Raw genomic sequence first — 121,896 nt, forward strand, 5'->3', positions numbered from 1 at the left:
TCTGAATTAGCTGTTAGATCAGCTATCTACCACTGTCTGGTTGAAAGGGGGTCCGCCGTTTTTGAAAGCAGCAAATTTACCTTTTACCTTGCTAACAGCAATAGAGGAGAGAATCTGTGCAAATACTTGTAGATTTGTGCCATACAGATTTTATTATACTTGCATGTAAACAATTCTTTTCATACATCAAGTTAAGACGTGGCTGAGGCAGATCCTTTTTGTGTGGCTTTTTTTTAAATTCTGGCTTTGTCTAGCTCACCTCAGTAAAAAAAATTTGTTTTTATTTTTAAAAAGGGAAAATGAGGCCTTATGGAAGGAGGTCCTACAGTTAAGACCAGCACAGCCGCAGTTTGAAACTGTGAGTATTAAATAGACAAAACTTTTTCAGCTACAGCTGAAACCTAAAAGGAGGGAGGGAGGGGTGGGGGGGGTGGGTGTATGGTGCAGCAGACAGCCATACCAATACAACTTAGAAAACATTTAGGGTAATTTGGATTGTATCCTGCAAATGCATATACAGTACTGTAGAAGAAAATAATCTGCGTGAAAACAGGTATGCTGTGTGCTGCACATCTGCAATAAAATAACTATATCCTTTTGAGTATTTTGGAAAATTAAAATTGACCTACATGACACTGCAGGAAAGCTTGTAAAAACTATAGTGCACTCCCAATGGTTATATACGCTAAGTTCTGCCAACAGGTTTCCTTTAAGGTGTTTGTTTTTTTTTTTTGTTTTTTTTTTAAAGAAAAAACAACTTGAGACATGTCAAAAGTTTTAATCAATATCTTAGAATTGGACTTTAGAGCAGCTTGACAGATTGCAGTGAGCAGAGGAGTTAAGGGGGTACTCCAGTGCGAATTTTTTTTTTTTTTTTTAGGTATTTATAAGTCAACTGGTGCCAGAATAGTTAAACAGATTTGTAAATGACTTCTATAAAATTTCTTTTGTGTTGTCCACTGTGCTCTCTACTGACACCTCTGTCCGTGTCAGGAACTGTCCAGAGCAGCATAGGTTTGCTATGGGGATTTTCTCCTGCTCTGGACAACTCCTGATACGTACATCAGATGTCAACAGAGAGCACTGTGGACAAGACAAAAATGAAATTCAAAAAGAACAGAATTTCCTCTGTAGCATACAGCTGCTAAAAAGTACAGGCAGGGTAAAGATTTTGTAATAGAAGTCATTTACAAATCTGTTTCACTTTCTGCCACCAGTTCATAAAAATAAAAATTTCCACCGGAGTATCCCTTTAAGTGTATAACCATGTGCTTCTCTGGTTTGTTCTAATCTGTGGGAGCTTCAGCAATCCCAGCCGATCAAAACTTTTGACATGTCAAGTTTATGCTATTTTATATGACTGGGACACTTCAAAATGAAAAATCACTAGTAAGTACACACTAGTAGTCATTCTCTGCCTTCCTTTGGATCAACTTTGTAGGATAATAGGCTGAAATATTTAGATTCTTGCTAACTGCATTATTGTTTTTCCTTACTATATATAGTTATCCCTAGTTATAAAGTGGCTGATCACTGCATTGGTCATTCAGTGTCCCAGAAAGTTGCGTTACAATTCTTGCAATCTAGAAATGCGAAGGCCTTGCTTACATGCAGACTTGTACCTTTCAAGCTAATCTCAAATTTTAAGCTGGAATTTTTTTTTTAATTTTAGGGAAAATTGGTATATTTCTGGTGATCACAGACCCTACTTCTGTCCCTTTCTGCCAAATGTTAGGGAATGTACACACTACTTACTATGTGGTTTTGATGTGGAAACAGTGCTGCTTTATGCTTTTAGTTGTTGTACCTGACACACAACTTTTAACACTTTTCTAGTACTGTACATATCAAGCCAGGATCTCCATTAGGAGACCTTAACTCTTTCCAAGAAATAGCAGGGAGAAGTGTGAAACAGAGGCCTCTTTCTTCCACTGTAGCTGCAGGAGCCAGTCCCATAAACTTTTATAAAAGTCCCTTGCTAAGCTTGAGCTCTAATGGAGTCTGAGCACTGAGACCCAAAACAATTACGTTTTGTCTACTCTAAAGGACATGATGAAATTTTTTTTCTATATATTGGTTACAGTGCTTATTTAACCCTTTAAGGACCAGACCAATTTTATTTTTGCATTTTCGTTTTTTCCTCCTCGCCTTCTAAAAATCTGCTCTCTTACATTTCCATCCACAGTCCCATATGAGAGCTTGTTTTTTGCGTCACCAATTGTACTTTGTAATTACATCACTTATTTTACCATAAAATGTACGGCGCAACCAAGCAAATATTTATGTGGGGAAATTGAAAAGAAAACCGCAATTTAGCAAATTTTGGAAGGTTTTGTTTTCACGCTGTACACTTTATGGTCAAAATGACATGTTTTTTTTATTCTGTGGGTCAATACGATTAAAATGATACCCATGTTATATGCTTTTCTATAATTTTACCGCTTAAAAAACAAATCTCAAACAATTTTAACAAAATTGGTATGCTTGAAATTTCCCTATTTTGACCACCTATAACTTACCGTATGTTTCCATATATGGGGGTTATGAGGGCTAATTTTTTGCACCATGATCTGTAGTTTTTATCAGTACCACTTTTGCTTAGGTTTTACTTTTTATAAATTTTTTATATTTTTTTGGAATAAAATGTGACAAAAAAGCAGCAATTTTGGACTTTTTATTATATATTTTTTTACGTTTATGCCGTTCACCGTACGGGACAGTTAACAATATATTTTAATAGTTCAGACTTTTACGCATGCGGTGATACCAAATATACTTTTTTATTGGTGGAGGGGATTTTTCACTTTTTTACTTTTTTTAATTTTTTATTTTTTTACACTTTAATATTCCCCATAGGGGACGATTCATAGCAATCGTTTGATTGCTAATACTGTGCAGTGCTATGCATAGGGCATAGCACTGATCAGTGTTATCAGTGATCTTCTGCTCTGGTCTGCTCGATCTCAGACCAGAGCAGAAGACCCTGGAGACATCCGGAGCCAGGTGAGGGGACCTCTGGCTGCCATGCTTGATGATCGGATCCCCACGGCAGCGCTGCGGGCGATCCGATCATCCATTCAAAGTACCGCACTTCCGCAGATGCTGTGATCTGTACTGATCACGGCATCTGAGGGGTTAATGGCTGACATCCGCAGGATTGTGGATGTCCGCCATTACTGGCGGGTCCCTGGCTGCTGATAGCATCCGGGACCTGCCGCGCATGACGCGAGCACCGCTCCGGTGCTCGCGATCATGGCGGCACGTAAATATGTCATGGTGCGTTAAGTACCACGCCACCATGACATACATTTACGTCCATTGTCGTTAAAGGGTTAAATAATAAATAAATGAACCTCTCCCATTACTTTCAATGGAAGATTGTGAACTGAATTGAAAGTCACTACTTTCTTTTCAGTTCTACTTTGTAGTTTCCATTGAATTTAGTTGTCTTCAATACAGGACCCCTGTGTAGACTGTGGCTCTGAGAAAGGTGGTGTTGTCTCTGTGCACATTTCCAGTAAGTGATTAGACAGTAAAAAGCTGGCACGGTGTATAGCAGACACTGAAGACAGTGAGGGAGGGGGTGAGGATACAGTCCCTCAGTCTTTGTGAGACTAATGCTCTGAGAAGGGCGCAGATGACAACTGATTGGTCAGAAGACACAGCACAGTATCCAGCGTTGCACCAGGAGGAATTCTTCCACTGTTAGAAGGTAAAGGGGAGGAAGATCCAAAATATACAGGTTTCCCACATTTGTCTGCACTTTTTTTTTTTTTTTTTTTTTTTAATAGAGATGTGGTTTTCAAGGAGACATTGTGCAAAGTTGTATGCTGCATTATGTATATTGATGAAGCAATAAATTTGTGGCTTTTGCTTTACTTGTAGGTTACAGCTTCCCAGTCTTTTGAACAGATGGCCACTTTGCAAACAACCCAGTAAGTAGATCATAAGCAAATTTACTTTGTGCTAACATGGTAAGGCACATTTTTACACAGGAAAGCCATAACTTATCTGCCACTACTTGCCTATTAAAGGGATACTCTGGTGGAAAACTTTTATTTTTTTTATTTTTTTTTGGTGCCAGAAAGTTAAACAGATTTGTAAATTACTTCTATTAAAAAATCTTAATCCTTCCAGTACTTAATAGCTGCTAAATACTACAGAGGAGATTATTTTCTTTTTTTTTAACACAGAGCTCTCTGCTGACATCTCTGTCCATTTTAGGAACTGTCCAGAGCAGCATATGTTTGCTTTGGGGATTTTCTCCTACTGTGGACAGTTCTTAAAATGGACAGAGATGTCGGAACAGAGCACTGTGCTCGTGATGTCAGCAGAGAGCTCTGTGTTCCAAAAAGAAAATAATTTCCTTTGTAGTATTCAGCAGCTAATAAGTACTGGAAGGATTAAGATTTTTTAATAGAAATAATTTTACAAATCTGTTTAACTTTCTGGCACCAGTTGATTAAAAAAAGTTTTCCACCGGAGTACCCCTTTTAAAGGTAGCCTCACACATGTGATGGCTTTGTATCTCTATACACATGAATGTGTGGCTCAGCTGAACATTTCTGTTTGTAATGGAAGGGAAAGGTAAACCACTGACACTCCTTTTTGATAGCAAAATTATCGGACAGTTAAAATTCAACTTGCCTGGTAGGTTAAAGCCAGTAAAGCAGCATTAAATGGAATATTTAGTAGCCTTGTCATACTTAAATTGCATGGAACCTATGTCTTTTACTAGTGAACAGATTTCTTACAAGAATGTGTCTGAGAAATGTCTTTACTTTTTAATGAGTTATTATGTATTTAAATGGGCACAGTCACCAACTTAATTTTTTGATATGTTGTAGTACTTATGTACTACAACATATCTGTAATATATTTTCATTATTTATTTTTTCTTTATTACGGTGATTTTTACGTTTGAAATCCGGCCACTAGGGTCTCCCTCCTAGTGGCCGGCTGCAGCACGACGTGACGTCACGCCTGAATTTGGACTGATTGCGGCCAGGCAATCAGTCCTAATTCATTTACACTGTGCTCGCTCCCTGCCTGTCAATCAGGCGGGAGTTAGCACATTGGCTCCCCGGCCACTGGCTGGAAGGCCACTCCTCCCGCCCATGTCGCCGCCCCTGCACGCCCGCTGCCGGACTCTGCAGTATCAGTAAGGAGAGTGGGGTTCTGAGTTTCTGAAGGGGGGGGGGTGGATTAGCAGTGTGATGGAGGGAACGGGGTAGCGCCACATGGCACTAACTTATAGTTAATCTACACAGGATGCCTCCAGCTGTTTCACTACTACAACTCCTAGCATGCCCTGACAGCCAATAGATGTCAGGGCAAGCTGGGAGTTGTAGTGGTGAAACAGCTGGAGTCACCCTGTGTAGATGAACTAAGGGCGGAAGTGTTGTCCCCAGCAGGCATCAGTGACATTCTGCCTGCTAGGGAAGTCTGCCTGGTAGTGAGCACACTACCAGGCAGACAAAAAGTTTATTTTTAATATAGTAAAAAAATTAAAAGCAGGGAGGGGGTTAGGGATAGATGTGCAATAGGCAGGGACAGAAAAAAAATATAGGATGGTGAGAGCTACCCTTTAACAGAGATACAATTTGGTTAGTATTGGAATGTTGTAACAATCTTGACTTGGCAAAAGTTCATGAGAATTCTTTAAATATCAGTTTATGATGGCATCTTCTCACTGAGAATGGAGGACTCTTCTGGTCTTCCAAGTAAATTATTATTTTTTGTGTGAATAAGAGAATTGTTTTTTGTGTGAATAAAAGCTCATAATGTCTCTTACCAATCTGTAACACAAGAGTAATGTATTTACCGTTTGTTTAGGCCACTTATGATTGATAGCACCGGAAACTACAACCAACTGGCAATGTCTAAAACGCCTCAAAATGCTGATCAGGTAAAACCCATGATTTATATAAGACACCAATAAGACCTGTGCCTGTATGTATGGACAAGTTTTATGGAATTGGGCACAGAACAGGATCTGGCGTTCAGTATGAATGTTTATGGGCATTGAATTTTTTTTTTTTTTGTAGGCAATAATTTTCATTGTCAGGACATTTAAGGTGTTCATATATCATACTCTGTATCATTTCTGCTGTGTGTTACACTCTTGCTGCAGACTTTGCTGTTGTTTTGGACCCATATTAGCTGTATTAAATAGGACTAATATGCGTCCTAGATACCTGATACTGTGTGTTCTATGCAGAATAAGTATTGGGTTATTTATCTACATGGATTTGAAATTTATGGTAGAAAAAATCCATGCTGCAGTTCAATTTGGGTATATTTTATTAAAATAAAAACAATGTAAAAACGTATAAACACATGTAAAAAAATTGTAAGGATATGTCATGAAGTAGCAGATCATTTTCTAAAGGATTAAGTCAAATCTACAGTTAAAATTTACAACTTTTCACGCAAGAATGAATATGCTACAAAAAACTATTTAACAGAAATAGACTTGTGTAAAATATATATACAATATAATCATTTTATTGAAGGAATTATCCAGGAACAGCACAACAACTGTACTCAAGTTCTGTGGGGTATTAAAACGTGGTTCAATCTGCTTGGAACTGGGGGGCAATAGGACAGTTGTGGAGTTTTTTAAAGAAAAGTAATGTTTAGTTTTTGATAAACCTGTCCCATAATGCCACTGTTAAGTACACTGTGTTATTTAGGCGTATGACAACCGATCAGCATGGACTATTGACAGGAAATCGAGCAGGGGCACCAAGCGATCTTTGAGAGAAGACCCTGACAGCTCCACAGAGGAGCCCAGTAATGAAATGTTGAAAATTTCTATGTAAGTAATTCCCTTTCTTGCATAATTTATTTAAAAATAATAATTCAGTCAATTATTTTAATTTATCTTCAGATTCTTGTACTACAGCATTGGGGATTTAAAGTATAACTATGTCAAATCTACGCATAAATACCTCAATATATCGTGTGTAGAGACTCCCACCATTGGCTAAAACAAAGCAATGCTGAGCTGGATCTTGATATCTAGTTAAACCTGTAGACACAGGTATATAGGGAAAAATGTATCAAAACCCGAGCAGAGGAAAACTTGCCCATAGCAACCAATCAGATCACTAGTTTCATTTTTAACAAGACCTCTGCAAAATGAAAGAAGCGACTGGATGCCATGGGCAACTTTTCCTCTGCACAGGTTTTAATCTCCCCCATACTGTGTTTTTTTTTTATTTTTTTTGTTATTTTGGGAGCTTCATAATGTTTAGTATCACTAAATCAGGTTATTAAAGGGAACTTGTCACACAAAAAATGCAGTCCAATAAAAGGTAAAATGTTAGAGCAGGGTTTGCTGAACAGATTGATGCATAGGTTTTTTTGGGGGGGGAAAAAATCCAGAATAACTTGTATCTACCGTAATTCATGCACATTTCTGCTCTTTTGGGGCTAAGTAGTCATTCTTTAAGATTGACAGCTCTGTATGCACACTTATATAGAGAGCTGTCAATAACTGAGTAGGACAACCCTCTTGACTACTTGACCTGGAATGAGTAGATGTTTACATTAGAGTACTAAAGTTTACAAATACTTATCCCCTATCCGCAGATTAGGGGAAAAGTATAGGATGATTGGTGGGTCCAACCGCTGGGACCCCCGCAATCTCCTGCCAGTCGCTCCAGCTCTCCCCATGAATGTTGCAGTGTTGATCCTGGCAAGAAGTGGTTGCAGTCATGTCCCCTCCATGCATCTCTATGGAGAAGCCAGAGAAACACGAATGCTATGTCTGGCTCTCCCGTAAAAATGCATGAATGGGGTGTGCTGGCCACCGCTTTGTGCCGTAGTAGACACGGCTTCATTCATAAGAAGAGCCAGGACTCCAGGCAGGAGATCGTGGGGGGTCCCAGTGGTAGGACCCCCTGTGATTTGACACTTTATCCTTTAATAAATTACCTTTAAGAAGTTATCCTTGACATTTTCTCACGAAACTCTGTCTGCTCAACTCTTCCTCCTCTATATTATGATGCCTGTAGATTGGACTAAATTTATAATGTGACAGGTTCCTTTTAAAAGAAACTTGGCACTTTTTTTCATCTTTATATATTTTCTTATTGGTAAACGTTGCAATTTATTTTTATTTTAAATCGCAGACCCCATGACTATGAAAGTTATCAGACAGATGAATCTGATGATCTCTCTGACTTATCATCCTGTGAAAGTGAAGAAATGGTCAATGAGGAATCTGCCTCCAACCACAGCCACTCATTCTCAAAGGCAGCTGATAAGTAAGTGATGACTTAAGGCCTTATGTTTGCAATAGCAGTAAAACCATTTTAAAATTAAGTCTATACAAAATTATTGCTACTAGCGCAATTTAAGGAAAGACAAAGCATTTTTGTTTCCACGTGACACTACTATGCATTCATTCATGGCTAAAGGCATAAAACCCTAGTGCAACAGTCCCCTTTCCCTATGCAACTTTCCTTCATGGCCACAGCCCGAACGTAACTTTCACCTGCTTTGCGATCAATGTTCCTTTTTAAACTTTAAAGGGGTATTCCAGGCAAAAACTTTTTTTTTATATATCAACTGGCTCCGGAAAGTTAAACAGATTTGTATATGATTTCTATTAAAAAATCGTAATCCTTCCAATAGTTATTAGCTTCTGAAGTTGAGTTGCTGTTTTCTGTCTAACTGCTCTCTGATGACTTGCGTCCCGGGAGCTGTGCAGTTCCTATGTGGATATTCTCCCATCATGCACAGCTCCCGGGACGTGACATCATCACTGAGCAGTTAGACAGAAAACTTCAGAAGCTAATAACTATTGGAAGGGTTAATATTTTTTTATAGAAGTAATTTACAAATCTGTTAAACTTTCCGGAGCCAGTTGATATAGAAAAAAAAGTTTTTGCCTGGAATACCCCTTTAACTAGCTAGTGGGCCAATTAGACACCCTAGCACTCTTCATTCGAAGCTGGGCAATATAGAACAGTATCATGGTGGTATAGCACAGTGAGGGGTTTATGTAAAGATTCTTGGTGGGTGTAGGGCGATGTACTTGTTACTAGAGATGAGCGACCCAAACCTGGCGGTGGTCTGAACTTTGCCTAGTCTGGTTCATTATGAACTGGAACCTCCAGTTGATCCTGCTAAAATAGCACAAATGTTAGAAATAGGTAGTCTGCACTGCCAGCCTCTTTCTTCCCCACAGCTCTCTGATCTGTGTTCCTATACAGTCATTAGTTTAGTGTTCTGTCTTGAGCGTAAAATCAGCAATTCATTCAGAACAAACTAAAAAGACAACAGTTGCACTCACCCATGTTCATCTTCATGCTTTATTCAAATTCCCTGAAAGTATGAATGTGTATTCTTTCGACAGTCTGAAAATTCTGCAGTGTGCAAACAATGGGAGTCTGCTGCACAGAAATTTAAGCAGAAATTCTCTGCTTGGAAATTCCATAGTGTGAGTGGGCTCTAAGCGCTCATGCGCACCTGTGAAATGGACATGTCCATTCCTAGAACAGAAAATAATCCTCACAGGACTATCCATTAACATCAATGGGGCTTTGATTGCAGGTAGATTTTTAGGCAGAATCCACATAAAAATTTAAGGAAAGTTCTAACAGAATTTCTAAGGATCCATTCAAATATGGAATCTCTGGAGATATTCCGGGTATGGATTCAGTCTGTGGCAGGAGCCGCTAAAATCTATTGGTGATGGGACAGTGCAGATGTGCGCTGTGACCAATGACTGCAGTGCAGTCTTTGCAGCATTCCACCTAAAGAATGAACATTTTTCAATGCAGAAATTCAGAAGTGTGCATGGTCAGTAGAATCCCATTGAAAACAATAGAAGGCTGCTGCATCAGAATTTCTGGGCGGAATTTCTCAGCTCAGAAATCCCGTAGTGTGAATGGGCCCAAGTGTACACTGATTTCTGCATGGTGAAGTGGAGGATTTTAACGCCAAAATTACCTGTCTGAATAGATTGTCGATTCACAGTAAATTTTGTGAGGAATCTCATTGTTGAATTAAGTGTGCATGAGTAACTTTAAAGGGGTAATCAAGGGAAATGAAGAAACATAAAAATACCCCAAAGCTACCACAATACCTGTTCTGTGTCCTCTGTAGTTATAAATGTGGTTTTGGCAGCTTCTTTGGCCCCTGATGTCTCCTAAATACTCTTTCCTTGTTTGGAGCACAGACTACAACTCCCAGAAGTCAGTGCAGCTCTGTGTAATGTCTGCCAGCCATCTGCTTTCACTATCTGTGTGCATGTTCACACTGCAACTCACACACTGTACATGTCTTTTCTTTCAGACTATCCTTCACCCTGCAATAAATCTTGCTATGCTCTGAATGGCAGAAGTCAGTGATTAGATTTTCAGCAGAAAAACAGCAGCTATGTGCTCAGTTGTGACTAAGAATCTTCACTGCTTTTCTCTCACAGCTCACAAGCTCTCACACAGGGAGGGGAAACACTGAAACACTCTCACACTGAAAGAGGGAAACTGCTGTATATAGCTAATAAATGATATTTAGACCAATACATAGGTTGGTGAGAGGGAAAGGATGGGCTATGGGTTTAGTTCCCCGGAGTACCCCTTTAATGGACAGTAAGCCACTACTTCATTTTCAAGATGCAAAACATGTTGGATCATTTTTGGATCACTGGGTAAAGGCCATTAATTCCTATGATAATAATGTGTATAAACCCCAACATGCATCTGCCACAATGAAGGACAATTTTTGGATCTTTTATTAAAATAATAAATAGCTAGTGCAATGTGCTTTTGTTAAAGGAGTATTCCGGCGCGCACTTTTCATTTTATCCCGTCAGGGCTGCAAAATAAAAGAAGAAACACTTTCTCTTACCTGCCAACGAGCCCCCGGAGCTCCGGTACACTCCGGTACAGGTGTTCGGTCCCCGGGCTGTATTCTTCTTACTTCCTGTTAGCCAACACGTCACATGGAGCTTCAGCCTATCACTGGCCGAGGCGGGACATCGCTGTGGCTGGTGATAGGCTGAAGCTCCGTGTGACGTGCCGGGCTAACAGGAAGTAAGAAGAATACAGCCCGGGGACCGAACACCTGTACCGGAGTGTACCGGAGCTCCGGGGGCTCGTTGGCAGGTAAGAGAAAGTGTGTTTTCTTTTATTTTGCAGCCCGGACGGGGTAAAATGAGAAAAGTGCGCGCCGGAGTACTCCTTTAAACAAGCAGTAAGTTACCACCACCGTTGACATAACTGTGACATTAACTTTGTCTTAAACAGCCCGAAAGTACACTTCAAGGTGACATAAACGCAATTTGTGCATGGCTTTTCGGGCTCTTAGACAATGTTTATACATTCGTTTTAGGGCAATTGGTAAAGTTTGTGTCCGGTCTGTACTAAAGTTTGGCGAACTAGATAAACTAAACACTTGAAAATTTTCTCTGCTCGTTATATTTGGGTCTAAGCTAGTCAGAGGGTTAATGTAAGTATACCTGCTGGTCTAAGTCAATGTAGTGGTTAATATCTCTCTGGTTGCCTATGTTACATGGTAGTCTAGGCCAATCAAAAGGGTTAATGCTGCATATTGAGTGTCCATTGGCTACTCACTCCTCCAGGCTACAGCATAATCTAGCTGTAAATCCCGGTTCCCTCTATACTCAGCTCTTAGGCATGAGTGCAGGAGAGGATAGAGAAAACTGCTGCTGTACCTGTATGGCAGTGCCGTTCTCTCTATGATCCAGCAGAGGGAGAATTTCAGGATTAAAGGCCCAGTGTGGGGTGTATTACACAGCTTGTATGTTACGTAGCTTTCTTTTACAGAAGGTTGATGAATGGATATTCTCAGAATGCTGGTAAAATGTTGTAAATAGAATATCTGATGTACTAAAACATTTATTTTTATTTAACATCACAGACAGCAAGTAACGCGCAAGAGAATGAAAAATGGCACAGACAAACATATTGTGGTAAGTAGTAACTGAGAAGCTGTTGGACTTGTGGTTTTCCTCATATCTCCCTTCTTTGCTAAAAAGTTTTCAAAATAATTTAACCAGAGACAATTATTTCTGAGGCCTTCATAATTATAGGGAGTAGGTAAGACAAATAAGCCAGTTGGCCCTTAAATGAGAACTCCAGCAAAAATGTAATTATCCCCTATCCACAGGATATATCTGATCGCATAGGGACCAACTGCTGGGACCCCTGCAGACCCGACTCTCTAAGGTGCACGTGTCGTTAATTTGAGTTACTTTTTGCTGGAGTTCTCCTTTGACTTGAACACTTTGGTGAACAGAGAATGTGTCTCACAGTAACCAATTAACTGTTTTCAATATTATTTCAGTAGTTTGGACAATGCCACAAGTGGCAATACCAAATGTTTGTTTTTATTTTTTACCTGTAGAAAATGTGAGAAGGGGGATGATTAAAAGGGGTATAATAGTTTGTTTTTTTTAAGTCCCTAGAGTACAGTACTTATTGCTCATACGGATCAATGCAGTACATATATCTGCACTCATGAATCAATGCCGGCTCTCGGTAGCACAGTCGCAGCAGCTACGTAGGTCGAGAGGCGCAGCAGCTACGTAGGTCGAGAGGCGCAGCAGCTACGTAGGTCGAGAGGCGCAGCAGCTACGTAGGTCGAGAGGCGCAGCAGCTACGTAGGTCGAGAGGCGCAGCAGCTACGTAGGTCGAGAGGCGCAGCAGCTACGTAGGTCGAGAGGCGCAGCAGCTACGTAGGTCGAGAGGCGCAGCAGCTACGTAGGTCGAGAGGCGCAGCAGCTACGTAGGTCGAGAGGCGCAGCAGCTACGTAGGTCGAGAGGCGCAGCAGCTACGTAGGTCGAGAGGCGCAGCAGCTACGTAGGTCGAGAGGCGCAGCAGCTACGTAGGTCGAGAGGCGCAGCAGCTACGTAGGTCGAGAGGCGCAGCAGCTACGTAGGTCGAGAGGCGCAGCAGCTACGTAGGTCGAGAGGCGCAGCAGCTACGTAGGTCGAGAGGCGCAGCAGCTACGTAGGTCGAGAGGCGCAGCAGCTACGTAGGTCGAGAGGCGCAGCAGCTACGTAGGTCGAGAGGCGCAGCAGCTACGTAGGTCGAGAGGCGCAGCAGCTACGTAGGTCGAGAGGCGCAGCAGCTACGTAGGTCGAGAGGCGCAGCAGCTACGTAGGTCGAGAGGCGCAGCAGCTACGTAGGTCGAGAGGCGCAGCAGCTACGTAGGTCGAGAGGCGCAGCAGCTACGTAGGTCGAGAGGCGCAGCAGCTACGTAGGTCGAGAGGCGCAGCAGCTACGTAGGTCGAGAGGCGCAGCAGCTACGTAGGTCGAGAGGCGCAGCAGCTACGTAGGTCGAGAGGCGCAGCAGCTACGTAGGTCGAGAGGCGCAGCAGCTACGTAGGTCGAGAGGCGCAGCAGCTACGTAGGTCGAGAGGCGCAGCAGCTACGTAGGTCGAGAGGCGCAGCAGCTACGTAGGTCGAGAGGCGCAGCAGCTACGTAGGTCGAGAGGCGCAGCAGCTACGTAGGTCGAGAGGCGCAGCAGCTACGTAGGTCGAGAGGCGCAGCAGCTACGTAGGTCGAGAGGCGCAGCAGCTACGTAGGTCGAGAGGCGCAGCAGCTACGTAGGTCGAGAGGCGCAGCAGCTACGTAGGTCGAGAGGCGCAGCAGCTACGTAGGTCGAGAGGCGCAGCAGCTACGTAGGTCGAGAGGCGCAGCAGCTACGTAGGTCGAGAGGCGCAGCAGCTACGTAGGTCGAGAGGCGCAGCAGCTACGTAGGTCGAGAGGCGCAGCAGCTACGTAGGTCGAGAGGCGCAGCAGCTACGTAGGTCGAGAGGCGCAGCAGCTACATTTGAACATCTGCACCACCAATGACAGGAAAAAAGCCAGTTTAGATGGCGCAGTCAGTTCTGAATGGAATGGCTGCATGGAATGCTGGAAAAGGTCAGACAACAGTAAATTAAAGACTTTAGCACTTCAAGGTGTGTCCTGTGCATGAAAATGGGACAAAGCAGCGCACTGAGGTAATAAAAGCAAATTACACAGTATTATAACTTGGCATTATGGGCTTAAAGGCTGGAAAAAAAAATGTCTTTATGTGCAATGCTTTGTCCCAACCACTCATCCCAATAACTCCGCCCCCTTCACGGACATGCTGAGGAAGATAGGATTATCGTCCAGAGAGGGCAGGAGAAAGCATTGGTCATACAGCAGCAGCTCCAGGGCATTTTAGAAAATACCACATTAGCAACAAGATTGAATATGTCCTGCACTGCTCACAAACCGGGTCACCCTGTACATTCAGGTTAGTGTGGTTGACCCTGCAGTCAGTTTCCCTTTTTAATGTTATCCCAAGAATAAAAGCTATCAGGATAGGCAATAAATATACAATTGTGTTTTTTTTTTTTTTTTTTGTTTTTTCTTTTGTGCAGTCAACTCTTCAGGTGACTTGTGTTCCTCCCTCCAAATTTTGTGCAACATATTCAACCACATACTTATCCCAAAACCACCATTCTTGGCCTTCTAATTCTTTACATAGTAAATTATTAAATAATCTTCTGAATTCCAGTGAACCCTACCTTCTCATTTATCTAAGGGACCTTTTCCCTTACTGAATTCCAACAACTTCCACATATTTTACACAATAATTATTTTCCACCATGTGGGCAAAAGTCAATGAATTCTCACTTCATAGTAAATCTTAATTGTGCTGCTATAAAATGTAACTTAAAATCGGGGACTGCTTTCTCCCCACCCTTTACATAAATGCACTAATTTAATCCTCGGCTTCTTCCCTTTCCACACTAATTCTCTTAGGCTTCTTTCACATTGACGTTTGTGCCAGTCAGTGTACCGGCCATTTGGAAGATAGCGGGAGAAAAATTTGTGCATGTAAAGTCTTTCTCCCGCTACCAAAAACATGAATGGGATCCTCTTTGTCCGTTAGAACTTCCGTTTCGCTCCATTGCAATAACAGACGTTAATGGCAGCCAAAGTAGGAAAGAAAAAAAGCCATTAACGTCCGTTTGTAACGGAGCAACAGTATAGTGTTAAAGGAGCCTTACTGTAGGGCTTCTATTTCCTTCAATATCCTTTCTCCTGACCACACTGGACTATTTGCTAGTATGCATACAATTTGGGGTAACATGATAATTTTTAGCAGGCTTATACTGTCTGTCATACCCTGCATAAGCCTGTTAAAAATGATCAGCCCCAGCCAGACCTTAATCTTTGCTTTGATCTTCATTGTAGGCCAAACATTTAGTTCTGGATATTTTTTATATGCTTTCCTATAACCACCCCCAACTACTTAAATGTTTTACCGTTTTTAAGTATTTAAAGTTTTCCATGAGTTAATGGTCGGTCAATTGGCATAAGCACTGTTTTGTTACAGTTTATACTTTCTTAACCCGGACAGGTTACCAAATTCTTCTATTGGTATTTGCACTAAAGAATATGTAGTCTGCAAATATAATTTTGTCCTCTCTCCCTCTATATGCAGCAAACTCTGCCACTTCATAAATCCTTCTCCAAAACCATACCCCCTAAAACTTTCCAGAGGAAGGACCACTCCACCCTGTCAAAGGTCTTAACCACGTTCAGCCACAGAATGGAACCATCCCCCTCCCCTTCTATTTGAAGATTGCCAAAAAGTCTTCTCACATTATCAGCTGCTGTTCTTCCACTCATAAATCCACCCTGATCCTGTAATATTAAGAGGGCACTGCCTTTGTCAATCTTACTGCCAATATTTTTGCTAAGATCTTCATGTCTGTATTTAGCTGCGAGATTGGTCTATATGAATCAGGGCCACACTCATCCTTCCCAGGTTTTTAAATTAGAATTATTGTTGCCTCACTCATTGAGGAAGGAAGGTTACCAGCAGTAAACTTTTCTTTAAATCCATCCTGACCTGGCCTTTATCTTAGGATGCCTCCCTTACCACCTTCCATGCCTCACTCTATTGGACTTATGACAATAGCAGCACAGTGCTTGTGGTTGGACCCCCACCGATCAGCTAGTTATCACCTGGCTCTTGGATAGGTTGTAACCTTTAATCTTGTGATTAACCCCTTTTCATGAAACCATTTGATGTTGTGAAATACATTTGTGCCACCACACTGCAAATCCTGAGTTGTAGTTCCCAAAGTCAAAACAGGAATTAAAATGTTCTTTTTTGTTTATGTCCACAATCTCAGGTGACGAAGCACAGAGTGGAATACAGTGACTCCGAGGAAGAAGAGGAACACAAGAATTACTATGAGGAATCTGGTAAATATAAACTGTTGTCCAAGAAACCAACTTTTATCACAATAAACCTGGTCACATTTTTAGATTGATGGAATTGTACATTAATGGTCTATTCACATGTACAGTGTTCTGCTCAGATTTGACGTGCAGGATTTTATGCTGCAGATTTCAATGTAAACTGAACACAGCTTGAAATCCTTTGCATTAAATCTGTGCAGAATACTGTACGTGTGAATAGACCCTAAAGGGGAACTTTTGTGAAGTTCTCCAGACAGAAGATAAAAGGACTCGGCACTTGCTCCACTCCGTTCTCTCTATCTTGGGAACGGGCTGCTCACAGGTGTAACTGCACTTAACATCAAGGTGCTTCTCTAAGTACAACAGGCAATGTCAAGAGCACTCCCTGTTCTGAAGTCTGGTCTCTTTATTGTGCAATTCTTCGCTGTAGGGGTATAGCAGCAATGAGCGACGGTCCGTATCGCACGGCGTGTGCTTTGTCAGAGAGGGAGATACGGACCGTCGCCCATTGCTACTTTACCCCCGAAGCCTTTCATATCTCGCACAGTGAAGAATTATTTCACAATAGAGACAAGACTTAAGAACAGTGATTGCTCACGATTCTTTTCTTATCCAGGTGTTCTTGACTTCTGTGAAATTGTTTTCTTATATGCCCAGACTTTCAAAATATGAATAATAAACTTTCACTTACGTTCTGGTGCTCCCCTGATGCTGATGGAATCTGTCTCCTGTGCCTCTGGCCCCGGACTTCTTCCAGATTTTGGTGCCCAACATGCCTCACTACGCTTAGCTAATCATCTGCTGCAGTGATGATCCACCTCTGCTGCTTAGCCTATCCCTGGCAGTGTGATATAACTGGCCCAGCCACCTTCCTGGTGCCCGGGCCCGTCACATTACACTGCTGCTCAGCCTGTCACCTGCTTAGGTGGGACATTGCTGTGCCAGTTATTAGCAGAGCGCAGCGTGATGTGTTGGGCACCAAAAGCTGTAAGCACACAGGGATGAAGGATGGAAGACCTTTTTTTAGTGGCATTGGGGGAGCAGCAGAAGGTAAGTAAAAGTTTTTTACTTTGGCAACTCAAGAATAATATAGGCATACATATTTATTTCTCCTATATGTTGCCGGAATAAAAATAACATTTTACTTGTTGTTTTCATTCTGACAACTCAGGCATATAGGAGAAGTAATTTTTGCCAGATTTTTTTTTCTTTTTGTAGAAGTAAATTGGTAAAAATGTAACTGTCGCTCTCCCCTATGTCTGATGGAGATGATATTGCAGAGCATTGTTTAAAAAGGAGAGCAACCATTGTTTTTGCATATAAAATACATGTTACATTTTCAGGTGCACAATACATTGCTGGAATTTAAATAAATAAAATGACTTTCCCACAAGTAGTCTATGATGGTTGTACATTACCTTGACATGGGATGGCTTATTAGAATAGAAAGTTTCTTAGCTTTATATTGACCCTCACTAATGCAGTAGAGATCTCTGGAGGTGTTCCAGGGAAGCACAAGTGCTCTGCAAGACTTCTAACACCCCTAAGGTTCAGCTTCTTATAGGGTGGCAAAAAGAGGGTTGCGGAGGCAACCTGAATAAGTGAAGGACCAAGTGTGACGGAAAGAAGCCAACGATGCAAAGAAATAGCAAGGTACACACCACATACTCTAAAGAAGGGTGTAGGGCTGGCCATACACATAAGGTTAACATTTGCCAACCTGACTATTTTAGTGGTAACAGCCTAATGAGCAATGGAGCCTCTGACTTTACCTTGATGGCAGATGTTGGAGGAAGAAAAGGGTTGAGTTTTAACATAATCCTGCTTGATCCTTTTGTTCCCAAGGAAGATAAGCCAGTACCAGAGGTGTCTGGCAGCAACTTACCCCTGTCTCACCATTGAAAAAACATTTACATGCAGCCAAACATGGTGTGCTATTATATGGGGTGGTTGGGAGAGATAGCAGTTGGGCGAATGAGTGTTCGGCCGACTGTTATCTAATGTTGTATGGCCAGCTTAACACATGTATGGATGTGATCATGGAAAGTTATAATGACCGCACTGTCTTCATACCCAAAAGTAGATTCAGTACCAGATATTTTAATATGTACCAATAAAAATGGAAGTTAAGCAAGCATCTATCAAAATATGGTTGGCATCTCCATCTAGTAGCTCAAGCATTTTATAAGAAGCCTAGTGATAGTTATAAATATCCTATCACATGTAATACTGCATTATATGGTAATGCTCTAGTTAGTAGGGGGAGGGGGGGGGGGGAGACCCTCCTCAGTTACATTTATATGCTTCTCCAGGAGAAATGTGTACCCACCTCCACCTTCCCATGGCATAACTACTTAAAGGCTGACATATTGTTGACCTTACTAAATATTATATGGTTGTAGAAAAGTGTAGGCAACCTCCAAGAAGACCGTACTGCAGATTTAGAAACCGCCAGGAAGCGCCCCAGTAATTGAAGCCATTTTTCTGGCTGGTGTTATAACTATCATTCCACTGAATTGCTGCAGCGTTTGAGTGAATCATATATCACTGTACAGAGGGAATCTGTGTTTAATGCTGCGGGTTGTTAGGGCAGCATGAAACTTGTGACCTGTTCCTTCAAAATGGGGTCCAGAGGTTTAGGAGAAATTGCTGCTGGTGAATTTGTAATTCAGATAGACATTGGATATAGGACAGACCTTTCAAAAAGAATCTTTTCAACAAGTGTATATATTTTACAGGTCTGTTCTGTATGGGGATATGTCTGATATCAGAAAATGTAAACTGCTCCCTGATTTTACCACCACAGTATGAGGAGTCCTGTGAAACACTGCTTGTGGGGGTCTAGCTGGTTGCTGGTGGATATTGGGCTGCACATGCCCTCTCGCTTTCTTAAAAAGAGTAATTTACATAAAACTGTCAATGTTGAGTCAAATAACTATTGAATTGATCTCATCTACTGGCATGAAACGGTACCTTTTATTTATACTATATGTATGCTTTATTTTAAAGGCTCTATGAAGAAGACAGATAAAACATGCAGACTATCTTGTGCCAAAATTGGACGAATGCTTAAACGAATTCATCGGGAAAATACTTTGCTGAATGAGAAGGTTCTACATGTGGAGCAGCAGTCTTATCAGAAACTTTCTGAAATCTCAACAGTATTGACCAGTTTAGCTAACTACATGATGATACAAAATTCTCAAAAACCTGGACGTCCAGCTACTTTGGATACCCCACGAAACCAGCCAAATGAAAAGTATAATTCCCAGAGACATAATCACGGATTGTGGTCTGACGCAACTAAGAAAGAGTATGACTCGTAGCTTCCATTTTAGACATATGTGACTATACATGAATTGGACATAATCAATATGTGTCACGGTAGGCACCGTGTAAGTCTTTTAGCTGTATCTAGTAGTAGTGATTTTAAACTTGCCAGAGAGCCAGCTTTCGGTGGATTGAAAGGCAAAAGTTACTTTTAGTCAAGAGAATTGAGACGTTACATAAAATGTCACAAGAAAAAGGTTTATCCTTCAGTGTTAGTCATCACTGTGGAGGGATGTCATTGGACAAGTGCAGAAGACGGTATGGCTGAAAAGTTCTTCCACAATGAAATCTTGTAAGTCCTGCGTATATGAAAAATTGGGAAGTGCGCAATAGTCCAGTGTTAAAAGTAGAATACCAGTCAGCAAAAAACTGAAGACCTGGTAGAACACAAATTAAGCAGGATGAAGCCAAAACTCTACTTAGAAGTGGACGACCCTGGCCTTCTGAAGTTCTTCCCATGAGATCTGCCCTTGTTGTTTTTAATGTTCTGATAATCTGGACCATGTCTGGTCCCATTCATGCATGATTATCAGGGTTTTACTGTATTCACATGCGTCAAATCAGACTGTCCTATAGTGGATGTTTTACAATGCTTTCCTACACAGTAGTAAAGTTTTTATTTTGTCATTTCTTAGTTCTTTCATGACTTTTTAGGTTTGCAGCAGAGCTTAGACTTAAAAGATCGCATTAGTTACATAATAGATAAAAGTATGCACTGGACAATATGTCTGTGTGATACTATTGTTTATCACTGCTTATTTGATGCATATTATGTAGCTCTATTGGTTCTGTGGTTGCTTTCTAAAAACTATGCCCATAAAAGTGTTTTTATTATCCGATTACTGTCTTTTCTGTCATATTTAAAGCATACCTGTCAACTCCTACAAAAAAGTTACTCGGCACCTAATACTGACCATGTGCATCTAATTTTTATGCCTCTATCACCTATATTATAAAAAAATACCTCTTTTCATTAGCACTGAGGGGGGCTTGTCCCTTCCTTGTGGTGATGGGAGGTGACTGTGTCTGCTCATTCAGCCTTGTCCATGAGTCATTACTTGTCCATGACTCATGGACAAAGCTGATGTTACTGCAGGACATCAAACAACTATACTACAAAATGTCTTTAATTTTCATCAGAAAAAAATATAAAATGTTTCTATATCTTACAGTGCCCATTTAAGTGCTTACATATGTTCATTATTGGATGTAGATTTAAAGGTGTATTCCGCTGCTCAGCATTTGGAACAAACTGTATCGGGCACCGGGAGAGCCCCGCCCCCTCAATGCAATTCTATGGGAGGGGGCGTGACGGCTGTTTATATCTGCAGTTGGTTTTATGAAGTGTCTGCATATTATACTGTATCCCACATGGAATACTGACTAATCGCATGGAGCGTTACTGCTAAATGTTAAATCCATTTTAACTGTCTCTCAATCTGATCTTCAGTTGCCTGCTATTAAAGGAATTTTCCTGGACTGCTAGCCTATTCATAGCACATTGCCTGTTCATAGCAATCGCTGATAGGCAGGGTGCAGACACCAGGCAGTCCCTGGCAGTCAGCTGCCACCCCACACTATACATGAGCGGTGATGGAAGAATTGCACTGTTCATTTCAATAGTTTGTGTTGGGTGACTGGATAAGCATGAATCGGTCATTGAAAACCCTTTTAGGGTACGTTCACACGTACGCAGATTTGATGCGCAGGATTTTCTGCTGCAGATTTCAATGTAAACTAAATGACTGAGCACGGCTTCTAATCGGCAGTTACAAATCCTGCGCATCAAATCAGCGCAGGATCCTGCATGTGTGAATGTACCCTTAAAAAGAATGCAAAAAATTACAATTATCAGTCCTGGCTAATCACTGCTTCTTCTTGGTTCCTGTTAATGCGTTCTCAGTAGAGGCACCCCTCACAGCCAATCACTGATTAAGGGGGAACACCTATGCAATATGTTACCAGAGATTCTCAGTAGGAACTGCCTGCTCAGCCAATGTGTTGACGGGAAATGGGAAGTAGGTGTCATGAGCAGAGGCTAGATGTCAGATGGGGAGATGTGGGGGGATTGATATGGGGGTATAGCTTTTTATAGTGCCCCCCCCCCCCCCCCCAAAAAAAAAAAGTGGGGTATGTATGTGTATTATGGCTGCACGATATGGGGAAAATGTGAGATTGCGATTATGGGCCTAAATATTGCAATTTCGATATCCACATTTAATTTCTATCTCCCCTGGTCACATTCTCCCCTCATGGTCACATCTTCTCACATCACAATTTCCCCCTTGTCAAATTCTTCCCCCTACCCCCCCCCCCCCCACATATCCTCTTGTCACATTTCCCCCCCAGTAGGTAGCTTTTTGTACTGCAGCAATACACTGGGTTTCCCGGTTTGTTTTCAAATCTGCCAGCGGATCCGGGAAACCCAGTGTGTTTGCAGCCGAAAAAGACCTTTCCCCATCAGCCAATCACTGGCTTGACACATGACACCGTTGCTGCCAGTGACTGGCTGAAAAGGGAAAGGTCCTACTACTTGTATAATAAAGAGGAGACACTGGACCGCACGGAGGGGAACGGCATCTGTAGGGACCGGGAGTAGGTGAGCAGAAGGTTTTATTTTTCTCCCTGTGCCCTTTTACTTAGCTCAGTGTTTTTCTACCAGGGTGCCTCCAGATGTTGTAAAACTACTACTAACGGCATGCCTGGACAGCCTTTGCCGGTGCAGGCATTCTGGGAGGTGTAGTTTTGCAACAACTGGAGGCACCCTGGCTGGGAAAAAGACTTTTAGTATTTAGATTTGTTTTTAGCCGCTCTGGCCGGCCCCTGCCTGCAGCAGCACACGGGAGCCGGGCCAAGCAGATAATTGCAAGTTTTCCTGGGGGGGGGGGGGGGGCGTATTGCTAGATCACAAAAATCGTGATTTGAGCGATAATGTGTAGCTCTAATGTATATATAAATGTTACATAAAACATGGTTGTCCTGTACAGGAAGGGTAGATCTGTGACCTGGAACTTCCTGCCAGAGGTAGGAAAAAAGATCAGAAGCCCTGTCCTTGGTGTTGAGAAACTGTAAGGCATTATCCTGGGTTCAGACCATGAATTCATAGTAAGATAGTCCCTGTGCAGCACTTCCAGGACTTAGAAGTATAGACTGTCTAAAGCACCCCAGATTCTGGTAGTGTTCCCCAGGGGAATGAAAGTAGTTTTCTTGTAAGGGGACAAGCCTAGGAAAGCTTTCATTACTAGTGTGCAATTTATAAAACCAAATTCTTACCTGCATTAAATCTCTGCCAGGATTGTATTGCTGATACTGTGAGAGTCACTCTGTTTAAAAGTATTAAGCAGAGTTCACACAGTAGCCCAGATTTTTATCTCTGATTGATTGAAAAATATCTGGTTTGCCCAAAGCAACCAATCACAGAGCAATCTATGAAATAAAAGCTGAGCTTGCTCGGGAAAAATGAACAGAGCTGTGATTGGTTGCTTTGGCCAATCAGACACCTTTTTGTATCAAATACTTTAATAAATCTGGGCCAATAAATGTCAGTATTTGAAACACAGTTCAGTCCCTACCAAAATTAGGAGTGGTCCCAGTACATAGAAAACGGTGCAGATCTATTCATTAGTTATGGAAAGGTTACATAGTTCAGTTGAAAAAAGACCCATGTATTGCTCCTGGCTTTAGTACAAAAAAACAATACTGTCTGTCTAAAATGTGTGAAGCCAGCTTTTAAAGTTTAGTATTAAGATAATACCTTTTTAAAATTCAAGATTTTATCCTTGGGCTATATCTTGCCCAATGCAAGTGAGGAGGAGTGGCACCCTATTTAGCAGTGCACCCCTCCCTGTTTAGTTTTTTTAATATTTACATTGGATCCTGCATGTCACCCAGTCAGAGGCTATATGCCCAGCAGGGGTGAGTGGAATGAGCGTGTTGGGGTCCCAACTGAGGTTAGGCTACCTCCGTGTGGTGGTAGGGGGAACGTTTTTTGACCGAGTGCTACTGCAACCTTTTATTTTTTATACTTTTCTCAGAAGATGCTTGCTTCCTTATTGAAATTGGAGACTTTAGCACTAATTCAACCTTATACAAAGATGGTACTGAAGGCTATCAGTCCCTATAAATGTTAATTAGACCTGTACAGGATATTATATCATGTTTCGAGGTCTAGAACACGAGTGGAAAACACCTTTCTGTTTATACACCTTTTACATTCCCTTTTTATTATCAAATGTTTAGCCCTTAAAATGTCAAGTGTAACTACCCCTTTGAAGATCAGGATCTTGTAACCTAAGAGTGATACTCCTAATACTACAGTCTTGAAGAGATCACTTGTCACTAAAAGATTCTCTTTGACATTTCAAAGACCACATGGGAAAAAGACAAGTAGCTTTCTCAAAAGGGTTTGGAAGGTAGCTGCAGTCGCTAGGTGCCTCCTCATTTGGTGAGACCAGGTAGAATCACAGCTTAGGGAAAGTGGCCAGAATCTGTGTACAGGACGTTTTAATCCTATTCAGTAGTCGATGCTTCTGATGTCATGTTTGGGGATCTAAACTCCAAGGATACAATTACATGAGCAGATGTTTAGGAAGCTTCCCACTGGGTTTGAGCGGTGGCATGATTTTTATTGCAGACTCCATTGAAGTTTATGTAAACTCCTGGGGGGGAAAAAAATGTTGCTGCGGAAAACCCACCAAGCATTGGTCTGGAACATATTTTTAACCCCGTAAAGAAGTACTTTGCAGCTCTGTGTTTTGGAACAAACTGTTCCGAACGCTAGAGCCGGCACCGGGAGCTCGTGACATCATAGCCCCGCCCCCTCACTTCTATACATGCATTGAGGGGGTGGGGTGAGACGTCATGAGGAGGCGAGGCTATGATGTAACAAGCTCTCAGCTCCAGCTTTCCAAACAGTTTGTTCCAAACCCAGAGCAGTGGAGTACCCCTTTAACCCCTTAAGGACTCATGGTTTTTCCGTTTTTGCACTTTCGTTTTTTCCTCCTTACCTTTAAAAAATCATAACCCTTTCAATTTTCCACCTAAAAATCCATATTATGGCTTATTTTTTGCGTCGCCAATTCTACTTTGCAGTGACATTAGTCATTTTACCCAAAAATGCACGGCGAAAGGGAAAAAAAAATCATTGTGCGACAAAATCGAAGAAAAACGCCATTTTGTAACTTTTGGGGGCTTCCGTTTCTACGCAGTGCATATTTCGGTAAAAATGACACCTTATCATTATTCTGTAGGTGCATACGGTTAAAATGATACCCTACTTATATAGGTTTGATTTTGTCGCACTTCTGGAAAAAAATCATAACTACATGCAGGAAAATTTATACGTTTAAAAATGTCATCTTCTGACCCCTATAACTTTTTTATTTTTCCACGTACAGGGTGGTATGAGGACTCATTTGATCGGACTTTTTGATCACTTTTTATTCATTTTTTTTATGGTATAAAAAGTGACCAAAATACGCTTTTTTGGACTTTGGAATTTTTTTGCGCATAAGCCATTGACCGTGCGGTTGAATTAATGATATATTTTTATAGTTCGGACATTTACCCACGCGGCGATACCACATATGTTTATTTTTTTTTACTTATTTTTTTTTATGGGAAAAGGGGGGTGATTCAAACTTATTAGGGAAGGGGTTAAATGACCTTTATTAACACTTTTTTTTTTTTTTTTTTTTTTTTTTTTTTTGCAGTGTTATAGGTCCCATAGGGACCTATAACACTGCACACACTGATCTCCTATGCTGATCACTGGCGTGTATGAACACGCCTGTGATCAGCATTATCGGAGCTTGACTGCTCCTGCCTGGATCTCGGGCACGGAGCAGTCATTCGTCGATCGGACACCGAGGAGGCAGGTAAGGGCCCTCCCAGTGTCCGATCAGCTGTTCGGGACGCCACGATTTCACCGCGGCGGTCCCGAACACCCCGACTGAGCAGCCGGGTCACTTTCAGTTTCACTTTAGAAGCGGTGGTCAGCTTTGACCGCCGCTTCTAAAGGGTTAATACCGCACATCGCCGCGATCGGCGATGTGTGGTATTAGCCGCGGGTCCCGGCCGTTGATGAGCACCGGGACCGACGCGATATGATGCAGGATCGCGGCGCGATCCCGCTTCATATCGCGGGAGTCGGCGCAGGACGTAAATATACGTCCTGCGTCGTTAAGGGGTTAAGGACACAGCCCATTTTGACCTTAAATGGTCACTATCATTAAAACTTTTTGCTATTGCACTTCTTATGGTAAATAAAAATTATTTCTAATATAAAACTTAATTTTTTTTAAACAAAGTATGTGTTTTATTTGTGCTTAAAAAGCTCAAGAGCACATTTTCCCCCTAACTCATACACATACTTTGGACCAAAGTCCAAACACAGGACATGCAGCCTGGAGTGCTGAGGGGGGTGTGTCCAGCCTCATCCAATCATAGCTCCTCTCACTTAACTGCCATATGCTGTTGCTTGGACACACACCCCTCAGCACTCCAGGCTGCACTTCCTGTGTTTGGGCTTCGGTCTGTGTATCAGATGGGGGAAAATGTGCTTTTGAGCTTTTTTTAAGCACAAATAAAACATTGGCCCTCATTTACTATTCTAAACCCGACCTCTTTTGTCGGGTTTTTTTGGCGCATCTTTGTCTGCGCCATGTCGCAGACATCGTGCGCCAGTCTGCGACACTATGCGAAATTTTTTCCCGACGGACCCGATGTGGATTCTCCCAAACCCGGAAAAGGGGCGTAACACGACATTTCTGAGCTTTCCCACGTATTTATTAAAGTTTCCAACCTGAATTTGTTGAATTGTTGTGGATTTTTTCCCGACAGCTCAGAGGAGTTGGAAACCAAAACCTACAAAACCCACGTGCGACAAACAGGATGCGACATAATAATAAATACCAGGGGAAAAAAGCAGTCGGGTAAGAAAGCAAGATAGACTTACAACCTGATTTTCTTAGTAAATGAGGGCCATTGTTTAAAAAAATGAAGTTTTCTATGTTTTATTGGCAGTTAGGTGAGAGGAGCTATGATTGGATGAGATTGGACACACCCTCCTCAGCACTCCAGGCTGCATGTCCTGTGTTTGGACTTCGGTCCAAAGTCTGTGTATGAGTTGGGGGGGAAATGTGCTCTTGAGCTTTTAAGCACAAATAAAACATAGAAAACTTCATTTTTTTTAAACAAAGTATATTAGAAATATTTCTTATTTACCATAAGGAGTGCAATAGCAAAAATTTGTTTTAATGAGTGCCCATTTAAGGACGCAGCAGTTTTTTTGCACATCTGACCACTGTCACTTTAAGCATTAACTCTGAAATTTTCATCGATACTTGCATCATTTCTTGGTGAAAAATTCTAAAAGTTTATGAAAAATGTGAAAATTCTGCATTTTTCTAAATTTGAAACTCTGCTTGTAAGGAAAATGGACAAGCCAAATAAATTTATACATTGATTCACAAATACAATAGGTCTACTTTGTTTGCATCATAAAGTTGACTTTTTTTAACTTTTTTAAGACATTAGAGGACTTCAAAGTATAGCAGCAATTTTTCACGAAAATTTCTAAATCTGAATTTTTCAGGGACCAGTTCAGTTTTGAAGTGAATTTGAGGTTTTTGTTAGAAATATCCCATAATGGACCCCCTTATGAAAACAGCACCCCTCAAAGTATTCAAAATGACATTCTGAAAGTTTATCACTTTAGGTGTTTCACAGGAATAGCAGCAAAGTGGAGGAGAACATTCTAAGCCTTCAACATGTTCTTGTAGATCCATTTTTCATTTTTTACAAGGGGTTAAAGGAGAAAAAAACCTAAATTTGTAACCTTATTTCTCTCAAGTAAGGAAATGCCCAATATGTGGCTGTAAAGTGCTCTACAGGGCTCAGAAGGAAAGGAGCAACAATGGGATTTTGGAGAGCAACTCTTGCTGAAATGGTTTTTGGGGGACATGTCACATTTAGGAAGCCTCCATGGTGCCAGAACAGCAGAAAAAACAACAACATGGCACACTATTTGGGAAACTACCCCCTCAAGGAATGTAATAAGGGGTCCATTGAGCCTTAACACCCCACAGGTGTTTGATGAATTTTCGCTAAAGCTGGACGTGAAAATGAATTTTTTCCCCCACTAAAATGCTGGTGTTACCCCTAATGTTTCATTTTTACATGGGGTTATAGGAGAAAAGCCCCCAAAACTTGTATCCCCATTTCTTCTGAGTATGGAAACACCCCATATGTGGACGTAAAGTGCTCTGCGGATGTACTACAATGCTCAGAAGAGGAACGCCATTGGGCTTTTCAAAAGAATTTGGTTGGAATAGAAGTTGGGGGGCCATGTGAGTTTACAAAGCCCCTGTGCTTCTAGAACAGTGGACCCCACCACATGTGACCCCATTATGGAAACAACACCCCTCATGGAATGTAAGGGGTGCAGTGAGTATTTACACCCCACTGGCATTTGACAGATCTTTGGAACAGTGGGCTGTGCAAATGAAAAATAAAATTTTTCATTTTCACGGACCACTGTTCAAAAAATGTCAGACACCTGTGTGGTGCAAATGTTCACTGCCCCACTTGTTACATTCCGTGAAGGGTGTAGTTTCCAAAAATGGGGTCAAATGTGGGGGGGGGGGGGTCCACTGTTCTGGCAGCGTGGGAGTTTTGTAAACGCACATGGCCTTCAATTCCAGCTAAATTCTGTCTCCAAAAGCCCAATGGTGCTCCTTCTCTTTTGAGTCCTGTAGTGTGCCTGCAGAGCATTTTACAGCCACATATGGGCTATTTCCATACTCTGAAGAAATGGTGTTACCAATTTTGGGGGCCTTTTCTCCTATTATTCCTTGTGAAAATGAAAACTTTAGGGTAACACCATCAAATATTTCATTTTCAACTTTAACAAAAAAAATTCAAACACCTGTGGGGTGTTAAAGAGTAGCTATCATAAACTAATCTGTCCCTAAAACCCTCCAGCATGTGTCCCTGACTAACCTTGACACTAATCCTGGCTTTTATTTTGTTCAAACCCCCCCCCCCCCCTTCGTACCTCTTTTTCCAGGCTTATCAGCCTGCACATTCATCGGTGGTTCAGTGAGGGAGGAAGTGGGTGTGGCCTGGCAGGCTAGACGTCATCTGAGGCTTCACAGGGCTGGCTTCCGCCCTTCTTCCGGTATGCTGCTCTCACTCTCGGGAGCGCGCATACAGGCTAAGTACAAGGCAGGGACGGCAGCTTCTGTGTCTCCTCCATACATAGTGGAGGAATGTTGGAGTACAGAGCTGCCGTGCCTTGCATGAAGAAAGTAAAAACATAATACTGTATACATTTATAGTTTGGATGGAATAAATTCTCTATTTTCATCATTATCTATACTGTATTGCTGCAGTTTTACCTAGTAAGCTTATGTAGAAGGTAAAACTGCAGCCTTACAGTATAGATGGTGATGATAAAGTGAATTTGTTTCATCCAAAAATATGCATAATAATTATAACCTGTTAATGAGCGTGCATACCATGCTGGCTCATTACATGTATTGAGCCAGCATGCTATTCACGCTCAATATCATGTAAGTTGAGCAAGCATGGTATGCGCATTTATTTTCATGTATTGAGCGTGCATAGCATGCTGACTCATTACATGTATTGAGCCAGCATGCTATGCATGCTCAATATCTGGTATTGAGCCAGCATGGTATGCACGCTCAATTTCATGTAATTAGCCAGCATGGTATGCACGCTTAGTATCAGGTATTGAGCCAGCATGGTATGCGCGCTCATTTTCATGGATTGAACCAGCATGCTATGCACGCTCATTTTCATGTATTGAGCCAACATGGTTGCTTAATTACTGTTAATGAGAGGGCATACCATGCTGGCTCAATACATGAAAATGAGCGTGCATTGCATGCTGGCTCAATACCTGATAATGAGTGTGCATGCCAAGCTGTCTCATTACATGTATTGAGCCAGCATGCTATGCACGCTTATCATATATTGAGCCAGCATGCTATGCAAGCTCAATATATGAAATTGAGCGTGCATACCATGCTGTTTCAATACCTGATATTGAGCGTGCATAGTATGCTGGCTCATTACATGAAAATGAGCGTACATACCATGCTGGCTCAATATATGTAGATGGATAGAGTAGATGGATAGATATGACATAGATAGATATGAGAGAGAGAGAGAGAGAGAGAGAGAGAGATAGATAGATATGAGAGAGAGAGAGAGATACAATCAAAGAATAAGTTGGCCAGCACTATTGATTCCAAACTTATATATAGACCTGGCCTACAGGTGCAGGCTGCTGGGCTAAATATACAGCAACAGGAGAATACAGCAGCACACTGCTAGCACAAAAATATAGATAAAACATGAGTATACATGAGTATATAGATAGAACATGAAAAGCTATACAGCTGTAATGCAATAAATGAAATTATGAGGTACTTAGCTTGCAAATTTGGCGGCCAAATAGCTTGGACCGTCCCACCACGGTAAGGTGACCTCATTCTGGTACGGACCCTACTCTATGAATATACCTCTGTGTGAACAGTTCAGCAGGCATTGCAAGATCTGAAACATCCAAGGCACCTTATACATAGATAGTTTGGAATCAATAGTGCTGGCCAACTTATTCTTTGGTTGTATTACACATACGGGTGAGTGGCTACCTACATGTTGGCTCCTGCACCCCACCCACCTCTATCAGGTGTATATAAGGTGCCTTGGATGTTTCAGATCTTGCAATGCCTGCTGAACTGTTCACACATAGGCATATTCATAGTGTAGGGTCCATCCCAAAATGAGGTCACCTTACCGTGGTGGGACGGTCCAAGCTAAGTACCTCATAATTTCATATTTTCATTTATTGCGTTACAGCTGTATAGCTTTTCATGTTCTATCTATATACTCATGTATACTCATGTTTTATCTATATCTTTGTGCTAGCAGTGTGCTGCTGTATTCTCCTGTTGCTAGATAGATATGAGAGAGAGATATAGACTCTCTCTCTACCTCTCTACCTCTACCAACCCTCACAAATGGGGGTAGTTAAGGGTTAAATTAACTATCTTATTTTTTAAGTCGACATATAAGTAACATGTCACCAAGTATTATCAAAATATCTCCAGCCGTTTGGAAGTTATGCAGTAACATATATTTCCCATTGACTTGCATGGGACTTTAAACATAGGCCCCGCCCCTGGCAAATGGGGGTGAGTAAGGGTTAAAGCACCTATCCTATGTTTGTTGTTGACATATAAGTAACATGTGTGCTAAGTTTCATGTTAATATCTTTAGCCATTTGAAAGTTTTTGTGGAACATACATACATACATACATGCATACACACACACACACACATACACGTTGAGTTTTATATATATATCTCTCTCGCTCTAGCAGTGGTCCGAATGTGCCCTGCGTGAGGGGGGGGGGGGGGGGGAATGCTTCCTGGACCATGTAGTGTGAGACCTAGTGGCCAGGATTACAAATGTAAAAAAAAGTATGAAAGGTAAATGTTTTTTTTAAATAAAATATATTACAAAGATTGTTATTTATGCATAATCTATATTATATTAAAAGTAATGTTTAATGAGAGTACCCATTTAAGGCTCTCCATACCCTTAGTTACATTCCTTGAGGGATGTAGTTTCCAAAATGTTTTTTTTTTAGTTTGTCAGAACCGCTTTAAAGGACAACTGCAGTGGTAGACATTTATATATGCCCGGGCCTCAAAAATAAACCTATACATACCTTCCTATGAACCCCCATTGGTCCGGCAGTGCTGACGTAATTCCACTTCCTGGGGATGCCGCGATGTCCCGCCCTGGTCGGTGATAGGCTGAGCCCCCTGTCATCAGCCACCCCTGTGCAAATCACCAATTTGGGCCTCAAATGTACATGGTGCGTTATCATTCCTGGGCCCTGTTATGCGCCCGCAGAGCACTTTACGTCCACATATGGGGTATTTCCGTACTCAGGAGAAATTGCATCACAAATTTGGGGGGGGGGGGGGGGGTCTTTTTTTCACGTTTACCTATTGTGAAAATAAAAAGTATGGGACAAAACCAGCATGTTTGTGTAAAAAAAATTACATTAACATGCTGGGTTAGACCCCAACTTTACCTTTTCATAAAAGGTAAAAGGAGAAAAAGCCCCCAACATGTTAATTCAATTTCTCCTGAGTAAGGAAATATCTCATGTGTGGCCCTAAACTGTTGCCTTGAAAGATACTGCTCAAAAAAAACTTAAAGGGCACACTTAAACAACACAATGTAACTCCAAGTCAATCACACTTCTGTGAAATCACACTGTCCACTCAGGAAGCAACACTGATTGACAATCAATTTCACATGCTGTTGTGCAAATGGAACAGGCAACGGGTGGCAATTAGCAAGACCCCCCCCCCCCCCCCCAAATAAAGGAGTGGTTCTGCAGATGGTGACCACAGACCATGTCTCAGTTCCTATGCTTCCTGGCTGATGTTTTGGTCACTTTTGAATGCTGGCGGTGCTTTCACTCTAGTGGTAGCATGAGATGGAGTCTACAACCCACACAAGTGGCTCCGGTAATACAGCTCATCCAGGATGGCACATCAATGCGAGCTGTGGCAAGAAGGTTTGCTGTGTCTGTCAGCGTAGTGTCCAGAGCATGGAAGCTCTACCAGGAGACAGGCCAGTACATCAGGAGACATGGAGGGGCTGTGGGAGGGCACCCTTTGTGCAAGGAGGAGCATTACCAGAGACCAGCAAAATTACCTCCAGAAGGCCACAAATGTGCATGTGTCCACTCAAACAGTCAGAAACAGACTCCATGAGGGTGGTATGAGGGCCCAACATCCACAGGTGGGGGTTGTGCTTACAGCCCAACACTGTGCAGGACATTTGGCATTTGTTAAAGTATACCAAGATTAGCTAATTTGGCCACTGGCACCCTGTGCTCTTCACAGATGAAAGCAGGTTCACACTGAGCACGTGATGGAGTCTGGAGATGTGGAGAATGCTCTGCTACCTGCAACATCCTCCAGCATGACCAGTTTGGCGGTGGGTCAGTAATGGTGTGGGGTGACATTTCTTTGGGGGGGCCGCACAGCCCTCCATGTGCTTGCCAGAGGTAGCCTGACTGCCATTAGGTACCGAGATGAGTTCCTCAGACCCCTTGTGTAACCATAACCCTGGGTTCCTCCTAATGCAAGACAATGCTAGACCTCATGTGGCTGGAGTGTGTCAGCAGTTCCTGCAAGAGGAAGGCATTGATGCTATGGACTGGCCCGCCCGTTTTCCAGACCTAAATCCGATTGAGCACATCTGGGACATCATGTCTCGCTCCATCCACCAACGCCACATTGCACCACAGACTGTCCAGGAGTTGGCGGATGCTTTAGTCCAGGTCTGGGAGGACATCCCTCAGGAGACCATCTGCCACCTCGTCAGGAGCATGCCCAGGCGTTGTGGGGAGGTCATATGGGCACGTGGAGGCCACACACACACTACTGAGCCTCATTTTGACTTGTTTTAAGGACATTACATCAAAGCTGGATCCAGACCTCCCTGGGGTTGATAAATTAGATTTCCATTGATAATTTTTTGTGTGATTTTGTTGTCAGCACATTCAACTATGTAAAGAGGAAAGTATTTCATGCGATCAGTTCGTTCATTCAGATCTAGAAATTTTTTAGAGTAGTGCACGGCAGCGCTCCGAAGTAAGAGAGTGCCATGCACATTTGAGGCCTAAATTAGGGATTTGCATAGGGACGGACATGGCAGTGTTCCCCAAACAGGGTGCCTTCAGCTGTTGCAAAATTCCCAGCATGCCTGGACAGTCAATGGCTGTCCGGCAATACTGAGAGTTGTTGTTTTGCAACAGCTGGAGGCTTTGTTTTGGAAACTGTGTCATATGAGGCATTTTTCTTCTTTTTTTTTTTTTTGGGGGGGGGGGGGGGAATACAGTGTAAGGGTGTGAATATGTAGAGTCTTACTTTTAATTTTGTGTAGTGTAGTGTTTTTACGGTACAGTCACATGGGCTGAGGTTCAGTCACCTCCAGCTGATGCAAAACTAAGATTCTCAACATGCACTGACAGACCTTAGATTCAGGGAGTTGTAGTTATGCAACAGCTGGTAGCACACTGGTTGGGAAACACTGAGTTAGGTAACAGACTACCGCAGTCAGTGTTTCCGCACCACTGTACCTCCAGCTGTTACAAAACTACAACTCCCAGCATGCACGGTCTGTCAGTGCATGCTGGGAGTTGTTGTTTTGCAACAGCTGGAGGAACACTTGCGAAACACTGAGTTAGGTAACAAACCCTAACCCAATGTTTCGCAACCAGTGTGCCTTCAGCTGTTGCAAAACTAAAACTCTCAGCATGCACTGACAGCCGAAGGGCATGCTGGAAGTTACAGTTATGCAACAGCTGGAGGCACAACTACAACTCTCAGCATGACCTTTGACAGTCTGTGCATTCTGGGAGTTATAGTTATCCAACAGCTGGAGGCACACTTTCTCATTGAAAAAAAGGAGATTTTTTAACACTTACCGTAAAATCTCTTTCTCGAAGGATCCATTGGGGGACACAGACAGTGGGTGTATCTTGCTGTCTCTAGGAGGTGTGACAATATGGTAATAAAAAAGTCAGCTCCTCCCAGCAGGATATACCCACCTTCAGGCTCTGAGCTAGTCAGTTTAAGTTCCAGAGCAATAGGAGGAGACCAATAGGTCAAAGAAAGACCCAAAAACTGTCCGAGAGCCAGAAGAAAAAACAAGTGAATATACCCTCGGACAGAGAACCAGAGGGAAAAAAAACCAAAAAAGGGCGTGAGCTGTGTTCCCCAATGGATCCTTCGAGAAAGAGATTTTACGGTAAGTGTTAAAAAATCTCCTTTTCTCTATCGGCTCCATTGGGGGACACAGACCGTGGGACGTACCAAAGCCGTCCCTTGGGTGGGCAGATAAGTAATCAGGCAGACGGCCGGTCCACTGCCGCCTGCAACACTTTACGGCCCAGACTAGCATCAGCCGATGCGAAAGTATGAACTCGGTAAAAAACCTCGAGAAGTATGCAAAGGCAACTAAGTAGCCGCTCTGCGAGGCCGAGGCTCTATTCTGGAGAGCCCAGGATGCCCCAACAGAAAGTGTGGAATCAGTCACAACCCTGAAAGGAGGAACCTTCCCCTTACAGCGAACGCTTCCGAAACGGCAGACCGGATCCACCGAGAATGGTAGCCTTGGAAGCAGGTGGTCCCTTGCGACGACCTTCCGCAAGGACGAAACGAAAAAGTGATGGAGAGATAAGACCGAACAGCTCAAACTACGTTCAGCTTGCGCAGTAAGCGCTCCCTAGAATGAGAAGAAACCGGACAAAAGGACGGGAGGACAATGTCCACACTGAGATGAAAGGCCGAGCCCATCTTAGGTAAAAAGGAAGGATCTGGCCGGAAAACGACCTTGTCCAGTTGGATCACCAGAAACGGAGAACGGCAGGAAAAAACTGCCAATTCAGACACCTTCCGGATGGAGGTGATAGCCACAAGAAACGCCAATGTCCAAGAAAGGAGGCGGAGGGACACCTCTCTAAGGGGCTCAAAGGGTGCACCAACCAAAGTCAAGTCCCAAGAGGGAGAAGGTGACCGATAAGGAGAACAGCGCGCGCCACTCCTTGCAGGAAGGACCGGATATGAGGATTAGAAGCCAAGGGCCGCTGGAAAAGAAAGTAAGGGCCTAAACCCGACCTTTAAGAGAACTGAGAGACAACCCCAGTTCCAGCCCCGACTGCAAAAAAGGAGAGAAGACGGGACCGAGAAGGTCACCGGGGAGAAGTCCTGAGCTTCACACCAACGAAAATAAGACCGCCAAGTACGGTGGTAAGTTCCTGCAGAGGAGGGCTTACGAGCCTTGAGGATGGTGTGAAAGACTGGGGAAGGGAACCCGTGGACCTCAAAACCGCAGTCTCAACCGTCACGCTGTCAAATACAGCGACTGTAAATTGGGGTGGCAAAGAGGACCCTGAGATAGTAGGTCCGGGTGGGGCGAAAGGCGCAGAGGAGCGTCGACAGGAGCTTGACTACGTCGGCGTACCACGACCTTCGGGGCCCATCTAGAGCTACCAGAAGGGCGGAGACATCCTCGGCCTCGAGCTTCCTCAGCACCCTGGGAAGGAGGGGAAGAGGAGGGAAGAAATAAGGTAGGGCGAACCCTGCCCAAGGAATCCCTAGGGCGTCCGCGGCCAAAGCCTGAGGGTCCCGGACTTGGACACAAACAGAAGAATTTTCCGATTGTGCCGAAATGCGAAGAGATCCAAGTCCAGAATGCCCCAGAGGCCGCAGCTGCGTGAAGACCTCCGGATGAAGAGACCACTCGCCGGGGCGGGCAAGGACCGACTGAGGAAGTCCGCTACTCAGTTGAGCACTGCCGGCATGTGAATTGCCGAAAAGGCCGGAACCTTGCTCTCCACTCAGGTGAGAATCTTGGTCACCTCGGCCAAGGCTGCCGAGCTGCGAGTGCCACCCTATCAATTTATGTACGCCACGGCCGTGGCGTTGTCCGTCTGAACGCGGACAGGACTGAAGACGTGACTCCCAATGAAGAAGACAAAGAAGAACCGCCCGTAATTCCAATATGTTAATCGGAAGAAAGGTCTCCGGAGGAGAACAGAGTCCCTGAACCGTCCAATCCCTGAACGCGCCGCCCCAGCCCGACAGACTGGCATCCACTGTAACAACCTGCCAGTGAAGGGGAAGAAAGGAGCGAAGCCACCAGAGCATAGACTGACGGATCCTGAGAGGGAGAACAATCCGACGATCGAGGAACAGAGGAGACCTGTGCCATCGAAAGAGAACCGCCAGTTGACGAGGGCGGTAAGAAAACGGCCTCCATAGTTGCCACCATCCGACCCAGGACTTCCATACAAGTGCGGATGCAGACTGATACCTGGGTCCGAAGGGAGCGGACCCCTGCCCGGAGCGCCAGGCGTTTGTCCAGCGGAAGACAAATCTGGGCAGAGGCCGGACGAATCGAAATTCCAGAACGGTTAGAGACTGGGTAGGACGGAGGACTGACTTGTCCCGGTTGACCATCCCCCCGAGAGAATCAGGGTGTGGAGAGTGACGCCCAGATTCTCCAGAGACTGGGCTCTGGTTGGAGCCTTGATGAGAAGGTCGTCCAGATAAGGGTATCACCGAGATACCCCTCGACTGAAACATGCCCATCACTGGCGCAAGGATCTGTAAAGACCCGAGTAACCGTTGGACACCACGTCCCTGACCCAAGGGTCCTGAATGTGTGAGGACCAGATGTCTCGGAAAAAACAAGAGACGACCTCCCTCCCCAAAAGAAACCGCGGGTGGGGGCCTCACTTCATGCAGAAGTGGGGTTACGGTTGTCCAGTTTGGACGGTTGGAGTCCGACTTCCAAGACGGCGTGCCCGGAACGAGGGAGCCTTCTTGTCCCGTGAGGGTGCCTGCCCGGACCCATTACTGGGGCCAGAGGTCCGAAGGACCAAAAGGAAAAGGACTTCCTTTGGGAAGTAGGGAGAGCCTTAGTGTGAGGTAACAAGGAACTCCTACCTCCCATTGCCTCAGAGAGAATCTCATCAAGGCGTTTGCCAAAAAGATGGCCACCCGTAAGGGGAAGCTCAATGAAAGACCTTTGGAAGCGGCATCTGTATTCCAAGCTTTAAGCCACATAGGGCGGCCAAGGGCCGCTAGGTGACCCACGGCAAAGACAGAACAGCGGGCTGACTGCATGGAAGCTGCGCACAGAAAGTCCCCAGCTTTAGCGCATTGGAGAGCCCTCTGGGGGGGGGGGGGGGGTCCCGCTAAAATATCCTGATAGAGCTTTTGGCACCACTTCGACAGGGCCTTGAACACCCGTGTTGAGGTGAAGATGGGAATAAGAGAAGAGCCAGCTGCTTCAGAAGCAAACTTCGCTAAAGATTCCACCTTTCTGTCCGCGGAATCCATGACGGCAGCGGCATCTGCCAGAGGCAGTGTAGTCGCCCTAGAGATCCGGAAGATTGGTGGATCCACAGAGGGAGGGGAAGTCACCTTGGCGATAAGGTCCTTGTCAAATGGGTCACGCTCTTGAATTGTCTTGAATCCTGGGAATCTCTTGTCTGGATGTTTCCATGCGGATTCCAGAATGTCATCAAAGTCAGCGTTGAACCCTTTAGGTGCTGGCTTATTACGATGAAAGGATACTTCTGGATAGACATCCGAAGATCCTGGGTCCTCCAAGGGAAAGGTGTCTCTTATGGCTGTCACCAATGAGATCACCATAGAAATTCAGTCCGAGCGGTCCTCTGTGTCAGATGCCGGTTCGGAAGCCTCGTCCACTAGTTCACCAGGGGCATGTGAATGAGTAGAGGCAGTCTTGTAGAGGGCGATCCAGACCGGGTATGGCAGAGCGGCGACTCCGAGAACGTCCTCTAGAGGAGCGATGTTTGTGCCCAGATGAGGGGCGGGACCCGCGAGGGGAACGCCCACGTCTATCCGAAGATTCAATGGAAGGGTCAGACGAGGCACCCCTAGCACGCTTGTGAGAGCGTGAGGTACGAGGGGACGAAGAGCGGGCCCTCTCAGAGGTCCTGTGCCGGGATGACCCCTTCAAAGCAGCCTCAGCCACCGAACGGGAGACTCGGGACAAGTCAGCCATACACTGGGTCAGGGAAGAAACCCAGTCTGGAGGAGCGGCTGAACCCACTGGACCGAAGGGGCATCAGGGGGCACCAGGGGGTCTGGGGGAGCAGAGGAGCATGCAGAGCCAGCGGGCTCAGCGGAGCCAGGCATCTAGGTATTACAGTGCTTACAGGTATAGTAAGTCACTAAATTCCCAGGTTTCCGTTTAGAGGGATGAACAGCCCTGGGTACAGACATAAAGGGTTAAAAAGGAGAAGGCAGGCACTTTCTCACCCAGATCTGTCCCCTATCAGCTGCAGTGAGGAGACATTGCTCTGTGCAGCAGTTAGACTAATAAGGCCAGCCAATAGGGAGGGAGGGGCGTGCCTAGCACGAAGTAACTGACCCCTAAACACAGAGGATTGCGCCCACGGCGCTGATTGGGTGCTGCTTCGCGCCTCTGAGAGCTCCCCCCGGTCAGTGGGCGGAGCTACAGCGTCGGGGAAGAAGTGTCATGGCGCCCGCTCCTTGTCCCGAGCGCCCATATAACTCTATATGCGCTCGGGGGAACGGAGCGGGCGGCCAGAGCGCCGGCAGCCTCTGCTGGCGAAAAGAAAGTGAAACTGAGCCGGCGCAGAAGCGCCTGGCTCATAACAGCGCCGCGGCTGCAGCCGCATATAAGGCGCTGCAAAGGAGATATGTGCGCTCGGGGCCAGAGCGAAATGAAGTACAACTGAGCCGGCGCTGAAGCGCCCAGCTCATAACAGTGGCGCGGCTGCAGCCGCGTTTAAGGCGATGTGAAGAGAGAAATAAGCCGCCGCTGAAAGCGCTCAAGCAGAAAAAGCGCCGCGGCTGACAGCCGCATATGAGGCGCTCAGTAGTGTCCAAAACAAACAACACACACAATAAAGGAATTTTTGGAATAATATATTCCCCCTTAATAAAACTGCTCCCCCAGCAAATGCAGCCCCTGTTAAAAAAGCCCCAAAAACTGAGGTGGGCCAAAACAGGGGGTCTCCAGAGGTTTCGTGGCTGTACCTGTGGAAAAAGGTACTTACCTCAGTCAGAAGAACTTACCTAATGGAGTCTTCAGTGAAGTCTTCAGCGAGCTTATGGTCCATGCATCACGCCTGGCTGCTATGCGCGAGCGAGGCGAGCAGAGACATAGGGGGACCCGGACCCATGAGGTACCACCCAGGCGCTGACCGTTGGTGAGGGGGGGGGTTAACCGCGCATATATGCAATGTCTGTGCCCCCTTACTCGCAATGGGATAACAGGGAACCGCAGTCCCTGAGTCCCCACCTGAAAACAGAAAAGAAAAGGAATTAAAAAACTAACACGTCCCTAACTTGCTCTTGTGAGTGTTGCTGTGTAAGAGGGGGCGTGAAAGAGGAGTTTCAAAAACTGTGATTATCTGTTGTGCGGAGTGAATCTGTGGAGTGGGTGCGACTGCCTATAGTCCACATTCATATTTTGGGTAAGTCTTCCTCTCTTGCACATAGTGGGATAACTGTTAGAGTTTAAACACCCTTTTTCATTTTTTTTTTTCTCTGTTCCACCTCTAGGGGGAGGAGGAGTAGATTGGGACTCTTATTGAGAGCTTGCTCTTCTGAGTGTTGTTGTGTAAGAGGGGGCGTGAAAGAGGAGTTTCAAAAACAGGAGTTTAAAAGCAGGAGGTTGAGATTGCTGTGAGTGTTAATTTCTGAACCCACAAGGTCTACAAAAATTTGAAGTGTAATTTTGATTGTCTGTTTTTGCCTATACATTTGTGAAATCCCCATAACTAGATGGCCCCCATGTTGGAAAGTGCAGTCCAATATACATCCTGTTCAATGTATGCAATCCTTGAACAACAGTTTGAGGGTGCATATTGTTGTGCAAGAAGTGTGCTAGTTGTCCGTTTGGAAGCCCAGATCCTGCATCTAGTGGGGCGACTGGCAACAATGAAAAGCATTAACAACATGGAGAGGAGTCTCCTGCTCATTGAGCAGGCACTCTCGGGAGTAGAGGTGGGGGAGGACAGTGGGATGGAGTTGCAGGACAGTCAGGCACCAGAGAGGCAGCAGGAGATCAGGGAGGTAAACAAGTGGCTCAGAAGCTGGTGTAGGAAGGAAGGGTTTGGGTTCATGGAGAACTGGACTGACTTCGCTGTCGGTTACCGGCTCTACCGTAGGGACGGGCTGCACCTCAATGGGGAGGGTGCAGCTGTGCTTGGGGAGAAGATGGCTAGAAGGGTGGAGGAGTGTTTAAACTAGAGACTTGGGGGGAGGGAACCTACAGCAAATAGGGGGAAGATAGTGTAGATAGAGAGGTGGGAATTATAAATGTACCTGGGGGTGGAGCGGAGGGAGGGGTTAGAATAGTTAATAGGAATAGGCTTCATAGGAAAATAAAACTTACACCCTTGAATCCCATTAACCCCAATAACATAAAGGATGGAAATGTAAAGTGTATGTTCACAAATGCCAGAAGCCTAGCAAATAAAATTGGGGAGCTTGAGGCCTTGATACTGGAGGAACATATTGATATAGTTGGGGTCACTGAGACATGGCTGGACATGGCAAGGATAGAATGAACAGAAAAGGTGGTGGAGTCTGTCTGTATGTAAGAAGTGGTATGAAAGTCAGTGTGAACGATGCCATAGTGTATGATGATTTTGAGGATGTGGAATCATTGTGGGTAGAATTAAAAAAGGAGGGAAATACTGAAAAAATCGTATTTGGGGTAATCTACAGACCCCCTAATATCACTGAAGAGATAGAAGGTCGGCTTCATAAACAAATAGAGAGGGCCGCCCGGGCAGGTACAGTGGTAATAATGGGAGATTTTAACTATCCAGATATAGATTGGGGCCGGGGGCTGGCTAAAACTACAAAGGGGAGAAAATTCCTAAATTTATTGCAGGATAATTTTATGGGCCAGTTTGTGGAGGACCCAACAAGAAGTGATGCCTTGTTGGATCTGATCATTTCCAACAACGCAGAGCTGGTTGGTAATGTAACTGTGCGGGAAAACCTTGGTAATAGCGACCGCATAGTTACTTTTGACTTAAAATGTAGAAAACAAAGACAGGCGGGGAAGGCAAAAACATATAACTTTAAAAAGGCAAATTTCCCTGGGCTGAGAGCTGCACTACAGGACATAGACTGGGGGGAGGTGTTCTCAAATACTGATACAGAAGGTAAATGGGACATCTTTAAATCAACTCTAAATAACTATACAGCTAAATATATACCAAAGGGGAACAAATATAAACGATTAAAACTAAATCCTACATGGCTGACAAATGATGTTAAAAGAGCAATAAACAACAAAAAAATAGCCTTCAAAAAATACAAATCTGATGGGTCAGCTATAACATTTAAACAGTACAAAGAGCTTAATAAAATCTGTAAAAATTTAATAAAAACAGCAAAAATTCAAAATGAGAGACAGGTGGCCAAAGAAAGCAAAACTAATCCTAAATATTTTTTTAGATATATAAATGCAAAAAAACCAAGGACAGAGCATGTAGGACCCCTTAATAATGATAATGGGGAGGTTGTCACGGGCGATCAAAAGAAGGCGGAGCTACTGAATGGGTTCTTTAGTTCTGTATACACTATGGAAGAAGGAGCTGACATTGGCCAGGTCAGTGCTGGTAACACATCATGTAATGTACTGAACTGGCTTAATGTAGAGATGGTACAAGGTAAGTTAAGTAAAGTAAATGTAAGCAAATCTCCAGGGCCAGATGGACTACACCCAAGAGTTCTTAGAGAGGTAAGTTCAGTAATATCTGTACCCCTGTTCATGATATTTAGAGATTCACTGGTGTCCGGTATTGTGCCAAGGGACTGGCGCAAGGCGAATGTGGTGCCAATCTTCAAAAAGGGCTCTAGGTCTTCCCCAGGAAACTATAGACCGGTAAGTTTAACGTGCATTGTGGGTAAATTGTTTGAAGGACTTATAAGGGATTACATACAGGAATACATAGGGGATAATAGTATTATAAGTGATAGCCAGCATGGGTTTACTAAGGATAGAAGTTGTCAAACCAATCTAATTTGCTTTTATGAAGAGGTGAGTAGAAGCCTTGACAGAGGAATGGCTGTGGATATAGTGTATCTGAATTTTGCTAAAGCATTTGATACTGTCCCTCATAGACGTCTGACAGGTAAGTTAAGGTCTTTGGGCTTAGACATTTTAGTTTGTAACTGGATTGAACACTGGCTCATGGATCGTACCCAGAGAGTGGTGGTCAATGATTCGTACTCTGATTGGTCCCCGGTAATTAGTGGTGTACCCCAAGGTTCAGTACTGGGACCGCTGTTGTTTAATTTATTTATCAATGATATAGAGGATGGTATTAACAGCTCTGTTTCTATCTTTGCAGATGACACCAAGCTTTGTAGCACGGTACAGTCTATAGAGGATGTGTATAGGTTACAAGATCACTTGGATAGACTAAGTGTCTGGGCATCCACTTGGCAAATGAGGTTCAATGTGGATAAATGTAAAGTTATGCATCTGGGTACAAATAACCTGCATGCATCGTATGTCTTAGGGGGGATTAAACTGGCAGAGTCACTGGTAGAGAAGGATCTGGGTGTACTTGTAGATCACAGACTACAGAATAGCATGCAATGTCAGGCTGCTGCTTCCAAAGCCGGCAGGATATTGTCATGTATCAAAAGAGGCATGGACTCAAGGGGCAGGGACATAATACTCCCCCTTTATAAAGCATTGGTACGGCCTCACCTGGAATATGCTGTTCAGTTTTGGTCACCTGTCCGTAAAAGGGACACTGTGGAGCTGAAAAGGGTGCAGAGACGCACGACTAAACTAATATGGGGCATGGAACATCTTAGCTATGAGGAGCGATTAAAGGAGTTACAATTGTTTAGTCTTGAGAAGAGACGTTTAAGGGGGGATATGATAAACGTATATAAGTATATTAATGGCCCATACAAAAAATATGGAGAAAAACTGTTCCAGGTTAAACCCCCCCAAAGGACGAGGGGGCACTCCCTCCGTCTGGAGAAGAAAAAGTTTAGTCTCAAGGGGCGACACGCCTTCTTTACCATGAGAACTGTGAACTTATGGAACAGTCTACCTCAGGAACTTGTCACAGCAGGAACAATTAACAGCTTTAAAACAGGATTAGATACATTCCTGGAACAAAATAACATTAATGCTTATGAAGAAATATAAAATCCCATACCTTCCCCAATATCGCGCCACACCCCTACCCTTGAATTCCCTGGTTGAACTTGATGAACATATGTCTTTTTTCGACCGCATTACCTATGTAACTATGTAACTATATGTAACTAGGAAAACAAAAAATCAGAAGACCTGGTGTGGAGCAATCCAGACCACGTCCACCTCCTTCAGACACTAAGCTTAAACTGACTAGCTCAGAGCCTGAAGGCGGGTATATCCTGCTGGGAGGAGTTGACTTTTTTTATTACCATAGTGTTACACCTCCTAGAGACAGCAAGATACACCCACGGTCTGTGTCCCCCAATGGAGCCGATAGAGAAAAATGTGCCTCCAGCTGTTGCATAACTACTCCCAGCATGCACAGAAGGAGGGGTCAAAGAAGGGAGCTAATGGTTTATGGGGGGGGGGGGGCACAGGAGGGGCGCTTATTGTGGGGCAAGAAGAGAGGGCCTAACTAGTGTGGGAGGGCACAGAAGGGGTTTAATCTGTATGTGGCCTAAATAGTGCAGCATTTCCATTTGGGCCATTATGATGGGAAGTTTGATAGAGGTGGGAAAAGTGATGGAAGTAAAGATGGAGATCCTGCAGAGTCTGGTTGTAGACCAAATCTGGGCTGGATCAAAAAGAAAAGGAAAATGGACGACTGATCAGAGATGGTGTCACCTGTGAGTCCGTGGATCTAAGTGTAATTCCTTATAAGGGGCTTCAGAGCCTGGGTACAACTGGGATCTTCCACTTTTTTTTCAGTCACTTTTTGATGTGTGGTTGTATTATATAGTAACAGTATATTATTCTCACACTATGTGGTCATGGTGTAGTGGTATTATATGACTTTAGTATAGAGGTATCATCCCATTACTGTGGTAGTTATGTTGTGGCTGTATTATATAGTAATAGTCAATTGTTCAGTCACTATGTGGTGGTATTTACCAGTCGTATATAATTCTACCACTGTACAAATGCCTAGTCAGACCACACATGGAACACTGTGTACCGTACTGGGTGCCTCCAGCTGTTGTCCCCCAGCATGCCCGGACAGTCTTCGGCACCCTGGTTGAAAAGCTCTGTAAGGCTGGGTTCACACCACGTTTTTGCAATACAGTTCACATATACGTTTTCAATTTGAAAACTATACGGAACCGTATTGAAATCTGTATGCCAAAAGATGCATCAGGTTGTGTCCGTTTTGCATCCTGTACGGTTTTGTAAGTTTTTTTTCCCGTACCCAAAACCGTAGCCTACTACGGTTTTTGGTCCGGGTGAAAAACCATGTTGAAATGTATACGCTTTTTTAACATGGGAGTCAATGGGAACCGTACAGAACTGTATATGTGTACGGTTCCATCCGGTTTTCACCATACGGTTTTTGACTTTGCACAGTTTTTTTTTCTTGGAATTTCAATCAAACAAGTGAAACTTTATTCATGTTTTTTTTTCTTAAAAAATTGATGCAACCGGACATCATTTTTAAAACTGTATATGGTTTTTAACCTTATACAGGGTAAAATTTGTACACACATTTTGATAGTTTAGTCAGGTTTTGAGGAATCTGTTTTTCATCAAAAACCTGATACGGAAACTGTATTGGAAAAATGTGGTGTGCATGCACTTCCCACAGCTACTCCCCAGTGGATTTGTTATGTGCCCATAACTTTATCATTGCTGAAGCCAGTCACTGTCTGTAGTGGTCTTTAACCATGGGGTGCGGAGGCCAAATATTGGCTGCAGCAGTGACCTGGATATATGGACATGTCAAAGCTGACCTGATACGGGAACAGGGGCGGATCCAGAGTCGAGTCTCGGGAGGGGCACTATTAGAGTATTTTGTGTTGGCGGACAGAAAAAAAGATTACAGAACTTACAATATTATTAAATGTATCATACAGTCCTAACCTTGTTTAAGACTCTTAGGCCGTGCTCATATGTCAGAATAATAATCAAATATACCAATTGCCACAGAATGGGAAAGTGCTAAAGAAATTTTTACCATTTAAAACTACAGCTCCCTGTATGACCTAAGCAGTGGTAAGGTTATGCTGGGAGTTGTTGTTTCACCCATCATAACTGCAGAACTTACAAGTAACTCCAGCTCTGATGGGACATAGTGAGGAGAATGCACAATGATATCAGTGATTACAGATGACCTCTTCTCTATAGTGAGGAGAATACACAATGATATCAGTGACTACAGGTGACGTTTTCTCTATAGTGAGGAGAATACACAGTGATATCAGTGATTACAGGTGATGTCTTCTCTATAGTGAGGAGAATACACAATGATATCAGTGACTACAGGTGACGTCTTCTCTATAGTGAGGAGAATACACAATGATATCAGTGACTACAGGTGATGTCTTCTCTATAGTGAGGGGAATACACAATGATATCAGTGACTACAGGTGACGTCTTCTCTATAGTGAGGAGAATACACAATGATATCAGTGACTACAGGTGACGTCTTCTCTATAGTGAGGAGAATACACAGTGATATCAGTGACTACAGGTGACGTCTTATCATTGTGTATTCTCCTCACTATAGAGAAGACGTCACCTGTAATCACTGATATCATTATGTATTCTCACTATAGAGAAGACGTCACCTGTAGTCACTGATATCATTGTGTATTCTCCTCACTACAGAGAAGACGTCACCTGTAATCACTGATATCATTGTGTATTCTCACTATAGAGAAGACGTCACCTGCAATCACTGATATCATTGTGTATTCTCCTCACTATAGAGATCAGTGATTACAGGTGACGTCTTCTCTATAGTGAGGAGAATACACAATGATATCAGTGATTACAGGTGACGTCTTCTCTATAGTCTTTCCTTATCTAATTCAGCTGGTACATACCGCCAGGATTTGTTCCAGCTAAATCTTCTCTCTGCAGAACTTGATGCCCAGACGTCTCCTCACTATGTCAGCACATTCTGATCCTCTATATGAAAACAATAATTATTATAATACTGCCAAACACTGTATTCTTTGAATATAATACTGGCACACACCCTCTGAATATAATTCTGACACACTGTACCCCCTGAATATACAACACACTGTACCCTCTGAATATAATACCGCCATACACTGTACCCTCTGAATATAATACTATCACACACTGCACCCTCTGAATATAATACTATCACACACTGTGCCCTCTAAATATACTACCACACACTGCACTCTCTGAATATAATACTACCACACACTGCACCCTCTAAATTTAATACTACCAAACACTGCACCCTCTGAATATAATACTATCACACACTGCACCCTCTAAATATAATACTATCACACACTGCACCCTCTAAATATAATACTATCACACACTGTACCCACTGAATATAATACTAACACATACTTTGCCCTCTAAATCTAATATTACCACACACTGCACTCTCTGAATATAACTTGCTGTGCAGTGCACCCTCTGAGTAAAATACCGTAATGTATTGTGGCCCCTAAAAAATTTACCACCCCAGAAATTCCTCATAATATACACTATACTTCTGAAAGGCAAAACACTCTGTGCCTTCACATATAGTAATAATGCCCCATCTTGTGCCCCTACATATAATATGACCCGTCCTGTTCCCCCCACATAATAATGCCCTCTGTGCTGTGCCCTTCACATATAATGCCCCCTGTGCTGTGCCCCTCACATATAATGCCCCCATCATGCGCCCCTCACATATAATGCCCCCTGTGCTGTGCCCCTCACATATAATGCCCCCATCATGCGCCCCTCACATATAATGCCCCCTGTGCTGTGCCCTTCACATATAAAGCCCCATGTCCTGTCCCCTCAGGGGGCATTATATGTGAGGGGCACAGCACAGGGGGCATTATATGTTTGGAGCACATGACAGGAACATTATATGTGAGGGGCACAGCACAGAGGGCATTATATGTGAGGGGCACAGCACAGGGGGCATTATATGTGAGGGGCGCATGATGGGGGCATTATATGTGAGGGGCGCATGATGGGGGCATTATATGTGAAGGGCACAGCACAGGGGGCATTCTATATGAGGGGCGCATGATGGGGGCATTATATGTGAGGGGCAAAGAATGGGGGCATTATATGTGAGGGGCACATGATGGGGGCATTATATGTGAGGGGCGCATGATGGGGAACTATATGTGAGGGGCACAGCACAGGGAGCATTATATGTGAGGGGCGCATGATGGGGGCATTATATATGAGGGGCGCATGATGGGTAATTATATGTGAGGGGCACAGCACAGGGGGCATTATAAGTGTTGGGCACAGAACAGGGGGCATTATATGATATAATGCCCCCCTGTCCTGTGCCCCACACATATAATGCCCCCTGTGCTGTGCCCCACACATATAATGCCCCCTGTGCTGTGCCCCACACATATAATTTATATGTGTGGCACAGCACAGGGGGCATTATATGTGAGGGGCACAGGACAGGGGGGCATTATATCATATAATGCCCCCCTGTGCTGTGCCCCACACATATAATGCCCCCTGTACTGTGTGCCCCACACATTTATATGTGTGGCACAGCAGAGGGGGCATTATATGTGAGGAGCGCATGATGGGGGCATTATATGTGAAGGGCACAGCACAGGGGGCATTATATGTGAGGGGCACATGACAGGAGCATTATATGTGAGGGGCACAGCACAGAGGGCATTATATGTGAGGGACGCATGATGGGGGCATTATATATGAGGGGCACATGATGGGGAATTATATGTGAGGGGCACAGCACAGGGGGCATTATATGTGAGGGGCACAGGACAGAGGGCCTTATATGTGAGGAGCGCATGATGGGGGCATTATATGTGAAGGGCACAGCACAGGGGGCATTCTATATGAGGGGCGCATGATGGGGGCATTATATGTGAGGGGCAAAGAATGGGGGCATTATATGTGAGGGGCACATGATGGGGGCATTATATGTGAGGGGCACAGCACAGGGAGCATTATATGTGAGGGACGCATGATGGGGAATTATATGTGAGGGGCACAGCACAGGGGGCATTATATGTGTGGGACACAGCACAGGGGGCAATATATGTGAAGGGAACAGCACATGGGGCAATATATGTGAGGGGCACAGCACAGGGGGCATTATATGTGTGGGGCACAGCACAGGGGGCATTATATGTGAGGGGCACAGCACAGGGGGCATTATATGTGTGGGGCACAGCACAGGGGGCAATATATGTGAAGGGAACAGCACAGGGGGCAATATATGTGAGGGGCACAGCACAGGGGGCATTATATGTGTGGGGCACAGCACAGGGGGCATTATATATGTGTGGCACAGCACAGGGGGCATTATATGTGAGGGGCACAGCACAGGGGGCATTATATGTGAGGGGCACAGGACAGGGGGGCATTATATCATATAATGCCCCACTGTGCTGTGCCCCACACATATAATGACCCCTGTGCTGTGTGCCCCACACATATAATTTATATGTGTGGCACAGCACAGGGGGCATTATGTGAGGGGCACAGCACAGGGGACATTATATGTGAAGGGCACAGGACAGGGGGGCATTATAAGTGTGGGGCACAGAACAGGGGGCATTATATGATATAATGCCCCCCTGTCCTGTGCCCCACACATATAATGCCCCCTGTGCTGTGCCCCACACATATAATGTCCCTTGTGCTGTGCCCCACACATATAATATATATATGTGTGGCACAGCACAGGGGGCATTATATGTGAGGGGAACAGCACAGGGGGCATTATATGTGAGGGGCACAGGACAGGGGGGCATTATATCATATAATGCCCCCCTGTGCTGTGCCCCACACATATAATGCCTCCTGTGCTGTGTGCCCCACACATATAATGTCATATGCTCTTCACATATAATGCCCCCTATGCTTTGCCCTGCAGACCCTCATGAAATATTCCCTTTTCTCTGACCCCCCCTCCTAACAATGACGCATATCCCTAATCCCTGAGCATACCTTTACTTCCAGTATGCAGGCCGCGGGGTCGGGTCCTCCAGGCGCCGGGGCGATGATGTGACGTCATCGCGCTGGCCTTTAGTGGATCTCGTCCCCGCAGCTCACACGCTGTGTACGCAAAGCGTGTGTGTAAGGTTAGTGAGTGGTGGAGCTGGAGCTTACAGATTCGGCTCCACCATGCTAGGGAGCGGGGGGGGGGGCAATTGCCCCGTTGCCCCCCCCCCCCCCCCCCGGATCCGCCACTGTACGGGAGCTGTATTGCAAAAACGTGGTGTAAATGCACCCTTAACCCATTAAGGACCCAGCCAATTTTCAGTGTAGGACCCGGCCATTTTTTGCACATTTTGTTGATACTTGCGTCATTTCTTGGTGAAAAATTCCAAAATTTTATGAAAAAATTTTACATTTAGCATTTTTTTTTACTTTGAAGTTCTCTGCTTGTAAGGAAAAAAGACATTCCGAAAAAAATATATATTGTTTCACATACAAAATGGGGGGGACATGTATCATTATGTGTCTATTGTAGACACAGATCTACCCCTTTACACTGCTTCTCTAATTTACACTCTTGCTCAAGATTTACTAAAGTTGTGCACTTGATAAATTTTGTGCAAATATAGAAATGCCCCCCCTCACTCTACTGTGCACTCCTTCTCTACCTCACATGGTACACTGCTCATAGTTAGAAGTGCTGGAGCAGCAGTGTGCGCCGAACAAAACTCTGCATAACAGTAAAATCATAAATCTGTATAAAGTACACAGAGGGGGAGATTCTCAAAGAATTTTGCACTCACTCAAAAATAAAATAAAATTTTTTTTGCGCAAAAAGTATTGACCACATTTTCAAAGAGCTTTGTGCCCTGGTTTACACTGTTCATGTCAGTTTTATAAAAGTGGGCGTGTCCACGTATATTGTCTGCTTTACATGATATTTATACGTGGTGTGAGAGCCCAGTTTACATCAAAAATTTCACACCAGCTTTACAGAAATGGTTGTAGTTTTATATTTTGGTTTTTTTTTCTGTGTTTTTTTTTTGGGGGGGGGGGGGAAGGCGTTATGTAAGTAATTATAAAAAAAATTATTATTATCGAAAAATGTTTAAATATATATATATATTTATATATATACTTTAATTTATTTATTTTCTTGGTCACTGCACCTACACTCACATTTAAGCTCAGAAATGTTTTATTTATACAGGTATCGCTTGTCTGGGCACTAGTAACCATGGAATATTTCATGAGATGTTTCCACCAGAATTTTCTTGGATGTAAAAGTTGGCGCAAAAATCGACAATTTTGGCACAAAAAAAAAAGTGGTGCAAAAATGAATTTTCACATATTTTCATAGCAGCAAAAAAGACCTTTGAAAATGTGAAAAGAAAAAAAAAAGGTGTGAATAATATCGCTAGAACAGAAATTACAGTAGTTTTTGTGAATCTCCCCCAGAATGTCTGGGTTTTAAAAATATGTAATTTTGCTGAACAATCTGTCCCCTTACCTCTATATCTGTGTTTACCAACCAGAATGCCTCCAAGTGTTGCAAAACTTGGCATGCTGGGAGTTGTAGTTTTGCAAAAGCTGGAGGCACCCTGGTAGCAGAAATTAGTGTGCGACATGGGTATGCAGCAGAGCTGAATGTGTGATTATATGTAAGCATGACCACGCACACACTCAACTTTGCTACATACACCTGATCACACTCAGCTCTGCTACATATACACATTCACACACTCAACTCTGCTACATACACACATAACACACTCAGCTCTGCTACATATACACATAACACACTCAATTCTGCTACATATACTCATAACACACTCAGCTCTGCTACATACACACATAACACACTCAGCTCTGCTACACACATAACACACTCAACTCTGATACATACACACATAACACACTCAACTCTGCTACATACACACACTCATACACAAACTTACTCAGCTCTGCTACATACACACATACACTCAACTCTGCTACATACACACATAACACATGTGACGGATCCTAGAGTCACCCTACCTACTTGGATGGACTTTGGCACATCGCTATTTGTACCCCTCAGTTGATGTTGTCCAGTGACATAAAGCTCAGAGTTAAAATACTTTTATTTACTGTTTTCATACACTTTTTGCACATGGTCTACCTTTTGCACACGGTCCACCTCCTTTACACAATACACCTTTTGCACACGGTCCACATTTTGCACACGGTTCACCTTTTGTACAATGCACTAATTCTACACAGGCTTCTCCTTTTTGCACACAGTCCGACTTCTGCACACCTCCACCTTTTGCACTCAAGGCACTGTATAGGGAGAGCTATTTTTATTGGATTATCTCCCAGACTCGCTATCACCTGTTTTGTCTTTACTGACCCTTCCCCCTGTGATGTCCTTCCTAAAAAAGAAGACACTTGTTCCACAATAAAGAGTTCTGCCTAGCACTGAAGACTGCCGTCAGGTCTGCAGTTACAGATAGGACTGTGGTCCCTGCATCGGTCCAGTCAGGATCCCAGACGGTTGACCTGGATCCCCAGAGGGTGTGGAACAGTACAGGGGCTGGCACAGTCAGTGTGGCTCCTCAGTGGCAGACATTGCAAACGAGTGAGGAAGCAGTAGGCCCCCTGCCCTTTCAACTGGTGACAGATGGAGTTTTCCTTTGGGAAATGTTGCTTGGGAGGGGATCGGAAGCTAGCCTCCTCCCCACAGACTACGGGCCAGGCCAGGCTTTCCCCCTCCCCTGGCCGGGGAGGGGGTGAAAAGCAGAAACATTTTTTGAGGGGAGCCCCAGTAAACTTCATACAGGTTTTGCTGGTATTGGATTACATTGTTGCCGCACACCCCAACCAAGAGGAGGACCAGGACAACTGCGTCTGATGGTTGAAGCCCGGACAGCCCCAAGTGGATCTGTTGGGATCGCAATGGGTCTGCTGTTTTATTAGGGGCGAGCACTATGACGGATCCTAGAGTCACCCTACCTACTTGGATGGACTTTGGGACATCGCTATTTGTACCCCTCAGGTGATGTTGTCCAGTGACATAAAGCTCAGAGTTAAAATACTTTTATTTACTGTTTTCATACACTTTTTGCACATGGTCTACCTTTTGCAGATGGTCCACCTCCTTTACACAATACACCTTTTGCACATGGTCCACATTTTGCACACGGTTCACCATTTGTACAATGCACTAATTCTACACAGGCTTCTCCTTTTTGCACACCTCCACCTTTTGCACTCAAGGCACTGTATAGGGAGAGCTATTTTTATTGGATTATCTCCCAGACTCGCTGTCACCTATATTGTCTTTACTGACCCTTCCCCCTGTGATGTCCTTCCTATAAAAGAAGACACTTGTTCCACAATAAAGAGTTCTGATTTTATACCTGAAGACTGGTGTTGCCTGGTTCTTTGGGTACAAGGATGCAATAATCTCTAGTTCTGCCTGGGGATATTGCCTGTGATATGCTGGGGCTTGTCATCAGGAAGGAGAAGTCACTTTTGGCGGAGTCAGTCCGTCACAATTGGTGGCAACGGTGGGATCTAACTTCTCCAGGATCGACACTGAGACCAGCCCAGCTGGGGGAGATACAGCCGCTGGCTTGACCCCGGTCTCAGCAACTTACCCTGGCGAGGAAGAGCCTGTAAGGATGGAGGATTTCTGAAGAGAGGTGCAATGGTTCCTGGGTCTCTTCAAAGATCCTCCACGAGAGAGTGTGAACAGGGTCCTTACACAGCTGACGCAACTCCGTATAGCGAAGCTGCAGTATGCCATGGAAGAGATGTCCATGCAAGAGAGAGCCTTAATTCGCTTGCAGATTTGGGAAGCTGTTCTTGAGGAGTCAGTGAGAAGCCGAGCACAAGTCCTGCCCACCCCAGAACAGCGCTTCAGGGGTGGGCAGGACTACCCCAGAGAGCAACCCACGGGCAGCGAAATGGTTGAGTTGCACAAATTGGTGCAGAAAGAAATGGAGCACGAGGCTCATTACCGTGCCCTGTACTGGTGGGCAAGCTGCAGGCAGTCGGAGCCAAACACAGCCTGTTCTCCAGAAGGGACAGACTTCGGCTGGCCTGGTCTATTGTGGGATGCATTCGAGGAGCGGTACGACTTTGGTCGTACCGAGGCATACAGACTCTGGGACATCCAGGATAAGCGGAGAGAGAGATGCTGCCGCAGTCGGAGGTGCCAGACCTGGAACCGGATCTATCTTGGCTGACGTATCAGGAATGGTACCTTGAGGAAGACTACCTGTCCTTGTTTGAGGGGGATTTCTACGGTCACGAGCCATGTACAGCAGAGGAAACCAGCATAGATGAGACGGCTGGTCTCTGTCTTCCCCTTCCCCTGGATTGCACACCGGACCGCGACGCTCTCGCAGTATCCGGTCAGGACACCAGGGTGGAAGCGCCGGCATTAGGGCTGGGTTCTTCTACACTCTGTCCAGCATCAGACACCAGTGCCAGCTCTACAGCTACAGAGGGGTCAGTGATCCCTGAACCAGTCCACCCTGGATCGCATGCAGTTGGCCTGGATCCACAGAGACTGTTTAACAGCACAGGAGCAACACACAGACGGTGCAGCTCCCCAAATGGAGAATTTTACGCCGGGAGATGGATCGGTCGGCTCATCTCCCTAGCGCAAGAGGTTGCAACCGGATGAGGAGGAGTTGACCTCCCTCTCCACCTACTGAGCACAGCCCCGGCTGAAGCGCCGGCTTCAGGGCAGAGTCCTACTATACTCTGCTCAACAACGAATACCGCAGCTACAGAGGGAACCGTGATCCCTACACTGGTAAAGCCGGGATCGCAGGCAGTCGGCCTGGATCCCCAGTGGCTGTTTAACGGTACTGGTGAAAGCACAGTTGGTGCAGCTTCCCCACTGCAGAATTCCATATTGGGAGATGGAGTGGTCGGTTTACATCCCCAGCGCCAGCCATTGCAAACAGGTGAGAAGGTAGTTGACCTTCCTCTCCACCTAGTGATCACTTCTCCGGCTGAAGTGCCGGCATCAGGGCAGAGTTTTGCTTCAATCTGCCTAGCACTGAAGACTGCCGTCAGGTCGGCAGTTACAGATGGGACTGTGGTCCCTGCATCGGTCCAGTCAGGATCCCAGACGGTTGACCCGGATCCCCAGAGGCTGTTGAACAGTACAGGGGCTGGCTCCTCAGTGGCAGATATTGCAAATGAGTGAGGAAGCAGTAGGCCCCCTGTCCCTTCAACTGGTGACAGATGGAGTTTTCCTTTGGGAAATGTTGCTTGGGAGGGTTCCTCAATAAAGGGTTCTGATTTTATACCTGAAGACTGGTGTTGCCTGGTTCTTTGGGTACAAGGATGCAATAATCTCTAGTTCTGCCTGGGGATATTGCCTGTGATATGCTGGGGCTTGTCATCCGGAAGGAGAAGTCACCTTTGGCGGAGTCAGTCCGTCACAACACACAACTCTGCTACATACACACAACACACACTCAACTCAGCTACATACACACATAACACACTCAACTCAGCTACATACACACAACACATTCAGCTCTGCTACATACACACATAACACACTCAACTCTGCTACATACACACTCAGCTCTGCTACATACACACAACACACTCAACTCTGCTACATAATCACACAGTCAACTCACACACACACTTACACACTCAACTCGGCTATGTACACACATAACACACTCAACTCTGCTACATACACACATAACACACTCAGCTCTGCTACATACACACATAACACACTCAACTGTGCTACATATACACATAACACACTCAGTTCTGCTACATACACACAATCACACATATACATAGACCTAACAGCTGTACTTCCTTCTCCCTCCCTGCACATTACAGTGGTATATTCCTGGCTGTGGTCACCATGGTTACATTACACAGACGCAATCTCCTGCTCTCATCAAGAACAGAGGGAAGTTTGAATTTTACACAGTGTGAAGTGTGATCTGTGTCGGGAAGTATTTCACCCGCACTATAACCGGGTGTATTCGGGTGTATCACGTTAGACTGCGGGTGAAGGGGTGATCACAAGTGTCCATAATCATTTCATTGTTTTTAAAAGGTACATGGAAAGATTTTAAGTATCACAGAGATAATCTGACTAGGCGCAGAAGCAGAGTAATATCCGCAATTCACTCTGAAAAATGGAATGGATGATTTAGAGCATCTTGCTTGTGCAGTCCAAGATGGCTTATATTTACGTTCAAAAAAAGGTACTTGTGGAAAATGTTTGGGTGTAAAGGAAAAGTACGCAGTTAATAAATCCGTGCCTACTATAGATGTCACTCCAAGGTACCCCATATTGTGACATGAGGAGGAAATGTCAGAATGTACGCAAAAAAAAGACGCAAAAAACAGCTTGCGCAAAATTGGTGTCATTTCTTTGATACATGTCCCCCAATGTGTCTATTGTACGTTTGCATCATAAAGTTGACGAGTTTTTACTTTTGGAAAACATTAGAGGGCTTCAAAGTTCAGCAGCAATTTTCCAGTTTTTCACAAAACTTTGAAAATCAGAATTTTTCAGGGACCAGTTCAGGTTTGAAGTGGATTTGAAGGGTCTTCCTATTAGAAATACCCCATAAATGACCCCATTATAAAAACTGTACCCCTCAAAGTATTCAAAATGACATTCAGTAAGTGTGTTAACCCTTTAGGCATTTCACAGGAATAGCAGCAAAGTGAAGGAGAAAATTCAAAATCTTCATTTTTTACACTCATATGTATGAATTTTTGCAAGGGGTAATAGGCGAAAAAGTCCTCCCCCAAAATTTGTAACCCAATTTCTCTCGAGTAAGGAAATACCTTATATCTGTATGTCAAGTGTTCGGCGGGCGCAGTAGAGGGCTCAAAACGGAAGCAGCGACAATGGAATTTTGGAGAGTGAATTTTGATGAAATGGTATTTAGGAAGCCCCTATGGCCCCACATGGCATACTATTTTGGAAACTACACCCCTTAAGGCACGTAACAAGGGGTCCAGTGAGCCTTAACACCCCACAGGTGTTTGAGGACTTGTGTCGGATATGTAAATGAAAAACATTTTTTTTCACTAAAGTGAATTTTTTTCCCCAAATTTACAATTTTTACAAAAGGTAATGGAAGAAAATGCCCCCCATCTCTTCTGAGTATGGAAATACCCCATGTTAGGACGTAAAATGCTCTGCGGACGAACTACAATGCTCAGAAGAGAAGGAGTCACATTTGGCTTTTGGAAAGCAAATTTTGCTGAAATGGTTTTTGGTGGGCATGTCACATTTAGGAAGCCCCTATGGTGCCAGCACAGCAAAAAAAAAAAAAAACACATGGCATACTATTTTGGAAACTACAGCCCACAGGTGTCTGATGACTTTTTGTTTTTTACATTTTTACAAGGGCTAATAGGAGAAAATTATCCCCAAAATTTGTAACCCCATGGAAATACCCCATGTGTGGACATCAAGTACTCTGCTGGCGAACTACAATGCTCAGAAGAGAAGGAGCGCCATTGAGCTTTTGGAGAGTGAATTTGTTTGGAATGGAAGTCAGGGCCCATGTGCATTTAATCATAACATTATATTGAACTGAGTTATTATAGTTCACATATACTTGTTTCTCAGAATAGTATATTCACAAAATATAAAATTGTTTAAGCCTATACCGGACTGGTTGGTATCCCACGGTGACCTGCCTTCACCTGGGAAGCGTTTAGGTGTCCGGGTAAGTGGAGCAATGATCACTACCTACAGTGGTAGGGAGCCACGCTGCTGGCTACTGCTGGTTCATAATGTTATGAACCATACACCATATTGCAAGTAGCATTATTGCCTGTTTGGATGTTAGGGCCCACCAACTAGGGCTCTTCTGAAACTCGGCTAATTCTGCATACCAACAATATAGACTTTGACTACTGTATTTTACCCTTGAGTGGGTTGTGGTCATTGTACCAATGCTATTCCCCTGAGGAAACTGTCATATACAGTGGAAACGCATTGGGTTGCACTTTTCTGGTACCTATATTGTTTAATTACTTTTTAATGGGTCACATATATTGATAATGGTGTTGTTTTATCATGAATTATTAAAAGCTATATTTTAGAGCACTTCCCTTGGGAAATTTCCCCCCCCCCCCTTATGATTTTTTGGTCTCTACTGCTGGGAAGAGGATCATTGAGCACACACCTGCTGTGGGGTGGATACAATACCACAGACCATTTCCCATGTGCGTTTACAAAGCTCCCTGTGGTGCCAGAACAGTGGACCCCCCACATGTGACCCCATTTTGGAAACTACACTCCTCACAGAATTTAATAAGGGGTGCAGTGAGTATTTACACCCCACTGGCGTTTGACAGATCTTTGGAACAGTGGGCTGTGCAAATGAAAAATTTCATTTTTCATTTTCACAGACCACTGTTCCAAAAATCTGTCAGACACCTGTTGGGTGTAAATGCTCACTGTACCCCTTATTACATTATGTGAGGGGTGTAGTTTCCAAAATGCGGTCACATGTGGCGGTGGGGGGGGGTCCACTATGGCACTATGGGGGCTTTGTAAACACATGTGGCCTTCAATTCCGGACAAATTTTCTCTTCAAAAGCCCTATGGCGCTCCTTCTCTTCTGAGCATTGTAGTTCGCCCACAGAGGACTTTACGTCAACACATGGGGTATGTTCTTACTCAGAAGAAATGGGGTTACAAATTTTGGGGGGCTTATTTTCCCATTTTCCCTTGTGAAAATTAAAAATTTAGGGTAACACCAGCATTTTAGTGAAAAAAAATTTTTTTTTTCATTTTCCCATCCAACTTTAACGAAAATTCGTCAAACACCTGTGGGGTGTTAAGGCTCACTATACCCCTTGTTACATTCAGTGAGGGGTATAGTTTCCAAAATGGGGTCACATGTGGGTATTTATTTTTTGGCGTTTATGTCAGAACTGCTGTAAGATCAGCCACCCCTGTGCAAACCACCAATTTAGGCCTCAAATGTACATAGTGCGCTCTCACTCCTGAGCCTTGTTGTACGCCCGCAGAGCATTTTACGCCCACGTATGGGGTATTTCCGTACTCAGGAGAAATTGTGTTACAAATTTTGGGGGTCTTTTTTTCCTTTCACCACTTGTGAAAATAAAAAGTATGGGGCAACACCAGCATGTTAGTGTAAACATTTTTATTTTTTTACAATAACAGGCTGGTGTAGCCCCCAACTTTACCTTTTCATAAGGGGTAAAGGGAGAAAAAAAAAACCAAAATTTGTAGTGCAATTTCTCCCGAGTACGGAAATACCTCATATGTAGCCCTAAACTGTTTCAGTGAAATACGACAGGACTCTGAAGTGAGAGAGCGCCATGTGCATTTGAGGACTAAATTAGGGATTGCATAGGGGTGGACATAGGGGTATTCTACTCCAGTGATTCCCAAACAGAGTGCCTACAGCTCTTGCTAAACTCCCAGCATGCCTGGACAGTCAGTGGCTGTCCAGAAATGCTGGGAGTTGTTGTTTTGCAACAGCTGGAGGCTCCGTTTTGGAAACACTGCCGTATGATACGTTTTTCTTTTTTATTGGGGAGGACAGTGTAAGGGGGTGTATATGTAGTGTTTTACCCTTTTTCTATGTGTTAGTATAGTGTAGTGTTTTTAGGGTACATTCGCACTGGCGGGTTACATTGAGTTTTCCGCTTGGAGTTTGCCGCAGCTCAAACTTGAAGCAGGAAACTCAGTGTAAACCTGCCCATGTGAATGTACCCTGTCCAGTGAATGTCCTGCTGTTTCAAAACTACATCTCCCAGCATGTACTGACCGACCATGCATGATGGGAGTTGTAGTTTTGCAACAGCTGGAGGCACACTGGTTGGAAAATACTGAGTTAGATAACAGAACCTAACTGAAGGTTTTCCAAACTCAGTATTTTCCAACCAGTGTGCCTCCAGCTGTTGCAAAACTACAACTCCCAGCATGTACTGATCGCCGAAGGCCATGCTGGGAGATGTAGTTATGCAACAGCTGGAGGTACGCAACTACAACTCCCAGCATGCAGAGACAGCTGTTTTCTGTTTGGGCATGCTGGGATTTGCAGTTTTCCACCATCTGGAGGACTACAGTTTATAGACCACTGCACAGTGATCTCCAAACTGCGGCCCTTCAGATGTTGCAAAACTACAAATTCCAGCATGCCCAGACAGGAAACTGCTGTGTGGGCATGCTAGGAGTTGTAGTTTTGCAAGATCTGGAGGGCTACAGTTTAGAGACCACTGTATAGTGGTCTCAAACTGTAGCCCTCCAGATGTTGTTAGACAACTCACCGGCTTCCGTAGGATACAGGGAGCCAGCCGCATGACATCGCCACCCGCCGATCTCCACCGTTGATCGTCGCCCGCAGCCTCCGCCGATGGGCAAGTGTACTTCGGCACCTCCTCGGTTTCCCCATTCTGCCCTGCCTATTGTGGGTGGGCAGAACGGAGAAACCCAAAGTTAACCCCTCCAGCCCGATCTGCTATTGTTCGTCGCTTCTATACAACCAATAGGAGGGGTGGCACCCCTGCCACCGAACTCCTATCCCTTGACTACCCTGATCCGCCTTATTTTCCGGGTCACCATAGACCCGTATGACCCGGAATTGCGCAAATCGCCGGTGTGAATTCACCGGCGATTTGCGGCGATCGCCGACATTGGGGAGCGGGGGGGCCGGGGGGTCTGATGGCATTTGCGCGGGGGGCCTGCTGATCGATATCAGCAGTCACTCTGGTCCGGTCCCCGCCCGGCGTGCAGCAGGGTCCGGAATTCCTACGGACGTACGCGTACGTCATGGGTCCTTAACTACCAGGGTCACATGGCGAAGGCGTACGTCAAGGGTCCTTAAGGGGTTAAGGGTGCATGCAGACCACGTTTTTGCTATACAGTTCCTGTATACGGTTTCAATTTAAAAACCGTAAGGAACCGTATAGAAAACCGCATGTCAAACTCATCATCCGTTTTTTTTTTTTGTTTTTTTTTACCCGTACCCAAAACCGTAGTCTACCACGTTTATTGGTCTGGCTGAAAAACTGGATTAAAGGGGTACTCCGGCACTAAGACATCTTATCCCCTATCCAAAGGATAGGGGATAGGATGCCAGACCGCAGGGGTCCCGCCGCTGGGGACTTCCGTGATCTTCCACGCCACACCCCGTTAGAATCAGCCCCCGAAGCGTGCTCGCTCTGGGTCTGATTACTAGCGATCACAGGGACGGAACATAGTGACGTCACGGCTCCGCCCCGTCAATGCAAGCCTATGGAGGGGGCGTGACAGTACCCCTTAAAACCTTATACCTTTTTTTTTTTTTTTTTTTTTTTTTAACATGGGAGTCAATGGGAACTGTAAAGAACCATCTGTGCATATGATTCCATCCGGTTTCCAGCATATTTTTTTTACTACTTTGCACTGTTTTTTTTCTTGGAATTTCAATCAAACAAGTGAAACTTTATTCAAAATGGAGTGAAATATTAAAAACGTATACGTTTTTTTTCTTAAATGGATGCGTGTACGGTTTTTAACCGTATCCAGGTTGAAATTTGTACACAAGTTTTGATACAGTTGATATAGTCAGGGTTTGAGGAATCCGTTTTTCATCAAAACCCTGATACGGGAACTGTATTGAAGGCTCTGCCCCGTTTTGTGCACACAAACATGCTACTTCTTCCTGCTTCCCCCACTACAGCTCGATGTCCCCCTAGCTTCAGTCATTACATTGGACGACATCCCTCCTGGCAGAGGTCCAGCTACCAATGAGCAGCAGTGGTCGCGCAGAGCCCTCTCCCCACCTGTCCCTCCACGTGAATGTGTACCCGTTATGTAAAGGCGGAGACCCAGCCGCCGACCATCATCCAGCTCCAGCCAGTCTGAGTCGGTTACGTCATCACGGGGGGGCGTTCCTTGGAGACGCGTAACTAAGGTGTAACGTTCGCGCATGCGGCCTCCGTTCCACTGGTTCACTCATTCTGCGGGCGACATTGTGTTTACTTTCCAGCGGACATAGGGACAATGAAGCAGAACTCCAACGTTCCGGCGTTCCTGAGCAAACTGTGGACCCTGGTGGAAGATTCCGACACCAACGAGTTCATAACGTGGAGCCAGGTAATGGGCTGGGCGCGGATGTGGCACGGCTACCATCTTGTGGCAGCGGACCTGGTGCGGGCCTGTTGGCATCTGCTGGCACAGGCCCGACATGACTGGTTTGGTGTTCTCCCTGCCCGGGCTGTGCTCTCCAGTAGCCGCCATGGCGGTGATGTCGTCTCTATAATAAGCTTCCTCCATCACTACCATATAAAGGCACGGACATGCACGGCTTCTATGCCCTCACATAATGCATAGCACTGACGGGATTACACTCCAGAGCTGCACTCACAATTCTGCAGGCTTCAGAGCTTAAAGGGGTATTCAGAGGTTACACTTTATCACTAGCCACTGGGAGCCTGACTGACTGGAGCCCCAAATGAATGTGGTGCTGTGCAAGTTACTTCTGGAAGTTCCATAGGAAGCATGTGCACTATTCATTATCACTAGGGACATTGATCAAAACCTGTGTGGAGGAAGAGTGGGGCAGCTGCCCATAGCAACCAATCAGATCGCTTCTTTCATTTATTCCAGGTCTCTTTCAAAAAATGAAAGCATTCTGGTTGCTATGGGCAACTGCACCACTCTTCCTCTAAACAGGTTTTGATAAATCTCCCCCAATGTTGGAGGTCAGACGCCATTAGTTATTACCTCTCCTGTGGATACCGCAGCACGTTTCAGGTCCATGCTACTAGTAACCACAGTGGTGCCGAAAGTCTAGTGTTGGGGTATGTTCATGTGCTTATTATTTTTCTGCAAATCTTGCTACCCATTGAAGTCATTAGGCAGCAAGAATACGCATGTGTGAACATTCCCTTAGGGTCTATTCACACCACAGAATTCTGCCTCAAATTAAAGCCCATAGGCCCAGATTTATGAAAGAGTATCTACGGTAGAGCTATTTTCCCACGTTTATTTGGGTGGTGGGTTATTTATCAAGAAGGTGCAGCAGGATGATGAATTTTGCGCACAGGTCTGCTGTGGTGGGAAAAGCTCTACCACATACACTTTTTCTAGACACTTGTGGGGGAGGGAAGTAGACACTTTCCCAGGTCCTGAATTTGGCAGGTTAGGTGTTTTTACTTACTTTCACAGAGCTGCCGGGACATTTTTACTTGCATTTTAGACATTACAATCAAATTTGATTGCGTTGTCTAAGGGGTTAAAGCCGGGCATCACCGAAATGGGTCCTGGTGGCAGATAGCCGCCAGGACCACCAAGCTATGACCCGCGCTAAAATCCTGAGTGCGTGTCATAGAAGGGGAGTGGGACGCTGTTGTCCACAAGAGGTTAAAGGTTGAATTGTGGAAGGTAGAAGTGATTCTCACGCTTACTGGTAGGTGGTGTAGCTTTGCGCCTAAAAAAGTACCTTTGTGCACAAAATAGCCACTTTTGACAAAAGTCGCAAATGATAAATACTAGGGATCGATCGATATCGAATTATTTATTTATTTATTTTTTTTTTAGGGCCAATACCGAAAATCTGTCACCTTTTAGGCTGATAACTTAAACCGATATTCTGGTATAAGTTATCGGCTATTTCAACCCCCCCCCCCTGGCGGGGCAGAAGCCGTTGCAGATCAATGATTTAAAGCGGGCACTTTAAATCAATGAACTGCAGCTGCTTTTGCAGTGCCAGAGACTGCCGCTGCCACCCGCTTCTCTCCCCCTGCCTGTCCTGGGGTCCTGAGTCTAACCACCACAGTTGCCCCATCGCCTCCCCCCCCCAATCCTCTGCCCACATACCGCCGCCGCAGTGGGGTGGCGGCGGCATGTGGGCAGAGGATGGGGGAGGCAATGGGGCAGCGGCGGCAATGGTAGTCTCTGGGCGGGGCATTATCGGCATATTGGCAAGGTAATTTCCGATACCGATAATGTCCAAAATCGCGATTATCGGCCGATAATATTGGCCAAACCGATAATCTGTCGATCCCTAATAAATACGTGACCACTGCATGGTCAAAAAGAAAAAGTTCTACGGGTAGGCAAAAAGAGTGAAACTGTCTATATCAAAAGACACATAAAAGTCGCTAGATATGCTGCTTGCGCCGGAACTGCGCCAAAACATAGACAAAAAAAAAAAAAGCTCTAAAAGCAATGATAAATCTGCCCCATAGACATCTATGGGATTCCGCACTCCCATTCACACTTGTGAATTTCCGTAAGCGGAAATTCAGAATTGTAAATGGGAGTGCAGAGTCCCATAGAAGTCTATGGGCTTAAATTTGAGGTGGAATTCCGCTAGCGGAACTTCTGCCGTGTGAATAGACCCTTATTTTGCAAATAAAAGCTGCGTAAGGGTGCATGCACACCACGTTTTTTGCACTACAGTTCCCGTATGAGGTTTTTGATGAAAAACGTGTGTACAAATCTCAACCTGTATACGGTTAAAAGCCGTATATGGTTTGAAAAATGATGTCCGGTTGCATCCGTTTTTTAAGAAAAAAACGTATACGTTTTTAACTTTTGACTCCATTTTGAATAATCTAATCCACAGGGTATAGGATCACTTATCGGTGGATGTCTGACCACTGCAACACACCCATCCTGAGAACGGAGGACCGGTGTCCTCCCTGGATGATGAATGTGTGGAAAACAGCATTTATTCCTAGACACACATCCGTCTGGAATCCATTCCTCCAAGTTGGGAGCGCCTAAGGGTCAGTTTTGCTGCAATCTTGACAGTTCTAGCCTTAGAGAATAAAGTGCCGTCCATGCATGTAGTCACTTTATTGTCCTCTATCCTTAGAATTAGTGGGATTCCAGTTGTCGGACCCTACCAGTTAGCTAGTTATGCCCTATCCTGTGGCTCGGGATAACTTATGATGATGTTAAGAATTATCGATAAGTCCCCTGCTCCGATTTCCCCTAATCTGCTATTCTGATAGCTCCTGGTCCCCACCACCCTCTGGCGACCTGCCTCAACCAGTGAGTAGCTGAGAGTGGTCATTTTCTGCAGGGACGACACATCAGAAGAAGCATTGGGAGCTGTTGGAATGGCAGCTGCAGGTGACTATACATTCTTTTTATGTCTGAAGCACCCGGAGTCCACTATAGAAATAAATAAAAACAGAGGAGAGGGGAAGCATGCCTCATGAATACACCAGACTTGGGCTTCTTTCACACTACTGTCACGTCCCTGCATTTTAACAGCCGCTTCTGCTGAAAGAGCTCATGAAAAAGTCGACAAAATAACTGAACACAACGGATGTTTATTTTAATGGGCATTCTGTCAAAAATAACGGACATGTTATCTATCACCTGTTATTTCATCCGTTGTAGTCTGTTATTTTATATCCATTATTTTATTTCCATGTTCTGAGCATGCGCAGTACAAATAACTGATCATAACTGACGTTAAAATAGCGGGCACTAATGGACGTCAATTGTGAATATCCGTCACCCATAGACTTCAATGTTAAAATTTTAACGTCTGTTATTCCACCGTTATTTTTGACGGGACAAAAATTAGTGTATGCACCGTCTTTTGTGCCATCAAAAATAACGTCCGTTAGTCATAAGAGGACATAACTGGTGCTGCAGGATGGTCAAAAAATCCCATTGATATGAATGGGATTTTTTGACGCCCGTATTAGGGATTTTCAGACGGGAGTTTTTGCAGGGTGACAACAGTAGTGTGAAAGGGGCCTTATGTATGAATCCACTGTATGCTGTCAGTGCTTCTAGTGACCATTCAGGTACTGGATGTATGGACCTGTAGACTTAGCTTGGACTACACCAATGGATCCATATGTGGATCAGTTGAAGGATCACGTGAAAAAAACCTATCCATTATCCCAAGGATAGGGGCTTTCCTTCACAGTTGCGTGTCATGACTCGTGTCAGGCCCCCACGCCCCCACCATTATAGCTCTATGGGAGAGTCGAAGATTGCCGATTGGCTCTCCCATAGAGATTTATGTCAGGAACTGTCCAGAGCAGGAACAAATCCCCATAACAAACCTCTCCTGCTCTGTACAGTTCCTGACACAGACAGAGGTGTCAGCAGAGAGCACTGTGGTCAAACAGAAAAGAACTATAAAACTTCCTCTGCAGGATTAAGACTTTTAGATCGAAGTCCTTTACAAATCTGTTTAACTTTCTGGCACAGGTTGATTAGAAAAAAAAGTTTTCCACCACAGTACCCCCTTTAACCAGTTGCCGTCTAAGGACGAGCCGGCTCGTCCTGACACAGCAAGCGGTGTATGACATGGGCTCCTGACTCGAGCCCGTGCCATAATGCGCGGCCCCCAGCTGATTCCTGTAGCAGGGGGCCGCGTTAATAACCAACATGCATCGTTCGCCACAGCTGGCTATTAACCCTTTAGATTTTTAGACCATCCCTGGTGGTCCAGTGGGGTGGATCGCCCCTCTGCAGTGCGATTGCGAGGGGGGGATCCACTGGAGGGCTTACCTTTCCTCCGATGGCTGTCCCAGCTCTGTGATTGATAGAGCCTTGCTGGACCAGGCTTTATCAATCAGGTGCAGAGCACACAGATCAATTTGGTTCTACTGTGGATCTACTGATTCCTCCTAAAAAAAGCCCTCATATGAGTCTGTAGGTGCAAAATTGAAAGAGTTATGATTTTTAGAAGGCAATGAGGGAAAAAACGAAAGTGCAAAAATGGAAAAACCCTGCGTCTTTAAGAGGTTAAACAAACCCTTTACAGTTAGTTTCTCAACCAGTGTGCCAAAGGCACTCTGAGCATGCTGGGGGTTGTAGTTTTGCAACATCTGCAGGCACATCGATTGAGAAACACTGCTTTATAGAGTTAGGACATGTTCACAGGAGTATGGTGAAACGCACCAAGAAGTGTTTTTTTTTTTTTATATTTATTTTAGGCAGGTTCTTCTGCTCTGAAGCTCCCACTGAAATTATTGGGAGCTTTAAGGGTGCGTTCCCACAGGGCGTATATGCAGCGTATTTGAAGCTGCGCAAAATTTACGGCAGCAGCGGGAAATACGCTGCGTATTCCTTGCTCACTATACACACAGGGCTTTCTGGCGGCAGCCCTATGTACGTAGTAAGTTTTAGAGACGGGGTCGTGTGTCTGTGATGCGCGGCTCCGCCTCCAAAACTCACTACGTGCATAGGGCTGCCGCCGGAAAGCCCTGTGTGTATAGTGAGCAAGGAATACGCAGCGTATTTCCCGCTGCTGCCGTAAATTTTGCGCAGCTTCAAATACGCTGCGTATACGCCCTGTGGGAACGCAGCCTAAGGCTGGGTTCACACCACGTTTTTCAAATACGGTAACCATATACGGTTTTCCGCAAAAAAACGTATACGACAGTATCCAAAACCATATGCATAGAGAATGCATTGTAAACCGTATTCCAAATGTTGTGTACGGTTGCATCCGTTTTGCCTCGGATACGGTTTTGCCCTATTTTTCAACCGTAGACAAAAACGCTGTCGACCACGGTTTTGCCTCCGGTTGGAAAACCGTATGCGAAGCGTATGCGGTTCTTTTAACATTGTTGTCTATGAGAACCGTACACAGAATTTCACAATACGGTTGCACACGTTTTTTCTAATCCGTTTTTGGAGTTGACACATGCGCAGATTGGAATTTCAACAGAACAATAGTAACTTTATTAAACTGCTGGAAAACTAATTCCAACAATGTAGTAAAACCGTTCGCAAAAACTGATGCAAACGGATAGAATCGTACGGGGAAAAACCGTATACGTTTTGATTTGGAGTCATACGGTTACATACGGTTTTTGCCATACGTTTTTTAGCGGAAACCCGTATACGGTACCCATATTTGAAAAACGTGGTGTGAACCAAGCCTAAGACAGGTTTTTTCTTTTTTTTTTTTTTCTTCCGTTCAGTTCTCTGTTTTTTCTCTTGTTTCTCCATATGAGGCCTTGTGTTTTGCCCCATGGGCTTTAGTTTAGTTGTCAGTACTATTTTGGGAGTACAGAGCAAATGCGTCATTATGTTGGACACCACGACCGTCCCTGAAATGCATAGAGGCTCCTGAGATAAGCTGTGATGCATACCAGTGTGAAAGCATGCAGTGGGAGAAGGGAAAGACATTGCTGTTAGTGCCATTAAAGGGTTTCCCTAAAGCAGTGTTTCCCAACAAGGGTGCCTCCAGATGTTGCAAAACTACAACTCCCAACATGCCTGGACAGCCTTTGCCTGTCCAGGCATGCTGAGAGTTGTAGTTTTGCAACACCTGGAGGCACTCTGGTTGGGAAACACTGCCCTAAATAATTATTTTAGGTTTGTGCACAGAGTGAGTAAAAATAGACACATACTCACCCTACCATTGATTCCTCACCGATGGCGTTCTGACTGTACCCTCCCTGCTGCTCAAAGTTTCGATTTCTCTGTCCCAACACCTAGGAAATACACCGCTCAGCTGGGACTGCAAAATGGAAGGGGATTAAAAACATATCTACTTTTCTTCCCTAACTCTGAGCACATTTAGTAGTTGCATATAAAAATATTTATCCCTTTTTATAAAAGGATTTTTTTCTTTATTTTTATTTTGCTTGTTCTCATGAATAGTTCTTGCGAACGTGTTTGGTTGGACCAAGTTTTATGGGGTTTTATTGCCGGTTTGTAGACCTGACTGGTATATAACAATTTACTTGTGTTGTATGCCTTATGTTGTACTCCGCTGCCCCAGCGTTTTGAACGTTTTGTTCCGAACGCTTGGAGCGGGTGACGTAACAACCCCTGCCGTCCGCACCCAGTGTTCTAAATAAACATTGGGTGCTGCACAGATATCGCGGAGGTCCCAGCGGCGGATAGGGGATAAGATGTCTAGGGGCGGAGTAACCCTTTAATACATAAGACACTATTTATCGCACTCGGATATCCAATTTTAGGCTGTGGCCACTGTTGTCATCACTTATAATTGTCATACGTTTTCTTCTGCCTTGCTGTATCGAATACCTTTTCTTTATTTCAGAATGGCCAGAGTTTTTTGGTCCTTGATGAACAACGGTTTGCAAAGGAAATCCTGCCCAAGTACTTCAAGCACAATAATATGGCCAGCTTTGTGAGACAGCTTAATATGTGTAAGTCTTCTGTCTGATATAAAGAGAGTAATGTTTACCTGGAAGTGCTTATGATCCTAGATCACATGATCTCTTTAAGCCACATTCACATAAAGATTTGTGCCTCTGAGGTGCGCATACATTGGAAAAAAATCTTAAAATGGATTGCTGATGTGGCCATGCTCGGATAGCCATGGATCCCATTCGTTTCAAAGGCTGCTGTTAGTCAGACTTTTTAGTCAGTTTGTATATGTTAGGGAAGTGACCCGAATGTTGTCACTAGTTCACTACGATCAGGCCATTGAAATGAAGGGGACTCGTGCTATCCAGGCATGGGTATGTCAGCGTCTTGAGATTTTTCTAACCTAATCATGCCTCAGAGGCACAAATCGTGATGCGAATGCAGCCCAAAATAAGGAAATCTTCTCGGTAAGTCTGTCAGCTTGTTTCCAATGACTTCTAGCAGTTCAATTCTTTTTCTCTCCCGCACAGATGGTTTCAGAAAGGTAGTCCATGTGGACTCTGGAATTGTAAAGCAGGAGAGAGACGGACCAGTTGAATTTCAACATCCTTTTTTTATTCAGGGGCAAGATGAGTTGTTAGAGAATATAAAAAGAAAGGTAAGACTTGTTGTATTTCATAGAGCCCAGATTTATCAAACTGTGTGAGAAACAGTGGAGTGATTTTTCCACAGCAACCAATCACTGCTCAGCTTTCACTTTACCTCAGCTCGTTAGCTGAGCTGTGATTGGTTGCTCTGGGAAAGTCACTCCACTTTTTCTCTCACACAGTTTGATAAATCTGGGCCTCTAGTGTTTACAAGAAATATCATCCGTTAGTTAGTGTTAATGGCTGATATTTCTTGTAAACACTAGAGGCCCAGATTCATCAAACTGTGTGAGAGAAAAAGTGGAGTGACTTTCCCAGAGCAACCAATCGCAGCTCAGCTAACGAGCTGAGGTAAAGTGAAAGTTGAGCTGTGATTGGTTGCTGTGGAAAAATCTCTCCACTTTTTTCTCTCACACAGTTTGATAAACCTGAGCCTATCTAGTGTTTACAAGAAAAATTAGCCGTTAAAACTATCAGAAGTGTACTGGTGAAATAATAAATCCCTGTGAAAACTGCATTTTCCTTCCATTGATTTATTAGTTTCAACAAAATGTTGTCCTGCAATCTTACCAGTCATAAGTGTAATATAGGTCTGTACACTTCTGTGGTTGTTTATATGCTGCTCTAAATGTACATGGTGAACATGTGTCGATTCACTCTGGATACCTGTGTGCGTAACTGCATGTGCAATGAACACAGAATGTGGGACAACCCCCTAACAGGGTTTATGAGCATTTCCTTAACGACGCAGGACATAAATGTACGTCCTGGTGATGTGGTACTTAACACACCATTACGTCCTGAGCATAACCGCGGGCATCGGAGCGATGCTGGCATCATGCGCGGCAGGTCCCGGCTGTGGATCGCAGCCAGGGACCCGCCGATAATGGCGGACACCCGCGATCCTGCGGATGTCCGCCATTAACCCCTCAGATGCCGTGATCAATACAGATCACGGCATCTGCAGCATCGCGATCAGTTAACAGGATGATCGGATCGCCCGCAGCGCTGCCGCGGCGATCCGATCATCCTGCATGGCAGACGGAGGTCCCCTCACCTGCCTCCACTGTCTTCTGGGAGTCTTCTGCTCTGATCTGCCTTCCCGCAGACCAGAGCAGAAGATGACCGATAACCCTGATCAGTGCTATGTCCTATACATAGCACTGAACAGGATTAGCAATCGAATGATTGCTGTAAATAGCCCCCTATGAGGACTATAAGAGTGTAAAGATAAAAGTAAAAAAAAGTGAAAAACCCCCTCCCCAATAAAAACGTAAGTTGTCCCATTTTCCCTATTTTACCCCCAAAAAGTGTAAAAGAAAAAAAAAATATATATTTGGCATCTCCGCATGCGTAAATATCCGTACTATTAAAATAAAATGTAAATGAACCCATACGGTGAACGGCGTGAACGGAAAAAAAAAGTCCAAAATAGCTGCTTTTTTATAACATTTTATTCCCCAAAAAAATTAATAAAAATGTAATAAAAGTTTTGTATAAGCAAATATGGTATTAATAAAAAGTACAGATCACGGCGCAAAAAAGTGAGCCCTCATACCACTGCTTATACGGAAAAATTAAAAAGTTATAGGTCTTCAAAATAGGGGGATTTTAAACGTACTAATTCGGTTAAAAAGCACAACAGTAATAGAAAAGTTATAATCATGGGTATCATTTTAATCGTATTGACCCAGAGAATAAAAAACACATGTCATTTTTACCATAAATTGTATGGCGTGAAAAAAAAACCTTCCAAAATTCGCAAAATTGCGTTTTTCTTTTTAATTTCCCCACACAAATAGTATTTTTTTGTTGCGCCATACATTTTATGGTAAAGTGAGTGATGGCATTACAACGGACAACTGGTCGCGCAAAAAATAAGCCCTCATACTAGTCTGTGGATGAAAATATAAAAGAGTTATGATTTTTTGAAGGGGAGGAGGAAAAAAACGAAAGCGTAAAAATAAAATTGTCTGAGTCCTTAAGGTCCAAATGGGCTGCGTCCTTAAGGGGATAAAGCAGTTTTTCCCAACCAGGGTGCCTCCAACTGTGGCAAAACTACAACACCCAGCATGCCCGGACAGCCAAAGGCTGTCCGGGCATGCTGGGAGTTGTAGTTTTGCCACAGCTGGAGGCACCCTGGTTGGGAAGCACTGCCTTAAAGTGTCACTCTAATAAAAAAATAAAAAAAGTTTGACATATCATAGATACATGTCAAAAGTTTTTTACGCTCAGAGCCAGGATTTTTTTAATTTTTTTTCCAAATTAAATGTTTATTAGTTTGTCACTATAAGGAACATAAAGATAAAACATAGCAACCAAATACAGCAGTACAAAGGAGTGGTATTCCCTTGACATAAGAAACAATCATCGGAGCAACAAATATTGAAGTATACTGATAGTAGAAGTACTAACAAGCCAAAGTATGAGATGTCCACTCACCTGAGGGGGGGGGAGAAGTAGGGAAGGGGGGGTATGGGATGAGCGCAGGATAGGGAAGGCGGGGGGAGTGAAAGGATATGAGAAGGGAAGGAGAGAAAGAGAGAGTATGAAGAAGTACAGACAGGGAGAAAGAAGAGCAAGATCCACGGCACACGCCCGAATGATGATTCAGAGCCAGGATTTTTAGACCTTTGAGCAATTGCTAGAAGGAGCTAAAAAGTGTTCAGCTCCTGCAGGGAGTGAAAAGGCTGGGAGAAATGCGCCCTTTTCTCTTTTCTTTTAGGGATTTCTTTTAGCTCCTCCACCAATCAAAATGGCAAGCTACATAGGGCCCCCCACATTATCCATTAGCTCTGAGAGCGAATATTAACCCCTTGGGGATGGAGGATCTTTCCATTTTTGCACTTTTGTTTTTTCCTCCTTACCCTTTAAAAATCATAACCCTTTCAATTTTGCACCTAAAAATCCATATGATGGCTTATTTTTTGCGCCACCAATTCTACTTTGTAATGACATCAGTCATGTTACCCAAAAATCTACGGCAAAATGGGGAAAAAAAAAGAATTGTGCGACAAAATTGAAGAAAACACGCCATTTTGTAATTTTGGGTGCTTCTGTTTCTACGTAGTACATTTTTCGGTAAAAATGACAACTTATCTTTATCCTGTAGGTCCATACGGTTAAAATGATACCCTACTTATATAGGTTTGATTTTGTCGTACTTCTGGAAAAAATCATAGCTACATGCAGGAAAATTTATACGTTTAAAATTGTCATCTTCTGACCCCTATCATTATTTTTTTTTTCCATGTACGGGGCGGCGTGATCTGAAGTTTTTATCAGTAACATTTTTGATTTGATGACTCTTTAAATCTGTTCTATTTTTACATTGCAAATAATACATGTACTCTAAATCTTATATAAGGAAATTCACTTATACTGCAATTATAATGCCATGTTAGGCTTGGTTAACATTAGTGGTAGGGAGCCATGTTTACTGATTCTGTTTTAAAATGAAAAATTTCACTGCAAAATTACAGACATCAAATGGAAACCCGAAGGACCCCATTGAAAATAATTCGGATCTGTTGTGACACACTCAATTCCACCCCATTATCAGCATCTGTAACAAAGCTCCTGAATGCTGATGTGAACATAGCCTTAAAGGAGTTTTGTCACAAAGTAAAGTTGGTAAAATCGAATGGGTAATTTTATGTTAATACTCAAATCCTTTTTATTTTCCTAGGTATCCTCTACAAGACCTGAAGAAACAAAAGTGAGGCAGGAAGATATATCCAAAATATTGAGCAGCGCAGCTAAAGTTCAAGTTAAACAAGATACTATTGACTCAAGACTGTTCTCACTGAAAAGGTATATTGAATCTGCATAACGGTCATCTCGATCTGCGGTAGAAGAGAGCTGCTAAGAAAGAGCATTCTCACATTGGTGGCTGCAGCCCAGCCTTGTGTTGCATGGTCATCCATTTAACTCCTTAAGGACACGCACCGTAAATGTATGGCGCTGCAGAGAGCTACTTTTACGTACAGTTACGGCACAGCTATGAAGCGAACGCAGGAGCTGCGCTCACTTTATGCACTGCGGGTCCCGGCGGCTTTCAGCAGCTGCGGACCCGCCGGTAATGGCGGACATCAGCAAACCCGCTGATGTCCGCCATTAACCCCTCATATGCCCTGATCAATAGAGATCATGGCATCTGCGGCAGTGCGGCACTTAAGATGGCTGATCTTATCGCCTGCGGCACTGCTGCGCGGCTCAGATCAGCCAAGATGGTGGACGGAGATCTCCTCACCTGCCTCCGTCCGTCTGCCTTCCAGCAGACCAGAGCAAAAGATCACCGATAATACTGATCAGTGCTATGCCCTATGCATAGCACGGAACTGTATTAGCAATCTAATGATTGCTATAAATAATCCCCTATGGGGACTAAGAAGAGTTTAAAATAAATTGCCCCTCCCCCAATAGTTTTAAATTACCCCTTTTTCCCATTCATAATAAAAAAAAAAGCATAAAAAACGATAATCATATTTGGTATTGCCGCGTGAGTAAATGTCTGACCTAAGAAATATAATGTTAATGATCCCCCTATAGCGAACCGCGTAAACGTAAAATAAATAAATTAATTTCTGCTTTTTTCTCACATCAAACGGCAAAATAAAATTATAAAAAGTGATCAAAAAGTCACATATAAGCAAAAGTGGTATTAAAACAACATAAACATGGCGCAAAAAAATGAACCCTTACATATCCCTGAATACGGAAAAATTTGAAAGTTAGAGGTGGTCAAAATAGGGAATTTTAAATGTACTGATTTTGTAAAAAAATAATGATGATAATTTGAGAAAGCAGTACAATAGAAAAGTATGTAATTATGGGTATCCTTTTAATGTGCAGCGTGAAAATGAAAATTCTCACAACAGTCTGCATGCATATTTTTTTTTCCCTGGGACTATTCTTTGGCAAATGTATTCCCCAGGGAGTTATATTCTATGTTTAATGTTTACAGCCCTTTTTATATGTAAATTGTTACTGTAGCCGGTTTCCATGGTTGCCGATCTGATACAGACACTCTCTCCCATATGCAGTGTTCTGAAACACCTTGAGCTACCCCCTGAGGACGCTGCATTATCGCGGCAGAAACGTGTTGGAACCCCATGCTGTGATTTCTTATATTTACATTTATAGTTACTTTGGTAGAGATACTTTGTTTACATCACTTAAAGGAGTAGTCCAGTGGTGATTCAGTGGTGAGCAACTTATCCCCTATCCTAAGGATAGGGGATAAGTTGCAGATCGCGGGGGGTCCGACCGCTGGGGCCCCCTGCGATCTCCTGTACAGAGCCCCGACAGCCCGCTGTAAGGGGGCGTGTCGACCTCCGCACGAGGCGGCGGCCGGCACGCCCCCTCAATACAACTCTATGGCAGAGCCGAAGCGCTGCCGTCGGCAATCTCCGGCTCTGCCATAGAGATGTATTGAGGGGGCGTGTCGGCCGCCGCCTCGTGCGGGGGTCGACACCCGCTATCTCGGCGGAGAGCCGGGGCCCCGTACAGAGAGATCGCAGGGGACCCCAGCGGTCGGACCCCCCGCGATCTCAAACTTATCCCCTATCCTTAGAATAGGGGATAAGTTTTTCACCACTGGACTACCCCTTTAACTAGTATCTTCCTGTTATGTGGATAATTGTGCTATTCTTATTAGCATGGTTATTAAGTTGCATCAGGGCTGAGCACTCTGTCTTGAGTATGGGTGCACAGCGCCTGCTTTTATTGTATAGAGCAATAGTCTATATCCTCATGTAGCTAGTGCGCTAATCTGGCAAAACCAGATATTTGTTATCTCTTGATATTTTTTTAAAGACACATTGTTTTTTGTATACATTTTATTGAAAACAAATAAAAAGTTATATTTTATGGTCCTCCCCGCTTTAATCCACACTGGTGATTAGGCTTTATTTTCTGTATATTGTAGGCAGAGGATTCCTAGTTGTCATACACACATACTAGTTTATTATGACTATTAAAGAGTACCTGTCATTATCTTATTAAATTCTATAATCCTCCCAGTTCACTGCCCCATCATGATAAACCACCCCCTGCCTTTACTTTTTAGTATTCAACCTTGATATTGCTCTATATTTTCTGCTCAGTCTCAGATTCACAGACTGGGAAGGGGCGTTACCCAGCAGGCGTGCTATCATCTGAAGCCATACAGGGGAGAACTTCCTCACGACACACAGCCCCGAGCAGTTCAGTGTGAGATGGCTAATGCTGCACACACCCCCCTCAGCACTCCAGACTGCATTTCCTGTGTTTGGACTTCTGCCAGGCCAGCGGGAGTCCAAAGTCTGTGCAAGAGATAGGGGGTAATGTGCTCTGGACAGGTAGGGAGACACCTAGTGACAGCTTTTTTAAACACAAATAAGAAAACTTAATTTCTCGTTCACTCTTCATTGGGGGACACCTAACTGATTGGTATATGCTCTTGCCACTAGGAGGCGCTGACACTAGGAAAAAGAAAAGTCAGCTCCTCTTTGGCAGGATATACCCGCCCACCTGCAGTGAGGCAACCAGTTTTAGCTAGTGTCACTTAGGAGGTAAGACACAGGTCTGGAGCTCTCCAGACCTTGCCTTTTTTTTTTATTATTTTCTAGTAAGGGCTGTTTAGTCAGGTTCTTTATTCCTTTTTGTTTCCCTTTTTCAGGTTGGGGTTCAGGAGCATGGCGCTACATGTTCCCCCATATGCGGCTAAGGTGCACGGGACATAAAATACAAATGCACCGTTAACCCCTTCCCGCCAACGGCCAGCGCCTGGGGTTGCACCGTGGGTCCAGGTCCCCCTATTTTCCCTGCTCGTCTTGGGCTGTAGCAGCATGACGTGATGCAGGTGACTAAAATGCTGGCTGAAGACGTCTCTAGGTGAGTATGTGAAGATAGGTGAGTATGTACAGATGGTCGGGTGAGTGTTCCCCTCCCTGCACGGGACTTAAGGGTTTATTCCTTCCTTGTGGTTTTCAGGGGCCTGGCTCTTGTGGGGATGTTTAATGGGGTCGGGGCTCTCACTGTTAGTGTCACTTGTCCCTTACCCGGGCAGCCGCCGGTTTTTATTCATTCCCTTTTATTCATTCCTTCACAGCTCCAGCCCGTCGCTGTGTCGCCGGCGGCGGAAGCCATAATGGAGGCAGGTAACTCCGCCCCCCTTCTTCCCGAGTTCAGAGCGGGAACCTGGGATCTCAGCTGTAGGGAGGCTCTCTGCCGGCACTGCCTTCAGAGCGCCGACAGGGGAGAGATTCTTTGCCTCTCCTGACGGGGCTTGCTCCGCCCCTTTCCTCCCCTCAGCGAGCTCTCCGGTCTGGCGCGCTGCAGGGGGTTTACCGCTGGCTGGGGTGACGGCCGGTGTACCCCTCCGGCCGACTACCCCCGGGCAGCGGTTGCGAGTCTGCGTGGGGGTTCGGGCATTGCTGTCCCTCACGCGGCGATCGAAAACTCTCCCGCCGGAGGGACGGGGATCTGTCTACTCCCGGACGGGGACTCGGAGCTTAGCTCCGCCCCAGTCTTTTTTCAGAGCTGGTCCCGTCCGCTCTCGCAACCTTACTGCGGTGGGTGTGTTACTGGACGAGGACTGGTACATGTCCCCGTCCATACAGCAGTAAAGTGGGGGTCTATATTTGCCACCACAGCGGCTCCACCACTATGACCCCCCCCCCCCTCCTAGAGGGCGGAAACACAATCTTGCATAAGTAATATTTATTGGGGGGGGGGGGGAAATGCAGCTTTTCTAGCCATTTGGTGCAGTTTGGCACCCTCTTGTGGCCAATCCTGGCATTACATTGTATTTGCTTTAAGTTTAATGCCTACAGCCCTGAGTTCCTGGAGTCACTCCTGCTGGCCTTCTGGTACCTCCCTACTGGGATTGATTCGCTGTCTGCTGTGGACCCATATCTATGGCAGAGCTTTGGTGGTTCAGTGGTAGAATTCTTTTGCAGTTCCAATACCCCACTGCTGGGTGCGGTATATGGAGAACTGACCGATGTGTCTTCAGGACCCATACCAGTTAGCCAGACAATGGTCTGCATGGTTTCCTCTGCCGTTTGGTGCACGTCTCTCAGCTGATGTATCTGTTGCTGCAGTTCCGATACCCCACTGCTGGGTGCGGTATATGGAGAACTGACCAACGTGCCTTCAGGACCCATACCAGTAAGCCAGACAGTGGTCTGCATGGTTTCCTCTGCTATTTATCACACATGTCATGGCTGAGGTGTTTGTGGCGACAGTTCCGATACCCCACTGCTGTGTGCGGTATATGGAGGACTGAACTGATGTGTCTTAAGGACCCTAAGGCTCGTTACGAAGTCTTCTACGGACCCCTTCCAGTAAGCCAGACAGTAGTCTGCATGCTTTCCTACATCGCCGGTCACACGATTCTCGGCTGCTGCATCTGCGACTAGAGTTCCGTTTCCTCACTACTGTTGGTGTATATGGCTGTCTTCCGTGGATCCATGCCATTAGGCCAGTCGGTTGTCTGCATAGTTGACTACACCGCCTGTCATACATCACACGGCGGATGTGTCTGCGGCTGGTGTTCCAGTCCCTCTCTACTGAGTAAGGTACTGATGGGATGAATAGTTGTTGTTGGTGTATCCCTGCCAGTAAGCCTGACCGTGGTCTGCATGGTTGCTTACGCCACCTGTCATACATCAGATGCCTGATGTATCTGCGTCTGGGGTTCCGGTCCCTCACTGCTCAGTGAAGTGCAGGTGGCATGCTTGGTTGTCTTCTGTGCATCCTTGCCGGCTAGCCAGATAGTGATCTGCAGGGTGGCCTACACCGTCTGTCAAACTTCAAACGGCTTCTGTATCTGCAGCTGTAGTTCTGGTACCTCATTGCTGGTGAGGTGCCAATAGGATGCATCGTTGTCTTGGACTCTTACCAGTGAGCCAGTCATTCATCTGCTTGGTGGTCTACACCACCTGTCCTACATCTACCACCTGTTGTCTCTGCTTCTGCAGTCTCGGTACCTCACTATTGTGGGTGGTGTCCGACGGAGTGTTCCATTATCTGCTCTGGTCCATGCCAGTGAGCCGGCCGGTGGTCTGTATGGTTGCCTGCACCGCCTGTCATACATCACACATCTGCTGTGTTTGAGGCTGGGGTTCTGGTACCTCCCTACTGAGCGAGGTGCCAATCAATACACTGTCTCGTTTTCCATAGTCCTCTACCTATCTACCTGGTAGTGGTCTGCAAGGTTTCCTGCGCCACTTGTTACGCATCACATCACCGGTGTATCTGCGACTGGTCTTCCAAACCCTCACTACTGGGATGACTCGCTGTCTCCTAGGGACTCATACGGTAAGCCAGACAGTTGTCTGCATTTTTTCTTCTGCCGACTATCTCACGGCTAATGTTTCTTTGCGGCTAGTTTTCCAGTACCCCACTGTGGTGCGTGGTATACGTGGAACTGACCCAGTATGTCCCATAGACAATATGCAGGGATGTCAGCTTCTCTCTATCTCCCTTCAGGGGGCGGGGTTTCTTGGCTCCCCGCCCTTCCACCTTTTCGTAGTTGCGCAGTTCTCTCCGGCCTGGCTGTACCCCTTCCCTACGGTCTGGGGGGTTCCTTGCTCAGCCAGACTGCTGCTTTGGGTCATCTACCATGCATTGTCGCCCCGTGGACGGTAGTTCACCTCTGCCATGGTAGTTTTCGTGGGTGTCTCTCCGTTTTGCTCCATGTGCCTTATACACTGCACCACATACTGGTTTACTGGGTGGCCTGCTTGGCAGGTCCCTCTCTGCATGCCCGCTACTCTGTCTACAGGCCAGTATCTCCCCACTGTGCATCGTCGTGTGCGGGACCAGTCGTGGCCATGGTCTTTTTTTTGCCCTATGGCCAGACTGTCTGTCTGGTGTTCCAATCCACCTGGTCACCTCCCACATTCGGCTGCCATTGCAGCTGTAGTCCGGTGTCTCTCTCCCAGGTGCAGTCCCGCAGAGTGTGTGTATGTGGGTTCTTAGGTCCCTTCTTCCTGTAGGTCACACTGTGTCGGCCTTTTTTCCTGCTCCACATCCATTCTTCCTCTCCTGAGTCTGCGACCGCAGCCCTGGTGCCTAGCACCATTAGGAGTTGGGGTGTGGGTTTTTTGTTTTTTTGTCTGTGGATTCCGGGGCCTTTTGCAGCAACAGGAGCGTCTTTGTTCTCCTTTCTTAGGTTGCATTCTTGGTCTGCTGTGGGCATAACTCCTTTCCTGCTGGTTCCTGTGGATGTTTTCACAGTGTCTGCAGTCTTGGTCCGCCGCTGTTGTCGTGGGGTCCTCATGTCTGTGTTCCTACATATTCGAAGACCGCTTTGCAGGTTTAGAGCCACCTTCTTTGCTCGGTAGTGCGCTCAGGGGCTTCCGGTGCTGTTGTATCTGCAGTCCGGGGCGGTTGAGCACCTCTGTTCTGACATAGGGCCTGCTGGGGCGCCTGTTGGTTCAGCCCCTTTCTGTACTTCTTTTGGTGTTCTTTTCCAGGGTTTCTGTCCGGGTGACTCAGGTGCCTCCTCTATCACTATCTGGATTGACCCTCAACAGGCCTTGTATTTTTTGCCCAGCTTCGGAGTGCGGGGCTCTGATCCCTCTAGGATCGCACGGTTGCTCCTCTAGGCGGCAACTGTTGCGCTGGAGCCGGGGGGGGGGGACTTTGCAGTATTTGCATTTCCCTGCTCCTTCTGCGCCTAGCGCACGGGCCGCTCCCCCTTTTCATTTGGGATGCGGGGATCAGGGTGCTTGTCGTAGGTCTCTACTCCAGTTGTTGTCTCGGCCACCCTAGTTTTTCCCTCCTGGAGGGACTATTTGGTTTTTGCTAAGATGCATTCAACAGTGGATTTTACAGTCTAGGCTTGTGTGCTTTCTGTCAGCTATCACAGCCTAGTGCTCTGTATGTCCTTCTTACCTTTTTGTCTGGGTCAGTCTTAATGCATTGACCCTAGGTCCCCTGGGGTAATTCTTCCTATGCCCGGACCCTGGGAGTCCAGCTGGGCTCTTATCGGTTATCCTCCATTTCCGTTTTGACGGGATGTTTCTTGAGGCTGTTCAGGTCTTCTCAGACCACTCTGTTCTTTCACTGTTGGTTCCCTTGATGGACTCTGCCCTGAGATGCTGCGGTGTGCCTTCTTTTCAGGCGGCTCTACGATTCCTTGAGCCTTGATGATGGTTCAGTTCTTGGACATTTATAACGGCCGGCCTCCGACTCCTCAGTGATCCATTGGTCGGGGCGGTATTCCTGTTCTGCTCTCCTTTATTTCTTTCTGGAAGGTTTTTTTCGCAAGCATCTGGTTCCCCTTTTTCCTGTGGTTTCTTGTCTCTCTATTTGACCAAGGTGCCTTGGGTCTCTACAGAGGATGGACCTTTCCCTTGGTGTTCTGGTCCTTCTCCTTGGATGGGAGATCTTACGAGACCTCATTGTTCTGGGCCTAGTATGTCTCCGACCTGTGGACTCGTCCATAGACCTTGCGGGCATGCGAGTTCAGTCTTGGACTGTCTCCTTTCCGCTGGTGTTTGTTTTTTCCCACCCTAGGGCACTGCTTTGGTACATCCCATCAGTTAGGTGTCCCCCAATGAAGAGCGAACGAGAAAGGTGATTTTTTTTGTACTCGCCGTAAAATCTCTTTCTCGTAGCCTTCATTGGGGGACACCGCACCCACCAATTTCTTCCTTTTCCGGTTCTTGTTTTTTTTCCGGGATTCCTTTCTACGGTCCTTCGGACGTATTCCCTTTCTGGGTTCTCCTACAGCTTTTTGACAAAACTGGTTGCCTCACTGCAGGTGGGCGGGTATATCCTGCCAGGGAGGAGCAGACTTTTCTTTTTCCTAGTGTCAGCGCCTCCTAGTGGCAAGAGCATATACCCATCAGTTAGGTGTCCCCCAATGAAGGCTACGAGAGAGAGATTTTACGGTGAGTACAAAAAAAAATCTCCTTTTAAAAAATTTTTTTTTTAAAGTACATTCGAAATATTTTTTTATTTACCATAAGGAGTGAAATAGCCAAAATTACTTTTAATGACAGTGCCCAATTAATGATCCTGGATATCTTCTTAATATGGTCATTCGATGAACTCCTTTAGTCATTGGTCGTATTCCTCTCTTGTGCTCATAACTTGGTATTTTCCTTGCAGGGAAAATGAAGCATTATGGAGAGAAATTACAGATCTGCGGGCTAAACACTCTCAACAGCAGCAAGTTATTAGAAAGGTAAGATGATACATTTTAAGAATGTTTTTCCATTCTATCTGTGGTACAGGAGGGAAGGTTCATACTTGCCTTGTCCTGTTTTGGAAAACTTGTTTAGAGACTTGATTTTTTCTTTTTTAATGTCTCCTCCTATTTTCAGATTGTCCAGTTCATTGTGACCTTGGTGCAGAATAATAGCTTAGTGAGCTTGAAGAGAAAACAGTAAGTTTTTTTGTTTTTGTTTTGAGTTTCTGTTTTGATGCCAGACAATGTTAACAGTAACTAATGTTTTCTATTGTTGTTTTGAAGGCCATTACTTCTGAACACAAAAAGTTCCCCTAAAGCCACTATACTACAGACATTGGTTAAAGAAACTGGAGAGGACAAACGCCATGTAAGTTTATTTTTATTTAACCATTAAAGAAGATGTCTGCTGGATAGGGGATAAATGTCTGATTGTTCGGACCCTGGCTCTGCTAAGGTGAGTTTTGTACCCAGCATGGCAGCTGGTCAAAACACGCCCCTCCATTCATATCTATGTATGAAGTGACCAAAAATTTTCTATTCTAGCCTTTTTTTGACTATTAAGCCATTGACCCCACGGTATAATTAACATTATAGTTGAATAGTTCGGACATTCACGCATGTGGTGAATCCATCTATGCTTATGTTTATTTTTGTTTTACATTATTTAACCTCTTGAGGACAAAGGGCATACCTGTACGCCCTTGTCCCGCTCCCCTTCTATGACGTGCGCTCAGGAGCTTAGCGCGGGTCATAGCGGGGTGGTTCCCGGCAGCAGATACAGTGATATATATAATAACCCCTTAGACACTGAGATCAAAGTTTATCGCAGTGTCTAAAATGTTTTAAAAAAAACAACTTCCCGGCTTTTTGGTTTCGCCATAGATTTTGTGGTGAAATGATTAATGCCATTATAAAGTAAAAACAAGCCCTCATATGGGTCTGTAGGTGGAAAATTGAAAACGTTATGATTTTAAGAATGGGAGGAGGAAAAATCGAAAGAGCAAAAATAAAAAATGGCCCGGTCCTCCAGGGGTTAAAAAAAAAAGGGTGATGTCGACTTTTATTATTGAAGGGGTTTATTCACTATTTTTTTTTTTTCTTCTTACAATTGCATATACTGAACATAGCACAGCATCATTGATCTGCGTCATCTGCGCTTCATTAGTGCTGGCTTCCTGCACTGAAGGAGCGCCAATTGGTAGGGACCTTCCACCTGCCCTCTCAGCTGATTGGGACTCTGATTTTGTTGCTGTGATCGCAATCAGCTCCCTGATTTGGCTGACAACTGAATTTCCCACATTTAGACACCACAATCAACTTTGATTGCCACATCTAAAGGGTTAATGCCAGACATCGACCCGTCCAGCATTACCTTTGGGTCCTGGCTGCTGATGGTAACTGGGGCCCACTGGGTATGAAGCACATGTAGCCCGCATCTACGCCCTTCGTCCTTAAGGAGTTTGTATAAGCCTGAAAGATGTAGCAAAGCCTCTGCAAAATGGTAACATTTTATGCATCACAGGTACGTGTGCCATCAATTCCATTTGGAAAGATTTGTTTTCCACAATGTGTGTTACATGGGAAATGTTTGATCCCAGTTGTTGGGAGTAACCAAATACTTGATGATTTCTAAGGCTGGCATTGACTCATGTCCATTCATCCAGCTTAGCTGCCACCCAGTCTGTAGGCACTGGATCAAAAGACAGTGGGGGAGATTCATCAAACCCTGTCCAGTGGAAAAGTTGCTGACTTGCCCATAGCAATCAATCAGTTTGCTGCTTTCATTTTTCACAGGCCTCTTCAAAAATGAAAGAAGCGATCTGATTGGTTGCTATGGGCAACTTTTTCTCTGGACAGGTTTTGATAAATCTCCCCGAGTGTCTTTTTATCCTCTGAAAACCAACTGAGGGGGGGCAGCTATGCAAGATGGTCTGCAGGCTATTTCATCATATAAGCCAATGTATGGGATGTTGGATGCAAAGATTCAGTTATTTGTATTCTGGACATGTTTGCAGGCCCTTAGTGGCAGAAAAATAATCCTATATACTTTTTTTTTTTTTTTTCTCTGATCTTTGCAGGTCCCACTTAGGACAGAAGCTTTAAACAGAGGGGAGATTTCTGATGATATAGTAATCTATGACATAACTGACAACATGGAGGATGAAGGAGAGAAAAACCATGCCACCCCTGACATTTCAAATACTCCCTCTCCTGATACAGTAAAGTAAGACCTCTTACATTTAACCATATAATATATGCTTTATGTTGGAAATTGCAGGTAAAAAAAAAGTGTAAATTCTTAATGTTTCTACTAGTGCTCACAGTTCCCCCGAAATTGTAATAGTGGAGGATGACAGTGAAGATGAAAATGTCCCAGTTACTCAAGATAGAGCCGCAGATGCAATTGGGTCACTGAGCCCAGTACGGGAGGACGTTTCAAGCCCACTGATGTCTGGTCCTCTGCAACTGAACAACCAGTCTTCACTTAGCACAGAGGACCCTGTCTCCATGATGGATTCTATTCTTAATGAAAGTGGTGTCATTTCTCAGAATATCAATCTGCTTGGAAAGTAAGTGCTAATACACCGCATAAAGAGGCCTTATGAAAAATAAGTGAAGTGCTGAATGTGTTGCTCCGTTCAAAGGATCAATGAGGGTCCGAGCAGTCGGCACCAACAGATATAATGGTTATCCCCTATACTGTGGATTTTCATCTTGGAATTTACCAGTCATACACATAGCATATTTACAGATTATCACCTCTCCATTCATTCTATACCAAATTGCAGTAGCCGATGGCTCACCTGCAAGTCAAGTTGAGGGACCCCCATAGAGATCATCCCATACACTAAACCCAATACACTGGGTTATAGGGCTGGTGAACAGGAGACCGATGCAGGCTCTCTGATTAACATATGTACCTTCTGTCCGGTACATTTGGCAAATTGGTATTTCATTTGGTGCTTGAGCCTGCTGAGCGCTCATGTGACCAGCACCCATGAATATTCAAATTCACCCGGCGGGCACGCCTCCAATGCGCAATTCGCCAAAGAAAGAAGTGGACCTTCATAGGAGAAGTTAATACGATACCCTGCATCAGTCTCCTGTTCACCTGCACTATAACCCAGTGTATTGGGTTTAGGGTGGGTGACCGGGATGACAGTTTTCCTTTAATATGTCTAATTGGTTATAAGATGTTTGTAAAAATAGTCTCAGCAAATCAAGTACCAGTTTGCTTCTTTCCACCTACTGAGCTGTAAATTTTTTGCCCCATGAACTTTAGTTTTTAACTTCACACTTCCTTTATGCCTTTTAATCTAAATTAATGTAACATTTCAGACAATTAAATTTTGTGGTAAAACCAAATGTGTTTCTTTTTTGCAGTGTTATATTTGGGGGGGGGGGGCAATTAAAAAAATTAGGGGGATTTTTCTAGATTTTTTAAAACATAATTTTTTTTTTTATTTGCGCCCAAGTTTGACTAGTAAAGCTGATGTTGTATTTGCTGAACTTGTCTTTTGTTTTACAGAGTGGAACTGATCGATTATCTAGACAGCATTGACTGCACATTAGAAGACTTCAAAGCTTTACTATCTGGACGTCAGTTCAGCATAGACAGAGACCTGCTGGTAGATGTATGAACAATTATTTTAATTCTTCCCCTTTGCTTATATTGAACAGCATTATTGTAATATTTGGTCTTTATTTTGAGACAGGAAAAATGCCTGTTTTATAGGCAAAGTCTGTAATATTTTTTATTTTTATTCATATTTATTGATTTTTGTTCCAGCTAACACCAGCTGATTGATAAGATGACCCAGAAGTAGTCCAGTTAAAGTGGTTCTCCGATAGTAAAAATAGTTTTAACTTGTCCCCTCATGCCGGGTCTAACAAGTAGTCTAATTTACTTGCATTAAATGAGCCGCTCAATTTTTGCTGCTTCAGTATATATTAACCATCAGGAAGTAGTGGAAAACATGCCGTCCCTTGTCCTCTTCGTCTCATCTCGCCCCTGCATGTGAGATAAAGACCATATGGCCTTTGTTTTGGCTAGGAGCCTGGCTTGCTGCATAGTCTCCTGGTAAGCTATGCTAACTTCCAAAACCATAGCAGCAATCCAAGCCCACAGCTGTGATGTGACACTGTTATGAAAAAAAACAGCCTGAGGTGGCGAGCGTGTAGTGCTTTGTGCGTGTGCTCCTCTGTCTCGCAGTCTGTCCAACAAGGGGATTTGGTGCACATTGGGAGTATACGCAGCAGTCAGAACGGCGCTGCACTGACTGCCAGGAAATGTTGCCTCAGAGCAGTGTCTGACGGGAAGAACAGGGCCAACAAACGGATCGGGTATATAGAAATGGGGCATTAGAAAAAGCAGCATGGACCAGAAAAGATGAAAGGGTGCACCTATTATTCCTAAGGCTTTTTTTTTGTTTTATTAAATTTTTTTCAATTTTTTGATTATTTTATTTAAATCATCAGATAAATCCTTAAATTTCATGTCTGTAATAATTATGTTCTTACAGAATGTGACCGCCTTGAAATATAAAACGAATGTTTTACGGCTCAGAAAATGTGCCAAGATACAGTGTGTTCGTATAGCCTAAGAACTCTCATTTTAGGTAGGCTAGGTTCACACCACGTGTTTGTCTACATTTAACTTGTTGACGTATAAAGACAAGCCAACTCGTCCTGAGACAGCAAGAAGTGTATGGCGCGGGCTCCCACCTCGAGCCAGTGTCATCCCGGCCAGCCTCCAGCTGATTCTTGTAGCTGGAGGCTGCTGTTAATAGCCGGACATGCAGCGATTGCTGTGGGCGGCTATTAACCCTTTAGATCTCCGCTGTCAAAGCTGACAGCGCCGTCTAAAGGGACCTTTAACTGCTCCCTAGTGATGTAGTGTAAAAGTGTAAAATAAATAAAAAGTTTTAAAAAGCACTAATTAACCCCTTCCATATTAAAAGTTTGAATCACCCCCCCTTTCCCAAATTCCATATAAAAATATGTAACTAGAATAAAAATAAACATGTTGTATCGCCGTGTGTAAATGTCCGAACTATAAAAATATAATGTTAATTAAACTGCACGGTCAATGGCGTACTAGACGTAAAAAAAAAAATCTAAAGTCCAAAATTACTTATTTTTTGTCACTTTGTATACCCTAAAAAAAATGTATTAAGCAATCAAAAAGTCCCATCAAAACAAGAATAGTGCCGATAAAAACTTAAGATCATGGCGCAAAAAAAATGAACCCTCCTACATCCTTGTAGTTATAGGGGTAAGAAGATGACAATTTTACACATATTAATGCATGTAGTTTTATATTTTTTCTAAAGTAGTAAAATAAATAAAACCTACATTAATTTGGTATCCTTGTAACCGTATGGACCTACAGAATAAAGATCTGGTGTCATTTTTACCGGAAAGTGTACTGCGTAGAATCGGAAGCCCCCAAAATATACAAAATGGCTTTTTTTCCCCAATTTTTCCCCACAAATTATCTTTTTTTTTCTGGCTTCACCATAAATTTTGTGGTGAAATGATTGATGGAATTACAAAGTACAATTGGTGGCGCAAAAAATAAGCCCTAATATGGGTCTGTATGTGCAAAATAGAAACAGTTGTGATTTTTAGAAGGTGATAAGAATTTCGCAAAAACTGAAAAACCCTGCGTCCTTAAGGGGTTAAAGTATAGTAGAATCTCCCAAAAGTGGACAGTCACGGGGAATTTAAAAAGTGTCTGCTATTGAGAGATGTCCCCTATTGGGAAAAAAGCTCAAAAATCTTTCTAAGGCTGGGTTCACACCACGTTTTGTTAAATACGGTTCCCGTATACGGCTGGGAGTAGGGGGGGGGGGCCTTAATCGCTGCGCCCGCACTCAGCCGTATTTGGGAACAGTATTTAATGTATGTCTATGAGCAGACCGGAGTGAACCGCAGCCTCCGGTCGGCTTTGTTTTCGGGTGTATGCAGTTTCCCGACCGGTCGACCACGCGGTCGACCACATTTTTGCCTACGGTCGGGAAACCGCATACACCCGAAAACAAAGCCGAGCGGAGGCTGCGGTTCACTCCGGTCGGCTCATAGACATACATTAAATACGGTTCCCGAATACGGCTGAGTGCGGGCACTGCGATTAAGCCCCGCCCCCCTCCTCCCAGCTGTATACGGGAACCGTATTTAACAAAATGTGGTGTGAACCCAGCCTAAATGACGGAATACTTTTACTGTACTCACTATAGAGTGTAATTACCTATAAAACATGATAATAAGCGACATTACAGTAGAATCTCCCAGTGCTGTTTAATCACTCATCCCTCCCCTGTATCATTTCATGCCCTGTTTATACCCTGTGTAGTTAAGGGGGAATGAAATAGCATAGGGGGATCAAGAGGAAATTATGTGGCACAGCGGGTAATAAGGGGGGGGGGGTGATTTGGCACAGGGAATAAAGTGGCACAGGGGATCAGGGAAGGAGGGGGGTGAATGATGTGGCCGACGGACGTACAGAACCACTGTTTAAACAGCCGTCTTGTGCTTCTGTGCTGGGGCTTCTCCAGGGGGGTGCCACAGGGGCCTGGGCCCCCTACTGGGGTATTGACTGTACCCCTGACGCTGGCCCTGTGTACAAGGTAGGACCAGCACATAAGCCTGGTTGTCTCCAGCAAAATTAAACGGTCAACCATGTTTTTGTGTACAGTGAAAAATGTGGGCTTATGGTCAGTTTTTTCTTACTAAGTGAATGGAAAAGGATTAAGCTGTAGGGTATATGGCAGCGTCCATTTTTAGCATCAGTTCAACGTGTTTTTAGAAAAAAACTAAGACAAAAGCGTAGTATGAACCTAGCCTTACTTGGAGTACTTGTTTCTATGCCTTAATATAACTGACATGTTTTTTATGCTTAACCCCTTAAGGACCAGGCCATTTTACACCTTAGGACCCGGCCATTTTTTGAACATTTGACCACTGTCACTTTAAAACATTAATAACTCTGGAACGCTTTTAGTTATCATTCTGATTCCGAGATTGTTTTTTTCGTGACATATTCTACTTTAACATAGTGGTAACATTTTGTGGTAACTCGCATCCTTTCTTGGTGAATAATCCCCAAATTTGATGAAAAATTTGAAAATTTAGCATTTTTCTAACTTTGAAGCTCTCTGTTTGTAATTAAAATAGATATTCCAAATATTGTTTTATTTTATTCACATATACAATATGTCTACTTTATGTTTTAATCATAAAATTGACGTGTTTTTACTTTTGGAAGACCTCAGAGGGCTTCAAAGTTCAGCAGCAATTTTCCAATTTTTCACAAAATTTTCAAACTCACTATTTTTCAGGGACCAGTTCAGGTTTGAAGTGGATTTGAAGGGTCTTCATATTAGAAATGCCCCATAAAAGACCCCATTATAAAAACTGCACCCCCAAAGTATTCAAAATGACATTCAGTCAGCATTTTAACCCTTTAGGTGTTTCACAGGAATAGCAGCAAAGTGAAGGAGAAAATTCAAAATCTTCATTTTTTCCACTCGCATGTTCTTGTAGACCCAGTTTTTGAATTTTTGCAAGGGGTAAAAGGAGAAAAATCTTCCTAAAATTTGTAACCCAATTTCTCTCGAGAAAGGAAATACCTCATATGTCTATGTAAAGTGTTCGTCGGGCGCAGTAGAGGGCTCAGAAGGGAAGGAGCGACAAGGGGATTTTGGAGAGTACATTTTTCAGAAATGGTTTTTGGGGGGCATGTTGCATTTAGGAAGCCCCTATGGTGCCAGGACAGCAAAATAACCCCCACATGGCATACCATTTTGGAAACTAGACCCCTTGAGGAACGTAATAAGGGGTACAGTGAGCACTTACTCCCACTGGTGTCTGTCAGATCTTTGGAACAGTGGGCTGTACAAAATTTTTAATTTGCACAGCCCACTGTTCCAAAGATCTGTCAGACACCAGTGGGGTGTAAATTCTCACTGCACCCCTCATTACATTCCATGAGGGGTGTAGTTTCCGAAATGGGGTCACATGTGTTTTTTTTTTTTTTTTTTTTTTTTTTTTTTTTTTGCGTTTGTCAAAACTGCTGTAACAATCAGCCACCCCTGTGCAAATCACCTCAAATGTACATGGCGCACTCTCCCTTCTGGGCCTTGTTGTGCGCCCCCAGAGCACTTTGCTCCCACATATGGGGTATCTCCGTAGTCGGGAGAAATTGCATTACAAATTTTGGGGGGCTTTTTTCCCTTTTACCTCTTGTCAAAATGAAAAGTATAAAGCAATACCAGCATGTTATTGTAAAAAATTTTTTTTTTACTCTAACATGCTGGTGTAGACCCCAACTTCCCCTTTTCATAAGGGGTGAAAGGAGAATAAGCCCCCCAAAATTTTAGGCAATTTCTCCCGAGTACGGCGATACCCCATATGTGGCCCTAAACTGTTGCCTTGAAATACGACAGGGCTCTGAAGTGAGAGCGCCATGCGCATTTGAGGCCTGAATTAGTGATTTGCATAGGGGTGGACATAGGGGTATTCTACGCCAGCGATTCCCAAACAGGGTGCCTCCAGCTGTTGCAAAACTCCCAGCATGCTTGGACAGTAAACGGCTGTCCGGCAATACTGGAAGTTGTTGTTTTGCAACAGCTGGAGGCTCCATTTTGGAAACAGTGGCGTACCAGGCGTTTTTCATTTTTATTGGGGAGGGGGGCTGTGTAGGGGTATATGTAGTGTTTTTTTACTTATTTTATTTTGTGTTAGTGTAGTGCAGTGTAGTGTTTTTAGGGTACAGTCACACGGGCAGGGGATTACAGCGAGTTTCCCGCTGCGAGTTTGAGCTGCCGCGCAAAATTTGCTGCATCGCAAACTTGCAGCCTGATACTCACTGTAAGCCACCTGCCCATGTGAATGTACCCTGTAGATTCACAAGGGGGGGACCTCCAGCTGTTGCAAAACTACAACTCCCAGCATGCACGGTCTATCAGTGCATGCTGGTAGTTATAGTTTTGCAACAGCTGGAGGCACACGGGTTGGGAAACACTGAGTTAGGAAACAGACAATGTTTCCCAACCAGTGTGCCTCCAGTTGTTGCAAAACCACAACTCCCAGATAGCCGAAGGGCATATTGGGAGTAGTGGTTACGCAACAGCTGGAGGAGAACAGTTTGGGGACCACTGTGTAGTGGTGTCCAAGCTGTAGCCCTCCAGATGCTGCAAATCTACAACTCCCAGTATGCCAAAACTGTCCAGGCATGCTGGGAGTTGTAGTTCTGCAACATCTGAAGGGCCAGATGTTACAGAACTACAACTCCCAGCATGCCTGGACAGTAAGGGCATGCTGAGGATGTGTAGTTTTGCAACATCTGTAAGGGCACAGTGGTCTCCAAACTGTGTACCTCCAGATGTTGCAAAACTGCAACTCCCAGCATGCCCAGACGCCAAGGGCCCGACTGCAGCTGAAGAGGAACTCTCCTGTCGCCGCCGCCGCCTTCTTCATCGCCGGGATCTGGGTCTTCAAGGACGAGGTAAGTACCGGGGCCGGGCCGGGCCCCAGCACTCCCCCGCCGCGTCCTCTGGTCTTCCTCCCGTCCTCTCCGGACTTCGCGGGGCAAGGCGGGAGGAAGTAACCGCCCCCCCCCCTGCGATTGGTCGGTTAGCTAACCGATGAATCGCAGGGGATAGGAGGAGGTGGCAGGCTTGCCACCTAGCTCCTATACTTCAGCATGGTCCTGGCTTTCTGTTACAGCCGGAATCATGCAAAATTACCGGGCGGTCGGTATCTCCACAGATCGCAGGGGCGATTTCCCTAGCGATTTGAGGCGATCGCCGACATGGGGGGGGCCTACATGGCCCCCATCGGCGTTTTCCCTGGATGCCTGCTGAAGCATTTCTGCTATACGGGTTCTGCTGTATATGCTATTCAGTGTTTGCTTTCTGCTATACGGGTTCTGCTGTATATGCTATTCAGTGTCGGCTCTGCTATACGGGTTCTGCTGTATATGCTATTCAGTGTCTGCTTTCTGCTATACGGGTTCTGCTGTATATGCTATTCAGTGTCGGCTCTGCTATACGGGTTCTGCTGTATATGCTATTCAGTGTCTGCTCTCTGCTATACGGGTTCTGCTGTATATGCTATTCAGTGTCTGCTCTCTGCTATACAGGTTCTGCTGTATATGCTATTCAGTGTCTGCTCTCTGCTATACGGGTTCTGCTGTATATGCTATTCACTGTCGGCTCTCTGCTATACGGGTTCTGCTGTATATGCTATTCAGTGTCTGCTTTCTGCTATACGGGTTCTGCTGTATATGCTATTCACTGTCGGCTCTCTGCTATACGGGTTCTGCTGTATATGCTATTCAGTGTCGGCTTTCTGCTATACGGGTTCTGTTGTACATGCTATTCAGTGTCGGCTCTCTGCTATACAGGTTCTGCTGTATATGCTATTCAGTGTCTGCTCTCTGCTATACGGGTTCTGCTGTATATGCTATTCAGTGTCTGCTTTCTGCTATACGGGTTCTACTGTATATGCTATTCAGTGTCTGCTCCCTGCTATACGGGTTCTGCTGTATATGCTATTCAGTGTCTGCTCTCTGCTATACGGGTTCTACTGTATATGCTATTCAGTGTCTGCTCTCTGCTATACGGGTTCTGCTGTATATGCTATTCAGTGTCGGCTCTCTGCTATACGGGTTCTGCTGTATATGCTATTCAGTGTCTGCTCCCTGCTATACGGGTTCTGCTGTATATGCTATTCAGTGTCTGCTTTCTGCTATACGGGTTCTGCTGTATATGCTATTCGGTGTCGGCTCTCTGCTATACGGGTTCTGCTGTATATGCTATTCAGTGTCGGCTCTCTGCTATACGGGTTCTGCTGTATATGCTATTCAGTGTCGGCTCTCTGCTATACGGGTTCTGCTGTATATGCTATTCAGTGTCTGCTCTCTGCTATACGGGTTCTGCTGTATATGCTATTCAGTGTCGGCTTTCTGCTATACGGGTTCTGCTGTATATGCTATTCAGTGTCGGCTCTCTGCTATACGGGTTCTGCTGTATATGCTATTCAGTGTCGGCTCCCTGCTATACGGGTTCTGCTGTACATGGTATTCAGTGTCGGCTCTCTGCTATACGGGTTCTGCTGTATATGCTATTCAGTGTCTGCTTTCTGCTATACGGGTTCTACTGTATATGCTATTCAGTGTCGGCTCTGCTATACGGGTTCTGCTGTATATGCTATTCAGTGTCTGCTTTCTGCTATACGGGTTCTGCTGTATATGCTATTCAGTGTCGGCTCTGCTATACGGGTTCTGCTGTATATGCTATTCAGTGTCTGCTTTCTGCTATACGGGTTCTGCTGTATATGCTATTCAGTGTCGGCTCTGCTATACGGGTTCTGCTGTATATGCTATTCAGTGTCTGCTCTCTGCTATACAGGTTCTGCTGTATATGCTATTCAGTGTCTGCTCTCTGCTATACGGGTTCTGCTGTATATGCTATTCACTGTCGGCTCTCTGCTATACGGGTTCTGCTGTATATGCTATTCAGTGTCGGCTTTCTGCTATACGGGTTCTGCTGTATATGCTATTCAGTGTCTGCTTTCTGCTATACGGGTTCTGCTGTATATGCTATTCAGTGTCTGCTCTCTGCTATACGGGTTCTGCTGTATATGCTATTCAGTGTCGGCTTTCTGCTATACGGGTTCTGCTGTATATGCTATTCAGTGTTTGCTTTCTGCTATACGGGTTCTGCTGTATATGCTATTCGGTGTCGGCTCTCTGGTATACGGGTTCTGTTGTACATGCTATTCAGTGTCGGCTCTCTGCTATATAGGTTCTGCTGTATATGCTATTCAGTGTCGGCTTTCTGCTATACGGGTTCTGCTGTATATGCTATTCAGTGTCGGCTCTGCTATACGGGTTCTGCTGTATATGCTATTCAGTGTCTGCTCTCTGCTATACAGGTTCTGCTGTATATGCTATTCAGTGTCTGCTCTCTGCTATACAGGTTCTGCTGTATATGCTATTCAGTGTCTGCTTTCTGCTATACGGGTTCTGCTGTATATGCTATTCACTGTCGGCTCTCTGCTATACGGGTTCTGCTGTATATGCTATTCAGTGTCGGCTTTCTGCTATACGGGTTCTGCTGTATATGCTATTCAGTGTTTGCTTTCTGCTATACGGGTTCTGCTGTATATGCTATTCGGTGTCGGCTCTCTGGTATACGGGTTCTGTTGTACATGCTATTCAGTGTCGGCTCTCTGCTATACAGGTTCTGCTGTATATGCTATTCAGTGTCGGCTTTCTGCTATACGGGTTCTGCTGTATATGCTATTCAGTGTCGGCTTTCTGCTATACGGGTTCTGCTGTATATGCTATTCAGTGTCGGCTTTCTGCTATACGGGTTCTGTTGTACATGCTATTCAGTGTCGGCTCTCTGCTATACAGGTTCTTCTGTATATGCTATTCAGTGTCTGCTTTCTGCTATACGGGTTCTACTGTATATGCTATTCAGTGTCTGCTCTCTGCTATACGGGTTCTGCTGTATATGCTATTCAGTGTCGGCTCTCTGCTATACGGGTTCTGCTGTATATGCTATTCAGTGTTTGCTTTCTGCTATACGGGTTCTGCTGTATATGCTATTCGGTGTCGGCTCTCTGGTATACGGGTTCTGTTGTACATGCTATTCAGTGTCGGCTCTCTGCTATACAGGTTCTGCTGTATATGCTATTCAGTGTCGGCTTTCTGCTATACGGGTTCTGCTGTATATGCTATTCAGTGTCGGCTTTCTGCTATACGGGTTCTGCTGTATATGCTATTCAGTGTCGGCTTTCTGCTATACGGGTTCTGTTGTACATGCTATTCAGTGTCGGCTCTCTGCTATACGGGTTCTGCTGTATATGCTATTCAGTGTCTGCTTTCTGCTATACGGGTTCTACTGTATATGCTATTCAGTGTCTGCTCTCTGCTATACGGGTTCTGCTGTATATGCTATTCAGTGTCGGCTCTCTGCTATACGGGTTCTGCTGTATATGCTATTCAGTGTCGGCTTTCTGCTATACGGGTTCTGCTGTATATGCTATTCAGTGTCGGCTTTCTGCTATACGGGTTCTGCTGTATATGCTATTCAGTGTCTGCTCTCTGCTATATGGGTTCTGCTGTATATGCTATTCAGTGTCGGCTCTCTGCTATACGGGTTCTGCTGTATATGCTATTCAGTGTCTGCTCTCTGCTATACGGGTTCTGCTGTATATGCTATTCAGTGTCTGCTTTCTGCTATACGGGTTCTACTGTATATGCTATTCAATGTCTGCTCTCTGCTATACGGGTTCTGCTGTATATGCTATTCAGTGTCGGCTCTCTGCTATACGGGTTCTGCTGTATATGCTATTGTGTCGGCTCTCTGCTATACGGGTTCTGCTGTATATGCTATTCAGTGTCGGCTTTCTGCTATACGGGTTCTGCTGTATATGCTATTCAGTGTCGGCTTTCTGCTATACGGGTTCTGCTGTATATGCTATTCAGTGTCGGCTCTCTGCTATACGGGTTCTGCTGTATATGCTATTCAGTGTCGGCTCTGCTATACAGGTTCTGCTGTATATGCTATTCAGTGTCGGCTTTCTGCTATACGGGTTCTGCTGTATATGCTATTCCGTGTCGGCTCTCTGCTATACGGGTTCTGCTGTATATGCTATTCCGTGTCGGCTCTCTGCTATACGGGTTCTGCTGTATATGCTATTCAGTGTCGGCTCTCTGCTATACGGGTTCTGCTGTATATGCTATTCAGTGTCGGCTTTCTGCTATACGGGTTCTGCTGTATATGCTATTCCGTGTATGCTTTCTGCTATACGGGTTCTGCTGTATATGCTATTGTGTCGGCTCTCTGCTATACGGGTTCTGCTGTATATGCTATTCCGTGTCGGCTCTCTGCTATAAGGGTTCTGCTGTATATGCTATTCCGTGTCGGCTCTCTGCTATACGGGTTCTGCTGTATATGCTATTCCGTGTCGGCTCTGCTATACGGGTTCTGCTGTATATGCTATTCCGTGTCGGCTCTGCTATACGGGTTCTGCTGTATATGCTATTGTGTCGGCTCTCTGCTATACGGGTTCTGCTGTATATGCTATTCCGTGTCGGCTCTGCTATACGGGTTCTGCTGTATATGCTATTGTGTCGGCTCTCTGCTATACGGGTTCTGCTGTATATGCTATTCCGTGTCAGCTCTCTGCTATACAGACTCTGTAGCGCATGTGGAAGTTTCACAATTTCGACCCTGCTATACAATGCTGTGTAGCATGTGCTCTGCTATGCGGCAGGAAATTTCGTCTGAAGGAGAACCGTCTGAGGCATGATGGTGTTTTGGATAAAGGAGTTTTGGATGAGGGAGGAGGGAGTTGTGGCCGAAGGATGACAGCGATTGGTGTGAGGGAGGAGGCAGGACGCTGTTTCGCCTGATGGAGGACAGAGTTGCGGCTGAAGACTGACTATGTCCTAAAATGGAGGCCGTATACCTGGTCCCTGTCTGCACTTAAGAAAATTCTGCTTGGCTCGCTGGCTGAGGGGGGGGGGGGGGTGTTGGATTAAAACCTCTGATGATCACATGGGTGCAGGGTTCGTCCCCCAAACCCACCTCTAGTAACTGTGCTGTTTGGACTGTGTGTACCTGTGAGTCTATCACATGACATTAATCTTCTGGAAGTAAACAATGTAGGGTCCCATTAATTTATATAGTCTTTATATATTGAAATGTAATACCCCTTTAAAAAAGAGATATCATGTACAAAAGCGTATCCTCTATCCACAGGATAAGTTTTAGATTGCGGGGAGTCCGACTGCTGGGACTCCCCATGATCTGTATGGGTACTCGGCTCTTCCCGGGTGAGCTTTGATTGGTTGCTATGGGCAACAAGGACTAGTCTGATCTGGCCAGGATTCAGGGTGAAGTTTTATTATAATAAAAGTTATTCTGGCAGCTCACCTGCATGTTATGGGCTCACAAATGAGGCAATACAATAAACAATATAGAATACAGTGGGAGATTCATATAAACAAATTTTTATTCAAATTTTGTCACAAACCTGGTGAATTAATGGGAATCTGTCAACACATCTGCATGCTATGAGCTGACAGATAATGGGGCAATAAAATGGACAGTACATTTTGTAAAGCTGTTGGCCTTTTCAGAATTCATAAAATCCTGTTTTTGTCCTAGGTTCAATAGTCAAAGAGGCGGGGCTAAGCTTCTGAAGTGCCACAGGAACACCTACCTCCTGACTGTCCCTTTCTCTACTGCTCTGCAATGATTGACATGCAGGGCTTGGCTTACAGCGCCAATTCAAGTGCCTGCACCATGCATACTAATAAGGGGCAGACACAGGAATGTGCTGAATGAGCCTGGTCACTGTGTGTGCGCGCACGGTACAGGCATGTGATCTGTATACAGGGCTACATGCTGTAAGCTGAGCTCTGTACATCAATCATGGTAGAGCGGGGAGTGCTGCAGCCATTCAGCACCTTGGCCCTGCCTCGTTGACTCTTAAAATCATGTTTTTTTTCCTTGGGCTTATGAAAAGGCCAACAAACTTAAAAAATGCAGCATTCATTTTATTGCCTCCATAGCATGCAGATGGGCTGCCAGATGTACATTAATTCACCAAGGGGCTGTAGAAAAAGAAAAACTGAAATCAGGCAAAAAATGTCCTCACCTTTTCTATGTATTATATACAAGTTGAAGGACAAGGATACAGGTGCTTCAACAAGGTTATCTGCTAGAGAATCAGGACACAGCTGCTTTTAAAGGGTTAATTTGAATCTCTCACTACATGCAGAGCATCACACAGGAAAGTGAGACTTCAATGCTGCCTTTGGAGAGCCTGACTCCTGTCTCCCTGAGGCCCTATTCACACAGCGGAATGTCCATCCGGAAAACTTCTGCAGACGCTGGCACTAGGACTGCTGGGAAATGCACAGTCTCCATAGACTGCAATGCATCTTCATGCAGAAAGACTAGACATGTCTGAATCAGAGTTTCTGCAGTAGATTTATTTTTTTTGCCGTGGAAATCCAGCCGTGTGCATGGTGCAGCAGTATCCCATGGAAAACAATTGGGGGGAGATTTATCAAAACCTGTCCAGGGGAAAAGTTGCCCATAGCAACCAATCAGCTCACTTCTTTCATTTTTAACAAGGCCTCTGCAAAATGAAAGAAGCAATCTGATTGGTTGCTATAGGGGCAACGAGACAACTTTTCCTTTGCACAGGTTTTGATAAATCTCCCTTTTGGAGTCTACTGCAATAGAATTTCTAAGCTGAATTTTTCATCCAGATTCCACTTGGCAATTCTGCTGTGTTAATGAGGCCTTAAAAGGGGTACTCCGCCCCTAAACATCTTATCTCAGGGGTCCCGCCGCTGGGGACCCCTGCGATCTCTTCTGCAGCTCCTTAGTCATCTGCAGCACGGAGCCAAAGTTTGCTCCGTGCCTGATGACTCACTATACAGGAGCCGGCGGTTCGTGATGTCGCGGCCCCACTCCCCCGTGACATCATGCCCTGCCCCCTAATGCAAGTGTGTGGGAGGGGGTGTGGTCATTGCCACACCCCCTTCCATAGACTTGCATTAAGGGGGTGGGGCATGACATCACAAACCGCCGGCCCCTGTATCGTGAGTCATCAGGGACGGAGCAAACTTTGGCTCCGTGCTGCAGATGACTAGGGGGCTGCAGGAGAGATTGCGGGGTTCCACAGTGGTGGGACCCCCACGATCAGATATCTTATCCCCTATCCATGTATAGGGGATAAAATGTCTAGGGGCGAAGTACCCATTTAAAGGGCCAGAGCTTTTTATTAATAAAATAGAGACCTAATTCTGTAGTGTCAAAAGGGGTTTTAGTCATCTATGAATTCATGTTGTTTCCCAGGAGGTGATAGTTCAAAGCCATTGTTGAGAGTGGATGTATGGGTTACATGATGACTTTTTCTTTTAGCCTGACCATTGTGGGTTACAAAGCACAAAACCTGGCTCAGTGGTCCTTGGATCTTGAAAACAAAATTCAAAAACTGAATTTTACTTTTCTTTTTCCAGATTTTCTCCACTAATGTCCAAATGAGTCCTTCTGACTATCTTAATGGCCCAAAGGTATGCATCTAAAAAGAGCAATGGCTCGTATTCCCTCACCTTATGCATTTAACAGCCGCCAAGTCATAATGGACACTAAGCGAAACCTTTCTACTGGAAATACTGGGCTCCCTCTTGAATTCTACATGGTAAAATGGAAAGTAGTGGCTAGTGCAGTGTTTCCCAACAGGGTGCCTCCAAAACTACAACTCTCAGCATGCCTGGACAGCCGAAGTCTTCTACCCAGCTCTCCTAGACTCCTGAATCAGACTGGACCCTGATTTGGTAGTGCAGGGTTTTCCAACTAGCATGCCTCCAGCTGTTGCAAAAGTACAACTCCCAGCATGCCCGCACAGCCAAAGGCTTTCCGGGCATGCTGGTAGTTGTGGTTTTGCAACAGCTGGAGGCACCCTGGTTGGAAACATTGGGCTAGTAACAGGGAGAAGGGCTATACTAGGCCATAGTAATGGTAAGAAGGTCCATAAAGCACAATATTATTCTAAAAAGAGGCCAGATAATTCTGTTCCCTGCCACTTTTCGTAGCCAGTGTGGTCGCAAGAAAGAAGACTCTGCTGTCTATTTCTCTGACACAGGACCCCTGATGTGTAGTTTTACACGTTGTAAAATTGGGGATTTTCCTAGTCCCTTATGACGGAAAATATAGATTTTATTAAAGACAGGAGGCGAACATTTTGCATACTCTTCTTTTACTACTCAGGTGTTAGCAGCAAGGTATAATCACAAGGTACATAGAAAAAAACGTTACATATGCAAATAAGGTGTGTCAGGTAACCAATCAGGTGCTAGCATAGGTGATAAGAGACAAGGTAACATACAATACTTCCTCTTCTTTGATGTCACAGTATAACGATATAGTATAGCATAAACCTAAAACATAACAGGAAAAAACACTAAAGTCCACTTGTTGGTAAACAAGAAAAATATATATAGATGGAGTAAAGTCCACACAAAAATTTTTTCGTTCTTGAGGTTGGAAATCACGTGGAGGAAAAGTTCCTTTGAGCGATGGACTGGAGCAACTTTATGAACTGGAAACAAGTCCTAGAAGATGTAGGTAGCCAAGTGTTCTGTTGACTCGAAGATAATTGTCAAACCAAAAGTTACACTGAAAGAACAAAGATAATATAATAATAATAAAGGGAAGGGATAAAGGGAGGGAAAATGTTCGCCTCCTGTCTTTAATAAAATCTATATTTTCCGTCATAAGGGACTAGGAAAATCCCCAATTTTATTACAAGACTGGAGGCTCCATTTTGCAAGTTTAAAGCTATAGAAAGGAAACTTGAATAAAAATATGACAGGATATATACAAGTTTAAACAATTGCCATAGAAACATGCGAGTCTGGTCTGAAATAAAAGGTTTTAAAAGTTGATTCGGAACTCCAATTGGCGGCTTTAAGAATATCCGAAAGGGATACCCCTGATTGTTTCAGCTTAGTGGACATGGCTCCTCTGGAGGAGTGGGCTTTAAAGATAGAAATGTCAATACCTGCCAATTGCATAATCTGCTTCATCCATCTGGCCAAAGAAGGGGATGAAACAGGACGGTAAGGTTTACAGAAGGAAATGAGTAATTGAGTGTCAGAAGGGTTACGGAAAGATTGTGTTCTTTGTTCGTAAGCCTGTAGGCATGAAACTACACAGAGATGTGTCTGTTGAGGGAAAGATGGATAGAATACTGAATGAAGAGAAGTTTTAGTACGTCTGTATATAGAAAAACGAACACCATCAGGTAAGAACTGTCTGTGAGATATATCTAAGGCTCTGACATCCGAAATTCGTTTAAGGGATATCAAGCAAAGGAGGGCCGTTAATTTAAAAGATAGTACTTTTAATGTAAGGGAATGGTTATCACCTAAGGAATTCAAATATTGCAAGAGAATATTCACATCCCAGGTAGACTGGTATCTGGGTAATGGTGGACGTCTGAATTTTATGCCTTTTAGTAATTTACAAATTAAGGGATGTTTACCCACAGATATATAATTAATAGGAGCGTGGTAGAAGGAAATGGCTGATCTATAGACGTTTATGGTACGGTAAGCTTTTCCCGTATCAAAAGATGAAGATAAAAAATTTATAATATGATTTAAAGGTGCATGTACGGGATCCAAACCCCGTTGCATGCACCAACCAGACCAAATTTTCCAGGCTGATCTGTAAGCAGATCTGGTACCTGGAGCCCAGGCGTCTGAGAGGATTTCTCTAGATGAGTTAGAAAGTCCGAAACCCGGGTCTGGTGACCCGAAACACACCAGGCTATCAACAGAAGATTGTTGGATGTTATGAGAGGATGAGGGTTCCCTAGAGAATCCCGAAGTAGGAAAGGATGAGAAGGGAGTAAGCGAGGGAAATCGATAAGCATTTCCAGAATCTGAGGGAACCAAGATTGTGTTGGCCACCAAGGAGTGATGAGAGTTACTGTTGATTTCTGAGATTTTATGAGAAGGAGAACTCTCGGAATCAGGATAAAGGGAGGAAATGCATAAAGGTTCTCCAAGGGCCAATGTTGGAGGAGGGCATCTATGCCCTCTGCCTCCGGATCGGGACGCCAGCTGTAAAAGCGATGAATCTGTCGATTCAATCGGGATGCAAAGAGGTCTAGGAGGAAAGGACCCCACAAGGAATTGATGCGATTGAATATCTGAGGATCCAATTGCCAATCGCTGGAATCCGTAAGGAAACGGGAGTTCCAGTCCGCGATGATATTGGAAAGACCTGGTAAGTATTCTGCCTTGATGGTGATGTTTCTGTGAAGACAGTAGTGCCAAAGATCTTTGGCGATGTTGGCCAGAAGAAAAGATTTCGTACCACCAAGTTTGTTGATATACTGTACTGCGGAGATATTGTCCATCCGTAAGAGGATGCAACAATCTGATCTGTTCTTCGCAAAGCTCTTGAGAGCGAAGAACCCTGCCAGTAATTCCAAACAGTTGATGTGGAATAGAGATTCTTCTGGAGACCATTTTCCTCCTGTTGAAGAGGATCCGCATCGGGCCCCCCAACCTGAACGACTGGCATCTGATTCTATAATCAGATCTGGAACAGAATTGAAGATAGTCTTTCCATTCCAAACTTGAAGATGTTTTAGCCACCAAAGAAGTTCTTCTTTGGTATCTAGAGTTAGGGCTATTTCGTCTGAATATCCTAAGCCGTTTCGAAGATGATGCGCTTTTAGACGTTGGAGAGCTCGATAATGAAGCGGGGCTGGGAAAATTGCTTGGATTGAAGCAGAAAGGAGACCCACTACCCGGGCTATGGAACGAAGAGAGACTGTTTGTTTGTTTAGGATGGAATAAATTTCCCTCCGAATGGTCTTCATCCTCCTGGAAGGGAGGCTGAGTAGGGCAGATTGGGTGTTTATCATGAACCCCAAAAATTCTACCTCCTTGGAGGGAGCAAGGATGGATTTTTCCGTGTTGATAATAAAGCCCAGATTGGAGAGAAGAGATAGAGTCCATTGAATGTGGAGTCGAATTAGAGATAAAGATTGGGCCATAAGAAGTATATCGTCCAGATATATAATCAGACGGACTCCACGTGCTCTTAGAACTGCCACGACTGGTTTGAGTAGCTTTGTAAAGCACCATGGGGCCGAGGATAGGCCGAATGGTAGGCAGGTGAACTGCCATCTTTGATCCTTCCATAAAAATTGGAGGTATGGTTGAGATTCGTGATGTATTGGAACTGTGAGGTATGCATCCTTGAGATCTATTTTCGCTAGCCAGTCGTCTGGTAATAGCAGATCTCTCAAAAGGTGGATGCCCTCCATCTTGAAATGTTGATAGATCACATAATTGTTTAAATTTTTTAGATTTATGACAGGTCTGTATCCCCCGTCCTTCTTTTTCACTAGAAAAAGGTTGCTCAGGAAACCCTGAGAATGTAAGGGTACCTGAATGATTGCATTTTTGGAAATCAACTCCTTGATTTCTGTCTCTATAAGGGATTTGTTCTCCTCTGAGAAATGAATTGGTTGTGGAATTGAACATTGAATTGGAGTTTGGACAAATTCTATCTGATAACCTAGGATTGAGTTTAGGACCCAAGGGTCGGATGTTACCATGGCCCAAGTATGGGAAAAATATGCAATCCTTCCTCCTAATGGAAGTGGGGAAGAAAACATCGGATAAGGACTTACCGTTGTTGGGTCTGGATCTGGGGTATCCGCGGTGACCTCTGGCTCTCCATGGTCTTCCTCTTGTGGGGAAGAAGGGACTGGGTTGATAGGCAGGGGCAGGATTCTGGAACCTGTCTGGTCTTGGGGGGGCACGATTATATTGTCTCTCCTGAGACTGGCGGCTGGGAAAATTGCCCCTTCTTTTCCCAGCCCTGGGTAAAACCCGAGGTTGAAAAACCTTCTTGAGGGAAGATTGGGCTTTATTTAGTGATGAAAAGAGAGACACATATTTATTTATCTCTTTGATGAAGTCATCACCGAAGAGGAGTCCATCAGTGGGGGAATCCGGTTCTGTTGTAGCTAAGTTAATTAATTGTGGATCCAATTTTAAAAGGATGGACCTCTTGCGTTCAGTGCAGATGGTAGTGTTAATGCCACCAAAAATGCATAGGGCCCTTTGAGCCCAGCCTTTTAGGACCTCTAAATTCACTGGGTTACCCGAGGTATTGGCTTCCTCTGTGAGGTCTAAAATTTTTGCCAGTGGGCCAAGTAGGTCCAAAAATCTGTCTTGGATCGTCCTGAAGGACCGATCTACTCCTTTTTTGGGGTTTTTACCCGTATTATTAAGGTATTTAACCAGTGGAGGATCGATCTCTGGAGTAATGGATAGTTTGTTAGGGATACTAGGTCGTGGGCATTCTGCCCGTAGTCTGTTGCGGGTAGCCTTATCAATGGGTTTCCTTACCCAAAGGTTCAAAAATTGGGATACCTGGGGTTGAGGTTCCCATTCCCCAGAACGGGGGTGTTTAAGTAGACTGGGGTCAAAGTACGGAGTACCCGCACTGTCCATAATAACTGACTTGGGGATCTCAGTTGTTACTGGAGATTCCTCATTCTCAGAGATGTCCTCATACTCGGAATCTGAATACCCCTCAGAAATCTCCCCTTCCTCAGATGAGGATTGGTCAGGGGAAGTGTTGTAAGAGTCCGGTTTCTCTCTACGGGATGCTCTCTTAACCCGGCTGTCATGTTTCTCCTCCCGGGTGGAGGGTATGGGATGCGACTTTTTAGCATCAGTATATCTGCTCTTTGTAGTAGCAGGACAAGGGACCTGATCCTTAGTCACTCTAGACTTTTTATAAGATTTTGAAGGACCGGTAGTGGGCATAGGCCGTTTATGGGAGGCCTTCCCAGATTTCCCCCATCCTTTGGCTAGTTTGGATGTGGAATCCTCCGCGGACCAAAATTGATCCGACGGGGTAGATGGTCCAGCTTTGGGGGATTTTTGGTAATTAGGATGGGACATGACCAAGGCTACTGATTGAGCCACAATTTCAGGTATGCTGGACATTGCATTTTGAACCGACAGGTTCACCATAGATTGTATGGCGTTGCCATCCATAATTTGAAAATTACAATTGGACCCCATATCCTTAGATGTATCCTCGTCAGCCATATTGTAGTATATATATATACTGAATGATATGGAGAATATATATGGGGAATTATATATGTATAGATTAAATTATATATATATATATATATATATATATATATATATGACACAAGGAGTAAACCTATTTCTCCTATCCAATTCGCAATATTGGATGGTAAATACCGGTTTTTACCAGTAGGTGGCGTCACAGGCTAAGAATGACTGAGAAGCACTAGCTAATGCTGACGCGGCCGTCTCCGGAGTAACCAAGTTCTGACTGACAGGAATTTCAGTCACAGAACGTGAGGTGAAAGAGCGCGAAGCTGAGGACCAGCTCACGTGATATCACTAGAAGTCCGGCGGTGCCAAGACCAGCGATACCGAGGGGAAGATTAATGGGTATTTTCTTGAAAGAGGAGTGTATAAGAAACGGAGATAAGAGTGAGGAAGCGAAAGTAAGATAAACCCAGGGGAAAGCTTGGGAAAGTGTATATATGTTATATCTGGTGATAAGAGGATAATGGAACGGACGGCAGTATTGGTATGGTGACAAAAAGGTGATGAAAAACTGTAGAATGTATATATATATATGTATGATAATACTCACAATATATATATAGTGTGAATTAATGTGAGAAAAAACGTTATAAAAGTATATGAGACAAGAGCAAAATTGATGAATACTTAACTTGTGAGCGGAGCAGCAAAGAAGAGGAAGTATTGTATGTTACCTTGTCTCTTATCACCTATGCTAGCACCTGATTGGTTACCTGACACACCTTATTTGCATATGTAACGTTTTTTTCTATGTACCTTGTGATTATACCTTGCTGCTAACACCTGAGTAGTAAAAGAAGAGTATGCAAAATGGAGCCTCCAGTCTTGTAATAAAATCCTCCTTTTTCTCATCTTATTTTCTTTAACATAAAAGGGTACTCCGGGCAAAATAAGTCTATTATCTGAAGCTATGTATATGTGTAATATATACTCCAGTTAGCAAAAAGTAATGCCTTCCTGTGGTTTTCATAGTACTCCCTCACCCCAAGTTGTGTAGCTGAGGATTTGTTTTTCTCTTTATTACTGTGTTGTCCTGTCATGTCCCCCTGCTCGCCCTCACTTTAGGGAAATTATGCTTCACATCAGCGCAGGGGATTTGGCTTGCTTCTGGAGAGACTGGTAAGCAGAAATAACAGCAACTGGAGATACTTTTTTTTTTTTTTTTTTTTCATTTGTATTGTCCAAAAAAAAAAAAAAACCAATAGTAGTTAAAGGGGTAGTCCCCTGCCCCAGCACTCGGAACATTTTGTTCCAAACACTGGGTGCAGACGGCGGGGGTTGTGACGTCATGACCACGCCCCTCATGACGTCACGCTCCCTCAATGCAAGTATGTGGGAGGGGACGTGTGACATAACGAGGGGTGTGTACATCACGTCACGCCGCCAGCACCCAGCATTCTAAATGAACGTCTGGTGCTGCACAGAGATCGCACAGAGTCCTGCAAAGTAAATGTATGCATGTGGGGAATAGACGTGGTCGTGATTTTATGTGCACTTTTTGTAAAAAGTTGCATGATTTACGTGCAAACAGCTATCAAAAGTGCAACCATTAAAAAGTGACTGTGCAGAGCACTTATTGGATGCTGTTTTAGTCTGCGCCAAATTTACCAAATGACGTGCGCCAGATCAGCCCACGAGAACCAGATAACAAAAGAGGCAATTACGTTTGATAAATTCCCACCAGAGACTACAACCAGTGTTCCCGGCAACAGACTGGTATCTCAATGGTGAAGTGGCTTATCTATGTTCAGAGTTTTTTTTTTTTTTTTTTTCCAACAAAATGTTTTTTCTTTTTTTTACTGCTTTTGTACCTACATGGGTAATTATGCGGTTTGTTATAATGTTTAAACAGCCTTGTCTTAGACTAGCTGTTCCCCACCTGCCTAACAACTGTAATAGAGGTCACCACATTCATATTCACACTGATTCAAACACTTCTGTACCAAAGTCCCATCTGATAACCTGAATTGAAAGCAGTATAGAGTAGAGCCCTTCATGGGACTCCCACTCCTGCTGGATATGACTGTAACCGTCTGCTCCCGCTCAGTGTGTGTAATCCCACCTGCTTCTGCAAACATTTTGGCACAGCTTTTAGAAATAGTCCACCCGCCTTGTGGCATTTCGGAGGTATTCGGGATTTTGCGGGACCCACTGTATTTTCTGTGACCGCCCACAACAACCTCATTACTGCCTGCAGGTTTTTTATTTGGTCCTGTTGGATACCAATCCTGTTGCAGTATAGAGCATTCTGATGCAGTATAGAGCATTCTGATGTTTTCAATTTGGGTCTCTAGACCTGTGGTGAGGGCAGGACAGTGGTTGTCTGTATAACGTATGTGTCAATGTGGCCTAAGGGAAATAAAGCAGGTGGTTGTAACTATTACCCACCAGCACCTGCATGCTGTATGAGAACATAGACTGACTGGAGGATGATGATTATTAATAATATATGTTTTATGCCTTTTAGGGAAACAAAAAACTGATACGGCAACTGATATGCAAAAAAAAAAAAAAAAAAAAAAATATGTGAATGTAGCCTTAGACTATTCAGTTACTTCTGTGGCTTAATGAACAATTGTCATCACATTTTTAGGCCTTGTACCCAGTATGGAAAGGGAATTCTGTGGTTGTATTCTTGATGGAAGAATAAGCTGTTCTTTTGTGCATTTCCTTCTAAATATACTTTAAACTGATGGTGAAGTCCAGGTCAAATGATTCTTTTCTCAATATTTTACAGCTGGAGACCAAAGGAATGGAGACTTTTAGAAATGGAGAAACCTTTCCTGAATCCCCTAATTCCACTGCAGATTCCAAGAAACTGGGTAAGTTAATTTGAGCGAGAACGCAAGAATTTGAAGTTTGGGCGCATTATGGGAAGGTGTTGCAGAGATATGTAGGCATGGATTTACTACTAGAACAGTTGAAATTATCACATTTTTAAGATTACTGGACAACATGTACAAAAAAAATAATAATTTTTAAGTGAGCACCGTCTTAATCAAAATTTTTGACATGTTAAATGACAGTAACGCTAGGTTCACACTACAGAATTTCTGGCTGGACAAAATCTGTCTGGAGATTCCAAGTGTGGCCAACACTGACTGAATCTGTAGGCGATAGGACCGTGCGGACATTGCCATCCCCTTAGAAAGCAATGTCTGTGGCAGGGATTTTGCCTAAAGAATGAGCCAGCTCCATCTAAAATTCCGTAGTGTTAACCTAACTCAGAAATTTTTTAAAAATATGTATTGTTAGAGGCTGCACTTATGCCCCAGATAATGAACCTCATGATAGAGCTATCAAATAAAAAAGGGTGGTTTTCTTGGAACACAAAGAAAACCTGAGGAGGCTTTCTTGGTGTTCCAAGGAAACCATCCTTTGTTGTTTGGTAGTGTGAAACTAGCCTAATGCTTTAAAGTAGCAGCAGAGAACGCTGTGGTCAGACTGGAGAGAACTACACAACTTCCTCTGTAGTATGCAGCAGCTGATATATACTGGAAGGATTAAGATTTCTCGTTCGGATCCATTGGGGGGACACAGAGACCGTGGGTATATGCTGCTGAAACTAGGCATCAACAAAGTCTGCCCCTGCCAGCAGGATATACTCCGCCTACAGGCTCTGAGCTATCCGTTTTAGTGTCCGTTGGAGGCAGTCACAATACTGGAGTTCTCCAGACCTGGTCTTTTATTTTCTTATTTTTTAGTTTAGGGACATGTATTTAGATTTTTTTTTTCTCCCTTTTATTTCTCTCTTTTTAGGTGGGGGTTCAGGAACATAGCACTCACTGTTCTCCCACTTGCGAAGAAGGGGCACAAGCATCCAGTTATGCAACGTCAACCCCCTTCTCGCCACTGGTCAGCACCTGGGGTTGCACCTTTGCGTCCAGGTCCTGTCTCAGCCCGGCATGATGCAGGTGTATAATAACTGGCTGAAGATTTCACTAGGTACGTTTTTTTCCCCGGGGGAAGGTGAGTATTTTTTTCCCTTTTTCTTCTCCCCCTTTTTTATTTTTATTTTTTATTTTTTTTTGTTACCAGAAATTATCGTTTATTCAGGGATTTCAACCTCTGTAGTCCCTCTGTTTTGGGCCCACTCCTCTTTATTCATTCTGGGGACGGTTTATGCTCGGCCATTCTGAAGTCAGGACAGAAGCAGTGGCGCAAAGGGCATATTTACTGTATTTCGGCAGCCTCTGGGGCCAACTTTATTCACTGGGGCATTTTTTACAGCCCCGCATTCCTCCGGCAGCTGCGCCTTGCGTGCACAGCCGGCATCATCTTCGCTTCAGCGTCTGGAGCGTCAGGGTTTTGTTTCCATGTCTGCAGTTTTTCTTCACTTCGGCCTCCCTCCAAGTGAGGTGACCGGAGCGCAGGGGGTCTTTAATTAAGGCTGCGGCCTAATCCTTAGGTTTAGCCCTCACCGCACAGAGTGCCGGCTCTTCACACCACAGTCTGCTTCTCCTCTCCATCTAAGGGACACAGACACATGGGTGAGACTGCTCCATTTTCTGTTTGCTTGCACCTATGTCCGAACCCAGAACAAACAAACTTTCCTCAGTGGATATGCAAGACTCTTAATTTCACATCCCCATTTTTCCGGCACATCAGCGCTTTCTCCACTTCGCTGTTCCGGAGGGCCATTTTCAGTTTGTGGCCCTTCCTTTTGGCCTGGCCACGGTCCCAAGGGTCTTCACCAAGGTTCTGGTGGCAGTGATCGCCATCCTGCAAGCCCGGGGTGTATCCGCGATACCCCTACCTGGACGACCTCCTGTTCAAGGCTCCGACTAGGGCCCAGAATCTGAAGAGTCTCCTCTCTTCAGACCTTGTCCCAGTTTTCAGGGATTGGACGGTCCAGGGCAGTTGGCCCTCCCAGGAAGCTCTCCTCCCCATCAACATCCTGGAACTTTGTGCAATTTACCTTTTTTGCCTCTCTTATTGGGAGCGCCTTCTCCAGGACCGTCCTGTTCGTGTCCAGACAACTTCACGGCTGTGGCATGTCAATCGCCTGGGTGGCACTTTAAGCCCCACAGCGGTGACCGAGGGATCTAGGATTCTTCTCTGGGCGGAACTCAGAGTTCCCTCCATCTCAGCGATTCACATCCCAGGGGTTGAAAATTGGGATGTGGACTTCCTCATTCGCTCCTAGGCCGACCCCGGCGAGTGGTCTCTTCATCCAGAGGTGTTAGCGGAGATCTGCAACCTCTGGGGCACTCCGGACGTGGACCTCTTTGCGTCCTGCCACAAACAGAAAGTTCCCTGCTTCGTTGCGAAGTCCTGAGATCCTCTGGTAGCTGTAGACACCTTAGGGATCCCCTGGTCGCACTTCGTCCTCCCCAATTTCTTCCCTCCTCTTACTCTCCTTCTCAGGGTCCTGAGGAGACTCAAAGCGGAGGGTGTCCCCGCCATTCTTGTGGCTCCAGACTGCCCCAGGCGTGCGTGGTACGCTGACCTTGTTCGCCTAGCGGCCGACGTACCACTGCGCCTCCCAGTTCGTCCCGACCTGCTCTCAGGGTCCTCTTTGCCATCTCAATTTACTGTCGCTGCATTTGACAGCGTGGCAGTTGAAACTGCAGTTCTGAGGACCAGGGGTTCCCTCCCCAGGTGATCAGCACAATAATCAAGGCATGCAAGCCTTCCTCTGGGAAGATTTATCACCGTACTTGGCGGTCCTACTTTCAATGGTGTGAATCACAATCCTTCTCCCCAGTTGTGTTCTCCCTTCCACGCCTTCTTTCCTTTTTACTGTCTGGGCTGGAACAATGCTTGGCTCTCAGTTCCCTTAAGGGTCAGGTGTCTGCTCTCTCTTTTCTCTTTCAATGTTTCCTGGTGTCCGACACTCACATCCACACTTTTCTGCAGGGTGTTGCTCATGCGGCTCCTCCGTACAGATCCCCTACTACCCCGTGGGATCTGAATTTGGTTCTCAGTGCCTTGCAGGGTACTCCTTTCGAACCTCTCCGGGACATTTCTCTTTGTATCCTTTCCTGGAAGGTAGCCTTCCTCTTGCGGTCACTTCCATTAGAGTTTGGGAGCTGGCGGCTCTTTCCTGCCGTTCCCCCTACTGCCGTTCCCCCTACCTGGTTTTGCACCAGGACAAAGTTGTTTTCCGTCCAGTCCCATCCTTTTTGCCTAAGGTGGTCTCAGCCTTTCACCTTAATGAGGATATAGTCCTCCCGTCCTTTTGTCCAGCTCCATCCCATCCTAGGGAACTTTATGGTCTTGATGTGGTACGAGCCGTTCGGATTTACCTTTCAGTCACCTCATCCTTTCACCAGTGTGACTCTTTCTTTGTGCTTAGGGAGGGTCGTTGTAAGGGATTTCCTGCTTCAAGCTGACCATTTCGAGGTGGATCCGTTCTGCCATCTCGGAAGCTTACCGCTGCAAAGGGAAGACTCCTCCTTTCTGGGTCTCAGCTCATTCCACTTGTTCCGTCGGGGCTTCCTGGGCTCTCCGCAACAGGGCTTCGGCCTTGCAAGTCTGTAAGGCGGCCACCTGGTTGTACTTGCACACGTTTACAAAATGTTACCAGGTGCATACCTTTGCGTCCGCTGACTCTGGTTTGGGTTGCAAGGTGTTGCTGTGGCCTAACCTTCCACCTGAGTTGCTTGAGTTTTCTCCCACCCCAGGGACTGCTTTGGTACGTCCCGCGGTCTCTGTGTCCGCCCCCAATGGAGCCGAACGAGAAAAGTAGATTTTTATGCTAACGGTAAAATCTTTGTCGGAGGATCCATTGGGGGACACAGCACCCACCCATTTGTTCTGGTGTCCTTGGTTCAGTTTGGTTATTTTTCTGTCTGTGGTTTCCTCGGACAGTTGCTGTTTTTTCTTTCCCTTTCGGTTCTCTCCTACTGCTTTGGGACTAAACTTTTTAGGGGTTTATATACGTAATTTTAATATTATACCCAATAAATTGCTATTTTAACTTTAAGTCATACCGCAGTTTAATATTTTTAGATTTTTCATGATGGGGAACAGAGGCTAGCCCAATTCTGACAGTTTTTTTGAGCTATTTGTATTATAGGGACTAAACTGATAGCTCAGTCTGTAGGTGGGGCATATCCTGCTGGGTGGGGCCGACTTTCTTTTTGTTGCCTAGTGTCAGCAGAATATACCCACGGTCTGTGTCCCCCAATGGCTCCTCCGAGAAAGAGATTTTACAGTAAGCATAATTTTTTTTTTTTTTTTAAATAGGAGTAATTAAAAAATCTGTATGACTTCATGCCACCAATTGAAAAAATGTTTTCCCTCCGGAGTACCCCTTTAAAAGGCTATTCTCAGACATTAGCAAGTCATTATTTTCAAACAATGGGTTTTCCATTGTCAGCTACTGGTTGTCCTAATCAATAGCATTTTGTTTTGCAGACCAGCAACTTGTGCAGTACACAACATATCCACTTATGGCTTTCCTGGATGGTGATTCTAGCCCTTTTGTATCAGAGACACAGACGAGCAAAACAAATGAAACGGACAATCTTTTGGAATCTAGCCTGGACTGTGAGCCGACACAAAGCAAACTATTGCGGCTAGAGCCTCTGACTGAAGCAGAAGCCAATGAAGCTACCCTGTTTTATTTATGTGAACTTGCCCCAGCACCCCTGGACAGTGACATGCTGGACACCTAAAGTGCTGGGATACCACACACCTGTATATATTCATCAAAATGATGAACTATTTATTTAAGTATCATTTTGGTACTGTTCTCTTCTTTTTGGTGTTTTTTCTTTTTCCAGACACTGGGATTTCACATTTTGTTTATGCACAATAGCAACCAATTTTAGTCAAAGACAATGTTTTATAATCCAAAGTTTATTTTTTGCTCAAATTGTAGGTTAGATCCTGCGCTCCATTATACCATTTTGCTTTCATATGTAATGTGTATATACCCTGCTCTATGGTGTCAAAGGTTAATCTGCCGCAAGCACTTACAACAAGACTGCACCCCAATAACATTATGCACCTTGCATTCTGTCTTGGTAAGCATCACTATATGATGTGCAGTGTGCCTTGTATTAAATCAGCGGTTCCGGAGCAGGAGTGTATATCTATATAAACACTATGTTGGAATTATATACTGTTTAAGAATAATTATGGAAAGTGCAAGAAAATGTGAGCTAGGAACTAAAGTGCCTGTCCTTTTAGTGTGCTTTGAACAGCAATTTTTATTTCAAGGGACCAATGAATCTCACTGTTATGTAAACCCATTCATGCACTACTTACAGAAGGTGGCTTAATATGGCAGTGAATTATTTTACCTAAATAAACAGACTTGTCCATGATTTCCTTGGACTGTTTTACTTAATATCCTACCAATACAAACACAAACTGACCACTATTCAATAGTAGAGATAACAAACTCGGCACTGCTTCCTTAATTGTTAGCACCTGACATCCAATGCCTCTGCTGGCTCAACCACGTCTGATGGTGCTCACTGGTAATAGCAAAGTCCAATGCAAACAATCCGTAGAAAAGAGAAAAGAAAACCAGGGTAACTCACCAAATACGTAAACTTCAAGCTTCTTTATTGATCCATGAAGGGTATAAACAGTGCAAGACACGGGTGGACAAAAAACAGGGGGACGTTTGTTCGGGGCTACAGTGCCGTTTCGCAAGATATGCTTCAACTGGCCCACATCGTCTTCCAGCCGGAAACACATTTAAATATCCCTCCCCTCCGTTGCCATAGAAATGAGCCAAACAAAATGTAAGTGCAATTAAAAATGTTAAAAACAACTGTGTGATACACCTAAGATTTTCATTTATGTTAATAATGCACTGAGCTCAGTACGTTCATTGAGACCTAAAGGCCCCATTGCTTCCAACCGAAGAATCCATTTCGTTTCATTTCTTAACAGTATTTCTTCTCTATTTTTCCCAGCAACACCATGTTCGATCCTTTCAAGTCCGGCAAAACGGAATCCATATTTTTCTCTAGAATGAAATTCATTAATATGTTGAATAAATCTAGTGGCTCCGATGCCGGTCCTGAGGGATCGAACATGTTCGCGGATTCTGTGAAATAAGGGCCTTTTTGTCTTCCCAATATAAAATAATTTACATTTACATACCAATGCGTAAACCACATGAGAGGATCTGCATGTAATACATTGTTTCACATTAATAGTATTACCTGCTAATTCTACAATTCTACATTTCATATTTAGAGAGCAAAATGAACATGAACCGCAAGTAAAATTCCCTTTTGGGCGTAATTCAGACAGCCAATTCTGTCCCGATGCGTTTTTTCAATAAATCTCCAACTGTTCTAGTTTTTCTATATGTAACAATCGGTTTTTCATTAGTAATTACTGCTATGTCAGCATCTTCTTGTAAAATATACCAATTATTCGTTATTGCTTTTTTCACTACATTATTAATAGGAGTATTTGAAAAAGAAAAAACGCAACGTTTGTTATTTTTTCTGTCTTTCGTTTTCAGCAAAACCTCTCTTGGTATTCGATCTATTTTCTTTCTTGCATCTAAAATTAAATTAAGAGGATAACCTCTCTGTTCCAATCGATACTGTAAGTCATCTGCCTGTTTTTGAAACAGTATGGGACTGCTATTAATTCGTTTTAGTCTGACTAGCTGACTGTATGGGATACTATTTTTAACCTGGGGGGGATGGGATGATTGATAATGTAACAATGAATTTTTGGCAATCGATTTTCTAAAACCAGATGTCACTATATTGCTATCCACTATCTATCTGTACATCTAGAAATTCAAGATGTTGATCTCCAAATACATATGTAAAAAACATGTTAACTCCATTCACTTGGTTAAGATACTCAACAAAGGCAGCAAATTCATCCTGTGAACCATCCCAAATAATAATGAGGTCGTCCACATATCTGAGAAAAAGTTTAATTTTACCAATAAAGGGGTTCTTGGATGTGAACACCCACTTGTCTTCCAACATGGAGAGGAAAATATTGGCATAAGCACATGAGGTGGGAGACCCCATGGCTGTACCATGTGTCTGTCTATACCAATCCCCTCCATATTGGAAGACATTATTACTCAACACGAATGTAAGGGCTTCAGTAACAAATTCAATAAAGTCAGGTGACTTGCCTGTTTTTTCCGTAGGATAGTGGTCATAGCCTCCACACCCGAATCCAAAGGGATTCGGGTGTATAGGCTCTCCACATCCACGGAACACAGTTTTAAACCAGGTTGCCAATGGAAATTATTCAAAATTTTAATTAAATCTCCGGTGTCCCTGAGATAAGAAGGTAATTCTCTCAATAGAGGCGACACTAACCAATCAACATAACTGGACAAATATTCAGTCGGTGACCCAATCCCAGAGACAATAGGACGCCCCGGGGGCTGGGTCACCGACTTATGGACCTTAGGCAAAATATACCAAGAGGGTTTTTTAATGTTCCTAGGGAGGAGACGTTCAGCACTTTTTCTACTGATAACCCCTTTTTCATGAAATTTCCGAAGTAACGATCTCAAGTTGTTGATTATTTGTGGACAGGGATCTTTTTTTAATTTACAGTAGGTGTTCTCATCTCCTAACTGTCTAAGAGCCTCTGTGTTATAGTCAGTAGTTTTCCACAGAACAACCCCCCCACCCTTATCAGCCTTGGTAACAACAATATATTCCCTTTTTCTTAATTTATCTAGGGCTATTTGTTCTCTATCTAAGATGTTGCTCTGGACCTTCGGGTAAATGAGGGCTTTAACTTCTTTTAGAACTGACTTCTGGAATATATCAAGTGGACTCCCAGGTGTAACAGGAGGATTAAACAAAGAGGGATTACCTCCTGAAAAAAACTTATCACTAGTACTATCTGTTCTATCAGACACCTGATCACTAATATCAGCAAGGTACGTGACTAATTCCCGCTCCTCATCATTAAATTCACTAGGTACACAAAACCCTAAGGGCCCTATTTTACAGCTAGTTTCACCTTCGAGTAAGATTTCATTTTTATTTTCATTATTTACTGCAGAAAAAACTTTTTTTTAAATTTAATTTACGGACACCCTTGAATAAGTCCTCTTGGAACTGGACATAGTCGAATTTTTCTCTAAGACCAAAGTTCAATCCTTTGTTCAATAATGAGATCGTGTCCTCATCCAACTTTTCATCCGTGAGGTTCACTACTATATTTTCAGGAATTACTTGCGCCAAGTTACATTCTTGCGTTTGGGTACGCGTTTTCTCAAAATTCTTTCTTTGATTTTCCTCTCCCTCTTCGGGTTCTGGGTCCAAAGGGATTCCGGCAGCTTTTTGTTTGATGTTCCCTGCGTCTCCAGTCGACTCTGTCGAACCACTGCTGTCTGTGTCAGTTGTCATAAAATCCGAACTTTTATTTTTATTCCTGCTTAAATTTGACTTCACCGGGACATTTTTTGAGACTTTTCGATTAGCATTAGACTTTTTATTCCAAGTGAAGACCTGATGATTCTCAAAGTCTCTTTTGTCTCTTATAAATTTGTCCCGCTTTATAATCTTAATTTTAAGTCACCTGACTTTATTTAAGTCACCTGACTTTATTGAATTTGTTACTGAAGCCCTTACATTCGTGTTGAGTAATAATGTCTTCCAATATGGAGGGGATTGGTATAGACAGACACATGGTACAGCCATGGGGTCTCCCACCTCATGTGCTTATGCCAATATTTTCCTCTCCATGTTGGAAGACAAGTGGGTGTTCACATCCAAGAACCCCTTTATTGGTAAAATTAAACTTTTTCTCAGATATGTGGTCGACCTCATTATTATTTGGGATGGTTCACAGGATGAATTTGCTGCCTTTGTTGAGTATCTTAACCAAGTGAATGGAGTTAACATGTTTTTTACATATGTATTTGGAGATCAACATCTTGAATTTCTAGATGTACAGATAGATATTGTGGATAGCAATATAGTGACATCTGGTTTTAGAAAATCGATTGCCAAAAATTCATTGTTACATTATCAATCATCCCATCCCCCCCAGGTTAAAAATAGTATCCCATACAGTCAGCTAGTCAGACTAAAACGAATTAATAGCAGTCCCATACTGTTTCAAAAACAGGCAGATGACTTACAGTATCGATTGGAACAGAGAGGTTATCCTCTTAATTTAATTTTAGATGCAAGAAAGAAAATAGATCGAATACCAAGAGAGGTTTTGCTGAAAACGAAAGACAGAAAAAATAACAAACGTTGCGTTTTTTCTTTTTCAAATACTCCTATTAATAATGTAGTGAAAAAAGCAATAACGAATAATTGGTATATTTTACAAGAAGATGCTGACATAGCAGTAATTACTAATGAAAAACCGATTGTTACATATAGAAAAACTAGAACAGTTGGAGATTTATTGAAAAAACGCATCGGGACAGAATTGGCTGTCTGAATTACGCCCAAAAGGGAATTTTACTTGCGGTTCATGTTCATTTTGCTCTCTAAATATGAAATGTAGAATTAGCAGGTAATACTATTAATGTGAAACAATGTATTACATGCAGATCCTCTCATGTGGTTTACGCATTGGTATGTAAATGTAAATTATTTTATATTGGGAAGACAAAAAGGCCCTTATTTCACAGAATCCGCGAACATGTTCGTTCCCTCAGGACCGGCATCGGAGCCACTAGATTTATTCAACATATTAATGAATTTCATTCTAGAGAAAAATATGGATTCCGTTTTGCCGGACTTGAAAGGATCGAACATGGTGTTGCTGGGAAAAATAGAGAAGAAATACTGTTAAGAAATGAAACGAAATCGATTCTTCGGTTGGAAGCAATGGGGCCTTTAGGTCTCAATGAACGTACTGAGCTCAGTGCATTATTAACATAAATGAAAATCTTAGGTGTATCACACAGTTGTTTTTAACATTTTTAATTGCACTTACATTTTGTTTGGCTCATTTCTATGGCAACGGAGGGGAGGGATATTTAAATGTGTTTCCGGCTGGAAGACGATGTGGGCCAGTTGAAGCATATCTTGCGAAACGGCACCGTAGCCCCGAACGAACGTCCCCCTGTTTTTTGTCCACCCGTGTCTTGCACTGTTTATACCCTTCATGGATCAATAAAGAAGCTTGAAGTTTACGTATTTGGTGAGTTACCCTGGTTTTCTTTTCTCTTTTCTACGGATTGTTTGCACAAACTGACCACTGTTGAGATTGTGAACCCTTGTCTGTGCTGGTGTAGACACCTTCTTTCCTCCAATCATAGAGGGTACCCTCTTGTTAAACAGTTCTAAAATAGGCCTGGCCAGTAGCTATGCCTGATCATAAATACTGAGCCCTTCTACAAATACTTAACTAGAGGGAGATCTGAAACCCTGAATGGGATTTTATGCCATTGTTACGGGGCAACTTGGTATTCGAGATCAGGAGTGGGCAGCGTAGTGAAGAAATCGGTGCCTCATAGCGAATGTGACCTGAGCAGCTGCTCCACCGCAAATTTGAGGGTTTTGTTTTCATACTGAACACTAAACAGTAAAAATTACATGTTTTCCTTAAGTGGGTGAATACAATAAAAATGATAGACATGCTTTACTATTATTGTACTGCTTTAAACAAAAGAAAAACTTAAAAAATAAGTATTTAACCCCTTAAGGACCGAGCGTTTTTCTGTTTTTGCACTTTTCCCCCCCCCCCCTCATTTAAAAAATCTTAACCCTTTCAATCTTGCACCTAAAATTCCATATGATGGCTTATTTTTTTGCGACACACTAGTCTGAGGGCTAGTTATTTTGCTCCGTGATCGGTAGTTTTTATTGGTAGCACTTTTGCGTGTCACTTTTTTTTTTTTGAATGTGGTATACAAAAAGCTGCATTTTTTTTTTCCATTTTTTTAAGGTTTACGCCGTTCATCATATGGGCTCATTAACCTGTTCAGGACACAGGACATATGGGTGCACCCTTACTTTCTGGTAGTTAAACGGGTATTCCAGGCAAAACCTTTTTCTATATATCAACTGGCTCCGGAAAGTTAAACAGATTTGTAAATTACTTCTATTAAAAAATCTTAATCCTTCCAATAGTTATTAGCGTCTGAAGTTTTCTGTCTAACTGCTCAATGATGATGTCACGTCCCGGGAGCTGTGCAGTTCCTATGGGGATATTCTCCCATCATGCACAGCTCCCGGGACGTGACTTCATTGAGCAGTTAGACAGAAAACTTCTGACGCTAATAACTATTGGAAGGATTAAGATTTTTTAATAGAAGTAATTTACAAATCTGTTTAACTTTCCGGAACCAGTTGATATATAAAAAAAAAGTTTTATTCTGGAATACCCCTTTAAGGGCGCAGGGCATACCTGTATGTCCTGGTCCTGTTACCACTGTTTGAAGCACACTTACGAGCTGAGCGTGCTTCACACGTAGTGAATCCTGACTGCTATCAGCAGCCGGGATCCAGGGTTAATGCTGGACGATGCCTGGCATTAACCCTTTAAATGAAATGGTCGAAAAAACTATCCTGGCAGCTCAGCAGTGGAAACTATCACAGTGAAATTGCGATGTCCCGATCAGCTAATAGGCCCTTACCTGCCTCCTCGCCGTCTGATAGGTGCTGTGATGTCCCCAGCCAGGCTCTGCAGGCTGTAGCAGCTGAGCACGATAACACTGATCAATGCTGTACTATGGAGCAACATTGATCAGTGTATGTAATCTAAAGATTGCATGGTATAGCCCCCTATTGGGAATTAAAAAAAAGTTAATGTGAATAAGCCCCGCCCCTAATAAATTTGAATCACCCCCCTTCCCTATTTTATTTTAATAAAATAATGTAATAAAAAAACAATTGTGTGTTAATGTCTGAACTATTAAAATAGGTTAGTTAAACCCCACGGCTGATGGTGTACATGCCAAAAAATACCAAAGTCACTTCATGTACCATTAAAAATAAAAAAATTAAGCAATCAAAATGTCCCATCAAAACAAAAATCAACTTGAGACATAAACAGAGGAGTGCAATCCTAGTGCATTATCCACGGAGGTAAATTAGGTAGGTGAAATTCAATTATGCTCACCGATGTAGGTTATGCTCAGAGCAGCGTGTAATATAGGAGCGGGTCAGCAGCCCTGGCGTACCAGATTTCCTCTGGATTTCGGCAGGTAGACAGTGGCATGTGGATCAGAATAATTCTCCAGACTTGGCGCTTCTCCCAATAAAGCAGTATATTTATTAATTAAATTTCCATATAAACAGTTATGCGAGTACGTCTTGAGTGAGGTCAGTCCGAGCTTGAAATGCGTTGACCACTATTAAAACAAAAATGGTACCGATAGAAACAGACCACGGCGCGAAAAATGCATATAGCCCCGTATGCAGCAAAAAAAAGTTTGAGTCAAAAGAGGACAATTTTAAACATACTAATTTTGGTGCATATACATATTTTTTTTAAGTAGTAAAATTAAAACCTACATAAATAGGGTATCCTTGTAAGTGTATCATTTTTACCGAAAAGTGCACTTGGTAGTCCTCATGTTTTCATGATGCCTTGCACACATTCAAGGCACCCAGTGCCAGAGGCAGCAAAACAACCCCAAAACATCATTGAACCTCCCCCGTATTTCACTGTAGGTACTGTGTTCTTTTCTTTGTAGTCCTCATTCTGTTTTCAGTAAACAGTAGAATCATGTGCTTTACCAAAAAGCTCTATCTTGGTCTCATCGGTCCACAAGACATTTTCCCAGAAAGTTTTTGGCCTACTCAATTTCATTTTGGCAAAATGTAGTCTTGTTTTTATGTATGTGTCAGCAGTGGTGTCCTCCTGGGTCTCCTGCAATAGCGTTTCATTTCATTTAAATTTTGACAGTTCGTGCTGACACTGATGCTACCTGAGCATGCAGGAGAATATCTTTGGAACTTGTTTGGGGCTGCTTATCCACCATCCAGACTATTCTGTGTTGACACCTTTCATCGATTTTTCTCTTCCGTCCACACCCAGGGAGATTAGCTACAGTGCCATGGGTTGCAACTAGAGATGAGCGAATTTACAGTAAATTCGATTTGTCACGAACTTCTCGGCTCGGCAGTTGATGACTTTTCCTGCATAAATTAGTTCAGTTTTCAGGTGCTCCCGTGGGCTGGAAAAGGTGGATACAGTCCTAGGAGACTCTTTCCTAGGACTGTATCCACCTTTTCCAGCCCACCGGAGCACCTGAAAGCTGAACTATTTTATGCAGGAAAAGTCATCAACTGCCGAGCCGAGAAGTTCGTGACAAATCGAATTTACTGTAAATTCGCTCATCTCTAGTTGCAAACTTCTTGATAATGTTGCGCATTGGACAAATGCGCAACATTTGTTGCACAAATGTAGATCTCTGGAGATGGACTTGTAACCTTCTTGATATTTTTCAACAATTTTGGTTCTCAAGTCCTCAGACAGTTCTCTTCTCCTCTTTATGTTGTCCATGCTTAGTGTGGCGCACACACCGACACACAATGCAAAGCCTAAGTGAACTCATCTTTTTATCTGCTTTCAGGTGTGATTTTTATATTGCCCACGCCTGTTACTTGCCCCAGGTGAGTTTAAAGAAGCATCACATGCTTGAAACAATCTTATTCTCCCATAATTTTGTCCAGCCCATTTTTGGAGTGACATTATGTCCAATTTGCTTTTTTCCCTCCATTTTTTGGTTTAGTTCCACTACACACAAATAAAATAAAAGTGTAAAGTAAAACATGTTTTACTGCAATCCTTTTCTGTGAGAAATACTTCATTTTCTAGAAAAATTTAAGGGATGTCAACATTTACGGCCTTGTGTGTGTGTGTGTGTGTAATATATATATTATACACACACAGTCAGTTCCATAAACATTGGGAAATCAACACAATTCTAACATTTTTGAATCTATACACCACCACAATGGATTTGAAATGAAACAAACAAGATGTTTCATTTCATTTAACTGCAGACTGTCCGCTTTAGTTTGAGGGTATTTACATCCAAATCAGGGGAACGAGGTAGGAATTACAACAGTCTGCATTTGTGCCTCCCACTTGTTAAGGGACCGAAAGTAATGGAACATTTGGCTTTTCAGCTGTTCCGTGTGTGTGTTTCCCTCATTATCCCAATTACAATGAGCAGATAAAAGGTCCAGAGTTAATTTCAAGTGTGCTATTTGCATTTGGAATGTGTTGCTGTCAACTCTCAAGATAAGAGTCAAAGCGCTATCAGTGAAGTAAGCCATCATTAGGCTGGAAAAACTAAAACAAACCCATCAGAGAGATAGCCAAAACATTAGGCGTGGCCAAAACAACAGTTTGAAAGATTCTTAAAAAGAAGGAACGCATCCCTGAGCTCGGCAGCACCAAAAGGAAAGAAAGGGAAAACAACTGTGGAGGATGAGCAAAGAATTCTTTCCTTGGTGACGAAATCCCCCTTCACAAACAGTTGGCCAGATGAAGAACACTCTCCAGGAGGTAGGTGTATGTGTGTCAAAGTCAACAATCAAGAGAAGACTTCACCAGAGTGAATACAGAGGATTCACCACAAGATGTAAACCATTGGTGAGCCTCAAAAACAGGAAGGCCAGATTAGAGTTTGCCAAACGTCATCTAAAAAAGCCTTCACAGTTCTGGAACAACATCCTATGGACAGATGAGACCAAGATCAACTTGTACCAGAGGGATGGGAAGAGAAGAGTACGGAGAAGGAAAGGAACATGATCATAAGCATCCCACCTCATCGGTGAAGCGTGGTGGTAGTATCATGGCATAGTGGGCATGTATGGCTGCCAGTCGAACTGCTTCTCTTGTATTTATTGATGGTGACTGCTGACAAAAGCAGCAGGATGAATTCTGAAGTGTTTTGGGCAATATTATCTACTCTGTCTGGTGATGTCTATGCGTTCCAGACTTCAGGCTGTAATTGACTGCAAAGGATTAAAAAGTGAAAGTTTGATTTATGATTATTATTCTGTCCCATTACTTTTGGT

At 44.1% G+C, this 121,896-nt stretch overlaps 2 protein-coding genes across 5 annotated transcripts in view; both read left to right on the top strand.

Moving 5' to 3' along the window:
* Positions 1-20,400, top strand: part of LOC130362268 (heat shock factor protein 2-like) — a 44,488-nt gene extending 24,088 nt beyond the window's left edge. The window contains exons 5-13 of one of the 3 annotated variants that reach the window (XR_008891335.1): positions 295-358; positions 3,886-3,935; positions 5,836-5,908; positions 6,696-6,820; positions 8,139-8,273; positions 11,896-11,947; positions 16,162-16,234; positions 17,786-17,884; positions 19,241-19,376. Coding sequence is in view for 2 of the 3 variants with exons in the window: in XM_056566455.1 (XP_056422430.1) it covers positions 295-358; positions 3,886-3,935; positions 5,836-5,908; positions 6,696-6,820; positions 8,139-8,273; positions 11,896-11,947; positions 16,162-16,234; positions 19,241-19,557 (889 nt within the window). In the remaining variant the exon portion in view is untranslated. Of the gene's footprint in view, positions 1-294; positions 359-3,885; positions 3,936-5,835; positions 5,909-6,695; positions 6,821-8,138; positions 8,274-11,895; positions 11,948-16,161; positions 16,235-17,785; positions 17,885-19,240 lie in introns of all 3 variants that reach the window. The other 2 variants (XM_056566455.1, XM_056566456.1) reach the window with 2 other exon arrangements.
* Positions 20,401-61,184: 40,784 nt separating this feature from the next.
* LOC130362267 (heat shock factor protein 2-like) lies at positions 61,185-112,266 on the top strand. 2 transcript variants are annotated; one of them, XM_056566453.1, is made up of 12 exons: positions 61,185-61,476; positions 68,381-68,489; positions 68,961-69,088; positions 72,766-72,890; positions 81,186-81,261; positions 81,401-81,462; positions 81,550-81,634; positions 83,346-83,491; positions 83,583-83,837; positions 84,797-84,902; positions 106,728-106,812; positions 111,353-112,266. In XM_056566453.1, exons 1-12 carry the CDS (start codon positions 61,384-61,386, stop codon positions 111,610-111,612), a joined length of 1,530 nt encoding a protein of 509 aa, XP_056422428.1. In that variant the 5' UTR covers positions 61,185-61,383; the 3' UTR covers positions 111,613-112,266. The 2 variants fall into 2 exon arrangements, with proteins under 2 accessions (XP_056422428.1, XP_056422429.1); XM_056566454.1 differs by lacking the exon at positions 61,185-61,476 and adding an exon at positions 64,344-64,464.
* The last annotated feature ends 9,630 nt before the right edge of the window (positions 112,267-121,896 follow it).

This window comes from Hyla sarda, chromosome 3 (genome assembly GCF_029499605.1).
Source record: "Hyla sarda isolate aHylSar1 chromosome 3, aHylSar1.hap1, whole genome shotgun sequence".
NCBI classification, from domain to species: Eukaryota; Metazoa; Chordata; class Amphibia; order Anura; family Hylidae; genus Hyla; species Hyla sarda.

Coding starts and splice junctions, on each gene's coding strand:
- LOC130362267 (XM_056566453.1), top strand. CDS start 61,384: ATGAAGCAGAACTCCAACGTTCCGGCGTTCCTGAGCAAACTGTGGACC. Junction 68,490..68,960: donor TGTGAGACAGCTTAATATGT/GTAAGTCTTCTG, acceptor TCTCCCGCACAG/ATGGTTTCAGAAAGGTAGTC. Junction 106,813..111,352: donor TGCAGATTCCAAGAAACTGG/GTAAGTTAATTT, acceptor TTTGTTTTGCAG/ACCAGCAACTTGTGCAGTAC.